At 41.4% G+C, this 142,073-nt stretch overlaps 1 protein-coding gene across 1 annotated transcript; it reads right to left on the bottom strand.

Annotated features, from left to right (window-relative positions):
• Nucleotides 1–20,786: 20,786 nt before the first annotated feature.
• Nucleotides 20,787–123,558, bottom strand: plxna3 (plexin A3; the record flags this gene model as incomplete). Its single annotated transcript, XM_074682508.1, has 37 exons — nt 20,787–22,897; nt 23,253–23,403; nt 24,186–24,398; nt 24,546–24,715; nt 25,681–25,793; nt 26,094–26,171; nt 26,284–26,380; nt 26,753–26,856; nt 29,169–29,328; nt 29,499–29,645; nt 29,750–29,816; nt 29,910–30,010; nt 30,101–30,256; nt 32,686–32,828; nt 35,159–35,393; nt 36,499–36,642; nt 36,767–36,886; nt 36,968–37,087; nt 38,591–38,684; nt 38,835–39,005; nt 39,170–39,306; nt 40,583–40,703; nt 41,658–41,806; nt 41,890–42,080; nt 42,190–42,286; nt 54,199–54,399; nt 62,457–62,571; nt 62,789–62,888; nt 62,997–63,153; nt 63,244–63,367; nt 67,596–67,696; nt 72,108–72,248; nt 111,624–111,806; nt 118,207–118,371; nt 118,446–118,993; nt 121,240–121,430; nt 123,167–123,558. Coding segments are annotated over 37 exons (5,793 nt in total), but the record flags the coding sequence as incomplete, so codon positions are not given.
• Nucleotides 123,559–142,073: the final 18,515 nt, after the last annotated feature.

Here is a 142,073-nt window from a genome sequence, read left to right as displayed (position 1 = left end):
TCTATCTCCAATAAGATGGACGAGCTAGCTGTGCTAACCCAGCACGCTGCTGTGACTTCAATTTCATTGTACTTGTTACAATGACAATAAAGTTTTATTCTGTTCTGTTCTATTCTATTCTATTCTAAAATCAACAAAAGACAACAAAAACAGTGAAAACAAATACATCATGTATTAACATCAATGACAACAGCAGCAAAAAATTTTTATGAAAGAGCCCTCAACGACAAAAACACAAAAAAACAACAATAAATACGGAAACAACAGCAGTAGCCAAAGACAGACTTTCAAAATAAAGTGTCGAGTTGTAAAGAGGCTGGAGGAGCTGTGTGTGTTGGAGCTCTTCATGAAGCCGTACAGTCTCTGACCTGAAGTGTTGGATCTGATTTTCTGAACACAGAAATTAAAGACGTAAAGTCTGGATCCAGAGGGAAATAACAAACATTCAATGTCTGGGTCTGCAGCAAACAGTGAAAGCATGATCACATCTCTAAAGTGTGACAGGGTTTTAATGTCTGACAGAGCCGGATCCTAAAGAGAGGTCTGAGTCTGGGTCTGAGTCTGGGTCATTAAATCAGGTCTTTATGTTTTTATCATCACATGAAAATCTGTGACTGAGTCTGCAGGAGGTCAGGAACACTGAGTGGAAATGATGACATGTATTAATGATGAGGGAGCAGAGTGGACACACACACACACACACACACACACACACACACACACACACACACACACACACACACACACACACGCACACACAGTCTAACAGTGTAATAGAATATTCTATGTTGCTCGGTGTGTCTGCCTCCATCAGTAATATCTGCTGCATGACCTCACCATCAAACTGTATCTGAGCCATGATGTCATCGACCTCCTCCTCTTCATCCTCCTTTTCTACGTCTTCTTCTTCTGCAGTCAGAAAAGAAAACATCTCATTTACAAAATCAGAACAGGGACTGGGGGGGGGGGGGGGGGGGGGGGGCAAAGAAAAACTGGAGACAGTTTATTTCATCAAACTGACGAGACGTTCATCCCAAAAAAATCAGTTTACTGTGAAACTCAGACTCACCACAATCACGCGAACAGTTAACTATAGAAAAGCCTATTTTTAACTTGTTAATTACAGTTAAACTGAGACTTATTATAAAGAGTTAATGAAAGAAACCAGAAAAAACGGTATATCCTACTACTTACAGTAAAACTGAGACTGTACAGGTAAAAATGACCCAAAACAGAGAATCTTCTGTGTAATTCCAGCTAACTGTAAAACTACAACTTACAGTGAAACAGATGAACAGAAAACCACAATTGACTCCCTGTATGGTTTTAACAGTGAAACTGAGACTAATCACAGGCAGACCAACAGAAAAAAAAGAAAAATCTCTGTATCTCACTTTCAGTAAAACTGAGACTTCTGTAAAACAGTAAAAAAGAGGAGAAAAGCTCCTGCTTTTAACACTTTTTACAGTAAAACTGAGACTTGATATAGTCAAATAAATGAAAAACAATAGAAAAGTATACACGTAAATTACTATTTACAAGAAACTGTGACTCTTCACAAACAGATGACCAGAAATGATACAAGAGCCTCTGTTAAATGTAAATTTTACAGTAAAACTGGGACTTAAAGAATAAAACACCAAAAAAGCTTCTGGGTAACTTCCTATTTACAGTGAAACTGAGACTCAAACAGGAAAAAATGAACAGAAAATACTCAGAAACTCCCTGTTATGTAGTATTTACAGCAAAACAGAGACTAATCATAAGCTGGTGAACAGAAACTGTAGAAAGGCCTTTGTATTAATTTAGTTTGACAGTAAAACTGGGACTTTCTACAAACAGATGAACAGGAAACATGAGGAAAGCCTCTATCAAAGTTCCATCTACAGGGCAACTGGGACTCGAACAGAAACTGTTGAACAGTAAACGGGAGGAAGCCTCTGCTTAACTTCCTGTTTACAGTGAAGCTGAGACTCACCACAAACAGACGAACAGGAAACTAAAGAAAGGCCACTTTTTAACAAACTGTTTAAAATGAAACAACCGTGAGTTGGTCTTCAGTCAGATCCTGTCACCTATTTCCAGCACCACTGAACGGTAGTTTTATCAGCACACACAGAAACAATACGACACACACACACACACACACACACACACACACACACACACACACACACACACACACACACACACACACACACACACACAGAGTGAGAGCAGAGGCGTGGACACTGTGTGTGTGTGTGTGTGTGTTTCCACTCTGGGCCTCCTGCCCGTAAACTCTCATTAATTTGGTGGCATCAGGCCCACTGGACTACAGACACAGAGTTAAACCTTCTGCTGATGAAGCTGCGTTCAAACACCAGCAGACAGAGCCGTTCCACGCTGTTGTTCACATGTTGGCTGCTCACACTCGCTCCGTGTTTGTCTCCAGGCTGTTGTCTCCTGTGTTTGTGGGGACCGAGGACGGACCTTCATTATGAGGACAATGCTGCGCTGTAGTCTCTGACCTGATTAGGAATTAGACGATGCAAATATGTTTTCCTCTGTTTGTGAAACAGATTAATTCACCATGTGTTCACTAATATTTACAGGTCTGGATCAGCTCACTGAGGAGGTGTCACCTCAGGTCACTGTCACCAAAACACTCTATGTATTTTTACTGTTTCCACCAAGAAAACAACCGATCAGACATTGATACCAGAAGGTTAATCCAGAGCAGGGGTCTGAAACCTTTACTGTCGTAGAGGCCACTTTGCCTCAGCTCACCTGGATCAGAGTCGTCCTGGAGCCACAAAATCCACTTTATCTTCACAATAAAGGAAATTAAGTGTATCCAATTCTATTCATTGTTAAACTCTATTGAAAAGTTATCTAAACAAGAAGTTTTTAGATTTTATAAAATTGTACATATGATGCCTTTGTATTTTATTTTTCTTAAATTTGCCCAAAAAAATTAAAAATTTATTGAAATTAAAAACATTAGAAAATTTTCCAAAAATAGCATAAGTTAAGAAAGGGAAATCTAATAAATTTGCAAAAATTACAAAACCTTTGGGATTTTAAATTTGCAAAAATTAGAAAAAATGCAAAAAATTAACAATAGAAATCTAATAAATCAGTAAAAAAAAAACTGAAGTTTCAAAAATTGCAAAAATATTACACAGTTTTAAATGTCAGAAATTGCAATAAACTTTGAGAAAATCAAATAATAAAAAACATGAAAATTTAAAATATTGAAATTTTTTTTAAAAAAAATTAAGAATAAATTTAAAAATATTTTAACTTAAAACATTTTAAAAAAATAATTAAAAATACATTTCAAATTTAATTAATTTTCAGAATTTAGAAAGACTACTTGAATCTTAATAGCATATACTGGTTCCATAGCTCAACTCAACAAAAATAAAAAAATCCTCATTTCAACAATATTTTCTTAAAGCTACAAGGAGCCACTGCAAAAGAGTCAAAGAGCTGCATGTGGCTCCAGACACACAGGTTCAAGCCCTTGATCTAGACCGAAGAGAGGCATTACAAACAGCTGAAACAAGAAAACAGTCAAATCCTGCTTCTGTATGAAAGCACAGACTGTCATTTTGAGGAAAAATGAAAAGATATTTAATTTCACTGATGCATTTTTTCTGTTGTGCAAACTTCACAGCAGCAAAGACAAGCACAGCTGAACACTGGAAATGTATAACTGCTGATGCATAAAAACGTCAGGACAAAAAAATAAATCAGAAATTCTCTGAGAAGAATTTTCTACAACATCATTGATAACTTCCAAAAAATGAGGACCGAAAATTCAAGCAGGTTACAGAAATTAGTTAACTCAAAGGTTTTGAGCTTTTATTCACAATCTAAAGGACTTGTTTCAGAGAACCCAGGAAATAAGCCACAAAGTGATCAGTTTACGATGTTTGCTTCTTTTGGTCATGACGAGCCCTCACAGCCTGTTTCTGTGCTGCAGGCTGAAACAGTCGACCTGAACACCTGGACGACCTGTTGGTTTCTCAGACTTCCTTTAACCCCAGATACTGTCTTTACTCTTCAGTTAACACTCACACACACTCACACACACACCCTAACGTTCTGCTGACTCAGCCTCGCCATCATTACCGTCTTGCCCTGTTGCCGTGGTGACCGCATCATGTGATCAATAGAAGGCTGAGGTGGATCCATCGAATCCTCGTCTGCTCTACTTAATTGATTGATTAGAAGCTCTAATGGACGCCGTCCTTAACGAGCCATTAGCTAATTGGCTCCAGTGATAGGACAGTGGAGTGTGTGTGTGTGTGTGTGTGTGTGTGTGTGTGTGTGTGTGTGTGTGTAGCTGAAATGACAGGAGACAGTGTGTTTCCTCGGCTCTCATTTATTCAGATGACATTAATTTTCAACCAATCGATGAGCAGGATGATTAGAAACAGAGAGGAATGAGAGGCAGGTGAGAGAACTCCATTTCCCATAATGCTCCTGTGTTCTGGTTTTAATTCAAGAAGTCAACATCTCAGCTAGAAATCAGAGTTTTACCAATTTAGTGATCGATTTTTGTGTTTGAATGTGAGATAAAGAGGAAAAATGATCTAATTTGAGATTAGAGAGCAACGACTTTCATCCAGAAAACCTGATTAGCTCTGGATACCTGTGTTAATCTTGGATTTATAACCTGAATAATAATCTCTGAGCTTTGAGTTTTGTGTGTTTGTGTTTTATATTTGGTCACTGAGGTATTAATGTGCAAACTCTGCCTGTCCAGGGATTAGTCTGAGCCCAAATCTGATCCACATGAGGTTTAAAGTTTCCACAGAGAGTTTCGGTCTGGTCTACTCTCTGGACAGCTGAGGTTATTTTGATCCGTTGCTCCAAAGCTTCTGTTGCCAGCTCCGTTTACAGACCCCACCTGGGTATAGTCCCCTCCACCGGGACGTGTCTATCACTTGGTAACAGCCATCTCAGCGCTCCAATAACCGTCTCAGAGGAGACGCCTTTGTGAGTCCGGCTGCTGTCCCTTATTCCCCTTTGAGTGTAGAGTGACCTAAATATTTCCATTCATGAAGGAGACATTTCGGCCTGGTCTAATCTCTGGAGGCTGTGTGTGATTACCTCCCTCAGTCTGATCTGCTGGGACGCGACTCCATCGCAAAAACAAGAAACTAAGACAGTAAATAAGAATGAAAAGTCATTAAATGATGAAAATAATAATTACTGTTTGGTATTTCTGGAGTTTCCTACACTTCTGTGCTCGGTCTAATCTCTGGAGAGCGGCGGTTAATTTCCTCCTGAGGGATTGTGGGTATTTTCATCTCTGCAACAAACAGTGAGAGCCTCATTAGCTGCAGCTCAGAGGGGGAGAGGCTTCGGTACAGGCTAATCCCTGGGTGACGGGTCTCTATCTGCGCTCGGCGGGTTCAAGAGGAGCCAGGCTCTGAAACGAGTCCAGGAGCCAAGAACGTTTGAAGATAACTCTGACACAAATTCATTTTCAGCTCCTTAAAACGTCGATTTCGACGCAAGTGAAGAGTGGAAACTGGAGTTTGAGGAGGATGACTGGAGAGGGGCCACAGTCAGGGGCCCCTGAGAGCTTAAAGTCGTTCAGGGCGCGCGGTTAAAGACGTCTATTTAGCTGTTTAAGATGTGTTTTGTCAATGTTTGTTGGTTTACTCTCCGAGTTGAACATATAGTTTCTATTTATCATTGTTTATAACGTTTTCATTGTTGTACTGGATGTTCTGTAGGGGAGAACAGGGTTGGTTGCCACACTCACTCCACCTCGCCACCAGAGGGCGCTGTCTTTCAAATTGTGGTAAGTGATAACAACAATAAATTTATAACAAAACAAGTGTTATCCTTAAAAAGTGTAAAGGTAAAGCTATACTTTAGAGTGTTAGCTAGCTAACTACTTGCTACAAGGTTGTTAGCCTTGATGCTAGCAAGAAATTCCAGTTGGGGTTGGTCATCACATGTGTTATATGCAGAAAGCTAGCCTAAGAATGTTAAGAGTCGTGTATTTGTCAACTTGTCAATTCAAATAAATTTTCAAGTTTCATTCTGCCTTTTTTAAAGAACTTTTCCCTTTAAGATAGCACTGTGACAAACATCCTCGTAGTGTGTGATGATCAGCCCTGTTGGTGTGTCTTTAGCCCTGTTTCCACCGAGCAGTCCAGCTTAGATCAGTACAGTACAGTTCTACAGTTCTTCAGTTTTATTTATCAGATGCTTTTGTCCAAAGTGAGGTACAACACAAACAAGAATTAAGACAGAAGGAAAACCTCAGAGCTGAGTCTGAGACCTTCTGACTCCTTCTCCCCCTGAGGACAAAGAGGAGAAGGCTCAGATTAAAGGTCTAAGTGTTCCCTGAACAGATGAGTCTTCAGACATCTCTTAAAGTAGAAAGGGACTCTGTGGATCGTATAGAGTTAGGTAATTCAGTCACCATTAGAGAATAGAGGAGAAGAGTCTGGCTAGAGATTTGGAGCCGCGCTGGGCTAGGAGCTATACACCTTGTGGTAGGTGACGTGTAAGCTAGATGCTGATAGCTGCATTAGTTACATAATACTGGACGCCATAGCAGCGCGACACAGTGTACCCCAACAAAGAAGAAGAACGCAACACAGTAAACAGAGAGCAACGATGGAAGACATCCAGCAATTCGTCTTCTCTGTGATTGGCATGTAGCTCTTTGATACAAAGAACAATCAAACTTTGTTTCAGAGAAGACTGTGAGCCACCAGGAGAAATACAGCAGCCGCTGACGCACAGGAAGTGGTGATTCTTTCCACCAATCAACAGACTTCAGTGTTTCTAGCTCCACCTTCTGGGATCAGGTTGATTTAGTCTGGCACCCTTACGGAAGGGTCCCAAAAGTGGGACGGCTCGTCAGTGGGAATGCCACAAAATGTGTGCCATACCAAGAGGAATTGAACTGAACCGCTTGGTGGAAACTGAGCTTTTGAGAGGTTACGTTCCTCTTCTGCCCCATTTCCACCAAGTGGTTCAGTTCGTTTTGTCTCGGCACGCATGTTGTGGCATTTCTTTTGACCAAAACTGGGACAGTTCCCCAAATGACCGACCTGTACTGTGCCACTTTTTGGGACCCTTCTGTTGGGGCGACAGACTAAACCTTCTTTTGAACTTAGAACTGGGCTGGCTTGTCAGTGGTCTCTTGGGTATAAATTAGGATTGAATAATCATTTCATGACACAGTTTAAGGAGCATTCACACCTGAAACAGGACAGACTTTTAAAAAAACAGCTGAGTGAGCATCAGGGATGAGGCTCAAATCAATAACACTGCTATCTGCTGGGTGTTAGTCAAATTTGGCGGTGTTGTTTTTGGCGCCACCTTAAGGCCACCAGTCTTTAAAAACCTGGATGTATCACCAATCAAGCATCTTTACCTAAAAATATGAAGACATGTCGAATCAGCTGAGTTTCCACCAGGTCCGTGTTCGGTACGTCTCCACTCCGTCACAGTTTGGCTTCCTCATCCACGTGTCCGATCTTCTTCGTCTTCTTCTTCTTAAAGTACATTTTTTACTTTTGCCACCTGGTTTCTGTCTGATTCAAGTGTAAAACTGTGGATAAAAACAGGTGGATTGAAACACACCTGCTGTCAGCTGAAGAAGAGGGAAATTATTCACACCTTGATGAAGAGTCGGAGAAAGAGTCGAGAGTCTCAGCGGGAAAGAGAAAGTTTATCAAACAGACGGGAAAGTTTTTATCAAACTGACAAACTGAAGGAAAGCCCTGCAGACACACACACACACACACACACACACACACACACACACACACACACACACACACACACACAGATAACAGTATTCCTGAGAGGACACACGCACACACACACACACACACACACACACACACAGAGCAGTGTTATCTGACTTTCTCTCACACACCTCATATCTCGTTTCTTCTTCTCTCCTCTAAAACCTGCTGTTAACGGCGACTCCCCTGACAACCATCATTTATTCATAACACACACACACACACTCACACACACTCACACACACCACTCTCTTGAATGGATTTGAGTCTAAACTCAGACAAAACTTCATCTTAAGCCTCTAACGTCAGACCAGGTGAGGGTTATCCACAGTGAGTCAACAGGCAGTGCTGATGTGACGTTCATGAACGATTGGTTCAAAACGAAACGAATCACCTCGGTAAAGGAACTGAACTGAATTGCTTACTGAAATGATTCGTTCATTTCTAAACTTTCATAGTGCTCTCTTCCTTCCTGTCTTGTCTCTCTTTGGCTCTAGACCTCGAAGGTAAATATCAACTTTTTGAATCGTCTCCTCTGGGCCTCTATACCTGTGTGTCAGTATCTGTGTTTGCCTCAACCCCTCCTTTGCCTGTCGGTTCCCGTTTTTTAGTTTTGGAACATTTTTGAGTAGAGAGTAAGTGTTATTACATTAGCCAATCACAGTGTGCCCAGTGCGCAAAAAAAAAACCACCAAAGTGAAGCGGAACGCCAAACAGTCAAAGCTTTTTCCTGAATGAACTTTCTGCTAACCATGTATAAGTCAAATATCCATGATTAGCTTGTGCTAACGTGTCGACCTTTAGATGCACCATGCTCCTCATTTTAGTACAGATGCTCTCCTGATTGCTGATAGCTTTGGTAAATTAATGAGATTATTCTCGTAATTTTACAACTAATTTTCTTGTAAATTTTTTTAGGTTATAAAATCATTATTTTTTTACACGAGGCCCTTATCCTCTGTTGGACAGTACTATCACAAGAGGAATTTAAAGTTTGTTCTACTTCAGCTTGTTAAATTCTGATTGACAGGCAGAGGTGCTGAGAGTGCTGAACGCTAATTTTATTGAAGGGGACATATCATGCTGATCCCTGATTTAATACTTACATATAATATAATAAATTTGAAAACAAGACCTTTCACCCCCTGAATTTTCAAAAAATGAGATATTGTATTTTTTCTGATATCCTAGAACGAGATTTGATGCCTCTGAAAATAGGTCATTGACATTTGGCTGCGAGATTTCGACCTTTGTGACGACACGAGGATCCTTTCTTTTTATTGGAGTAATCTGATAAAGCAGCTCCTCCTCTGTGATGTCAGTTAGTCACACAACCACCACCGAGGGATACACCCACCAAGAGCCGAGTATAAACGTATAAAGTCTACATGTTACAGTACCAGTTTGACTCACCACACTGAAGCGTCCTGAGATGATCTGTGTCCAGGTGGATTTTCTTCCTCCTGAGCTGCAGAACCGTCCGGGTCTGACTCGGGGTCCAATACAAAAGGACGTATCCTACACTCTGCCTTTTTATTAGTGCTATCAATGCCTTACGGAGAAGTTTTGGCAAACAGCAAACTCGCTCGGTCTGCTCCATCCAATATGTTGATTTTGTAAACACTGCCATGCTGCAAAAACCGCCCCCTGGCTCTACCCCCTCCGCCCCTCTGATAGAACTGACCAATCAGAGCACAAAGGGCTGTGACGTTGTGAGGTTACTGGAGGTCATTCTCCAAACGGAGCGTTTCAACAAGATCTTCAGAATGGCCTAAAATGAGGATATTGAGAACGCTATTGTGGGGCAATGAAGGAACTAAATGACTTGTACTGAGGGCAGAAATGCTTCACAGGCATCCTAGTCTGGCATAGTGAAAAGGAGAAACAAGCACGATATGTCCCCTTTATATATATATATATATATATATATATTGGCGCTACCCAAGTAGCTGCCTGTTGCAGCAGCTCTCTCGTCTTTGTCCGTTTCTTGTAATTTTTTCGTCTCTTTTTCGTCATCTTTGTATTTGGAGTGAATCATCACTCTGTATGGTTCATTGTCGGCCACGGACACCAAACTTTTTGTGGCTTCGGCGGTATTTTTTACTACTTTTCTCCTGTGTTTGTCTGGAGATCCTACATGTAACCATGGCTGCATTGTTTACATGCGAAATTAGCTGTTAGCAGCCTGTAGCATGTCAATGCTAACTAGTGTAGGGCTTGATGATTTCCCTCGAGCTGAGGAGGAGGCGGTGAGGACGACGTGCTGGTTCTCGGATGTGAGCTGGGAGGTGACGATGTGGACCTGTCCTTCCATCCATCGTTGTTGGGAACGTGGGATCTCGTTCCGGGGGATGGATGAGCTAGCTGTGCTAATCCAGCGGCATCGTGCTGTTCACGGACGTGGCTGTCGGAGCTGACATCGGACGCCGCGACACATTGGAGGAGCTTCGCCTGCTGTGAGCAGACAGGATCCAGGAGACAGAGACTGAACAGACTGCTGGGGAGGCTCAGTCCTGGACCCTGTGGAGGTGGAGACTGCCTGGGCTGGAGAGTGGTGGACGAGTGGTGGACGGGATGTCGTCATCTAATTTCTTATGGACATTTTTGCACTTTCTATACTCTTTCTTACTTTTGTTTTCTTAAATGCTGCGGTGACTCCTGAATTTCCCCTCGGGGATAAATAAAGTATTTTCTATTCTATTCTATATATATATATATATGTATTATATATATATATATATATATATATATATATATATATATATATATATATATATATATATATATATATATATATATAAGATATCAATGACTTTGAAGGGCAGAAGGGAAGAATTCTGCCTATGAGGTGAGAGTTCTAGAACTCCTTTTTTAGTTCTCATGCTGACACCTGATTGGTCGATACTCTTCAGACTACAAACTGAAACCTGAGCTGAAAACCTGGACTGTTGGTCAAGAATGAACTTAGACTCCAACTGTTGAAGGGGATTAAAATCATTTTATGATCGATACTAACCTGAATCCCTTTATTCCCTCGGTGAGGAAGATGAGGAAGCTGCTGATAAAGAGGAGAAAAACAGCCTGAAGATCTTCGGCTCAGCTCGTGTTGGATCTCATTAAAGCTGCTGAGAGAGGACATATTCCCAACGAGAGAGTGATGAAGAGTACGCTGCACCTCAGTTATCCTTTTCTCTTCAGCTTGGATTACACAGCGCCCCCTACTGTATCGGAGTGTTTCGACTTCTTATCAAATTAAATAAACAAAAGCAGCTTTTATTGGTTGTTTTTTTGTCAGATAAATTTGTATCATCAGAGAATAAATTGATGGAATATTCCATATAATGTTTATCCAACGTTGTATAAGTTAAACTCTGAGGTTATGGAGCAGTTTGATCACATGACAATTTGACCACAGCTCAGAAATCAGATGAAAAGTCTCCAGACGCCCAAAAACCTCAGCAGAAAAAAATCAGCTGACTGAAGAAATGATGGCTGTGTGTGTGTGTGTGTGTGTGTGTGTGTGTGTGTGTGTATCCAAGCTTTGTGCAGAGACTCATGACTCATCGCTTTAACATTTATGATTAACGGTTAATTTGGGAGAGTGGCTCTATGTGTGTGTAAGTGTGTGTATGTGTGTGTGTGTGACACCTGTAGATGCTGAGTGGGCAACCGGTTAACTGGCAGCACAGTCTGAGTCAGGGCTTTACACACACACACACACACACACACACACACACAGACACACACACACGGAGCTGTAATCAAATCAGAGTTTAAATCTTAAGAAGCTCGTTTTTCTCTCGTTTGTTAACGAGCCGTCACTCCAATCAAACACTACTCTTGGCTCCGCCCACTCTGTTTCTACACATTAGACTGATGCTGTGATGTCACAATGATTTACAGGTCACCCTCAGGTGAACCCTGATGATCCTAAATGATGCTGATTTTTATTTATCTGCTTTGTTTGATTACGTTTCAGTCCTTCTCTCTGATTGGTCAGTTACACCGTGTGATGTCATAGCTTTTAAAGACCCCTTCTTTAAAACAGACGAGGTGTATTTGTGGGACTAACTCAGTGTAAATCGTCTTGATGAGACTCTTAAGATGCTTTTAATTTCAGTTGTCATTGTGAACGAGTCCTCGGGGTGTGTTTTCTCCTTCCTGTGTGTGTTTTTACGTCTAATTGTGTTTTATCTGATCCAGTTTTTATTCAAATTAAGAAATAACGACGCCTTCCTTTAACGCTCTCCTCCTGTTGATGCATCAGTCTTTATATCTTAACAGATAAATGCTGCATTAGCGCCATCCTCGTCTCACTTAAGTTTTATATGCTCTGTTCCTGCAGCTTCGGATCGAGTTGTAAACTTTTATCATGTCACAGATTCAGACGACTGAGAGCTGTTTTATCCCTGAGAAGTGAAGTCCAGGTGGTTTTCAGTTTGTTCCTGTGAATCTGTGAAACCTCAGGAGCGTCCGTCGCTCTCCGTCTCTCTGGTGTTTTTTAATCATCTGTATTTCCTGACAGTGGAAACCATGATAAGCTTTCTTTTGTTGCTGCTGCTGATAAGCCGAGCAGAGCCTGGATCATTGTTCTCCATTAATTAGTCTGTACCCTCGCCAGCATCTGACGGCGCCGCGGCGAGGGACCAAACTTAAAGTCACCTTAAAAAACAAACAGCAGGAAGTCCCACGCACGCTGTGGTGAAGACGTGACTCTGAACACGGCGTCTGTTTGTTTTGGAAATGAATGGACTCTACTTTTCTTTGTTTGAGACAACTTTTTCCCAGATCCAGCTCCGCGAGATGAGGAACAACAAGCTAACTTTGTCAGTTTGTAGCGTAGTTTAGCAGCTGCTATATTTCTCTCTCCTCACAGCCCGGTGCTCTGAGACGTGTCTGTAACGTGTAACGTTAGTGAATCCTGGTTCTGTCCTACCAGAGCTCATCTACCAACTCCAACCTCACCAAGCAGAGCTAACGTAACCTGGCTCTTCATTTTATTGATAGACTCTCAAGTTTGAACAGACCACTGCAGAATAACTGCTGACTGTGGGTTGTAGACAACATTAGCACAATAAGTTTAGTGTTTGTTTAGCCTTTAGCTCATGTTTTAGCTATGTCATGTTTTCTACAAGTAGCTTATGTTTTAGCCTTTAGCTTGTGTTTAAGCCAGTGTTTCAGCTCATGGTTTAGCCTTATTCCATGCTTGAGCATTTGGCTCGTGTTTTGACTTTCAACCTGTGTTTTCGCCTTGAGCTTGTGTTTTAACCTTTAGCTCATGTTTTAGACAGTGCTTTAGCCTCAAGCTTATGGTTTAGCCTTAGCCCATGTTTAAGCCTTTGGGTTATGTTTTAGCTTTTATGTCACATTTTCTACATGTAGCTCATGTTTTAACCTTTAGCTTGTTTTTTTCTTTTTTTTTGCCAGCACTTTGGCCTTAAGCCCATGTTTCAGCCTTTAGCTTATGGTTTAGCCTTAGCCCATGCTTGAGCATTTGGCTCATGTTTTAATGTTCAACCTCTGTTTGAATCTTTAGCTTGTGTTTTATCTTGTGTGTGAGCCTTTAACTCGTGTTTAAGCTCCAAGCTTTTGATTTAGCCATTAGCTTGTGTTTTAGTTTTTAGCTCTTGTTCAAGCTTTTAGCCTGTGTTTGAGCCTTGAGCTTGTGTTTCAGCCTTAAGCTCATGTTTTAGCCTTTAGCTTGTGTTTTGGCCTTCACTTATGTTGTAACCTTTAGCTTATGTTTTAGCTGTTATGTCACGTTTTCTAAATGTAGCTCATGTTTTAGCCTATAGCTTGTGTTTTGGCTTGTTTTTTAGACAGTGTTTCAGCGTTAAGCTCATGGTTTAGCGTTTGCCCAAGCTTGAGCATTTGGCTTGTGTTTTAAGGTTCAGCATTTGTTTTAGTCTTTAACTTGTGTTTTATCTTGTGGTTGAGCCTTGAATTCATGTTTATGCTTTGTGCTTGTGGTTTAGCCCTTAGCTTGTGTTTCAGCTTTTTGCTCGTGTTTATGCCTTTAGCTTGTGTTTTAACCTGTAGCTTATGTTTTAGCCCTTTACTTCTACTTTTCCCTTTAACTTGTGTTTTAGCCTTTAGCTGGTGCTCTATCTTTCTCCTGTTTCTCTTTCTTCTGCTCTTCTGCCTTTTTTCTGTCTGACAGTTAGGCTCCAGTGTCCACCATCACTACAAAATTAATCACAGAAACCGTTTTCAGCAGAGAAAAACACAGATCTCTCTTCTCTCTACTAAACTTCACCAACCCAGTCCTGGCCAATTAGCTTTTAGGAATAATTTATATCGGAGCTGATAATCTCATTTTAAAGTGTGGATTAGGATCAGGCAGATATCTAGAAGAGAGACTTTTTCAATACCACTCAGAAACTCCTCACAGGAACTTTAAGTTTTCTATCAGACAGGAAAAAACACACGGAGCCCGTCTTCTTCATTACACTTTAGTGAAATCACACAAATATACAAACTCAGCAGAAGGCAATGGCAATGGTATAAAAACTGACACAGGCTATTACATGAAGAAGATTCATCATCATCATCATCATCATCATCATTACATTTTAACTCAGCAGAAATAAAAATAAAATAAAAACAAGGCAATGGCAAATGGTATCAAAACATGGGCCCTGACTACTTCCTGGAAAGCGCTGTATCAAGGCGACGAGTGTTTCTGCGTTTTCAGGAACAAAAACGGTTTTCCAGGCAGAGTGAATGAGCAGCGGGCGCCAGGGGGCAGCAGGAGGCGTGTCAAGGCGCGTCATTGGTGGACAAGGAGGGAGTGAGCGTGTGATGTCATCAAAGAAACAGTTTGCATTAAAGATTTTCAACCTGCAGATTGAACTAGAAGTCCCAGAATGCACTGCAGTGGGAACACCCAAACATCATCAGTTTCTACGCTTCTATTTCTTCAATTTTGCCTCTTAGGTCTGTTTTGAGTCAAAGAAACTAAAGTACGAGACTTTGGATGAATCAAACTGAAAAATGAAACGGTTATAAAAATTTTTGATGCCTCAGGAAGTTGATATTTTGGGTCATTTAAGCAAAAGTTTGTGGCAAAAGTTGTCAAGTCTTTGGACATTTTCAATTCCAACAAGACAAATATTAACAGTTAACAGTTGTATAAAGACGTTTAAATTCGTTGTACAAAGACATTGTACAATGAGGTTGTCATACAAGAAGTCACAGCAATAAGTAGTCTTTCTACAAAAAAGTCTTTCTATGAGGACGTTGTACGAAGAAGTCTTCATACGAAAAAGTCTTTGTACGAAGATGTATGAAGAAGTCGTCATACAAAGAAGTCTTTGTATGAAGAAGTCTTTGTACAAAGACACCGAACAAAGAAGTCGTCATACGAAGAAGTCGTCATACGAAGAAGTCGTCATACGAAGAAGTCTAGGACGAAGAAGTCGTCATACGAAGAAGTCTAGGACGAAGAAGTCTTTGTACGAAGACGTACGAAGAAGTCGTCATACGAAGAAGTTGTCATATGAAGAAGTCTTTGTACAAAGACGTTGAACAAAGAAGTTGTTGTATGAAGAAGTCGTAAACTAGAAAGTTGTTATACAAGGAATTCGTACTTTGTGAACAACAGTTGAAGCGCCGTAAACATTATTTACGTTACTTCAACTGCCTTACAAACATTAAACGGCAAATTCTCGATATATATTCATTTTTATGACATTTTTTTTGATTGATTTCACAAACCAGCTGATTCTGATTTTCTTCCCAAGTGCAACCAGAGCTCTGCTCTAAGTCCTCAACATGTTTTCTGTTTTTCAGATATTCCTTGATGTAGCTTTGTAAACATTTAATGATGTAGCAGCAAATGGTTGAACCATCAGTCTTGAAGGATTGGTTGGAACCAAACTAGAGGTCTTGAGGACTTTATTCCAAAATTACAAAAACAAGGACTCTATCTGATGACATCACAGCTCATCCCACCATGTCTCCGATGAAACGCTGTGACCTGAATCCTGCTTCCCCCCCGAAGCTCCGCCTGAATGAACAATCCCATCCTGAACTAAGACACAAGATCCAGTGTGAGCGGTGCTTCTCAACCTGCGGCTCCAGGACCCCAGAAGGGACTGAACAGGAAGGGAATTAACTGAAGGTTTGTTGGCGTTGTTTTTAAAACTCTGGGACTTTGTCGTGCATAACGTGGATCCTGAGCCGGCTGCGGCCGAGAAGCCCCCGCTCTGAATAATAATCATAGTAATAATAATAATAATTATATTATGGTACAATAAAGACATCTGACCCCCCGATCACGCTCAGAGGGGATCCAGTGGTTTTTGCTGCTGCTATGGTACAATGAAGCCCACTGATTGGCTGACAGTCAACCAACAAACTGCCAGGAGTCTGCAGGGTGGGAGGGGCTTATGGTGGAGGGGTAAACTCACCAACATTTCGTGGTGAAGCCCGACTCCCCCCTCAGACGATACACTCCTGCAGAAACCAGAGGAGTCGTTCAGAGTGAGCCGTCTGAACGACTCCTCTGACAGCTTTGAGGTGAGTCTGATGGACGAATCCAACCAATCAGATCAGTCGATGTACAGATATAACGTTTAATGACTGTGTGTGTATGTGTGTGTGTGTGTGTGTGTGTGTGTGTGTGTGTGTGAGCTCGTCTCTCTTTAACGCTGCACAGACTCATAAACTCGTGCACATCCTCCCACAATAAATAAAAACACATCGTAAAAAATAAATTAAAAGAAAAGAAATTTAAAATGAATCAATAAATATCTCACCGCTGGACAGCGTTAAACTCTCTGACCTCTGTGTGTGTGTGTGTGTGGTAGTGTGTGTGTGTGTGTGTGTGTGTGTGTGTGTGTGTGTGGACTCTGCAGCTAATTTGTTGGTTTGCTCTTTCAGGAATTAGACCCATCCCTCCCACTCAGTCTCTTTTACCTCCTCCCAGCTGTGTATGTCTGTGTGTGTGTGTGTGTGTTTAAAGATGATGAAATGTGTGTGTGTGTGTGAAGATAGTCAACAGTCAAACAAACACACACACTCTCTTACACACACTGCTCGCTGCTCGCAGTGAAAAAGCGCTAAAAAGTGGATTTGTTTTGGACAGATTTGGACTGAATAAGGAAACGCTTCTGTTTCTTTAAAAGAAACTTAAAGAGGGGGTATTCTTCCAAAAACCATGTTCCTAAAATATCACCAGATCATCACCAGACTTGCTGAAATGATGAGGTCATCACATTAGGATGTCCTGACAGGCCTCAAACACCAAGATCTGCGAAAAGCTCCAACCCTGACAGACCTTCAGAGGGCTGGCCAATCAGATTGAAGGGGGGTTTGTGGAGCAGGGAGCCTTAAAGAGACAGGAGTTAGAAAAAGAGTTTCAGACTGAGGCTTTTGACAGGCCCATCCTTAACTTTTATTTAAAGAAAAAAAAAGAAAACTAAATAAATTTTTTAAAATTAGTTTAAAGGAACATTACGTAAATTTGTCATGTCAAGTTTTGGTATTGGTAGATGCCTTAGCTTTACAAAATGAGTCAAGTTTGGATTTCTTTTTAGCCTCTAGGGGAAAAAAAAACAATTAAACTGAGAAGTGAAACATTTAACCTCATGTTTAATGAGTGGGACTAGGAAATGATTTTTGGAAATGTTGTAAATTTATCTTATCTTTTATTTTACCATGGTGCATTAAAGCGCTACATTTTTGGTAGGTACCATGGAGAACGGTTGCAGGTTGATCCGTCCCAATCACAAAAAATTCATAAAAACGCAAAAAAAATATTATAGGAGCAAAAAAAAAAACAAAAAAACAGATCAGCTTTAAAACGACAAATTATCAGATGTTTTCATTAATTTAAATAATGATCTAACAATTTTAGAATTTAAGTCCCATCCAAAACACCAAGAGGGAAGAAAAATAGGGATTTTTTTGAGCTGTAAATGACATAAAGATACTATGGAAGCCCCTGAGGGCCAGAATAAAGATTAAAAAAAAAAAGAAAAATACCCCCTCTTTAATAGATTTAAACTCTGGACAGCATCTCGTTGAACTTTGGCGAGACAGGAGCCAGGACTCTGACTGAATCATGATTTGTCCGGTGTCTGGACGTTTTGACGTCGAATCAACTTATTTTTCAGAAGAAGTTTAATTTGACAACTTCTGACGCAACAGAGAGAAATCTGGACGCTAACCTTAACCAAATGATTAAACTGATGCAGGGATTTGCATCCTTCCTCCTCTCCTCCGTCTCTCTCAGGTCTGTTTTGTTGGATTCTGAGACGGTTTGTGCTGGTCTCAGTCGAATCCAGGACCGTGATAATCCGTCTGACAGTCCTGGATCCTTCCTCTCCTCTCTACGCTCGCCGTGCTTCCTCCTCCCTCCTCGGTTGGTTTGATGGATGACGTTGCCTCCGTCTGTTCCTCCCTGATCAGTATTCTCCCTCTCTCCTGCGCTCTGTATTCCAGCAGCGTCTCCTCCTCCTCCTCCTCTGCCGCTCACTTCAGCATGCAAACAGAAACCTGACCTCCTCTTCTCATCCTAATCCTCCTCTTTACTATTCTAACATTTATTTCTCCTCTTCCTCACCTCTTTGAATGTTGGAGCCTCCTCCTCCTCCTCTACACTCCCTTGCTTTGCATAAATTCTCCTCCTCTCCCCTCGCTCCTCTTCCTCTCTGCTCAGCATGCAGCAGGCGTTTCCTCCTCTTTCTACATGCATCATCCTTTCCCTTCCTTTACATCCTCCTCTTGGGAATGCTCATTCCTCCTCCTCCTCTTCCTCACCCTTCAGCATTTTATCACTCCTCCTCCTCCTCCTCTGCTCGTGAAAAAGGTAAATTCTGATCAAAATGGCGAGCGAGGAGCCGATTAAAGCCGAGCGGCTGAGTTTTAATGGATTTATCTCTGCTGATGACTTTGACTTTGAGGGAGATTTGAGATTTTATTTTGAAAAACGAGATAAAAGCGAGATGTGAGCAGAGATTTGAAAGGCGTTGGAGATAAGGATCGGCAGATTTTACACGCCACGACTGTAAAGAAAAAGGTTTTTAATTGAGCCGCAGATAGCATCAGTGATTTAACGCCTGAGCTTCCATTGCAGCAGGAGCACACACACACACACACACACACACACACACACACACACACAGGTTGGTGAACAGTGGTATTGGTATGGTAGTGGCTTCCCTCCCTCTTCTATAATTAATCATCTAAAAGGCAGTCTTTTCTAAGGACCCTTCCTCCTCTTCCTCCTCGTCCTCCTCGTCCTCCTCGGATCCTTTTGGCCCCAAAGATTCAAACGACAGTGAAACAACAGCAAGAAAGAAAAGAAAAAGGTGCTTTGTAGCTTTATGGCATCGCAGAGAGCCGAGAGAGCGGCGCTTCAGCTGTGGTGGAACACTTTCAAACGGCACGCCAACGCCGACGCTGACGCCGATCCCTCCGGAGAGCTGACGGCGTTTCAGCAAACACCACAGATGGTGTTTCAGTTTCTGCACGGCTCTCCAGAGGTCTACGGGTAGAGACGACGACACGAGTACAGGAGATGATGCAGGAATATGAACGGACGGGCAGGCAAACATTTGCATGTTTGCAGACGATTCAACGGTTTCTGTTTCTGATTGCTCTTCCAACAAATCCAGATTCTCGAGCGAACCAAAGAGTGAAAAACAGACTGAGAAACAGAAACTGAGCCGTTACTCGTCTTTGGGTGCTGGGAAAAGGTCAAACATCACTGCACTTCTGTTTTTAGCATGTTTACGACAAAAGTTCAAAATATTTTTTTCTTGTAAGAAGTAAAGAGAAAAGGCCAACGACAATTTCTGACATTGGCAGATTTCTTGTACGATACGCAGTTACGTACAAAGTCCCAAAGGTGATGTGCAAAAAATTAAGAATAAGGTTTTTCTTGTAACAGCAAGATTTAGTGCCGTACTGCGATTCAGACACTAGAGTCTGGCCACGTTTCCACCAAGTGGTTCAGTTTGGTTCATAGTGGTACGGTACAGGTCCCCAAATTACGGACCCGTACCGTCCCACTTTTTGGTACCCTTCCGTTGGGGTACCAGACATACCGATTCCACCCCAGAAGGTGGAGCTAGAAACTCTGCAGTTCGTTGATTGGTTGAAAGAATCGTCCCTTCCTATGTGACGTGTAACGAAGAGCCACACACCAATTGCGAAGAAGACAAATTAATGGATGTTTCCCATTGCATTTTTCTTCTCCGTTAGAGAATCGCACTATTACGTAAGTGACTGCTATCGGCATCTGGCTTACACAGCACCTACCAAGAAGGGTTGGCTGTGGAAACACAAACGGGATCAAGCTTAACCAAAACAAACCAAACTGTACTGATCCGTTCCGGACCACTTGGTGGAAGCTATTGTGTTGTGAAAAGACGATACCAACCACAAAGTCAGAGGTCATTTCGACCTACACAGTGGTTGACTGATCAATGACTTTCTCATTAGCACAGGTTAGTTAATGGTGCACAGGAACCCTATTCATCATTTTTCTTCCCCTGTCACTTTAAGTAATTGTAGTTTGGGTCTGTATTGTAGTGTTGGACCTGGAGCTGGACTCCTGTAGGGTGTGACTGGGTTGTGCAAAGTGAAAATGTTCCACCACATAAAGTAAAGAAGGTGTATGAAGGGTGAAGGGTGCAGTGATGACACATTAGAAAGTCCTGAACCCGACATTTAACATGGTTCGTTCAGAGAATCGGAGCTCCTCAGGCTCAGGGCTCAGGTCTTTGAACTACGTCTGGTTGATTGGCGCTAATTTTTGGGATTCCATGAGATCATCTAATTTCAGATTTGAGGGTCACCCTAAGATAGGCTGGTGACCTGGGAAAACCGGGGTCCAAAGGTAGAAGTGGTACAGATTATGGGTAAGGTTGGTTTGTATATTTGAGCCTGAGCCCTCAGCGTGTGAGCTCCAGATTCTCCAACCTGAACAAGAGGAGCTCATCAGAACCAAGACCCCCTCCACAGCTTCACCCAGCCCCACCCCCCCATCAGCTCACCAAACCCCCACCAACAAGAACTCCAGTTTGTTCTCTGAAGTCACCACGGGTCAGTCCAGAACGATCCAATCCAGTCCAGAACGATCCGGTCCAGGTGGTGTGAGGGCAGGGTTGGTTTGATCTTGGTCCACTCGTTGGCCCCGTCTCTCGGCTCTCTCTGTCTCCTCTGACTCTGATGTAGCATAATGTTCAGCTTTATACAAGTTCAGCTCCTTAAAATCCAAACTGTCGATCCACAGAGTTCTTATTACATGTTAACATTTCAATATTTCTTTTTTTCCTTCTTTTTGTTTCTTTTTTATACTTTATCATCATTATTATTATTATTATCATCTTTCTTTTTTTGATGTTTACAATTATGGCCACAAGTCTTAAAAGTTCTTCAGTCTGCTCCGGTTCAAACTCCACTCAAGGTCGTTTTTCATCCGGGTTTGGTCCGAGTCCGGTCCAGCTCTGACGCGATCCGGTCCGGTCTTTACATGGCACTGGGCTTGTAGCTCTGCACAGTATTTCCCCTGGGCACGGTACGCATGGCGCTGTAAAGCATGGCTGTATGTGGGTGTGTGTGCAAGGTCTGACCATAAAGAGATCTCCAACAGACTAAAATCCAGAACCTCGTGCTTCAAGCGGTTCTGGTCCTGAAAAACACAGATCAATCCACTTCCAGTGAGTCCTTCATGTCTGAAATAAAAAGTAAACCTGCTTCTTTACAGACCTTGCCTGTGCTGGAATGTATTCAAAACCTAATCTGGATTAATTTGGCGAATCTGACAAATTCCACAGTCTTGATTGGTCGGGCAGTACATTACTAAAGAGTCTTCCTGGCCAATAGGAGGCCAGAGGCCAGCAGTACTGACCAATGACGATGCAGGGTTGGAAGGGAAAGGGAAATGAGACAGGAAGGAAAGGCAAGAGAAGGTAGGGGTGAGATCTGGGGATAGAAGGAAAGGAAACAAGGATGTAGGGAGGAGAGGAAGGGTGTATGGACACAGGAACTGGTCGGTCAGTAGGCATCGGGCTCAGTGTGCTGTGGTACAGAGTGATTGTCCAGAGAAAACATCGAGTGGTCGTTTCATACAGCAATTTGGAAACTCGTAGATCCTGTCGAGGCTTCGCCAAACCATCCAAGGTCGCCTTGAGTCCTCAAGTCTCCTCGCCGAGCCGGGATTCCATCGTAAGGTCAAGTCATCAGTTTTTGGGACATCACGTTATTTGCTTCCTTCTCCATCATTAAAGCTTCAAACAGCCTCCTGGATCTTCAGGAGTCCTTCAGTGTCAGTCGGATGCTCCAGATGACAAATCTCGAGAGCTGTACCTGATCCGGATCTACACGAAGCGGAGGATCCAAAGTGACGACATCAGTGAAGAGGCTCTTACGTCCCTGCAAAGCCTCGTCTGACAGTTTGATGCGTGTTGCCCTGATTCATCCAGTCCATGCTGGGGCTCTCACGCTTAGACCTGATGCAGTTTTACTAAGACTGTCTGAACATCGTTGGGTTTGTTGGAAACTCTTGACTTGACCAGCCTCATGAACAGAAACTTAGGATCCAGGCTGCAAATCCTGGAGAGAAGTTTTTAAAGTTCCCATCAGCTGTTTGGCAAACCGGCCTCAGCATGGAGTCAGGTTTTGATCCCCGCTCACGCCTGCAGTGATGTAGATCCAACAGATGCTTCCACAGGGTTTGTTTTTTGCACCGTTCCGTGTTGAATTCACGTTTTAAATGTTTCCAAAGTGGTTTGGAAATAATTTCCTGCCCCAAAACCCACCAAGCGGAGGTAGTTGGGGTCCCAGCCAGCCGCTGAATCAGTGTTCAATCAATCAATCGATCAACTTTCACAGAAACCGCTGATGGATTGATTGGAAAAAGGGCCGAAGCTGTGGCTGTCAGCTCGGTCCAACGCTGACTGTTCAGAAAACAGTTCAGAAAAACAAAATGCCCTCGCTTCCCCGTCCCCCAATCGTCCTCCTTCCCCCGCCGTTCATCAGTCCATCAGTCCATCAGTCCATCTGCCCGTCCCCTCCTCTCAGCTGCTCCCAGACATCAGGTTGATGGCTTGCTCCAGTTTGTGCCTCAGTTTGTGTTTGCGACAGTATCCATCCCGGTCCAACGCTGTCAAGATCTGCAATCACAGAGAGAAGACACTTTCAACCACGAGAACTTAACCGTACGTCATTTCAGCCATGACACGTGGGGCAAAACCTCTTGACAAAAGACAATTAACAGTTGAATGAGCTTGGACTGGAGCTAGCCGAGATGGTTCAGGCATCTATAAGGGTGCCTCTTTGGGCCTAAGGTCTTAAGGGCACTTCCACAGAAAGCAGCAACCTTTGGTCTTAAAATACGGATCTAATGGTGAAGTGTTGTTAACTGTAGTTCCTTGAGTGACCACTTGAGGCTGTCTGAAGAGACGCCAGAAACCCTACACACCCAATTAATATTGGTATTTTTAATAAGAACCTTCAACCCCTCCTCACCTCTTCCTTGTACTTGTTGATGTAGAAGTAGAGCTCACTGAGCGCGCTCAGTGTGTTGAACTCTGTGCCATGAAGGCGGGATTGCTCCACCAGGTACGCATCCATGTCCTGATCACTGATACTGGGCATCTTTGAAATGTCCCTGTAGTACCTGTAAACACACACACACACAGAATCCACACCATGTGTATCATCAAAACAGCTAATGCTAAAAGGTTCATTCTCAGATTAAGTTAGCTTCATCGCCAAAGGAACTACTGTATTTTGTTACTCTCTCCTAACACTCAGTTACACTATCTTGGTAACATTGTGCAAATAAAAACTAGCTAGCATGTTAGCTACATCAGTTTTAGCACCTTGTGTTAAATATAAACAACAGATAGCAGGCTAGCACAGAGTTTAGATGGCTTCCTTAGCTTCCTCTTCAAAATATCCAGAACATAAGCTACATTTAAAGGTAGCTCTTGTAGCTTATTTAGCATGTTAGCTTGTTGAGTGTAATTTGAATGTTTGTTTAGTAGTTAGCTTGTTAGCAGGTTATTCTCGAAGGTCATGTCAGTAAATTAGCACTTTTTGCTGATCTTTTTTTTACTTGCTTGTACAGCTTCAGGTGTTTTACTGGTTAGCATGTTGGCTAGTTATTATGTAATGTTACAATATTGAGTATACCTAATTCAGTTTTTAAGCCAGGGTGTCACCACCTAGTGCCAATTGTTGTGTATGACAGGCTGCATAGAAGTTAGTTTGCAACTTTGTTTTGTCACCACCCAGCTTTAGCAGTGCTTAAGTATTTTAGCTTGTTAGCATGTTTGCCACCTGTACCCACACAAGCATCATTTGGGGTAACAATTTAAAAAGCTTTGTTAGCCACCTCTTCACCAAGTTTTAGTAGTTAAGGATGATGAGATTAAAGCTAGTTAGCATGTTAGCTACCTCTCCACCCAGCTTTTGTAGTTGGGGATGTCTTTAGCGTAGAGCAGCTTGTTGGACGGCGAGTCTTTCCCGAGCCGGTGTTCTGACGTGGAGCAGGAGTCCATGAAGGTCTGAGCCACGACGGACAGGCAGGCGTCAGTGATGCTGCTCTTATGGATGTCGAACACGAACTGAGGGTTCTTTATGACGTTCACCCAGAACCTGAGAGGAAGGCTGAGGAGACGCACAGAAGGAGACGCACAGAAGGAGATGCACAGAAGGAGATACACAGAAGGAGACACACAGGAGTTATTTGTCTGATCTGTCAGCGTCCTGACTCAGGGAAAATAAAATGTCTCTGTTTTCTTAGTTTAATCTCACCAGTTGCTTTTCCAGGTGTGTCTAACGTCCGGGTCGCTGATCTGCCGTTTGTCCGCCTGCTCATCCAGGAAGTCAAACATGTATTTGATAGCCAATGGGAGAGCAGAACCCCGATGGGCGGTGCTGAACACAGTCTCAAAGAGGTCGTCCACGAACTTCTGCAGCGTCCCCTAGTGGCGGAAGAACAGAATGAAGGAAAGTTAATGCTAACAGCCCAGTTCGATGATTCTTTCAAACTCTAGGATGTGACAAACTGCAATTTAGTTACGACACACAACACAATGTTATCACACAACAAAATAAATAAATAAATAAATAAATAAAAACTGCTATCATAATTATGACATACAAAGTCAAAATTATGAGATAGTATTTCAAAACTAGAAAAGACATTTTTGAAGAAAATTGCACTGTGAATGCAGAATGCTGAAGCAGCTAGCGGTGAACTGCTAATGCAGAATGCTAAACATGTATGACTGAAGATATGTCGGAAAATAGTTGAATGAAGTCCTGTCATGAAAGGAAATAAATTGATGAGTCAATGGAATGGATAAATGTATTTTAGTTTAAATGGCTGAATTAAAGTAATGTATCAAATTTTAAAGAAATATTTTCTAGGATTTTTCTATCTTTCTAGAAATGTTTTAAAGAATCTTTTTTTTTTTTTTTGGGGGGGGGGGTACTGGGACATATTTATGAAAGCTTGCTGTCATAATTATGACATACTAAGTCAAGATTATGAGATAGTATTTCAAAATTATGACTTAATAAAAAAAAATAAAACTTCAATTCTTTTTATTGGCGGAAACAGGCTTCCATACATATTGACATTTCTGGTCTTACAGAATTTATTTTTCTGCTCATACAAAAGAAAAACAATAATTCATCAATCTTGAATCTTGACTGAGAAAAAAAAAAGTGAACTTGTTTTAATTAAACAAACTTTTTGTGGAACACTTTACAGCAATATGTGTACAACCGGCCTTTTGTGGCTTGTTTTTATGACTTTTGCGGCTATGAAGGTTACAAAAAAAACAAAAGAAGTACGTCTTTTCTCTCATCAGTTGCCATTAAATGAAAACACTAACATGTTAATGAACGAATGAATGATAAATGAACATAATGAGGGACTTACCTTTGTGGCGAGCAGTCTGGTCAGGTAGATCTCAGAAACCATCTTGCTCCCTCGGTCCCCTTCTCTCTGATCGCTGTGCTCGTGATTCTTCACTAAGTGCCACAGTTTAGTTCCTGAAAACACACATTTAAAAAAAAACACGTTATCATCTCGCTTCATTAAAAGCCCCAGGTTTCTCCCCGTTCATATGTTTGTGTTGAGTCTGGGTCCGACAGTAAACAGGAAGTCACTCAGAGGCTCCTCTCTGTCCTTCAGGGGAAGAACTCTGAGGTCATCAATGACAGAATTCTGTCTATGACCTCAGAGTTCTAGAACTCCTGCTGTTGCTCTGCAAACAGAATGTTTGCATGCATGCTCCTGATTGGTCGATTCTTCTTAGGCTACAAACAGGTCATTTGAAATCCGTGTGGTACCTGTCTCCTGGTCCGGGGTGATCATTGGAGCTCTGGATCTCAGACTGTCAGGACTGCTGGACGTCCGGAGTAAAGACTCTGAGGACACAAAGAGAGATAAGAAACTGTCTCCTGGCTCAGAGCTAGTGTGTGTGTGTGTGAGTGTGTGAGTGTGTGAGAGTGTGTGTGTCTGTGTGTGTGTGTGAGGTACCGTATCTGCTCAGGGATCTGGTGAAGGTGAAGGAGTTGGCGATGTTATAGGCAGAAACCTGCTTCTGGACCAGCGCCACCAGAGAGCCGTCCGTTACCTGGCAACACACAGCAACACATCAGTCAATCAGCCAATCAGGCGATCGCCTCGTCAATCAGCCGACTAATTATCCATTCAGCCCGCTAACTCAGTCGATTCTTATCCAGAGAAGGATCTGGATCCTCTCTGCAGCATGTCACTGCAGGAGCTGATAACAGGAGGACTGAGTCAGACCGAGGCCGAGCAGAGACGGCTTCATTTAGCGCCAGGAGGAGAAGAAGAAGAAGGGATGTTGATGATACGAGCTCTGAATCTGCCGCTGAAAGAGCTTTGAACCAATGAATTCTGGGACATGAACACCAGGCGTGTGGTCAGACTTTAAGACCCTGACCCTGGAGCTGAGGCTAACGCTACGACACGTTTAGCGTACCTGGTAGTGCGCCAGTGTGTTCAGCCTCTTCCAGTCGCTCTCGATCTTGGTGGTCACGTCTTCGTCCTGCAGGATGATCCTGGTCAGTCGACCCTGACGCCACTCTGTCAACACAAACACACAGTCAGTCGTTCAAATGGCTTCATCCGCTGCAGAAAGTAGTCCCCGATGAAGGAACCAATGAAGCCTTATTTCAATTGTATATAAAAAAAATGTAAACAAAACAAGACAACAACTTCTTAAGGTTTTCAGTTTACATCAGAGAAAGGGGGAAGGAAGAAGTATGAAATTATGTAATCCCAGCCCTTCAAATTGTGATTTACTTAGTAAATGAAAATTGACACTATCTTTGGTTAATCAACAGTTTTAAAACATGTACAGTGAATTTAAAACGATTCATTTATACAAAATACAATCATACCAACAACTTATTTAAAATGTATTTACCATACCCTGTAAGATTTTTATCCAACAACAAGCTAACACTTTGTGATATCTAAACCTTTGGAGAAATTTGATTTAGTTCAGCACTCAGTCTGTTCAACAGTCGAACTCCACAAACAGTAATACAGAAACTTTTTTATGTAGCACCCACACTTCTAATCTTAAAGATGCTATGAGGAGGACCTGTTTTGATTGCACTCACTCGCCACCTTGTGGCTCGGAGTCTCCGCACACAATTGTAAATTACTTTTAGCGAGGTGTGTTAGTTATGGAATTTAATGGAGATCAATCGAAAACAAATTTTCTCTGTTCAAGTCAACTTTTTACTGGATACGGCACGCTGAGGTAAGGTATTTATCAGTAAAGTTACATAACGTTACTAGAGGTAGACCGATATATCGGCCGGCCGATATATTGGGCCGATATTTGGACATTTGTCTCTATCGGCCATCGTCCGTATTTTCTTTTAAAAAGCCGATTTTTGATCCGTTGTATAAAATGACGCAATTTTTGATCAGGCACAAAAAAGATGAGCACCTCAAACTTGTGGAACCACTTGGATACATTACATACTTTTGTTCAAATTATATTAATACGTTTAAATTTCTTTTTTGACATTTTAAGAAGAGTGTGAATGTTTACTACTGCTTGTTACATTGTGTGTTTACTCAGACAAAATATTTCATTGTTTTGAAAGCTGAATAAATGTTCAGAGGACTGGACACGACTTGTTGTAATAGATTTCTTTTAGTTGCTCAGAAATTGCTGCGTTTCACAAAAATGTGATAAATATATATTTATTTAACAATCGGCCTGAATATCAAATTGGAAAAATCGGCTATGCATATCGGCATCGGCTGCCCAAATTTGGAAAGCATCGGCATCGGCATCGGCCCCCAAAAAACCCATATCGGTCAACCTCTAAACGTTACAGTTCGAAACGTGACATCAAGCAAATGTTGTAGCAGTCGGCTATATGTTAGCCCGGTGCTCCAACGTATCTGTAGGCTAACGTGACAACAAGTAAACACTGTCAGTTTGTACCGTAGTTTAGTGGCTGTTTATATGTAGCTCAGCTGGCAGCCCAGTGCACTGAGACGTGTCTGTAATATGTGACGTTGGTGAATCCTGGTCATATCCTGCCAGTCATCTACCAAGCAGAGCTAACGTAACCTCACTCTACATTTCATTGATCGACTCTCAAGTTTGAACAGACCACTGCAGAATAGGCTAATTAGCCTTTAGCTCGGGCTCTATCTTTCTTCTGTTAATCTTTCTTCTGCTCTTCTGTCCTTCTAGTTAGGCTCCAGTGTCCACCATCACTACAAAATTAATCACAGAAATCATTTTCAGCTGAGAATAACACAGATGTCTGACTTTGTCAGCTGACGTTGTGTTGTCATAGAGACCTAGATGTGCCGTAGATCAATCAGTGTGTGTCTGAATACCAGCATTGTGAATGAATTTGGTAGCTCTTTTTTACAGAATGAAAAGTGGTTGAAGCAAAGTTTTATAAGGGCCATGCCTCCGTACAGTAATCTACAGAACGTGGAGTGATATCTGGACTAAACTATGCTTTGAGACGGTTTAGATTTGATGTGTTTAATGTGAAATTTCTTGCAGATTGTGTTGTCTATTATCACTCCCGCAAATTCGTTTTTTATTTACTCTTTTTTTGGTTAAATATGAAGTGATGTCATCCAGAAGTTGCTTTAAAGTTTTGCCAGAACAGAAGATGTTTGTGTCATTGTTAAATAATATTTATGTAACTTAATTAGACACTTGACAACTTAAATTAATATACTTGATAAATGATCTAGGTCCCAAAACTGACCCCTGTGGGACGCCACGTGTGATATCGAGACAGTCTGAAGTAACAGTTTCTCATCTTTACATATTTTTTTAGTCGATATGTCGTGGTTAATGGTTAAATGAACTAATGTGGCGTAAGCTCTGCGTTGTGATTGGTTACCGAGGTCCATGTCATCGGCCTGAGGTCTCTGAGAGAACGGGATCCCTTTGTAGACGGCGTCCAGCAGTTTGTCTTTGACCTGAGTCACTGTGTCACAGTTCAACACCTTCACAGGTACCTCCGTCCCCGCCTCGCCCTCCGGAGGGATACACATCAGGGTCTGAGAGGGAAGAGGAACAGAGAGGACGAGTTTCAGTCTCTGAAAGATTCGTTTTCTGGTGAATCAGGTCGTCAGAAATCTGAGCTGTTTGAATTTGATTACCAGGGATGTCGAACTGAGACATAAAAGTGTGTGTTAGTGTGTATGTGTGTGTGTGTGTGTGTGTGTACCAGCTGTTTGTAGTCGATCTGCTGTCTGATGAGCTTGTCTTCGCTCAGAGAGTAGCGAGCTTCTCCGGTGATGGCGTCGATCGGTCCTTTCTCCATCTGCTGCTTTATGGCGCAGTACAGCATGAAGAGCGGCTCGCCGGCGCACTCCTGAGGGAGACAGACGGTCAGAGTGAGGAAGACGAGCTTCAAGAAGTCAGTTAGAAGACAAGCACAAGGAGACAAGGAGAGAAGGAGAGGAAGCTAGGTGTTACCTTCAGGAAACGATGCAGCAGGAAGGTGAACCAGTTGGTCAGCATCTTCTCGGCCACAGACTCCGTCCTGGACACGCAAAGGTCAAAGGGTTTAATCACAGGCAGAGATAATCATCATTTAATTAAAGGTCAAAGGTCAAAGGTCAAAGCAGCTCCTGACCTCCTCAGCAGCAGTTTGGGATGGTTCCTGTTCTCCAGGTTCTTCTCGATCAGGTCGGCCAGCAGCTGCTTTAACACCACGGTGGCGTACTCCATCCGGCCCTGAACACACAGAGCAGAAACCACTTCCTGTTAGCGTCCGTCAGTCAGCGATCAGACTCAGAGCGCCACAGGTGAGCGTCGGGGGTTTACCTGCAGAGCAGCCATCAGCAGAGAGGCCACGTTCCCGCGGTCCCTCATGGAGAAAGACCTCTGGGCCTCCAGCGTGTGGATGAACGTCAGCAGGAACATCTTGTTGTTCAGCAGCTGGCTGAAGAGCCGCAGAGCTTTCTCCACGTTGGCCGGAGACTGAAACACGGACACACAGAGGGAGACGCAGACACGGTTACAGACCTCAGGAAATTACCTCACACCCACATGTTGTTCAATGATCTGTTCTAGAGTGGCTCCAGATTTCCACGAGATCTTCACAAGATCTCTACGGGATCTCTACAGGGTCTTTATGAGATCTCCATGAGATTCCTAAGATATACTCACGAGATCTCCATGAGATCGTCACAAGATTTTCTCTAGATCCACAGGGTCTTCATGAGATCTTTCGAGATCTACGTGAGATCTCCAAGAGATCTTCTCTATATTTCCCCAAGACCTCTACAGAGCTCCACAGGATCTTTATAAGATCTCTATGAGATCTTTACAAGATTTTAACAAGATCTCTACAGGATCTCTACAGATATCTTCATGAGATCTTCATGAAATCGTCTCAAGATTTTTACAAGATCTCCACGGGATCATCACAGTGTCTTAAAAAGATCTTTATGAGATCTCCACAAGATCTATGTGAGATCTCTAAGAGATCATCAGGAGATTTTCACAAGATCTGTACGGAGTCTCCACAGGGTCTTCATGAGATCCTTTCAAGATTTTAATGAGATCTCCCCGAGATACACAAGAGATCACCAAAAGATTTTTCGCAAGATCCACACAAGATCTTCATGGGATCTCCATGAGATAGTAACAAGATTTTTAACAGATCTCTACGGGATCTTCACAGGGTCTTCATTGGATTTCCAAGATATCTTTATGAGATTTTCCCAAGATCTCTACAGATGTCTACAGGATCTTCACGAGATCTCCATTAGATCCTAAAGAGATTTTCACAAGATCTCTATGAATCTCCACAGGGTTTTCATGAGATCCTCACAAGATTTTTATGAGATCTCCCCAAGATCCAGGTGAGATCTCCAAAAGATTTTTCGCAAGATCCACACAAGATCTTCATGGGATCTCCATGAAATCGTAAAAAGATTTTCACAAGATCTCTATGGGACTTCCACAGGATCTTCATTGGATCTGAAGAGATCTTCATGAGATCGCCCTGAGATCTCTACAGAGGTCAACAGGATCTTCATGAGATCTCCATGAAATCGTCACGAGATTTTTAAAGGATCTCCACTGGTATCTACTGTGTCTTCATAATATCTTCATGAGATCTCCCTAAGATCTATTTGAGATCTTTAAGAGATCTTCACAATATCTCCTCAAGATCTCTTTAGAGGTCCACAGGGTTTTTTCACAAGGTCTCAGCAAGACTCTCATAAGATCCTCATGGGATCTTTATGAGATCTTCACGAGATTTTCAAGAGATCTCCCTAAGATCAACCTGAGATCTCCAAGAAATCTTCCCACGATCCACACAAGATCTTCATGGGATCTCCATGAAATTGTAACAAGATTTTCAACAGATGTCTACAGGGTCTTCATTGGATTCCCAAGATATTTTCATGAAACCCCCCCCCCCCCCCCCCCCCCCCCCTGAAATCTTTACAGATGTCCAGAGGATCCTCATGAGATCTTCATGAAATAGTCACAATATTTTTTTTATTTTTAAGATCTCCACTGGATCTCCATGGTGTCTCAATAAGATCTTCATGAGAAGCTTTTCTTCCTTTTTAAAACCTTAAGTAAATCAGATTAATGTGATATGTTAAGGTCAAAACAGACTAATCTGAGGTAAAAATGTGGAATCAGCAGGTTCACTGAAGGTTTTTGATGTGGGTTTTTAATTCCTAGAGAGGACACTGTCCTCGAGTCTGTTTCCTTTAAATAGATATTGAAGAGAAAAGAATCTGTCCGTCATTTTGTCTTATTCATGTTCCAGGTACATTTTTCTACACTTTTTCAAAGACTTTTAGAATAAAAACACATCTGATAACCCCAGCTGAAATAATAAAAATAATAATAATCACATTAAAACAATAAGTCAGAGACTCAGGGACCTGGTCCTGTGTTGTTGGTCTGTAAACCTGACCCGGCTCTCAGTAAACCTGTTCCTGGTCTCTGTGTTATTAAAATGCTGAGCTCTGTCTCTTATTAAACCTGAGCCGAGCGGAGGATTAAAACCTGCAGAAAACAGACGAACTGTCCCTGAAAGCACGATAAAACGCTTCAGAGTGGATTAAAAGCTAACAGCAGCTCTGAGAACACAGAAACTTCCCTCTCAGAGTCTGATCTGCTTCCACACCTCGTCCTCGTCGTCGTCGGGATGTGAGAGTCTGCTTCAGCGGCTCACGGCGTCCCGCTGCGCTCGCTTAATTAAAGACGCACAGAGGACGCTTTCCCTCTCACGCTGAGCCGCAGGTTTAAACACACTCTGACTATTTCTGTAACGATCCCCTGTTTCTGTTCAGCAGGTGATGAAGCAGATATCTGTGTGTGAGTGTGTGTGTGTGTGTGTGTGTGTGTGTGTGTGTGTGTGTGTGTGTGTGTGTCCGTACATCCAGCTCCTTGAGCACGGGGTGTTCCTCGATCCCCGGGAACATCACTCTCATGGTGTACGTCCTGTACTCCAGGAACGGGATCTTCACGCCGTCCATGTCGTTGGTCAGCTCCTGGATGTCCGTCTGCAGCTCGGCAAACGCTGAAACACCAACGGAGACTTCATTAAAAGCTTTTTACAGCAGGTTAAACTCACGGTTCACATCATTTAAAGACACTTTGGAGTTTGTTTCCACGTAGAGTGAACTCCCAGAAATCTGAGCGACTGTGGAGTCACTTTTAGAGCATCCTGGAAATCTTTACATTTACTGATTCTGTCCAAACTGAGCTCAAACACCATGAAGACAACAAATTTATTATTAAAATACAGAAAATATTCAAGAAAAACAATACATGTAAAAACTGAACCGTCTTTAGAAACATTGAGAAAGGAAATTTTGGCCTCTTTGGTTTTAATCTATGACAGAGAATAAAGAGAATATTAACGGGTATAAAGTTGTAATTTGGGACTAAAAAGTCAAAGGTTTGGGAAAATAAAGTCATGACCCACAAAAATAAAGTGTTAAATAACAAAAAAAAGTTTTAAATTTGGAAATAAAAGTCATAAATTTACCAGAAAAAAATCGTAGATTAGGAATACAAGGTCATAAATTTGCTAGAATAAAGTAATAAAGTTAGGACGATAAATTAGCAAATTTGAGAGTATATTACATAAATTTATGATAATTTAATCTTGACCCACAAAGCTTAAATTGTAAAAAAGAAAAAAAAAAGTCCTAAGTATGGAAATGTCCAAAAATCGTCAAATTTTTAAATGAAGTCAGAAAAGTAGTAAAGGAGTTTTTATCGTTTCAGTGAACTGTAAAACTTTTTTTCTTCTTTGTATTGACCCAAAAAAACGTGACGTGACCTGATGAAGAGTCTCTCTGCTTGGTTTTGGAAAAAACTACATGTGTTCAACAATTTTCAACATAAAGACATTTTTCATGTATCTTGTGTTTGGCTGGTAAAAACTGTGGATGTCAGTGACTGTGATCATGATGGTCACTGTGGCAGAAACTGTTTCCTGAGAAAATGTTTATGATTAACAAATCAACTATAGCAACTTACTCCTTTAAGTTATTTTCTTTAATATGGACAGAAACAACGTATCAACTTTTTGTTATCTAATTTTTTTTTGGTTATGATTTTTTTTAATTTAATGTCTTTTTTTGTTTGTTTGTTTTTTGTTTTATGTTTGTAATTTAATCGTCCTCAGAATTTATTAAATTGTAATTGCGTGTCTCAAAAATTGTTGAAAACTCAATAAAAACATTGTTCGAAGAAACAAAAAGTAAGAATAAAGTCATGAACCACAAAAAAACAGTCTTAACTTATGGGGATAAAGTCGTAGATTTGAGAATAAAAAGTTAAAAATTTACAAGACTATTGTCGTAAATTTGGAACAACAAAGTCTCAAATTTGCTCGGGAAGGAAAAAAACTTAAGAGAATTAAGTCCACAAATATAAAGCTGTTAATTACAGGAAATAATTTGTAAATTTGCGAATAAAAATTCCTTAATTTACTATAATAAATAAATAATTGACAAGAAAAAAAAAAGTACATTCAGGGCAATAAAGTTGTTAATTTGTGAGCAAAAAGTCATAAATTTTAAAGAATAAAGTTGTAAATTTACAAGAATAAAGTAATTTTTTACCAGAATAAAGTTGTTGGTAAGCCAAATAAAAGTTTAAATTTATTAAAATAAAGTAATAATTTAAGGATGATAAAATTGTAAATTTGCAACGCGTCATTAATTTACGAGGAATAAAGTCTTGATCCTCAAAAATTAAGTCCTAAATTGGTAAATAAAAAGTCATAAATTAACAAGAATATTTGCAAGCAAGTAGTCAAAAAATTTAGAGGAATAAGGTTGTGACGCACAAATATTATGTGGTTAAATACAAGAAAAAAGTTGTTAATTTGGGATCAAAAAGTCATAAATTGACAACATAAAGTTGTATGTGACTAAAAAGTCATAAATTTAAGAGACTGAATAAAAATAAAGACGTAACTTACTAAAATAAAGTTGTTGACTTGTGGATAAACAGATATTAAATCAGGAGAATAAGGTTGTAACTTAAAAAAATAAAGGTAAAATTTAAGAGAATGAAGTTGTAAATTTACAAGAAAAAAATCATAAATTTATGACTTATCTTCTCAAAGTTAAAACTTTATTCCCTAATAATATAACTGAGATTATTTTGTTAATTTCCTTTTCTTTTTTTTTTGGATGGCCTTTTCCGCAGTGGTATTATTTTGATCAGTTATCTGTGAAATTTTCTGACGTATAAAAACCTCTATAATCTAAAAATCATATATTTGTTGTTTTTCAGAGTCTGTTCCCGTCCCGTCAGACGGTCAGATCTACAGGTCAGCGTGACGAGTCAGCGTGACGAGCGTTCAGGTCTTGGTGGGTAAATCAAACATACCCTCTTTGCACTCTAGCGCCACCCGGCTCTCCAGGTTGTCCATCTGCAGCTGGAGGCGTTTGAGCGTGCGGTCGGCGTCTCTGGTCTTCCTCTTGTAGGCGATGAGCACGGCGATGATGGCGATGAGGAGCACGCCGCCGCCCGCCCCGATGCCGATGATGGCGGGCAGCGTCAGGGCGCTGTCCGAGTAGATGTGGAGCGTTCCTGGGGAGTACTCCAGACCTCCCACCAGGATCTGAGAGGAAACACACATCGGTAAAAATCAGAAGACAAGTAATGATCCAGCTCACCTGTGGAGGATAAAACACACACACACACACACACACACACACACAGGTGGAAATACGAGCGCTATCAGACGCTCACACACCTGTCCGTCCCGTGGTATCGATCCGATCGGAGCGTTCACGGCGTCGTGTGTATGAATGTTTCATTAAAGCGTTTCCTCTCAGGTTATAAACATCGATTAAAAACAGACGAAGCATCGTTTGAACAAACTGATGAATTAATGATGAAGAGGAGACGATGAAGATGAGAGGATTGATTTATGATCAATGAGTAAATAATTCATCAATAGTTTGTCCAACACAACGTCTATTGATGGCTTCGCCCTGTGTGAGTGTGTGTGTGTGTGTGTGTGTGAGTGAGAGAGGGAGTGTGTGTGTCGCCCTCTGATCTGTGATATCAGACCAATTACCCATGATCCCCTGCAGCTCCACTTAATGACTTTCACCTTTATAATGGAGACCCCCGCCCTCCTCTTCCTCCTCCTTATGCTTCCTTCTCTGCTTTCTTTCCTTCTTTCATCCTTTCCTTTTCTCTTTTGCCTCCTACTCCCTCACTTCCTTCCTTCTCTTGATTTCTTTTTCCTCATCTCCTCTCCTGTCCTGCTTCCTTTCCTCTCCCCCTCTTGTCACTTGACTCCTTCCCCACCTCTCTCCTCTCTTTCCTTTTCTCTTCTCCTCTCCTATCCTTCCTTTCATCCTTCCTTTTCTTGCCTCCTCCTCCCTTTCCTACTTTGTTTCTTTCCTTTCTTCATTTTTCTAATCGTCCTCCTTCCCTCTTCTCTCCTAATGTTCTTCTCTTCATCCTTCACTCCTTTTAAAAAAACAGTTTGTTTCCTTTATTCTGTCCTTGTATCCTTCTCTCATCCCCTTTCCTACTCACCACCTAGCCTTGCACCCTTCCTTCCTTCCTTTCCTTTTATCTTTTTACTACATTTTCTTTTTTTAAGCAGCTGTTTGTGTTGCTCCATACCTTTTTTGAAACCGTTTGATTCTGACCAATCAGGAGCCAGTAACAGGTTGGAAAGTGGGCGGGGCTTAGCAGCCGTCACTCACCAGGACTCGCTGTTCTCCCGTCAGATCTGGCGAATCACAGAGCAGCTGGTTCTCGGACACGGTGAGCAGACAGGGGGACTCTCCGATCAGGACCGTGTAGTTCAGACGACTGTTCCCTGGAGCCGGAGGGATCAGGTTCTTACCCTGAAACCAGAACCAGAACCAGGACTCAGGACTGCAGGGTGGAAATCCTCGGACACCATGTTTGACGTTAAAGCAGCGTCACTTTACTTCTTCTTCCGTCCACCTGTTGGCGTCTTTTACTCACCTTGAGGATGATGGGGGACCCCGGTTTGACCTCCAGGATCCCAGAGTTCCCCAGGGGGTCAAAGGTGGGGTTGGGGTAGTGGATGAAGGGGGTGGAGTTCAGGACCAGCAGAGAGGAGACCTGAAGCAAAACATTCATCAGTTTTTACTGTAAACTCACCAAGTGTGTGTGTGTGTGTGTGTGTGTGTGTGTGTGTGTTACCTGGTCAAAGATGAAGCCGAACTCGTCGGGCCGCAGCGCCCCCTCTGGTGGATTTGGTTTACTGTAGATCAAACCTGGAGCCAAACAGGTCATGGTGCTGTCGTTCACCACCGTGCAGAACTACAGAAAGACCAGAACCAGGTTCAGGTTTTTACTTCCAGTGTTCACAGTTTGAAAATGTCCATGAGTTCAGAAAAGTGCAATAAAATAAAAATATGTTTAAAATTGAAATTAGTTAAAACAAAAAAGTTTGGACACGTTAAAAAATGTTGAATCAGAGACGGTTCTTTACTAAAAGAGACTGTGAGGAGGATCTGTTTAAAGTGGACTGCAGCGCCACCTTTGGCCCAAAGTCTTACACAATCTCCTTTTTCACTCTACTTTTCTTTGTTCAAGACGACTTGGAATGGTTAAAATAAACATAAACATTAGCACAAACAGTTCAAGATAGTTTGTGTTGTAGCCACCAGTCCGTTTTTTAGCTTTTAACTTGTATTTTAGTCTTGAGCTCCTTTTCAAACCTTTAGCTTTTGTTTTAGCTTTTAGCCTGTGTTATAGCCTTTGGCCTACATTCTAGCCCTTGACTCATGTTTTAGCCTTCAGCTTGTCTTTTACCCCTTAGCTTATGTATTAGCTTTGAGTTCATGTTTTAGCCTTTAGCTCCTGGCTCAACATTTAGCCCTTGTTTTAGCTTTCAGCCTGTTTTTAAGCCTTTAGCTTGTGTTTTAAGCTTTAGCTTGTGTTTTAGCCCTTAGCAAGTGTTTAAACCTTCAGCTCATCTATTAGCCATTAGCTTATGTTTGGGCCATTGGTTTGTGTTTTAGCCTTTAGCTACTGGCTTAGCATTTAGCTCTTTCTTTAGCTTTTAGTCTGTTTTTTAGCCTTTAGCCTGTGCTTTAACCTTTTGCCCATGTTTACCTATTAGCTCGTGTTTAAGCCTATAGCTTGTATTTTATCAATAGCTCTTTTTCTTAGCCTTTAGCTGGTGTTTTAGCGTTTAGCCCCTGTCATAGCCTTTGGCCTACATTTGAGCACTTAGCAAATGTGTTAGCCTTCATCTTCTCTTTTGGCCTTAAGTTTGTGGCTTAGCATTAAGCTGTTGTTTTAGCCTTCAGTCTGTTTTTTAGACTTTAGCTTGTGTTTGAGCCTTAGGCTCATGTTTTTAGCCTCTAACTTGTCTATTTTAGCATTTAGCTTTTGTTTTAGCCTCTAGCTTGTGTTTTAGTGTTTAGCCTGTGTTATTTCCTTTAGCCTTCATTTTAGACCTTAGCTCATCTTTTAGCCTTTAGCTTGTGTTGTCATGGAGACTTAGACATGCTGTAAATCAATCTAGTTCTTTCCGACCCGATCAGGAAGCTAAGAAATAGCATTTAGAAATAACCTGTAGTCATGTTGATAATCTCGTGTTAAAGTGTGGATTAGGATCAGGCAGATATTTAGAAGAGAGACTTTTTCAAGATCACTCAGAACTGAAATGAGCAAAGTTCATTAAAAGTGTTTAAACCCTTCAGAAACACTCAGTTATTTATCTTTTTATATCCGTTTCTCTTTCACTTCTTCACAGATTGATTTTTCTTTTCCCTCCTTTAAATAAATCAGCAGAGTTTGTTAAAGTTTCCTCACGTTGTTGGTCTCCACTCCTCCGTACTTGGCTCGGACTTTGGGCTCCTGGATGGTCAGCAGGTTTGTTCCTGTTACTGTTATCACTGTGCTGCCACTGCACACACACACACACACACACACACACACACACACACACACACACACACACACACACACACACACACACACACACACAGGTCACAGATTAATAATCTGGTTTATCCTGAAGTGATGAAGTGTCTCTGGATGGTTCTGGATCACTGACTTGAGGATGGTCCAGTTGGGCTCGATGCTGCTGATGGTCGGGTCCTCGGTGTAGATGTATTTGATCTCTGAGCTCGTCACCTCGGCCCTGTCAATCATCAGGCGGATGGGGGCGGGGCCAGAGCCGGAGAGGGAGGCGGGAGTTATGCAGATGATTTCTCGATTGGTTCGTCTGGATGAAGAAGAGGAGGAGGAGGAGTCAGAGGATAAACGGGCGTTAAACCAGAAGTTTCAGGGTCATTCAGAGACGGCAGGAAGTAAAAATCTTATTCCTGGATTATTTTGATGTTAAATCATGTGACATGTTGAAGTCATGAGTAACGGGTCCAGACTGACTTGACGAACAGACACTCCTCCTTGTCGATGTAGACGGTGACCGTGCTGCCGGCGTCCAGGTGTCGACCCGTCACCGTCAGCCTGGTTCCCCCAGAAACCGGACCCCTCTCTGGACGCACTCGGGTGAAACTGGGGCTCTGGAGGAAGACATATATCTCAGATATTTAGGAGTTTTACATTTCTTTAAAATCTATTTTATTTGTTAATTTTTTGCTTTTGCTCTTGATTTTATCATCTGTTTTTTTTTTCTTTTTCCTGCTTCCTGTAAATCTCTCTGAAACCAGCGTTACACATAAATCATGATCTCTATCTATGTATTAAAACACTTTTATCACTGAAAACTGTACGAGATTTTAATAAATGTAGGTTACACCTTTAACAAATTACCTTCTCTCTTACACATCAAGACAAACACGTGTTTCTTTATATTTATGGATTTTTTTAAATTCCAAAATATTCAGAATTTGAACTGAAATCTATCTGTTACGTTACTAGATCTCCAGAAAGGATTAAACTGGAACTCTGAAAAGGTGAATACAGTAAGTTGTAATATCTGATTCCTAATGATGATTTTTTAAAGATGTTATGAGGAGGATCTGTTTTGATTGCACTCCCTTGCCCCCTTGTGGCCAGGAGTGTCTGCACACTGTCACTTTTAGTGAGGTGTGTGTTTGTTTTGGAATAAATGGAGATCAGATCAAAACAAATTTTCTTTGTTCAAGTCAACTTTTTACTGGATACGACGCGCCAAGATAAGGTATTTATCAGTACAGGTACGTAGCGTTACAGTTTGAAATGTGACAACAAGCTAACGTAGCAGCTGGCTATATGTAGTGCTATCGGCAGCCTGGTGCTCCGATGTACCTGTAGGCTGACCTGACAACAAGCTAACTTTGTCAGTTTGTAGCGTAGTTTAGCAGCTGCTATATTTCTCTCTCCTCACAGCCCGGTGCTCTGAGACGTGTCTGTAACGTGTAACGTTAGTGAATCCTGGTTCTGTCCTACCAGAGCTCATCTACCAACTCCAACCTCACCAAGCAGAGCTAACGTAACCTCACTCTTCATTTTATTGATAGACTCTCAAGTTTGAACAGACCACTGCAGAATAACTGCTGACTGTGGGTTGGAGACAACATTAGCACAAACAGTTTAGCCCTTTTAGCCTTTAGCTCGTGCTCTATCTCTCTCCTGTTTCTCTTTCTTTTGCTCTTTTGTCCTTTTTCTGTCTGACAGTTAGGCTCCTGTGTCCACCATCACTACAAAATTTCTGGTCCTGGTCAATCCGAACTGGAAGCTATGAAGTAGTAATCTAAAATAACCTGTAACCAGCAATGTTAGCGCTGATAATCTCATTTTAAAGTGTGGATTATGACCAGGCAGATATCTAGAAGGAAGAATTTTTAACACACTTACCACGAAGGAATACGTCTGCGTGGAGAGGGTTCGATACTCGGCGCTGCAGACGCCGATGCAGAGCTCGACCGGACCACCAGGGGAGTGGGGGAGGAGAGCCTCGGCCATGTCGCACACAATCCTACACACACACACACACACACACACACACACACACACACACACACACACACACACAACATATCATATCATTATATGGACCCATGGAGTTACATTTGATTTCTTTTTTCTTTTTTTGCAGGAACTCAAAATGATATTTAGTGAAAAAAACAGAAGCAAGGGAAAAACAAAGCAGTCACGGCAAATTTAAATCAGCTGTTTCTTATCTGATAGATTTGCAGTATACACAACATCCTAGAAGCATTTTATGGAGTAGTAAGAGTGCCAAATTACAAAAATAAATCTTTAAAAGAAGAAAATAAAGAAATAAATCTATCAAAGATATATTACATATTTTTACATATTTTTCATACATATTTTTCTGTGCATATTTCCTTCGCTTTTAAAGTGACATTATAATGTGATTTAAATACTTTTATTTGTTTGTCTTTATATTCATACTTTTATTTTAAGGCTTTATCCTTTGATTAATATCATTTCTTATAGCTGCTTTCTTTCTTTTTTTTCTTTCTTTCTTTCTTTCTTTAATCATTTACTTATATATTTATTAAGCACTTTTCTATTTATTTTTTTATTCTTCTTTGTATTTCTGTTTTTATTAGCCTTTCATTTTGTGGTTTCTTATATAATTTATTTATTAATTCATTTATTTATTTATTCTTTTATAGATTTAATTTTGGCACTCTCACTACTCCATAGGATTTAGTTTCTGTTAACACGACGTTTCACCCCAAAAACGCAAAAAAAAACAATGAAAAAATCTGCGTTTACACAGAAACGCTGAGGGACTTAAATGCTGTAGGGAGCATGCCAGGCCTGTAGGTGGTGCTATAACTGGTTTGTCCAGAAGCAGCTTTTGGTAGATCTCCAAATCTTGCTCAACCTGTTTTTTTTCCACTTGATTCTTACTTTTCACTAAATATCATTTTGAGTTCCACCTCTGACACACACTGACCTCTCTGCGCTGATGTACTGAGACGGCACGGGGTTACAGCGGACGCCGGCCACCTGCACGTGAGCGATCTCCTTCACCTGCAGCCCCAGGTTCTCCCCCTCGATCGTCACCCGGGTCCCGCCCTCACGAGGCCCCGTCAGAGGGTCGATCTGAGAAAAACCACATTCGCTTTAATCAGACGTTTTTAGACGTTTCAAAAGTGTCAGTAAAGGTTTCAGGTTCGATTCCTTACCCTGGTGATGCGCGGGTGGCTGCAGCGCAGGTTGTGTCGGCCGTGATGCATCCAGTTCTGCTCGGGCGTCGGGCAGTGCTGGCGTAGGAGACACTTCCTGGTTTCTGTGCACCATCCGCACTCGAACGCCGCCGGAGCTTTGAGACACTGACCGCAGCTGGAGCGCTGAGCCTCGCACTTATACAACAACGCTGAAAAACAACAACAACAACAGTCAGTTGCTGATCTTTAGGGGCTTTTTGACCAGAGGTACCAGGAACTTTCAGCGTCAGGATCTTCTCTTTTTTCAGCTTTTTTTACCTTTCATGGTCAGAGGTTTGTCGATGAAAAAATCTCCGTCCCAAACGATGGAGAAGTCCACGGGGAGGTCGCCGGACTCGTCGCCTTCGTACCAGTACTGCAGAGAGAGAAAGAGGCGCTGTCATGACGGTCGGACACGTTTTAATCGAGACAGCCAAAAGTCAGCGATGTGTTAATTATGATCCAGTGGAGGCAGAGGTTTAATTAGAGCGGAGGAGTGAGGAGGAGGAGGAGGAGGAGGAGGTACAGTAAACTGGGAGCAGCTCTGACTGTAACTGGGATTAGAGCAGATTTAAATAAACATACAGGAGATTAGCTTCACCCACAGACCCTGTTTGTGCAGCTAATGTTAGCTCAGCTAACACAGCAGCTACAGTTTAGACCTCTTTAAAGGCTGATAGCAGCTGATAGCAGCAGCAGGAGCAAACAGGCGGCAGGCGAACAGCAGCGTCTGTTTGAACAGCGCAGAGCAAACGCTGCTGCGTACAGACGCTGCTAAAGCTAATGCTAATCTTTATTCTGCTGATACATGAACTGTGTTAATAACAGAGATGTGTCACCTCCTGGATAGTGAAACTGAATCATCTAAAGCGCCCCCTGCTGACTGGCAGCAGTAAAGGTCATGAACTCTGTTTCCTTCATGTTTACAGATGGGACATGGGTCAAACTCTAAAAACCAAATCTGGGTCAAATGAACATTTGTCAAACATGTTTCCGTCAGTAAAGTTAGTTCCTGCTGTCCTGGTTTATGTCAATGAGTTATCTGACGCTAAACACGAGGGTTAAAAGTCAGATCAAAGGGAGGGAGGGTGGGCGGATTCAATTCATACTATAAGATCCCACTTCTCTAAAACATTTTGACACTTTAATCTTAATTCTATGTCCAGAGTTAGAAATCCACCTTTTATCGAAGAATTTTATTCCCGGTCCCAAATTTTTGCCTTCGGGCTAAAATTTGCCCGTTAATTCAAAAAAGTAGTTCCTTTAGTTCCTTATCTGACAGCCTTCAGGCTCAAATTTCCGCCCTTGATTTTATAACTTTAGCTTTGATCAAAGAATTACGCCCTTAATCTCATTATTCTGCCTTTGATCTTAGAAATCTGCCTTTGATCTCAAAACTCCGACCTTAATCGTAAAATTCAACCTTAATCTCACAATTTCCTCTTTGATCTCAGAATTCCACCTTAACCTCAGAATTCCTCCTCAATCTAAGAATTCAACCTTAATCTAAGAATTCCACTTTTGATCCCTAAACTCTGCATTTGATTCTAGAATTTCAATTTGATCGCAGAATTGGACATTCATCTCAAAATTCCACCTAAATCTAAAAATTCCATTTTTTAATTTTTAATTCCACTCTTAATCAAATTATTCTGCCTTTGATCTCAAAATTTCAAACTAAATCTAATAATTCAAACTGAATCTCAGAATTCCGCCTCTGTTCTCAGAATTCAGCCTTGATCTTACAATTCCACCTTAATCTCAGATTTCCACCCCTGATCTCAGAATTCTGCCTCTAATCTCAAAATTCCACCTCAATATTATAATTTCACCTTAATCTTACTATTCCACCTTAAGCTCAGAATTCTGCCTTTGATCTCAGAATTCCACCTTAATCTTAGTATTCCACCTCTGATCTCAGAATTCTGCCTTTGATCTCAGAATTCCACCTTAATCTTAGTATTCCACCTTTGATCTCAGAATTCTGCCTTTGATCTCAGAATTCCACCTTAATCTTAGTATTCCACCTTTGATCTCAGAATTCCACCTTAATCTTAGTATTCCACCTCTGATCTCAGAATTCTGCCTTTGATCTCAGAATTCCACCTTTGATCTCAGAATTCCACCTTAATCTTAGTATTCCACCTTAATCTCAGAATTCTGCCTCTGATCTCAGAATTCTGCCTTTGATCTCAGAATTCCACCTTAATCTTAGTATTCCACCTTAATCTCAGAATTCTGCCTCTGATCTCAGAATTCCACCTTAATGTTAGTATTCCACCTTAATCTCAGATTTCCACCCCTGATCTCAGAATTCTGCCTCTAATCTCAAAATTCCACCTCAATATTATAATTTCACCTTAATCTTACTATTCCACCTTAAGCTCAGAATTCTGCCTTTGATCTCAGAATTCCACCTTTGATCTCAGAATTCCACCTTAATCTTAGTATTCCACCTTAATCTCAGAATTCTGCCTCTGATCTCAGAATTCCACCTTAATGTTAGTATTCCACCTTAATCTTAGTATTCCACCTCTGATCTCAGAATTCTGCCTTTGATCTCAGAATTCCACCTTAATCTTAGTATTCCACCTTAATCTTAGTATTCCACCTTAATCTTAGTATTCCACCTTAATCTTAGTATTCCACCTTAATCTCAGAATTCTGCCTCTGATCTCAGAATTCCACCTTAATATTAGAATTCTACCTTAACCTCAGAATTTCACCTAAATCTACGAATTTTATCTTAATCTATGAATTCCGCCTTTGATCTCATAATTCCACAGTGAATCTTGAAACTCCACTTTAATCTCAGAATTCCATCTTTAATTGCAGAATTCCACTCTTAATCTAATTATTTTGCCTTTGATCTTAAAATTCCGACCTTAATCTTTAAACTCAACCTTAATCTCAGAATTTCTCCTTAATCTTAGAATTCCACCTTAATCTCAGAGTTCCACCTTTGATCTTAAGTATGAATCTGAGAAAAAAGGTGGCGCTTAAAAAAAAACAATAACAGTACTGACAATACTGTGCTCTGCTGAGACTTTGATTGACAGCTGTGTGGACCAATGAGCTTCCAGCAGCTCCGTGTGCTCCTGACGATCAGAGCAGAGGAAACAAACACGACACAAGAAAAACAAAACTTTAACAAACAGAGAGAGTACGCTTCAAACACTAACAGGAGCCTGACTTAAGACAGAGTCACCATCATTAGGGGTTTTTCAGCTTCACTTCTTTACAACATGAGGGGAGGAAACGCCGTCCAGCTTTTTATTCTGTGTCTGTGTTAAAGTTCATGAGTTTAAAGGAAAAAGATCAGAGGAACCAAAACCTCAGCACGAACGAACAACTCTGCTCAGCTCCAAAGAGAAAGAGACGGAAAATAGTAACACCAAACACACACAGACACAGACACACACACACAGACACGGACACACTGAGCAGAGTGGCGTTGTCATGGCGGCTGCAGGTCTCCATGGTAACAAACAAAAAGCAGTCAGAGAAACTACATAATGGATTCAGAGCTGATGGACACCTGATCTACCTGCCGTCTCCGAGTACCTCATCTTAGATAAACAGTGGGGTGTTAATGGAACAGACAGAAAACTGTGTGTGTGTGTGTGTGTGTGTGTGTGTGTGTGTGTGTGTGTGTGTGTGTGTGTGTGTGTGTGTGTGTGTGTGTGCTCTTTGTGAAATGAACAATACAGCCCATCTCCAGCGCTGGTGAAAAGACAGTGAGCGGCTCTGTCCTGAATATGTCAGCTCGACTCCAGTGGCAGCAGATTATCCCACACCGTGCACACACATACACACACACACACACACACGCACACACACATGCATACACACACACTCTCGTGGAATCAGTGAAAAGAAGTTTTCTGAAAGATGGAAAATCAATGTGTCCTAATGACTCCGCTCTGCTCATTTCATTAACTTACAGCACAGCCACACACACTCCTACACACACACACACACACACACACTGCTACACACACACACACACTTACAGACCCAGCACACACACACACACACACACACTGATAGATTAATTAAGGTGTGGCGGCTCCATAACCTTACTTCAGCAAAAAATAACTACTGTAAAAACGTTTTCACACACACACACACACACACACACACACACACACACACACAAATGTTTCACATACACACACTCATAAACACACATTACACACTCTCACACACACAAAATTAACAAATTTCATTAAGTCACAGAAGCTTCAGTTCAATATTCCCTCATCAGCAAAAAAAACTTCACCATCCACCCAGTTTTATGCTTTTTACCACAGACACACACACACACACACACACACACACACACACACACACACACACACACACACACAGAAAAAGAAACACAGGTCTGTAATTAATAAAGCGTTGGTATTAAAATGATCTTTTCTGCAGAGCTGCAGAACGACCACAATATTAATAACTCTGTGTGTGTGTGTGTGTGTGTGTGTGTGTGTGTGTGTGTGTGTGTGTGTGTGTGTGTGTGTGTGTGTGTGTGTGTGTGTGTGTGATGACCACACAGCTGAAATATGTGGAATATCAGGACCAATCGAGAGAGAGGGAGATGTGAGTGTGTGTCTAATGCCCTGATTTTTCCATTAAAAGCAGCCAGCTGAGCCCAACAGGGCGGTATCATAACTCACACACACACATACACACACACACACACACAAACACACACACACACACACACACACACACACACACACACACACACACACACACACACACACACACACACACGGACCAAGCCACCATGATACTGCAACTACAGGAAACTGTAGCTCCATCCTCTCCTCAGAGTTTTTGTATCGTTGCTCCACGACGAGGAGCAGAGCCGCGCTGGTTTTAAAGGGTCATTCCGTCATTTCTACACATCTAACAGGAACAAGAAGCTTCTGAGCGTGTGCAGTAGGTGTGTTCATCTTGCAGCAGACTCAGATTGTTCCTCATAAAAAATCCACCAAGTTGTTCAGTTCAGTTCGTCTCGGTTTCCGACCCGTTCTGTCCCATTTTACCCTTCTGTAGAGGAGTCAGACATACTGATCTGACCCCAGAAGGTGGAGCTAGAAACACTGTAGTCCACTGATTGGTGGAAAGACTCATCACTTCCTGTGTGACAGCGGTAATAAAGAACAACACATGACCCCGCCATGTTTACATCTCCTGAAGAAAACTTTCTCTTTGTTCGGGAACTGACATCACCAAACAGTGTGAAACTGCTGTTGGAACAAAACTGTGTCGTGTTTTTCTTCTTCGTTAGATTTATTAGCTCAGTTCGTTGTGTCACGCTGTTTTGCCTCCACACTATTATTCAGCTTACACGCCGCCTACCAAACTGTACTGATCCATACTGGACCATTTAGGGGAAAGGAGGCTTAGGCCGGATTAGGGCGGGCCGATGTGGCTTAGATATGAAATATTTGATTATTTCCACAAATTTGATTTGACATTTTTCCTAAATTGAAAAAAAAAAAAAAAAAAGATATAAAAAATTACAAAATTACAAAAAATGATTTTTTTCAAATTGAAAGTTTTATTGCAAGAGGTGAAACATATTTAGTCAAACAAAAAAATGCATTGTTTAAATCTTTTAGATTTCAAAATTTTTGCACATTTTTTAAAAAACTTTTCAAATTTAGAAAAAATTATCCAAATTTTTGAAGGTTTTGCAAAATTCTGAATTTTTAATTTCTGAATTTTTTGGCAAATTATTTAAAATCTTAACTTTTTACAACATTTTCATATTTTTGAAATTTCTTTAAGGATTTTCTTTAAATGTAGCAAATTTTTGAAATTACAGCTTTTTAATTTATTTTTTTTGGGGGGTGGGGGGGGCTCTTGAAATTTTGGCAATTTTTGAATTTTTTCCTTCATTGAAATGTCTTTATTTTGCAAAATTCTGAAATTTATATTAGATATTTTTCCATTCTTTATTGTAAATATATTAAAAATGAAAAACTAAGACACCACAGTTCAATTTTTTATTTTTTATTTTTTTTTATTTAGACAAAAATCAATTGATTTATTTTTTTTGTGAAAAAAATCAAATATTTCATTTCCACATCCCCCAGCCCTTATCTAACTTAAGCCCCTTTTTCCCCTGGTGGTCCCCATAATGCATTTTTTTTTCTATTTTTTATTTTTGTTGTTGGACTAAATATGTATCGCTTCTTGCAATAAAACCTTCAATAATAAAAAATCATTTTTAATTAACTTTATGCATTTTTTATTTTAATTTTTTATTTAGAAGGAACAATCAAATCCTGCCATTTTTTGTGGGAAAAAAATCAAATGTCTTCAATCAGCAAAACTCTGTAATAAAAATAAAAATTCTGTAATTTAATACTTTATTTTCTTAAGCTACAAGGAGCCGCTGCAGAGGCGTCAAAGAGCCACAGGATGCAGACCCTTGACAAAAAGACGTCTTTCTTTGATAACCAGGCACCAAGGAACCAAACCTCATTATGAGAAGCAGAGATTTTACTCGTGAGGACATAAAATTTGCTTGTTTATCTCTGTATCAAACTGATGGTTTGTTTTTTGTTTACTGGGTAACAGGAAGGTTTTCTGTTTGGTTTAAACTCACGGTTTAAACGACAAAGTCAGAAAACATCAGAAAAAAACACCTTCCAACAAGGCAGCGGTGAAGAGTAACTCTGGACGGTAAAATTCATGTTTTTATGAATGGGGTTTGGTGAGCAGGGATCCTTCTGTAATGTTGTGCTCGTTTTCCCGCCCTCTGTGTTTTGTATAACAGGCTGTATAAATAAAGTTATGATGATGAGAGTTTGACCGTCCTCTGGTTTCAGTTCTCAGTTTAACCTCTCTGTGCTTTTAAATCTTCCTCTACGAGTGTGTGTGAGTGTGTGTGTGTGTGTGAGTGTGTGTGTTTGCGTTGGCTGTGTCTAACCTGCTGGGATGGAGTGTGTGATGTGTGTTGTGTGTCACTGTGCGTCTCATTCGCTGTAATTCACGCTGAAGTATTTTCCCCACCGGGACAATAACCTTATTTCCTGTTTCTCTTTCCTCCGCGCTCTCGTCTCTCCTTCTCTTCCTCTTTCTGTCAGCTTTTTCTCCCGCTCTCGCTTCGCGCTCCCCCCGCTGGGTCTTAATGTCACCGAAGCTGCCGGACGCTGTTGGAGCAGGAGTGTGGATATGTCGTCCCCATGGTAACCCCTGCCCAGTCGCCAGGCCCGCCGCCATGGGGTCAGAGGTGCCTGGCAACAGCGGCGGGACCAACTGTGTGAGTGTGTGTGTGTGTGTGTGTGTGTGTGTGTGTGTGTGTGTGTGTGTGTGTCAGAGCTGCGACTGTGTCAGGCTTTTCTTCTCCTGCTGAAAGCTGGAGTGTGTTCAGCTGCTGTCTGTCCAAAGCTGCGTTCAGAGCCGCGCTGACCAGGCTGCTAAATGTCAGCGTGAGATCTGCAGCGTGGACTCAAAACCAGGTCCAAACGGTCTCTGAAGAGTTTGTTTTCACGGCAGGGGGAGCAGGGAAAACCTAGAGACCCAAACCATGGACATTAGAGGCAGGTCACAAAACCTGGTTCCAGACCTAAACTCAAATCTCCTGAGACCGAGTGGCTGTGGCTCTGGAGCCTCATGTGGCTCTTTGACTCGTTTGCAGTGGCTCCTTGTAGATTTAGCAAAAAAAATATTGAAATACAGAATTTTAGTTTTTCTGACAAAGTGTAAGTTAATGATTCAAGACACTGACACTAAATAAAAAAAAGATTTTTTTTATGTTTTTGTTGAACTAAATATGCATCAACTCACAATAAAGCTTTCAAATTTTAAGAGACTTTTGCCATTACATTTTATTTCACTTTTTTACTTCTTCAAATTAAGAAAATAAAAACATATACATAAAATAAAAGACTTCGTATATTTCAATTTTGTTTTTATTTTTGCAATTTTTTGCAAATAATTTCAATTCTTTAATATTGAAAAATAAAGCAAACTTTTGGAAATAACATTTTTTAAATGTAGCGCATTTTGAAATTACAGGGTTTTAAAAAGCAAATTCATGAAATTTTGGCAAATTTAAAAAATTTCAAAACTTTTGGAAATTTTGCGCATTTTTGCAAATTATTTTAAGTCTTTACTTTTGAAAAAAAAAATTGCAATTATTTTTCAATTGTCACATTTTTTAAAATGTAGCACATTTTTGAAATTTAAGATTTTTTTTTATTAGAACATTAATGAAACCTGGCACAATTTTTAAATTTCAAAATTTGGGGAATTTTTTGCACATTTTTTAGACTCTTTAAATTTGGAAAAAGTATCCAAACTTTTGAAGGTTTTGCAAATTTCAGAATTTTTGAATTTTAGCAATTTTTTGTGTAAATTATTTTAGCTTGCTACTTTTAAAAATATTTCTTATATTTTTATTTTTCCAATTTTTTTAATGCATCAAATTTTTGAATTTTTTTATTTTATTTTTATTTTTTTTAAGCAAAATTGTGAAATTTTGGCAGTTTTAAATTTGATTTTTATGGGAAAAAAATTGAACTCATTGAAATGTCTCATTTAAATGATTTTTGCAAATTTCTGAAATTACTGATGTTAGATATTTTTTCCATTTTTTTATTGTAAATGTATTAAAAATGAAAAACGAAGACACTGCCGTTTAGATTCATAAACACAAAAAAAACTTCTTGTTCAGACAATTTTTCACTAGATTTTAATGATGTTTCGAATTTAAACACTTATTTGTCTTTATTGTGGAGATAAAGTAGATAATGTGGCTCCTGAGTGACTTTAATCCAGCTGAGCTGAGGAAAAACGGCTCCTAATGAAGTGAAGGTTTCAGACCCCTGCCTCAGACTGAGGAGCTGACAGAGGGAGGAGGACAAAACCAGAAGAAGCAAAGATGATAATAATCAGAATGAAGAAGAAGCTCCGGGGCAGAGATGGAGGGATGGATGGATGAGGAGGAGAATTAAAGAAAAGAGGAGGGGGAGGTGTGGAGAAAGAGCATTCACCATCCTCTGTCTGTTCACATCAGACTCTCATCGATCAGCGCTCTGCCTTCACATGTGAACCTCCACATGTGATCATCCATCCACGCTCGATGCACAGAAACGAGCACGCACAGCTGCGCTGATAGGAATCGATCCAGAAAGAAAGAAAGAGTGTGATGGTGATTAAAAAAAGAAGATAAAGGACAACTCACTGCTTGGATAGTAAACGATTTTCGGGTGCTGATTCGACCTGAATTACTATTCTTTGGTTTTTCTAACCTTTCAAATTTTAGTTTGCTTTTCTAACACCAGACCAGGTGAAAAAGTTGAATGATGATGATGATGTCTAAAGGCTACATCAGGAGCCATATGTTCCCTGAAAATTCACATCACGAGTCAGTTTTTTAGGATTTATTCAGTGGATCTGACGTCACTTTATAGGACAGTTGAAGAAAAAAAAATTCGCCCTCTGCTGGAGAAAAACCATAGTCTGTATAAAACATGGACGTAGTCTCTGCGACGCCACCCGCCTGTTCCTGATACCGTGTAATCAGGCCAGTCCACATTTGATATGACGCCGGCTTTGAGCTTCCTTTAGAGCAGCTACAGGGCACCGACAGTCACATGACCTGAGCTGTGTCTCTGATTGGACGATCAATCAATCCTAATATCTTTGAAACTGCTGAGTTAGAAAAGATTCACCCCTGTACAGTAAGTGCCCATAGTGAAATCAACGTTTCAGACACAAGCCGTTATTTAAACCAAGCTGTGTAATAAAAAATCCTAATTTAAAAGCCCTTCACTTAGCTCATGTTTTAGCCTTTAGCTCCTGCTCTATCTCTCTCCTGTTTATCTTTCCTCTGCTCTTCACTTTCTGACAATAAGGCTCCTGTGTCCACCCTCTCTACACAGATTGTGTCTTAGCCTCAAGCCCATGTTTTATACTTTTGCTAATTTTTTAGCCTTAAGCCTGTGTTTTAGCGTTAAACTAATGTTTTGGCCTTGAGCTCACATTTTAGTCAATATCTGGTGTTTAAGCCTCTAGTTCATATTTGGTCACTAGTTTGTGTCTTAGCCTCAAGCTCATGTTTTAGTCTAAAGCTTCTTTTTTAGCCTTTAGCTCATCCTTTTGCTCATTTTTTAGCCTTTAGCTCATGTTTTAACCTATAGCTCATGTATTATCCTTAAGCTTATGTATTATCCTTTAGCTTATGTATTATTCTTTAGCTTATGTATTATCCTTTAGCTGGTGTTTTAGCCCCTAGCTCATGTGTTATCCTTAGCTTATGTATTATCCTTTAGCTCATGTAGCATCCTTTAGCTTATGTTTTATCCTTTAGCTCATGTAGCATCCTTTAGCTTATGTATTATCCTTTAGCTCATGTAGCATCCTTTAGCTTATGTTTTATCCTTTAGCTCATGTAGCATCCTTTAGCTTATGTTTTATCCTTTAGCTCATGTATTATCTTTTTGCTCATGTATTAGCCTTTAGCTTATGTTTTATCTTTTGGCTCATCTTTTAGCCTTTAGCCAGTGGTTTAGCTTTCAGCTAATGTTTTGGCCTTGAGCTCACATTTTGGTCAGTATCTGGTGTTTTAGCCTCTAGTTCATGTTTTTGACTAGTTTGTGTGTCACCCCCTAGCTCATGTTTAAGCATCAAGTTTGTGTTTTAGCCTTTAGCTCATGTTTTAGCCTTTTGTTTGTGTTTAAGTCTGTAGCTCATGTTTTGTCCTCAAGCCAGAGTTTTTTTTAAACATTAGCTGGTGTTTTAGCCTATAGCTTGTGCTCTAGCCTTTAGCTTGTTTTTTAGCCTTTAGCTCTTGCTCTATCTCTCTCCTGTTTCTCTTTCCTCTGCTCTTCTGCCTTTTTCTGTCTGACAGTTAGGCTCCAGTGTCCTAGAGATTGTGTCTTAGCCTTAAGCCCATGTTTTACCCTTTAGGTAGAGTTTTAGCATTAAGCCTATGTTTTGGCCTTGAGCTCACATTTTAGTCAATATCTGGTGTTTTAGCCTCTAGTTCATGTTTCGGTCACTAGCTCATGATTTAGCCTTCAGTTCGTGTTTCAGCTATCAGGCTGTGTTTTAGCCTGTAGCTCATGTTTTAGCCTTGTGTTTCATTCTTGCCAGATCCAATCAGGAAGCTAAGAAAGAGCAATTTAGGAACCAAATAACACACACACACACACACACACACACACACACACACACACGAGTTAAAAATGACACAGCATTCATAGTCTGAGTGAGGAACAGTTTGAATCAATGACAGACACACAGAGAAGAAGATGATAAATGTTGAACTGTTCCTTTACACACAGCAGCTTCCTGTCCTCCAGATGTTGCACACACACTCACACACACTCACTGAACGAGCCCACGTCTGATTAAATCCACATCAGACTGTAAATCCTGCCTCTGTCTGCGGAGACCAGCTCTGACACTGTGCTTTTATTTTGAAGACTAAGCCCAGCCAGTGTGTGTGTGTGTGTGTGTGTGTGTGTGTGTGTGTGTGTGTGTGTGTGTGTGTGTGTGTGTGTGTGTGCTGCTGTACTAAATGGCCAATTTCCTCTGGGAGTAGTAACTTAATTAAATACAGACGCACACACACATTCTGACCATCTGTATGAATATGTGTGTGTGCTTGTGTGTGTGTGTGTGTGTGTGTGTGTGTGTGTGCTGTCTGCATTAAGTAGTGGTATGCCACTGAATAACGTGTGTGTGTGATGCGTCTTCAGGGCGGGCTCAACGACAGGAAGACAGATGAAGGACAGGAAATGAGAGCAAGCAGACGGACAACAGTTACTGTGTGTGTGTGTGTGTGTGTGTGAGTGTGTGTGTAAGTATGAGAGAGAGTGTGTAGGAGTGTGTGTGTCTAAGGGTTATTTTAGATGCGGGGCAGCAGACAGTGAGAGTCATCTTGGTAAAGGACAATAATCAATTTGTGTGTGTGTGTGAGTGTGTGTGTGTGTGTGTGTGTGTGTGTGTGTGTGTGTGTGTGTGTTATTTGAATCCCAGTCAGACACATCAATACTCTCTGTCCACCTGCAGCCTGACCTTTGACCTTTGAATGTCACAGGGTCAGGTTACACACACACACACACACACACACACACACACACACACACACACACACACACACACACACACACACCGTCTAGCCTGTGTCACCAGCATTAAACATGGAGGCAGTCAGGGGTCAAAGGTCAAAGGTGAATGTTTCTGGTGAGTAAGCCCCTCACTCCTCTACATACATGTGTGAGGACTGGTGCATGCTGGGTAGTGTAGTCCTCTTACCGAGGTGTTCTGGCACTGGATGCAGGAGGAGTTGAAGCGCACGGCGGGGATGCGTTGGACCTTGCCCTGGATGTTGAACACACACTCGTAGTTCTTCTGACCCGACTGCGGCTGGGGGAGGTTACGGGCTCGCAACGTGATTGGTCGAACCATCCCGGCCGGGACCAGGATGTCAGAGGTGGGGAGGATCTGAGGGCAGCCCTGCAGAGACACAGAGAGAGAGGAGGTTTACTTACTCCTGAGCGTTCGTCTCTCAGCGAAATCCTCCACCGCCGGTCTCAGACCTGGATCTGGTTTCTGTTTAGTCCCAGAGACAGCCAGCGTGGAGCAGACAGCGAGCGGCTAACGAGGCTAAAAGATGTGGACAGTTGTCTCTGGGGTGACAGGGACCAGAAACACTTAGGCAGAGACACTTCATCCACTGTTTGTCTGAATTATTGATGACAGGGCTTTAAATGTAGAGGCTTCAGAAATTATTAATAACAACCTTTTTATCCCCCTGGTTTGAACGTTCGGAGGTTTATTATCATTTAAACCACCAGAAGAGTTGATGAATCAGGCTGGTTAAACTGTGAAATACAACAACACAGTATTACAGTCAATGTGCAGCACCACCTCCTCACACACACACTGTCGTGAAGACGCGACTCTGATCAAGGCGTGTTTTGGAAATGAATGGAGATCAGATTTTCTTTTTAACTTTTCTTTGTTCAAGACAACTTTTTCCAGATCCAGCTCCACGAGGTAAGATATTTATCAACAGTTAGCTAGAGCTACCCTTTGAAACATGACAACAAGCTAACTTTGTCAGTTTGTAGCGTAGTTTAGCAGCTGCTATATTTCTCTCTCCTCACAGCCCGGTGCTCTGAGACGTGTCTGTAACGTGTAACGTTAGTGAATCCTGGTTCTGTCCTACCAGAGCTCATCTACCAACTCCAACCTCACCAAGCAGAGCTAACGTAACCTGGCTCTTCATTTTATTGATAGACTCTCAAGTTTGAACAGACCACTGCAGAATAACTGCTGACTGTGGGTTGGAGCCAACATTAGCACAAACAGATTAGCCTGTGTAATGTCTTAGCCTATTGCTCGTGTTTGAAGCATTAGCCAGTTTTAGCCTTTAGCCATTATTTTAGCATTAAGCCCATGTTTTAGCCTTTAGCTCATAATTTAGTTTCTATCTAGTGATTTAGCTTCTAGTTAACATTTAGGTCTCTAGCTAATAATTTAGCCTTAAGCCAGTTTTTTGTTCTTTAAGTCAGTTTTTTAAATCCTTGGCTTGTATTTAGCCTTAGCTCATGTTTAGCATGTTATAGTTTGTTGCTCCCATTTTGTCCTTTAGCCAGTTATTTAACCATTAGCTGATGTTTTTGCCTTTTAGCCATCTTTTCTTTTTAGCCTGCAATTTACTCTTTAGCTCATATTTTAGCCTCTAGTTCATGTTATAGTTTGTAGCTCCCATTTTGTCCTTTAGCCAGTTTTTTAAACCATTCGCTGGTGTTTTTACCTTTAAGTCATCTTTTGTCTTTAGGGTTAGGGTTAGCCTTTAGCTCATGTTTTAACCTCTAGTTTATGTTAAAGTTTGTAGCTTGCGTTTTTTCCTTAAGCCAAGTTTTTAACCATTAGCTGGTGTTTTTTCCTTTAAGTCATCTTTTGTCTTTAGCCTGTGTTTTAGCTTTTGGTGCATGTTTAATCCTTTAGCCAGCATTTTAGCTTTTATCTTGTGTTTGAGCCATTAGCCTGTCTCCTAGCCTTTAGCTGGTGTTTTAGCCTTTAGCTTACATTTAAGCTTCTAGCTCATGTTTTGTCTGTTAGCTTTAGACAAATGGAAAAAAGTAGTTAGCTTGTGCGCTATCCCTCCCCTGTTGGGCTTAACTATTTTTTTCCTACTGTCTAAATTCTTGCTGGTGTTTATGTCGCTTTGGACAAAAGCATCTGATAAATAAAACTGTAGAACTGTATCTTTCTTCTGCTCTTCTGTCCTTTTTCTGTCTGACAGTTTTAGGCTCCAGTGTCCACCATCACTACAAAATTAATCACAGAAATCGTTTTCATCAGAGAAAAACACAGATCTTTTTTCTCTCTGCTAAACTCCATCAGATGGCGTGGTGTTGTCATGGAGACTTAGATGTGCCGTAAATCAATACAGTCCAACCTGAAATCTAAGAATTAGCATTTAGGGAGGTGGAAAACAAGTTTCAGAGGAATTTAAAGATGAGTTTTTAGTGTCAGGAGATATTTTCTCTGGAAACTTGAAGCCGACACCAAGTCCCTCACACAGGAGCTCTGCCCCCAAATTTCCCAGAGTTACTTGTTCACAGATGTCCCTCACAGCGTGACGTCTGCCCTGTCAGATGAAGCCGGCTGTGGGCGGGGGGAGAGGAGTCTCAGGAGGCGGGACACGACATCCAATCAAGCTGCTGAAGGCGGCGAGTGATGGCGACACGACGGAGGACGAGAAGAAGAGCTACGCTACGCTAACACAAGAGATTTTACGTTTTTTTTTATTTTTTATCAAGGTTAAAGATTCTGAGGCGGCGCTTCAGGTTCACGCTGGTCACATGATGTAAATGTGTCTCACACACACACACACACACACACGTCCCAGCCCCCACTCGTGAATTTTCCTGAACACCTCCCGCTGCGTTCTCACTTCGGCTAATCCTGACTTGAGGCTGACAGAGCCGCGTACGGTTCAGGAGCAGATCTCAGCTGTGTGCCTTCACACACACACACACACACACACACACTGCTTACACACACACCTTGGGATGTTTGCAAGAGTGTATACAAAGTGTGTTGGTATTTACAGCTTCAATAAGACTGTTTGTGTTTCTTTCACACGGGGCAGATATTGGTTTTTGGAAACGTTATTACAGATTATAATGAATGAATATTAAGATTTCTGCAACAGCCCGTGTGTGTTACGTCATTACAACACACACACACACACACACACACACACGGAGCCGACGGAGGCAGATAGCTTATCACAGTCTGTCATCGCTGGGACACAGTCGGAGTGAGAGTGTTCAGTAATGGACAGCTGGTGACAGATCCCAGCTTTGAACTTCCTCAGGCTGTTGGAAACACACACACACACTCTTACACACACACACACACACTCTCACTGTGCTCTCCGTGGGGTGACACCTTTATTAACGAGCGTCACCGCGGTAATTAATTGCCGTGTGAGTGACAGGAAAGACCGTTAGCGCCACAGGAAGGGGAGCCGAGCACAGCGGACACCAGCAGCGACTGTGTGAGCGCGTGTGTGTGTGTGTTTGTTAAACCCTCTTTCGGGGACACACTTCAGATTAAAGACCTGCTAATTGGGGTCTTCTTGTCCAATGAGGACTGGAGCGGCGTTTCCTCCTTGGAGGGATGGTTCCTGAGGTCGGAGGTCGAGGTCAGGCTCCGTCGCTTCGTTAACGACATTTAAAGCTTCCTGTTTTTTTAAAGTGTATTATTTTTGGCAGACAGGCTTCAGGCTCTAAAACGAAGTGTCACCAAGACTGTGAACTCGATTCAAACTCATCAAACTTGTTTTCCAGACGGGACGCGGCGAGTAAATAAATCTATTTTTACATGTTGACTCTGCTGCCTGGCAGATAAACATCTTTTCTTTTCTGCGGCTCAAACAATAAAAAGGAAATGTGCTTATTTCCAGTTATATCATGACTCCAGCTTCTCCTGCAGCAGCTCCGTCTCTTATCTCTCCTTTCTGCTGACAGATGTGTTTTATTTTCAGCCGCTGATGAACGGATAAAAAGCAGCGTTCTCCCTTTCTGCTTCTGCTGCTCCGTTATTAGAGGCTTTTATTCTGAAAGGGACCTGATGGCAGAGGGTGAGGAAATAATAGAAAATATATCCATCCACCTCTCCTCTCTTCCTCCTCTTCCTCTCACTCTCTTTATTCTGTCTAATTGCCTCATAATCAACATTAATTGCCCTGATTGGACGCTTTCACGTCAATTAAGTGGCCATTCATCTCCCATTAGCCAATTAGCCAATCAGAGGTTGTTACTGTCACCCTGTAATGACACCAAGCACCAATCATGTCAACGAGACGCACAAACGAAGCGATCCTCCCTCTGTCTCCTTCTCTTTCTCTGTAAACGAGATAACGAGCGGAGTGTGAGCGCCTCGTTAACACACTCAGCAGTAATCTGTTACCTCTGAGAGCTGTAATCTACGTCCTGTTTACCTTCGTCTTACCTCAGAAACTGTCTCTGCTGGGAATCTGAGCTGCGCTTACTAAACAGATCACATCCATTCAGCAGCTCTATCAGTCCATCATTAATCAGAGATTCTCTTAAAGAGACAGTACTCTGCTTTAAAGCACCAAAACTGGATGTTCAGATTTAGTGTAGATTTATAAACCTGAATTTGTCTATAAACCAATCAAAACACTTCTAAAAAACAGCACCAGATCTTCCTGAAATTATGTCATCATGACATGTTGGAGGGGCGGGGCCTCAAACACCAAGTCCAACCCATAGACTATCGAAAACATGGACGTAGTCTCTGCTGCGTCTGTTTCTGAAACAGTGAAATGAAGCCAATCGGCGGCCATATTGGATATGACCCAGGCTTTGAGCTTCCTTTATAACAGCTATAGGGCGCCCACCACTCCCAACAGGCCTCCAGAGAGCTAGCCAATCAGAGTGAAGAGGGTTTGTGGAGCGAGGAGCCTTAAAGAGACAGCAGCTAAAACAAAGTGTTTCAAACAGAGGCTGAAATAAAAGTTTATTGAGACACCAGAGAGAGAGAAACAGATTTTTTTACCAGTAATTCATGTAAAGAAACTATGAGGGCCCCAAACGGACAGAAAAAAAGGCCCATTTATGGAAACCTTATTTTTGAATTTGTTGTTGTCTTAAACTTGAAACTCTGGGCTGCCCCCCTAGTGGGTGTATTGGTTAACAACAATGCCAACGTAAAGGACGCAGGGGAGTATGAGGTTAGCACTGCATCCTCACCGCAAGAAGGTCACCAGTTTGATTCCCAGTCGCTCATTGGTGGGCCCAACAGTCCCAGGCCCACCCACTTTGCTACAGGCCCACCTCAAACTTTTCTTTGAAAAAATATTTTTTCTTTTTTCTTCTTCTTCTTCTTTTTTTTTTTGAATGAGATTTAAAGAGGAATATTTTAAATTTTTGTCACTTTAAGCTCATTTTGTAATTGTTAGATGCCCTGTCTTTATAAAATGAGTCAAGGCAATCTTTTAGCTTGTTGGTAAAAAAGTTATGAATCATTCAGACTCATGTTATACTGGTAGGACAAGAAGATAATTTTGGGAAAGACTGTAGATTTTTATTTATCTGTAGCTAATGTTTCTGTTTTTACAGCCTATAATACATATCCCTGTGCTAGAGCGCCACCCTTTGGCCGATACCATTGACAGCCATTGTTGTCTGATGGACTATAGTTTCATCAAATATTAAAAGATCAAAGAAACTTAATCTGCTTCATAACATGCATTGTAACATAAAGTATTTACTAACTTTTGTAATTTAAGGCCACCCAAAATTGGTTTGGCCCACCCACAATTGAAAACCTGACTCCGCCCCTGTCCGTCTCTATGTTTCAGCCCTGTCCAGTCCAGGGTTTACCCCGCCCCTCACCCTCAAACAACCAGGACAGGCTCCAGCCACCTGTGACCCTTAATAGAATAAGCGGTATGGAAAACAAATGAATGAAAAATGAAATCAATGTTGTTCAAACAGTGATAATAATGAAGCAGTCAGAGCTGATTAACACAATAAGGGTCTGTAGCTCAAAGAGTTCTAGAATGTAGTGACATCATCAGGGCAGAGAGCTCTCTGTCACTGATGATGTCACAACATTCTAGAACCTCATTGATGGAGTTGCAGCATAAAGATTCTCCTAACCCTAGAATCATGATAAGATACTACGGGGGCACCAGAGGGACAAAATAAAGTCTATAAAAAACAAAAGCCTTCTTTAAACTAAATCAGGTGAAGTGGAGCTGAGACTGACCCTGAGATAGATTTAAACAACACATAACTGAACTTCAACTGTTTTTCCTGGGAAATTAACAGTTCCTCTAAAGGTTCCTGGTTCTTGGGAAAAGTTCCTGCAGTTCAACAGCACTTTATATTAAAGGGCCTACTCGTTTAGGACAGTACAAGCATAGACTGTAAAAAAAATGGACGTCATCTCACTCGGTTCGAAGTGAGATTGCCACAAAAACTGCTCCCCCTGGTGGCTGGCTGCAGTATAGGTTAAAAAATCCATCTCCCCAGTCATTCCAGATGGGCTGTGGTCAAATTTTATAAAATTAATACACCTGGTAGAAATGTTTCTCACGTCTGATTGTTGTGGTGATTTAAAGATATCATTTGGCTGTCTTGTATTCAAGTCCTCTTTTTTTCATTAGTCATAAGAGGTTAAAAACGAGGTTTTACGTCATGTTTAATGATGATTGACAGCTGACGATCTTGTGTATTTTTTCGGGGATTGTAAAATATGTCGGCAGGTAGAGCCAAGAAATGATTAGACTCTCAAAAGAAAAAAATAATTATTATTTTTGTCACCTGGCTCAGCTCAGATTCTCCCAGAATCCCTCACAGCCTCTGCTGCACAGACTCTGGCTGCCAATAGCTGCACCTTTTTACTTTCCATGTTTTTCGATTAGTTTTTAATATATATATATATTTTTTGCATTTTAGTGAAGAGTTTTTTACTTAATTTCTGTTTTTCTTTCATTTTTCTTTGTCACTTTTTTTTTGTTTAAAGCCTAAATTGGCTGGAGTTAAAAAAAAAAAAAAAGAAATAAAATAAAATAAAATGAAATGAAATTTGATGAAATTAAATTAAATTAAATTTAATGATTACATGGTTGTTACTTTTCTTATTTTAATTCAACAGCACAGTTTTTTTTTAATTATTTTTTTTGGCTTTTTTGGTATTTTGGCTTCAAAACCGTATAATGGTAAATGGCGGAGCCACGCTGTCCACTCTATAAACAGTCTATGAGTACAAGCAGCAACTGGATAAAGAAATGTTTTTTGGGACGTGTTCTGCGTGTTTCAGACTCAGATTCAGGATTCCTTACGTCCCAGCTGGTCTGATCCCAAACATTTCTCTGACACCTAACCGTCACCTAGAGTTCAAAAGAAATATTACACAAAAATAAAAACAGTTTTCCCGTCCTCAGGCTTTGATTCTGGTTCGTCTGCTCCGTCATCTCAGCATCATCTGCAGATCCTTAAATCACACCTGTCTCTGAGTCCTTGAACGCATCAGCAAAGACAGTTTTAAAGCCTGTGTGTGTGTGTGTGTGTGTGTGTGTGTGTGTGTGTGTGTGTGTGTGCCCTTCACTGTTGACCTGAAGCTTTACTGTTGTTTACTGAACCATGTAATGGCAGCGAGAGCAGCTCTGACCTTCATCACCGCCGGCTCTCCTCAGACTCACGCCGTCAGTCACGACGGTAAAGAGCTGAGGAGACAAACGCTGAAAAACGACAGCTCACCTGAACCAGGTGCTTTATTGAGTTTAAAACCAACAGAAAACTTATGAAAATTTTTGATTTAATGAAGTGAAAAATCCTCACATACTTCATGGCTTCTTGTTTCTTTGAAATGTTTTGCTTTATCAATTTTTATGATACCATACCAACTTTATTTATAAAGCACTTTTAAAAACAACCACAGCTGTAAACAAAGTGCTGTACAGGTAGGTAAAATTAAAAAAAGATAAAAACAAACAAAACAGATGAAAGAAAACATGAAGAAAAGCAAATAAAAGGGAATGAGATAAGATAAAACTTTATTGATCCCCAGGTGGGAATTATTTGTCATGCAATGAAATCATGAGTGAGATCATGCAAAGATTGATACTGAGTATTTCTGAGGTTAAAGTTTAAAGAGTAAATGAGTTTTAAGGCGCGTCTTTAAGGTCCGTCCCACAATCAGCGAGCAGCACTACAGAAAGTCCCGCCCCCTCTGAGCCTCTTCCTGGACCTCGGTACCTGCAGGAGCAGCTGGTCGGCTGACCTGAGGGACCGAGAGGATTTCAGAGCAACGTCATCGTAAATAAAAATAAAAATAAATAATCTGTGTTTCTGGGCTGAAAGCATTAAGATAGCTGAGCAGCACCAGGCCCTGAGTTTTGGCTGCAAGGAAGATTTTTGCCCATCTGAAGGTCAGATTACAGCCTGTAAGGCAAAACCCAGGGCGAAGCTTAATGAGGCGTAGCATGTGTGTGTGTGTGTGTTTCTGTGTGTGTGTACCTCCATGTTGCTGACTCGTCCTTCCTGAAACGAGCAGTCCTGCAGGTTGTTGGTGCAGATGTGACGATATTTGCACCAGTGGCACGGGAACTCGCTGCTGACACACGAGGTGCACCTGAGAGGCGACGAGAAGGGCGAAAAAAAAACACAAAACAAAAACATCATGAAAGGTTAAAAATGAAGATTCGTCTGGAATACTTTCAGCGGCGACTTCCACCAGCTTGTTTAAGATCTGAAGCGTCTCCTCATCTCCTCTCCTGTTTTTGACTCAGGGGAGGAAAGGAGGCAAGGAAAGGAAAGGAGGACAGAAGGAGTCAGAAGAGGAGACTTACGAGTTGAGCACAGAGCAGTTGTAGAAGATAAAGTTGGTGGTGATGAACTCGTGTCCGGTCTCCGTGGAGTGCAGACTCAGCTGGACGACTCGTTTCTCACCTGGAGATGAAAACAGGAAGTTGATTTATCGAAGGACACACTCCTGACCTCCATCGTTAACATGAAGGAGTGTGTGTGTGTGTGTGTGAGTGTGTGTGAGTGTCTTACCGTAGGACTGCGTCTGTGCCGGCAGGTCCCTCAGCGACGGTGACAGACACATCACCTGACCTTTACCCAGCACCTCCCCAGGTGACTCGCTCAGGTCCTCGAACACACAGGACACGCCCCCCGACAGATCCGGAACGTTCTGCACATTAATGGTTAACTACGGACAGAGAGAGGAGAGTTATTTATGCGTGCTACGTGGCGTGGCGGTGGTACGGGTCGTGGTATCCTGAGGGCGCCCTGACTCTACCTGCGTGGCGGGGGAAGTGACGGACATGTTGCTCGGGGTCACAGAGATGTCCACGCATTGGTCCAGCCGCGTGTTGAAATGCTGAGGCTCCTCCCACTTGTCACATGCTTCCTGTCTGGAACACCTGCAGGGGTCAAAGGTCAACACATGGTCAGAAAAACAAACTCACACAAAGACCTCTGGGGTTAAAGCTGCAGTTCCTCCAGTGTCCACCAGAGGCTGGCTGCAGGAACAACAGGGACCACACACACACACACACTGACACACCTGGACCAATAAAATCACATCTAAAGTAAAGGAGATTTCTATTTTCACTGAGGTTTAATCTCCAGGTTAAAAACAGGTGAAACAAATTAGAATAAACGTCCAAATTTTCTCAAATTTCTGACGTTTTTTTGTCATTGATTGAGGAGTATTACGAATTTACAACAACTTTTATCGTCTCTTGATTTTTGAAATATTACAACTTTATTTTCACTTGAATGTCGTTACTTTACAACTTTATTTTTAAATGGGTTTTTATTTTGAAACATTGTGAGTTTCTTTCAATTTTGAGACATTAGTTTACAAGTTTGTTTTTAAAAAATCTATTTTTTTCCTTGAGCTTGGCCTGATCCTCCCTTGTATCAAACTGATTTTTGTTATTTATTAATTCAGAGTATTTATTTTTTAAAACTGCAAAAATATGATGCATTTTTTGTATTATTTCACCTATATTTTATTTTATCCAAACATTTTATTAAATTAAATTGATTTCATTACTGCCAAATATTTTTTATTTAATGTTCTTTTAAAACACAAACTTTTTAATGTTTTTCAGATTTTTTTTAAATTTTTTCTTATTTTGTCACATTGTTTTTTGTTTATATCCTAAATTGGCTGGAGTTAAAAAATAAAATAAAACAAAATAAAATAAAATAAAATAAAATAAATTTAAATTAAATTAAATGGTTGTTACTTTTTTATTTTAATTTAACAACACAGATTTTTTTTTTTTACTTTAATGTGACCTCATTAAAGCGTTTTCACATTTTCAATTAAACTATTCAAAGTTAACAGTTTAATGCTCAGGTTCCTCAGAAAATATAACCTTTTAAAAATTTTGTACTTTTCCTTTAAAATCTTCTGGACACTCTCAGGACTTCTCCAGAAACAGAAACCACCTTCACTATATCCCCTGACTCCTCCTCCTCCTCCTCTTACTCCTTCAGGTGTGTCCCTGCGTGTTGAACAGCTCTGAATGTGATTAATTAAAGAATTAATTGTGTGTGTGTGTGTATCTGTGTGAGTGTGTGTGTGTGTGTGTGTGTGTGTGTATCTGTGTGAGTGTGTGTGCGTGTGTGTGTGTCTGTGTGTGTGTGTGTGTGTGTGTGTGTGTGTGTGTGTGTGTATCTGTGTGTGTGTGTGTGTGTGTTATCAGAGGCGTGCAGGTGGAGCAGCAGCTCCGACATATGCAGCTCCACACAAACACATCAGACTGAGTGAGGACGAGCTGTTTACAGCTAATGAACGACAGATGGACAGAGAGAAACGACTGACACACACTCACACACACACTCACACACACACACACTCAGATATTTAGCGTATAGAAAAACACCCGCTGTGAATCTAACCGTCTTCAAAACCAACACTCAGAACAAAGATCTGTGACGAGCGAATCTTAAAGACGCTCCAACAACATCTGGACCTTTCAGAATAAAAGCGAATCTTCTTTAAGGCTTTTACTTTGAAGGGGGAGATGATTGAAAGTCATCCAGAGGAACTTCCTCCACCTGCCTGGACGCAGAAACATCAAACGCTGACGGCTCAAACACGACAGAGAGTGTGTGTGTGTGGACTATATAGAAACATTAATGACGCCTCATGGGAACACACTCTAATACACACACACACAAACACACTCAGAGTTGGTTGATGTGTGTGAAGCACATATATATGTCTTTGTTTTATCATATACCTCCTCTTCTCTGCAGTTTGAAGTCACATAACACCAGAACAAAGGTGTGTATAAATAATCTGAGTCGTTTGTTCGTCTCTTTGTCTCAGGAAACTTTACGGTCTGCTTATTTTTTTAAATCTCTGGTAGTTAATCCGGATTATATTCTTCCCTTTTTCTGCCTCTTCCTCTGTTTGGTAAAAGAAAAGCAGTATTAACGCTGGTCACGATTTTTTGACAGGTAAAAAAATCTTGTGGGAATATCTATTTCAGCGCTTTTGTGTGTTTCGCTTCATTTCATGTCAGTAACTCCTGTGTTGTGTTGATTATGGCGCCCCCTGTGGTAGAAGTGATCCAACACGCAGCTGACACATCACAACCCTTTTTCATTCATTTCAAGCCTGATTCATGTTTCTGTGTTGATTTTCACCATAGTGTCTCATGGAGTGATGAGCTCTATCATACTTCTGCATGGCTCTGCAGTACCCCTCCGGAACACATGGGGGCAGTGTAGTCTATGGGTTTTCTGCTTTCACAGTCACTCTGAGCATTTTATGTTAAAGTGAAGCTGAAACAAGTTATGAGAGAAGACGAGGAGGAGAGGAAATGTACAAACGATATGCGACAATTCCGAAAAAAAATGTGTTCATACAGGAAACACAAGGCACAAGCCTGGCACACCCTGCACAGTGTTAATTTCATGCGGCACACCGCTGTGCGCTGCTAATTTGACAATTTGGTAGACTGTCTGCACAGAGATGGGTGTGATGGCCCACCAGGGGGAGTTGACGGCAGATTCATGTTGGCGCAGTGACAATTTAGTGCCATTAAACAGCGCAGAAAGTGCGCTGAAAGCTCGCCAGCTCCTACCTGGTCTATTCTCGGCGCAAAGCAGAGCACACCCTCCGCAGCTGTAATTCGGTGACAGGCGCACATGTGCGCACATGTCAACAAAGCCTCAGAGGCAGGTTTCCAGAGTGTCAGACATATTTTAATGCAATAAACAATCACAGCAATCACTATTTAATGTAACCGTCTGAACCAGCATATACATTTATATCTATATTAACTGTCCCGTCACATCTGATGTCAGATTAAAGCTGTTTGTCATAATGGAAAGTTAACCTGACGGCAGCTGGAAGTTTGATGCACATCTTACAATTAAACAATAAACAGCCTTAACATCTGATACTGAGTATATATCTGGTTCTCTCATTTCATTTAATTCAAAGAAAAGAGGGAGAGAAAAGACGAAGAAAAAAGAGACAAAATAAATGTGTGTCACTCAGGATTTACCTGTGATTTCCCATATTTCTCTGTTTTAGTCTTTATTTTTAACCTGATCTAAAAAGATGGAGTACATTATTGTAAGGAGGATGAGGTGGAGACACTGGGAGAGTATATAGTGTATCACCAAAGGTTCTGCTATTTGGCGATGACAAACAAGGAGAGCAGGTGGATTGAAAGTATTCTGAATGGATAAGCCAGCTGTGAAACTGTCTCTTCATTTTGTACTCCTATTAATGACAAAGGAACAGATTAAATCTGTCCCAGGAGCTGGCCCACAAGGTGACGCGCTTCGTGTCCTCTGAAGCGCCCCACTGTCCATTCTCCTGCTGCAGGGACAGCGGCTCTGACCATCTCCGCTACCAGCACTGTTTCCGCGGTGCTGGGGATCAGTCAGACCAATCAGACGCTGCACCTCGGCCGCAGCACACTTAAAGGCGAGGAGAGGCGCTCATTTGATTGGTGAAAACAGCGCTCGGCTGTGTTAAACCCACTCATGGCTTTTCTCCTCCCTCTCTGCCATTTGCGCGGAGGGAGGCGTGGACGCATACCTCTGCGCCTCTCTGCGCCTTGACTGCGCCTCTCTTGGCATTGCAGGAAACTTGCAAAGTGCGCCGGTCACGCCCTGTCCGCTTGGCGAAGGCCGGCGCAGGGCAGGTGCGCCTGTGCTTGTGCCTGGTCTACGAAATTAGAGCAGACACTCAGACACTACGGTATAGTCCATCCGATTTTTACACATAGTTACATTAAGGAGGAGGTGTCCTCTAAGAATGTGGTATCAAAAGTTCTCATTCTTTGATGTATTAGCATTAGCATTAGCATTAGCATTAGAGGAGCTGTTTTGATTGGGTGACTTCCAGAGCTGAGATCACACCAACAAGGGAACACTTCACACACACATCCTCCCAGTTGTAGTGGTGACATCATTCTTAACTTCCGGAACTTCATCTCCCTGGAGCTGATTGGACGACAGCCGACCAATCAGAACCCCTGAGATCCAAGCAGGTTTTTGCACACAGAGGACTGAGTCTACATACAGCTGTTGGATATAGTGGAATGTGTGTGTGTGTGTGTGTGTGTGTGTGTGTGGTGTGTGTGTGTGTGTGTGTGTGTGTGAAGGTCTTACTTGTTGAAGAGGACACACCAGCCGCAGTGAGGATCACCTGAACCCAGACAGTCTGAACAGGTGCTGTACTGCTCACAGCTCTCCACGGGGAGTCTGCTCACCTGGAAAACACACACACACACACACATAAAACACACACACGTTAATTTTCTGTATCAGTGTTTGAGTTTGATCTGAGAGTTTTCTTCTTTGCTGTAAACACAGACGACCACGTGGGAAAAACTCAGCGTGAGGAGGAAACGACGGAGACGTCACACGAAGATGAAAGAGTCAGACGTTGAGCCGAGTCCTTCAGATTTAAAAATATAAACACTAATAAGAGGAGGAAGCAGGAGGACATGAGCTCATTAAAAGTTATAGATTTGGAAATCCAAACTTTCTCTGTCTGAGACTTTGAGCCCAGAGAAATTCTGTGAATCATGACAAAACTTTAGTGACGGTTGGAAGAAAAGACGTCAATTTAATGTCAAAATAAGAGAAGTCTGAAGCAGAAAGAAAACAGATTTGTTGGAAAATACAGAAATAAAACTTGCGACTGAAGCATTTAATTCCCACAGCACAGTTTAAAAATCCTCCAAACTTCATCCACAGTAGAAAGAGACGTTTCTCTGATCATCAAACGCAGCTAAATGTGTTTTTTCCTCAAACACAGAGGAAGGAAAGGAGCTTTAGCCAGGGACTACTTTCAGCGGCGGATGAATACAGATCATCTTAAGCTGAAAAACCAACGAAAAATCAAAATTATTCTGTTTTTAAATCCAAAACATGTTCCTTTAAGATCCAAAATTCATCAGTTTATCCTCCGCTGTAAACATTAAATCATCTTCAGATTGATTTTACGGCTGTGTGACCACAACGCAGCTTCAGTGTGTGTGTGTGTGTGTGTGTGTGTGTGTGTTATCTCTGTGTGGTTTGGTGGTTTTCCCACTGACAGTAACACAGCCTGAGGCCGGTGTGTAACACATTTGTCTTGGTTTTGCAGACAGTTAGGCAGTGTGTGTGTGTATGTGTGTGTGTGTGTGTGTATGTGTGTGGAATCATTTACCCAGCAGTCATTGCAGCAGGGAGACAGTAAACACAGAGAAACACAGTGGACACTCTGTCCGTCTCTGTCTCATTCAGAAGTTCACACATGAATACATTCATTGTCTCACACACACACAGACACACACACACACACACACACGCACACACACACTCCTGTCTCCTCTCTGACCTCATTATCAGGTTTTTTTTTGGAAACAGTGACTCTGGATCTGTGCTCAGCCAGCCTCATTTCAAATCGCTGATGTGTCAGTTTTTATTCTCCTCTCTGATGAGTCTGAACTCTGAGAACAGACCGTCTGCTCCACGAGACACGTTCAACACTCAGCTCAGGGGAAACAGGCGGATACGACGCCTGAAAACAGCAGTGAAGGTGCTTTAAGACCAGAAGTAGCTGATGACATCACAGGCGGTGAGGTGAGGTGAGGTGAGGTGAGGTGATAGTCTGGCAATAACGTGTTTTCCTGTTAGCATCACTTTGCTGTTTGTTTCTATTAGCATCATTTGCTAAACAATCAGGGAAAAGCATTAGTTTTCAGTCTGATATCCGTGAACTTTAGTCAAAACTTTACTTTCTGTTTACACAATTCTTCCAAAAAATGACGCAAAAATCAAAGTTCCCGTTGATGTAATGTTGAGCAACAATGTGACGTAAAAGTTAGCTTCTTTTAAGGGACTGTGAGGATTTTCTCTCTTCTAGATATCTGCCTGATTCTAATCCACACTATAATATATGAGTATCAGCACCAACATAGACTATTCCTACATGCTACTTCGTAGCTTCCCAATACAGATCAGGTTCTGTGATTAATTTTGTAGTGATGGTAGACGCTGGAGCCTAACTGTCAGAAAGAGAAAAGGAGAGGAGAGCAGAAGAAAGAGAAACAGGAGAGAGATCGAGCACAAGCTAAAGGCTAACACGCAAGCTGATAGCTGAAACAAAAGCTGAAGGCTAAAAAACAAGCTAAAGGCTAACATACAAGCTCCAGACTAAAACACAAACTAGAGGCTAAAACATGAGCTAAACACTACAACACCAGCTAAGGGTTAAAAAACTAGCTTCAGGACAAAAAATAGCTACAGACTATAACACAAACTAGTGGCTAAAATGCAAGCTTAAGGCTAAAACACTGACTAAAGGCCAAATCACTAACTAGAGACCAAAATATGAACTAGATGTTAAAACACTAGATAGAGGTTAAAATGTAAGCTAAAGGCTAAAACATGAGCTCAATGCCAAAACACTGGCTAAAGGCTAAACCTTGAGCTAAGAATGAAACATGCGAAAAGGCAAAAACACAAGCTAATCTGTTTGTGCTCAAGTTGATTCCAACCCACAGTCAGCTAGCTAAAGGGCTAAAACAGGAGCTCAGGGCTAAAACACAAGCTTAAGGCTAAAACATTGGCTAGAAGCTAAAACACAGGCTAAAGGCTAATACAATGGCTAAAGTCTAGAACCTGAGCTAAAGGCTAAAACAGGATCTGAGGGCAGGCAGTGGCTAAAGGCTGAAACTTGGGCTAAGAATAAAACATTTGAAAAGGCTAAAACACAAGCTAAACTGTTTGTGCTCATGTTGATTCCAACCCACAGCTAGCTAAAGGCTGAAACATGAGCTAGAGGCTAAAACAGGAGCTAAGGGCTGAAACATGAGCTAGAGGCTAAAACGGGAGCTAAAGGCTGAAACAGAAGCTTCAGGCTAAAACATAGGCAAAAGGCTGAAATACCTGAGACAGTCTAAAACTTTGGCTCAAGTCTAAAACCACAGCTAAAGGCTAAAACCGAAGTTAATGCGTTTGTGCTAATGTTGGCTCCAACCCACAGTCAGCAGTTATTCTGCAGTGGTCTGTTCAAACTTTAGAGTCTATCAATAAAATGAAGAGCCAGGTTACGTTAGCTCTGCTTGGTGAGGTTGGAGTTGGTAGATGAGCTCTGGTAGGACAGAACCAGGATTCACTAACGTTACACGTTACAGACACGTCTCAGAGCACCGGGCTGTGAGGAGAGAGAAATATAGCAGCTGCTAAACTACGCTACAAACTGACAAAGTTAACTTGTTGTCAGGTTTCAAAGCGTGCTCGACCTAACTGTTGATAAATACCTTACCTCATGGAGCTGGATCTGGGAAAAAATAGAGTTAAAGAGGCAGCGTACCTGATACTCCGGGCCAAAAGGTGGCGCTTTAATCCATTTAAAACAGATTGTATCATATTTGTCAGCAATTTGGCAAAAATCTTAGTTCCCATTAGCATATGTTGCTAAGCTATGAGGCAAAATTGTTAGTAAGAGCCAGCAAGATACCAGACCAAGGCCAAAACACCACTGTTACTATTGTACACAATGACGCAAAAATGTTCGTTGTGTTAGCCCTGATGTTGCTAAACAATGAGGTAAAAATGTTAGTTTCCATTAGCATAATTTTGCCAAACAATGTGAGAAAACTTTCATTTCAGCGTAACGTTGCTCTTTGGTGTCACAAAAATGTCTTTTTCCTTTAGAGCAGTATTGCTAAACATTGGTGCCATGTTGTCACATTGTCACACTATGTTAGCATAAAGTCGCTCAACAATGCAACTTCATGTTAGCATAACGTTGCTAAAGGATGTAGCCTTCAAACAGAGACTTATTGATCTGTTCTTTCCTAACTGTTGATGGAAATGTTCATCGTAAAACAAACTGGATCATGTTTTGTTGGGTCTTGAAGAGTCCAGTTACTGATAAATTAACACGCGAATCAGAATCCATGGCTGCGGTACGCTACCTGTGACGGAAAAACTGGGACTAGTTTAGCAAATAAAACTTTTCTTACGTTGAGAAATTTAGAATGTTCTGGAAACAAACTGGGACCTTTCTCCTTCAACACTCTGAAGACCTGTTTGTGGACTCTCCAGCAGCTGTTTACTGACATCAGACCAGGAGACCGGATCAGAACCACCCGGACCAACCAGAGAATATCTGATTATTAACATGTGACTGTGTGTGTGTGTGTGTGTGTGTGTGTGTGTGTGTGTGTGTGTGTGTGTGTGTGTGTGTGTGTGTGTGTGTGTTAGTCAGGTGCAGAGGAAATTACAGTCGTTGAACTCAGCTTTGCTTCCTCTCAGTGGTACAATAAGAGTTTTAACATGGGACACACACACACACACACACACACACACACACACACACACACACAGAAACCCAGTGTGTATTACGGCGCCAGCTGAGCGATACTCACATTCAGCACTTCCTGTCTGCAGATGTTAAAACAACAGAATGCAAACACACACACTTACACACACACCCTGCCTCCACAGTAAATAACTACTTAACGTCTAAACTTCTCATTTAACTCGTCTGTTTGTCTTCTCTAAACTTTTCCCCCTCATCTTTTTTCATCAGAACAATGAAGTATCACAGAAAGACGATAAAACTTTTAAATTCTTCTTCTGGAGCGTGAAAAGTCTGAGGAGAGTTAGTGTGTGAGTGTTTACCTGTCGGTCACTCAGCAGGTAGATGTACTGATGGTCCGGGCTGAACACCATGTCTCTCAGGATGGGCTTCCCCTCCACCACCGTCACCGTCTCATACAGCAAAGCATTCTGGGCCGGAGGCGGGATGCCGTCCACACGGATCTGAAACACACAGAAAAGGAACAAACGTTAGGAACTCATGTTAGATTGTTCATGTTAGCTTGTTCATGTGTTTGTGGTGAGTCTGAGTGTAAACAGCAAGTCCCACGGAGGCTTCACCCGGTCCCCCGTCAGCGAAGCTACGGGGGACCGGACGGGGGAAGCTTCGTACTTGCGAAGTACGAAGCTAAAACACAAATGACCTGTGGCTAATGGCGCATTCCGCTCGGAAGCTAGGATTTACGAGTTCTGACAAGTCGCAATTTCCTTCTTTGAAGTTGGCGGATCAACACCACCCCTGAGTAGGGATGGGTACCAAATATGGTACTTTAATATGTACTGACGGAGTTCTGTCTGTGGTACAGAGTACCGTAAACGTAAAATCAAACAGTACCATGTTTCGGTACCTAAACGCATCCTTGTGACTGTGAGGAAGTAGAAGAGTAGGTAATTTTCCTTAATGGACATAAACGCAGCATTGCAAGTTTATATACTGAAGAATAAATATGTTAAATAGAAAAACTTTGAGATTTTATTGTAAAATACATTAATACTTTTTACCACAGAAACACACACAAAAGTATCAGAAATTGGTACCATTGAGTACCAGTACTGATTACCAGGAACCAGGCATCGGTACTGTATCATTTAAAATGTTAAAGGTACCCATCCCAACGCCCGAGTTTACAATCAAAGATGGCTGCCTTTCTGGCCAGTGTTTGTTGAACTAAATCGGCCACTAACTCAGTCATATACACAATATTGTTCAATGTTTATATATTGAAATATTGGTGTAGTGTTATTTACCTTCTTCATAGTATCCCCAAACTACAAAGCAGGGCATGCTAACAACGGCTAACAATGGCCAAAAAGACACCAGATGTGTTGCTGTATTTTTTACTAACTTGGCAACTGAAATGCTTTTAACTCGAGGATGACATCATTCCCACGCCCCCTTCCCAGTTCTGATGTAAATGGAACGGACCATAAGTCCCGCCCAAACACCCGGACATTCTGCGCCTGGTCATCTGTTGGAATGCATTGCCTAAAGTCAGTTTTCGTATGAAGTTTGTATAAGTTTAAAAATGGTCAAATTTTGTTCCTGGAGTACATGCAACTTCTACACAGAGTATCCTGAGAGTCTGGGTGACGGGTGTCTTTTTAACCCTTTCTCTAGACACATCTAAACAGAGAAAAGTGACTTCTTTGGATAAAGTTGTGCAGTCGACCAACATCAACTCAGTGTGAGTAAAATAAAAAATAATATGTGATCTTTCCGTCCCAAAAGTCATCAAACTACTGTGACACCTGCCGTAGCATCCGTCACTGAATGTTCACTGTTAGTCTGAGTGAGTGGAGGGGGCGGGGCTTAGCCAGGGGTCAGTTCTACAAAGAATTCTGAGGTCAAGGACAGAATTCTGTGTGTGACATCAGAGTTCTAGAACTCCTGCTGATGCTTTAATGCTGACACCTGATTGGTGGATTCTACACTTATGAGAATCCAGACCAAGAGCGGAGATTTTTCTTTGTTTTTTGATTTTGAAAGGAGACTAAGTAGAAGTAAGAACTAAAGGACCATGAATTCATGTTGAGAACAACTTTTCCGATAACATGAAAGGTTAAAGAGATTCTTTTGATGTTTTCTTTGTTTCACTGAGAACACAAAACTTTTTCTGTTGATCGTCTTTTCGATTGTTCACGCTTACAGATAGAAAAAACAAACATCAGAAAACAATAAGAGGGACATTTTAAAGACAGGTTTGAAATTGTGCTGAAATGACAGAAATAATTTCATCTTTGAGAAAAGTCTAAACACACTGCTTCAGAGCATGTGAATAAAACATTTTTTGTTAAAAGTCAGGATGAAAAAGTCTCTGTTTGATAAAAATTTGCACCGAGCTCCTTCTGAAACCCTGCAGCTGAGAGAGGTCTCACTCTGATCCAAACGTGTCGAACCGTTTCCTATTAGCATAGACACAGACGCCATTTTACAGGAAGAGACCGAATAAAGGGATGATATTTGACTGGAGATGGGATGAGGATGAGGATGATGATGATGATGATGATGGTGGATAAGTTGATGATGAAGATGATATTAAACACGGCACCGAGCTGATGAAGAGACGACCGCTCTGTTTGAAAAACGGGGAGCGACTAAAATAAGATTCCCCCAAATCTCCCCAAACCTCCCGCCTCCCCGCCTGCGTCTGACCCAGAAAAACACCACAGAGGAAGACGAGGAGGAGAGGAAGAGGAGGAGGAAGAGGAGGGGGATGAGAGGTAAAGACGAATGAGAGAAGAAAGGGAGGAAAATCAAAAGGAATAAAGAAAGGTGGAAAGAGAAAAGGAAGGAAGGAGAGAAGAGAGAATAAAGGGAGTGTAAGGAAGTAGGAAAGGAGGGAAGGAGACAAAGAGGAGGAACAAAACAAGGAGGTGAGGAGGATAGAAGATGAGAGGGTAAGAAAGATGCAAAGGAAGGAGAAAAGACTGAGAAAGTCAGGAAGAGAAGGAGAGAAAGGAGCAATAAGAGGAGAGAAGAAGGAGAGAAAAAAGGGTAAGAAAATGGAAAGAAAGACTGGAATAAGAGAAAAAAGAAAGAAAGGAAAAGAAAGAAAGAGAAAGGAGAAAAAGTAAAGGGATAAAAAAGAGGAGAAAGAATAAAGGAAAGGAAGAGAAAGAGATATGACAAAGGAAGAAGGATGGAAGGCCAAAAGTATAGTTAAAAAAAGGAAGAAAGAAAGAAGTAAAGAAGGAAAAAAAAGAGGAAAAAGGAAAGAAAGAAGTAAACAAGTCAAAAACTGATGGAAGATCAAAAACAAATAAACAAGGAGGAAAGAAAAAAGGAAGAAATAAAAGAAACAAAAAAGGAATGAAACACAGAAAGAAGAAAAAAGAAGGAAGAGAGAAAAGAAGACGACCGAGGGAACAGAGGAGTTAGGAAGACAGGAAAAACAAAACGAAAACAAACGTAAGGACGAAAGAAAAAGGATGAAAGGAAAGGAGGTGAGAAAAATAAAGGAGGCAGGAAGGTAGGATGTAGGGAATAGAGTTAGGACAAAAACTACGCAAAGGATGCAAAAAAGAATCAAAGAAAAGGAAAAAAGGAAGGACATGAGGAAAAGAATCTAGGAGAGGAAAGAACGTTTGATAGGAGGGAAGGAAGGAAGGGAGGATAGAAGGAAACAAGAGGCAAAGATAATGGAAGAAGGTAGGAAAGTCAAAGGAGCGAAGGAAGGAAAGAAAGGAAGAAAGGAAGAAAGGAAGGAAGGAAGGAAGGAAGGAAATAAAAAAGATGAAAAAACAAAGAGAAGGAAGACGAGCGATGGAGGAGGAGGAGTGTGTGTGTAGTTCTGAGTGTGTTAATTAGCTGTCTGCTCGTTAAGAGGCCGAGCTTAATTAGAGCTGACGAGATACACACACACTGATACACACCGATACACACACACACATCAACACACACTGATACACACACAGTCACACACACACACACAGACAGTGATGAGGCAGCAGGTCTGACTCACAACAAACCCACACTTACACAATCCTGTTTCACGGAGACTCACACACACACACACACACACACACACACACACACACTCGGGGAGCAGCAGAGCGAGGGAGGAGACGTTAAAGTAGGACACTGCAGCAGACAGCGAATGCAACACTGACAGAAATCGTTGCTGTAAAAGCGCGTTTCGACCCCCCCCCCCCCCCTCGTTTCTCACTGACAGTGAATTTTCACCAAACGTCTCTGAAGCCGAACTCTGCCCCAAACCCAAACCTCTCTGAAAACACCTCAGGTCCGTTTGCTCCGGACTGTTTCTGGACCTGGGAACAACAAACAAACTCAATCGACACATTTTCAAAGGGAGTTCTGTGACTTCAGTATCCGACAGCTGAGGAGTGGGTCTGAGCCAGGCTAGCACTTTCCCTCCACTTCCAGTCTTTGTGCTAAGCTAAGCTAACACATCCTCAACCTGTGTGCAGACAGCAGAGAGGATGAGAGCGTAAACACACTTTACAGGTGTCACTTCCTGATTGTGTTTCATCAAAGCTGCCAGACTCCCTTTACAAATCTGTCATTTCTGCTTCTTCGCCGTACGGCGGTGAAAGAAAGAGCGGGAAATAAAAGCTGGCTGTGTTTCCCTTTGAGGATGGGTGTTGTGAGGAATTTGGCTTCAGCGGTGTTGACCCTGGATGAGTGAGGAGGTTTCTGAGCCACATTTAAGAGGAATGAAACATCAGCGTCAGTCAGCTCAGAATAATCCTGCACATACTTCCACTTTTCCTCAGGCCCTCAGCGTCTTTTATAGATCTGTTTCTCATCACTTTGCAACGCAGAAACCGTCTCCTCCCTCCTGCGTGTTTTAAAAAAGATGAGCTCCCTCACGCCGTCTGATGAATATCGAATGAAACTAAAGAGAAAATCTGAAGAAGAAGAAGAAGAAGAAGAAGAAGAGGAAACAGTAGAAGAAGAAGGAGGAGGAGGAGGATGGAGTGATGGAGCCCGAGAGGAAGTGATCTCTGAGCTTTGACCCCTGACCCCAGGCTGGGATTCAAACCGTCAACACCTGCTTTGTTCTGCACACAGCCTGAGGACAAACACACACACACACACACACACACACTGACTGATTCTCTCTGACATGTGACCTCTGACCTCTGAGCAGACAATCTGTCTGCTGTCTCTGCTGAGCTCTGTGTGTGTGTGTGTGTGTGTGTGTGTGTGTGTGTGTGTGTGTGTGTGTGTGTGTGTGTGTGTGTGTGTGTGTGTGTGCTCAGTCAGCTTCATTAACAGTCAGGATCATGTGACAACAACAAACTGAGCTCTGCAGCTGTCCTCCAAACATCTTCCCCCTGCTGTTCAGAGTTTCTTTGAATCAAACTTTATTTATAAAACCAATCTGATCATCGAGAGAAGTTCAGGAGATATTCTGACCCTCCCTCTCTTCTCCGTGATCTGATCGATAACCCTCAAGCATCGATCTGTGTGCAGCAGCCGCTCTCCTTCAGATCAGACCTCCTGCAGCTCATCGATCAGCTGATCAGTTTTCTGTTAAAGCGGGCTCACCGAGGCAGAGATCAGAGCCGACAGCCTCCGATCATCAATCACAGGATCCAGCGCTTCACTCAGAGTCCTGTTCAGGGTTTCATTGATTATCTGACAGCAGACGTGTCCACAGAGGGTCAGAGTCAGAACCAGGGGACGCTAACTCAACTTAAAGTTCCTGCGCTGGATGTTCAAACTGAGCATGTGCAGGTTTACTACTTTCTCAAATCAGCACCAGTAATCACCAGGGGGCCTCAAACACCAAGGTCTGCACATAACTCCACCTCCGACAGTGTGTTAAAGGTAGGGTCTGCAGGAATTTTTGTTACTTGTTCGTAAACACAACTTTCAACCTAGGCTCCTCCTCCTCCTTGGCTCAGTGCCAGCTGCAGCACACACCCACAGCCTCCAACCGAAGCTACGTGAACATACTCACTAGCCCAGCAACCACCTGTAGCTTAGTATTTCTATGTGGGAGCGACTCGAGGGCCGTAAACCTGACTTGGCATGTTAGCACAAGCTAACTACAGGTATCTGACACAAAACTGGTTCGCAGAAAGCTAACTCGTATCACTCTTCGTGAGTTCCTGAAAGTGAGTGAAAGTCGAGCCAAGCACACCCTCGTTTTGGAAAAAGCTTTATCTATTTGGCGTTTCATTTCACGTTAGTTGTTTTGTCTTCATCCAAGCTACGTCTGCTATCGTAGCCGCTCTGATTAGCTTCTTCTACTTGCGATTATCAACATGCAAAGTCACTTGCGCACTGGATGCTCTATGATTGACTGAGGTAGCCACACTTTTTCTCTGCCCAGAAATGTCTCAGTACAACCAAAACATCAACTTCCAGGCAGAGGAGGGGGTTGAGGCAAACACAGACACTGACACACATGTATAGAGGCAGATAGGAGACGACTGACAATCCAGCAGATTCTGAAAAGATGAACATCTCTAAGGTTTTTTTACCAAAATGAAACAAGGTCTTCAAGGCTCACCTGACACAGAGCAAGGGCACGCTAGCCATTAGCAGCTAATTCAGCGAAATACTATTCTCAAACACTCAAAGCAAGAGAATAAACCGTACTCCAATCCTAAGCAGGAAGCTAATTCAGAACGAAGGATGACTCACCTCTCTGCCTAACAGCATTTATTTACGTCCTGTTTTTCCTGAAGGTTAGCGGCAAACTCTGCCTTCAAAATAAAAGCCCTAACCTGGTTCCAACAGTCACCAGATCTTTGGAAAATGGAGCCTGGCAGATGCTCAGATGATCCAAGAGTGACCCAGTTTGATGTTTTGTCACCAAAAGTTGGATTCATCATGACAAAGTGTTTAGCATGCTGCTAGCATTTTAGCAGGAGTTAGCGGTGCCTAAAGTGGAAGAAAAGTGAGTTCGTACAAAATGTCGCAAACGATTTTTCTTTGTTTTGCTCGATTCATCCTCATCTGCAAAAAGTTTAACGGCCGCCATCGCTGTACGTCTTTCTTCAGCTACAGACGCTAGAAACTTAAACATGCTAACGACGCTAAACAAGACGCTATCAAAGGCAGACAGTGCCGAATGTGGAGCCAGGAGACTTCTGGACCCGAAACTAAAACCTCCCTGAGAAGTTCGAGGTTTGATCCCTCCTGACTTTCACCTCCCATAGAGTTTGTTTCATTTTCTAAGAAGAATTTGAGCCAAAACTTCCTGTGGAAACAAACGCTGTGAGCTCTGATCGCTCCCGGAGTCAGAGTGTTTTCATCGCTGTTTAACACACACAGTTTACACATCCACAAAACTAATCACACTTTCTCATTTCACTGTTGATTCTGCTCAGCTGGTCGGTCAGCTATGGGTGGAAACCTGATACACACACACACACACACACACACACACACTGAGGCCAGCCTGCAGCCAGCTGCCTGAAATTCCCCTGTAATGCAATACCTCCGAGTATTTATGTGTGTGAACTAACTGTTATGTGTGTGTGCGTGTGTGTGAGAGAGAGAGAGAGATAGAGGGGGTTGTGAGTTCATCCGCGATAAACCAACTCTATTATCGATAGCACGCGTGTGTGTGTGAGTGTGTGTGTGTGTGTGTGTGTGCGTTACAGTCTGATAACACCCATTTCTAACAGACAAACAGCTTCAGCAGCAATATGACCAACGACTGTGGTAACTGATCCGATTAGTCCCTTTTACACACACACACACACACACACACACACACACACACACACACACACACACACACACACACAGCTGCTAAGTACTATTATTACTCTGTTAGCTGCGGCTCCTCTGGCTGTCAGTGACTATTAGCGAGCTGAAACACGCAGATTAACGCCCGCTCTGACTCCACGGCCTAAAGTTTGAGGACAGCTGGACATTCCCCACATACGTGAAACTATAACGCACCAACATTTATATCCTGACATATATTTCTACTGTACAGAGACAGAGACTCAGGATCCTCCAAAAAAACATCTTCAGTGATTAAAAACTGTATTTAGTTCTGATAACTGCCTGTTTTCAGGAGGTTATTTTATTAATTGAACTCAAATAAATCAATAAATGGACAAAAACTTCAAACAGTAGAGTTTTTCTTCAATGATATGCCTTTATGAAAACATGGAGGATGTAGTAGCTCCCAAAAGTGAAGCCAAAACATTTGGACCATCTCACTGTACATAGGTCTTAGCCCCTGCCTCCTCCATCTTAACAGATGAGACAAACTCTAAATTTCTAACATCATGGTTAAATCTTATCATTGTCTTTGTTGTGACAGTGTTCATTTTTTAAATGGTTTGCAGAAATGTAGTAACTTGATGCTAAAAAATAAATCATTAAGCAGGGAAGAGGATAAAGTGGAATGAAATTTCTTTTATAGATCCAATATCTTTTCATTATTTTAAGTATTGGGGTACATGATGGAAGAATAATGGGGTTCAAAGGCAGTAGGGTCTGGATAAGCAGTGGAATTCTGACATCGAAGGCAGTGGATTAATAGAATCGAAGACAGTAAATTCTGAGATAAAAGGCAGTGGAATTCTGGATCAAAGACAGTGGAATTCTGGGATCAAAGGCGCTGGAGTCCTTGAATCAAAGGCATCAAATTTCGAGATCAAAGGTAGTAGATTTTTGATCAAAGGCAGTGGAATTGTGAGATCAAAGTCAGTAAATTCTGAGATCAAAGACAGTGGAAATCTGACATCGAAGACAGTGGAATTCTGGATCAAAGAGTAGAATTCTGAGATTAAAGGCAGTTTAATATGTATCAAAGGCAGTGGAGTTCTAGAATCAAAGCCAGTAAATTCTGCGATCAAAGGCAGCAGAATTCTGGAATCAAAGGCAGTTGAGTTCTAGAAACAATGGCACCAAATTTCAAGATTAAAGCTAGTAGATTCTCGATCAAAGACATTGTAATTCTGAGATCAAAGGCAGTAAATTTCAAGATCAAAGGCAGTTGATTGTGGATCATAGGTCGTAGATTCTGGTTCAAGGGCAACCAAATTCTGCGATTAAAGGCAGTGGAATTTGTTGTTGTAGGCAGCCTGAGTGTTGCTATTGATCTCAAACACTTTAATCAGAAGAATCCTGAAATCAAAGGCAGCAGAATCACGCCATAGATCACAAATGTTTTAGGAAAATAAATAAACATTTAATCAAGTGTCACGAACCTTCATCTTTGTTAAGGTCATTACTGACAGCTGTGTTGACCAATGAGGCTTCTTCTAGCTCCTCACATGCATCTCCTTAACCCCTCACAGAGTTTTGACCCTGAGGTTTGTCCTAAAAACACTTCTTTCGTAGCAAAAGTAAAAGGATTTTACTAACTTTACGCTTCATTATGAAAAGTGTTTGATTCAGCCTGAGAGATATTTTCTGATTCCACTGGAGTCACAATGCGTCAGGTGTGTGTGTGTGTGTGTGTGTGTGTCTGCACAGACCTTGGATCTGTGTCTTTTAAAGCAGCGCTGCTTCAGTCAGACACATTAGTGTCTTTTAACACACTCATTCAGCTTCATTCAATCTGTCTGCCTCTCTCTTTCATTCACACACATCACACACAGCCTGAAACTCAACACGACCTACACTTTCACTTCACACACACACACACACACACACACACTCTCAGGCTGTGTGTTAGCATGCTCCGCTCAGGTTTCCTCCAGCTGCTGCCGCTCCTCTCACACCGCTCTCACTAATGTGGACAAATTTGAAAATGATGTTTTCCTCCACTTCTCCTTTGATACTGAAGGAGCTGCACAAAGAAGCGCCTCACTCTGTGTGTGTGTGTGTGTGTGTCAGTGTGTGTGTGAACATCAACCCTGAGACGTTTTTCATCTCGACGTGTTTAAATATGTTGAAAACTGTGAATGAAAGTCACCGAAGAGACGGTCTCTATGATTCTACTCTGTTGAGCTTTTATTTGGCCAATTACTGACAACAGGTTAAAAACCAACAATACTGATGATTGTTCTCATGTTTAGTCAGAGAAACAGGATTAAAACTGGAGGAAAAATCAGTTAAGACACAAGATGAAGATTTAAAGAGTTACTCTCACAAATATGAGATAAAACAACAAAACAGATGAAGTTAAAAGACCAAACTCTCAAAATAAAGAGGAAAATATCACTTAATAAAAGTCTCAATTGAAAGATGGGGAGTAACAAATATAGCGATAGAGTTAGAGTTTTAAGAAAAAAGACTGATTAAAAAAGTCAAAACTTTCCCAAAAAAGTTAACTTCAGGTAAAAATCTGTATTTTTATTTAAGAAACAGAAATATTTAGAGGAAAGTCTTAAATCATGACCGAAACATGAGAAAGTGTCAGAAACTTTAAAAAAAGTATGAAATTATGTATATATATATTTAAAAAAAAATCTACGCAGTGAGACAGGGGTAGTAAAAAAATAAACACTCATAAGTTTAGTGTTTTTTTGTTTTGTTTTAAGGTTTTTAAATCACATATAGGTTATCCCTAAATGCTAATTCTTAGCTTCCCAATCAGGTTGAGAAGTTCCCTTAGAGTGCCAGCTAAAGGCTAAAACATAAGCTAAAGGCTAATACATGGACTAAATGCTAAAAACACGGGCTGAAGTCTAAAACCTGAGCTAAAGGCTAAAACACGAGTTAAAGGCTAAAACACAAGCTAGAGGCTAAAACAGGAGCTAAGGGCTTAAACACAAGCTTATAGTTAAAACAAGGGCAAAAGGCTGAAATACATGAGACAGTCTAAAACCTGGGCTAAAGGCTAAAACACAAGTGAAAGGCTAATATTGGCTAAGGTGTCAAACCTGAGCTAAAGGCTAAAACAGGAGCTAAAGGCAAGCACACAAGGTCAAGGCTAAAACATTGGCTAAAGGCAAAATGCGGACTAAAGGCTTAAATACTTGCTTAAGCTTAAAACCTGAGCTAAAGGCTAAAGCATGGGCTAAAGGCTTAAACACAAGCTAAAGGCTAAATCACTAGCTTAAGACTAAAACACAGGCTCAAAACTGAAAAAAAAGAAATGTAAAGGCCAAAACATGGGCCAAAGGTTAAAACAAACAAAAAGCTAAAACAGAAGCTAAAAGCTAAAACTTGATCTAAAAACTAAAACAAGAACTAATGGCTAAAAAACAAGCTAAAGGCAAATCCATGGTTAATCTTTTTGTGCTAATGTTGAATCCAACCCACAGTCAGCAGTTATTCTGCAGTGGTCTGTTCAAACTTGAGAGTCTATCAATAAAATGAAGAGCCAGGTTACGTTAGCTCTGCTTGGTGAGGTTGGAGTTGGTAGATGAGCTCTGGTAGGACAGAACCAGGATTCACTAACATTACACGTTACAGACACACATATAGCCGGCTGCTTAGCTACGCTACAAACTGACAAAGTTAGCTTGTTGTCAGGTTTTAACAGACACACGCCTTGTTCAGAGTGACGTCTTCACGACAGTGTGGAGGCAACTCTGGGCCAAAAAGTGGCACTGCAACATAAAACATAAGATTTGGGCCCATGAGGCCTTTAGCCCTTTACAGCAGCTTCAAACATCAGCTCAAACCAACGTCACGCGGGAAAGAGTCAAAACAAGGAGAGGGTGAAGAAACTAATACGACGAACTAATCAACATCATCCCAAAACAAACACACAGCCTGATCCGACTGACCAAAGACCAGACAAAGACGAGTGTGTGTGAGTGTGTGTGTGATGGAGGGCCATCTTATCCATTTAGCTCCTTCAGACAGACACTAAACATTGTTCAGTCAGCCATCAGACCCTCAGGGGGGAGGAGGAGGAGGAGGAGGAGGAGGAGGAGGAGGAGGAAGGGCAGTAGAGGGTGAAACAGGCGATGGGGGGAGGTGGGGGGGCAGTTAAGCTTATTAGTTCCTTCCCCATCCCCCAACACACACACCAACACACACCAACACACAGCAAAACACACACTGCAGACAATACTGGGACCACCAACTGATGGTTTCAAACCCTCAGGCTCACACACACTCACACACACACTCTAAATAAAAGTGACAGAAGAGGTGAAGGAGGTGAAACCAGTGGAACACACACACACACACACACACACACACACACACACACACACACACACACACACACAATCACACACACACACACACACACACACACACACACACACACACACACACACACACACACACACACACACACACACACACACACACACACACACACTCCTTCTGTGTCTCCTTAATTCCATTGTCTCTTATTTTGGTAGTTCAGTATGGCAGAGCTGCTCATCCTGTGACCTTTGACCCCACCTGGGAGCACAGGTGGGCTTCGTTGTTCTCATTTTACAAGCTAACAAGCTAACAGGCTAACATGCTAACACTGTATCATGCTGCTAACAGAAAACTTGTGTTTCTCCCAGATGTAAAGCACGTTCATCACGCAGATTAAGGAAATTCTGGATCTATTTTCAGAGATCGTCGCCGCGCCGATGGATTAACGGACCAGCGGTTCCAGCTCTTCAATCAGAACTGAGGAGATCGACACGGTTCGACGACGACAGCGTTATTTAAGCCTGGATTATCTCCACCATGGTAACAATTACATATATGATAGATAACACACACACACATTCAACGCCAACCCCCCTTTAAAGTGGTGGAACCAGATAAAGACAGACAGCGAGAGGAGGAGAGGAGGAGAGGAGGAGAGGATGAAGTGTGAGGAGTCTCTTTGGGGAGCTGACAGATTTGCTCGTTCTTCCATCATCTCCTTGGCAACCGAATAATAATTAATCCACCTCTGTGAGTGTGTGTGTGTGTGTGAAGGCATCTCCGTGGCTGCGTGTGAGTGTGTGTGTGTTCTCCGCAGTGTGTTCCTCTCTGTTTTTTTCGTGATGCAACATTATCTATCCTTGGATATGTAGGGCAACTGTTAGCGAGGAGAGAGGAGATGATGCAAAGGGGGACAAAGAGGAAAGGAGGCAGGAAGGGGGGAGGGAACAAACCTGGAACTTTGAACACATCACCTGATGGAAACAGGATCTTTACGGGCTGTTGTTACGCTCTGAAACCAGGAGCACCACAGGGATCAATACTCAGCGCCCTGACTTTTCAGGCCCCCTGGTGACGCAGCCTCTTCAGTTTGATGAAATAACATCATGATGGTGCAGATCAGTCAAAAGTTAAAAGTCAGGCTTTATCAAGTTTGTTTACTACAAAGAGCCACATTACACACGTGGTCCTAAAAACACACTTCCCCTCACATATAAACAAAATCTATCTATCTATCTATCTATCTATCTATCTATCTATCTATCCATCCATCCATCCATCCATCCATCCATCCATCCATCCATCCATCCATCCATCCATCCATCCATCCATCCATCCATCCATCCATAAGGGCATGAGTGATTGACAGGAGCACATGTAGAGAAAAGAAAGTGAAACTTAAGTATCGATCTCCATTGTACAGTTTTGAAGCCAAAATTACCCCGTCACAGGCCATGCCATTGTAGCATTTGTAGAGACTGAGGGATTCTGGGAGAATCTGAGTGGAGCCGAGTGACAAAAATAATAATTTTTTTTTTCTTTGTGGAGTCTAATCACTTCTTGACTCTACCGCCTGACATATTTTACGATCCCCCCAAAAAATACACAATAATGACAGCTGTCAATCATCGTTAAATGTGACGTTAACCACTTATAACTAATTAAAACGAGAGCCAAATGATGTCTTCAAATCAGCACAACAATCAGACGTGAGAAAAATTTCTACGAGGAGTATTAATTTTGTTTGACCACAGCCCATCTGGAATGACTTGGGAGATGGATTTTTAAACCTATACTGCAGCCAGCCACCAGGGGGAGTAGTTTTTGTGGCGACTTCACTTTGAGCTGAGCAAGATGGCATCCATTTATTTTCACAGTCTATGATCTCAACATTGTCATTAATATGGGACACAAAGACAGAGTTACATCTATGACATCAGAGTTCTAGAACTCCTGCTGTTGCTCTGCAAACAAACTGTTTTGCATGCATGCTCCTGATTGGTCGATTCTCCTCAGACTACAAACTGACTGTAACTCCACTCTGACTATAAACTCTGTCAAACAACCTTCATTTCTCAAACTTCACTCCCTTTTTGCTGACTCTGACTTAAACCAGCACCTTTTGTTTTCTGACTCAGGCCACGTCTCTGTGTGCTGTCTTACTCCAGCAGTCTGCCTTCAAACCATTTAAAAAGATCTATTTTCAGCTCATACAGACATATTTTTAAGTGACAGTGGAAAACTTTGAGTGTATTTTACTCTGGCAGGGTTTCTGTTTTTGTTGTTTCAGAGAGACGGATGGACGTGGGGCAGAGCGGCTGTAAATATCTTTCACATGAGGTCGGCTGACTCACACTCTCTGTGTGTGTGTGTGTGTGTGTGTGTGTGTGTGTGTGTGTGTGTGTGTGTGTGTGTGTGTGTGTGTGTGTGTGTGTGTTTAGAGTCTCCTGATAGTAAAACCTGGACTTCTCCTCGTCTCTCGGTATTAGCTCCACAAGGTCCACAGCTTTAAAGGAAAACAACATTTATATGAAAGGGCAGGACATTTTTTCTTTTTTTTTTTCCATCCACAAAAATGTTTTCATTTTTTTGTCTAAAAAAAGTTCTAATTGTTCATCATCCAAAAAAAAATCCTTTTTTTTGTACATTTTTTTTCTTTAAATTTGAGTCTAAAAATTGTTTTCATTTTTTTCATCTAATAGTTTTCTCTCTTTTTTGTTTTTGATTTATTTATTTTATTTTATGTAAAATATATTCTAATTTTTCATCATCCAAAATATTTTTTTTCTTTTTTTTTTGGACAATTTTGTTTTCTTTTATTTTGAGTGTTAAAAGTTGATTTTATATTTTTTGTAGTTTTTTTTCTTTGTTTTTTTTTATCCCCAGAAATATCTTTTCATAGTCTGAAAAAAGTTCTAATTTTTTCATTGTCCAAAAAAAGTTTTCATTTTTTTATTTTGTGTCTGACAAATTGTTTGCATTTTTTTGTCCGATTATTTTCCTTTATCTTCTGCATTTACAGAAATATTTCCTTTTCTTCCTGCCTAATGAATTTTTTGATTGTTTTCCTTTCCCCCCAATTTTTTTCATGTTTTTCATTTCATTTCTTCCCAAAAATGAGTTCTCATTTTCACTCCATTATTTTTTTCATCCAAAAAAATGTTTCATTTATTAATTTTTACATTTTTAACTTTGTTTATACAGTCTCAGACACATCCTCTCCTGTTGACTACATGCTACTGAGAATTCACCATCACTAAGTATAAACTTCTTGTAAACATGTATCAAATTGTGTATTTTTATTTTTTGGTAATTACTTATCAATTTCTTTACGCTCTTTGAAAAACATATGAACCTTTTTCACACATTTTAACTTAGTTTGTTTTATAGTTGTGAAGCTTTAACAGATATCTCAGGCAGGTAGTCAGGTGTGGAGCGTGAGTCCAGAGCTTCAGGATTTTTAAAGTCTGTGTGTTTGTGTCTCAGCGACATGAAGCAGAGCTCACAGGAATGTTACTGTGACTTTAAACTAAACACCATATAACACACACACACACACACACACACACACACACACACACACACACACACTGACTGTCTGAAATAAAACACACAGAACCTTCTGCTTCTGCAGTAAATCAGACTTCCTTACATTTTTAAAGCTGCATTGTTCTGTATTAAAAAACTGATTTAAGTCTTTATTAACTTCACTGAGTCGAACGTTTTGCTGAGCAGTTAGGTTTTTAATTTCACTCTTACACATTAAGTCAGAAATAAACATCACTGAAAAAAGGGACGTGACTCCAGCCTCTTTCTGCTTTCATCTCAACATTTTCAAACACACACGCATAGAAAGCACACTAAAACACACACCTCACAGTTGCCAGTCAGTGTGTTACTCTACACCTGCTGCTGTTTATATCTGTCCTCACATCGATCACCCCGGGTCTGTGTATGTGTGTGTGTGTGTGTGTGTTGGGAGCCAGCTGAGTGTCTGTATTTGCTCAGCGGTAATCATCTGCTTGTTCACATTGACACACTGTTTGCAGCCGTCCCCACAGTCTGACCAATGTGTGTGTGAGTGTGAGAGTGTGTCCACTTCAGTTCAGTTCAGTTACCCGTGTGGCCTCCAGCAGCTGACTCGTCTGAGCTGAGAAACTCTTAAAGAGACAGTTTTCAATTTTCCGGTATTTTAAAAACTCATACAAAGTTCCAATCCTGGATGTTCAGACTGAGCATGTGCGGATTTCCAAACATCTACATGTTCAGATGTTGAAGAAATCCCTGAATTTTTGATGAGATCTTGATGAGACTTTCTGAAATGATGAGGATCTTCTAAGTGGTTAATGACATGTTAGAAGCGTGGGCCTCAAACACCAAGGTCTGACTGAAACTTGAGAAGAAATAGCAAAACAAACCATGTATTTCAGCTAAAAGATGTTGCTTTTAAAAAGATTTCATATCAAATGTGACCAGATCTTCAGGACTCACCTGACACACAGCGAGGAGAAATTAGCGGTTAGCAGCTAACACTGACATGCTACTCTTAAACACTCAAAAAAGCCTGAATCCATCTGATTATAAACCGTAGAAACAGAAAAATGAACAATTAGTTTGTTTTTGATTTTGAGAAATTTTTCATCCTCAGTTATGTTTTTTACAGATGAACCCTCAAAAAAAGGCCGATAGCTCTACGCAGATGTGTTTATATCATCTTTTATTCAAAGTGAAGCTGTAGGATTAAACGTCCTGAGCAGGATTTGTTTCCTTTCAGCAGATTTAAGGAAAAACAGCTGATGTGACAACAAGAATCAGCTCACACAGAGGCTGAAGTCCCTGGATTCACTACCTGAGCTGTAATTAATGTTATTAACTAATGTGCAGTTATTAGAGTCTATAACTGATGAACTGCTCTTTGATTGGACGGCTGGTAACGCTGGGCTCGTTAATGCAGGTGGAAGGGGGGTTGAAAAAGGAGCTAATTAATTTCTGTACGACATTATTGTCACTCATTTCAGTGTGTGATGAAACAGGAGGTAATAACACTCACACACACACACACTCACACACACACTCAGCGAAGTGGGTCAGTGTGAACATCAGAGCCCTGCTGGAGGAAACGTTAATCACAGAGTCGTCTGCTAACGAGCTGAACGTCGTGACGGACGAGGAGAAAGAGTTCAAACCGCCGCTCTCTGTCCCACTTTGTGTTTTTTATTTTTTCGTCATTAAAAAGTTAGCGCCCACACGGTTAGCTTAGCTTCACCCCAGGCTGAACCAGTGTAGCAGCTAAACAGGACAGAATGAAACACAGAGAAAGACAAAGTTCCCCCCTGAAGGTTCCTCTTTTATGTCGCTCTCTGAACAAATGAGCGCTCACAGCTGGAGGCGCCGCTGTCCCCGAGTCCGGTCTGAAACTTTTATCCTCACGCTCTGAGCCCACACAGATTTCTGTAAACGAGGATTCACAGCTGGGGATCCGGTTTCACTAAAAACAGATCCACAAATGAGGCTCAGACCAGAGAAGAAACAACAAACAGACCCAGCAGCAGATATTAAAGTTTACAGTAGGTCAGAAACTCACTGTTTCAGGCTTTTTTTATCAGCAGGTCTCAGTGATTTTGTATTCCTTGAATATGTGCTTTTATATTTCTGTTTCGTTTTTATGCTCTCAGAATGTTTTCTGTGTTTCTGTCTTTACGTCTCTCTTTCTAACTTTATTGAAATCTCACCGCAGATGTAGCTGTCCTCCCTGCGTGTGTGACGATACACAGTTTGACTGTCAGACAAACGCTAATTTAAATGATGATTGACTTAGATTTCTGCTGATCTTCATTTATAAAACATTAACAAGGAAAATAATACACAGATTAACAAGTTGCTATAAATAACTTCTCATGGGAAGTAATACATTAGCTTGTATTTGAAATGTAACAATAATGCTAGGCTAATAATGCTAAGCTACACGCTAAGCTATATACTTCACTATGTGGTAAGCTGCTAAACTAAACTAAACTAAGCCATATGCTATAAATAGCAAATCAAGGAAGGTCAATGCCAAAATTAATGCTAACATATGCTATGCTAACTTAAGCTATGATTTTAACTAAGATATATGATTAACTGTGTGCTAAGCTATATGCTTAGTGCTAAACTAACCTAAACAGTATGCTACAATAAGCAAACTAAGGAAAGTCACTGCAAAGCTAAATGCTATAATATGCCATGCTATATTAAGCTACAGATATAACTAAGCTGCATGTTAGGCTATATACTTATATATGTGCTAAGCTATATGCTAAGTGCTAAACTAACCTAAACAGTATGCTTTAATAAGCAAACTAAGGAGAGTCACTGCAAAGCTAAATGCTAAAAAATGCCATGCTAAATTAAGCTACAGATGTAACTAAGCTGCATGCTAAGCTATATGCTTATCTATGTGCTTAGCTGAATTCTAAGTGCTAAACTAAACTAAACAGTATGCTTCAATAAGCAAACTAAAGTAAGTCATTGCTCAGCTAAATGCTAACCTATGCTACACTAAATCAAGCTATGGATGTTACTAAGCTGCATGCTAAGCTATATGCTTATCTATGTGTTTAGCTGAATACTAAGTGCTAAACTAAATAATATGCTTCAATAAGCAAACTAAGGATAGCCATTGCTAAGCTAAAAACTAAACTCTGCTATGCTTAATTCAGCTATAGATGCAAGTAAGCTGCATGCTTGGCTACATGCTAAGTGTTTAACAAGCATAAACACTGAACTAAACATAGCTACACTATTAAGAAAATAAGATAAACACTTTAAAAATATATCACAGGGACTGGATTTTGCAACTAACCACAAAAAATTGAACCAAATGAGACCAGGTTTTCAGGACTCACTATGATGCTAATGCTAATGCTAGACTAGCATTTGCATTAGTATAAGCTCTACAGGTGTATGGATCTGGTTTTGATGTCATATTGGTGTAATAGGGATTATTATAATCAGATTGCATATCAGGGACAACAATCTATCCAATGCTAGTTGGTCTTTGCATTTAGCTTTACAGAACTAGCTTAGCAAAGAGGACCATAACAACGCTAATTAATCTGGACGTTTTTAACGTTATGCCGACGACTTCACAATCAGAAAAGTTACAAAGATAAAAATCATCAAAATATCAAATGAGCAATGATGATATGAAGGAGGGGAGCGACTGCACACACACACACACACACACACACACACACACACACACACACACACACACTCACAGAGGGTGCTCCTGGGAACAGGAAACACTTCTCAATAGCTCACAACGACACAAAGGGCTGTGTGACACACACATGGCTGGACAGACACACACACACACACACACACACACACACACACACACACACACACACACACACACACACACACACACACACACACACACACTTGCTCTATATTCTGCTGGTCCTCTCCCTGAGCTGCTGGTTTCTGTCTCAGTCTGACCAGTTTCGCTTCACATCTCTCCTTTCCTTGTTTCCTTCCCTTCCTACAATCCTTCCACTTTGTTTTCTCTCCTTCTGTCCTCTAATCTTTTACCCTTTTTTGTCTCCTTTCCCCCTTTTCCTTTCTCCTCTTGTACTTATTTTCCTCCCCATTTTCTTGTCTTTCCTCCTCTTTCTTCTCCTTATTTTTTCTCCTCTCTCTTCCATTTAGAGATGAAGGATAGAAAGATGCAGAGGAAAGGAGAGAAGGAGCCAGGATGAGACAAAGGAAATCTTAGCGAGGGAAAAGAAAAAGAGGAAAGAAAAAAAGAAGGAGGGATGGGGAAAAGATGAAGGGAATGATGGAGGAGAGGAAGAGGGAGAGGAGCAGTGTGTGAGGTTTATCCAGCGAGCACCTGAAAGTGGGTCACACAAACCTGAGAGAGAGGATATAAAACTGTATCAAACCTGTGTGTGTGTGTGTGTGTGTGTGTGTGTGTGTGTGTGTGTGTGTGTGTGTGTGTGTGTGTGTGTGTGTGTGTGTGTGTGTGTGTGTGTGTGTTAGAGAGAGTGGCTGCTTTATGTTATACTGTGACAGCAGTTTAACACCAGCAGAACACATCCTGCATTAGGGGAGAGGAAAGGAGGCAAGGACAGAGGAGGGGCACTGAGGAAATAAGCAGAGGACAGAATAAGGGAACTGAGGAAAGGAGACAATGGCATGGGAGAGGAACTAAGGACAGTAGACAAGGACAAAGGAAAGGAACGAAGACAGGGAGTGGGTGTGGAGGGGAACAAGGATAAGGACAGACGACAATGTAAAGGAGACAAGGACTAGGGTAAAGAAACAAGGGCAGAGGAAACAATCTAAGGATAAAAGACAAGGACAGAGGAGAGGAACTAAGGTCGGGAGACAAGGACATAGGAAAGAAAACGTGGACAGAGGACAGACAATTAAGTAAAGGAGATAAGGACTAAGGTAAGGTAACAAGGACAGAGGAGAAATTCTAAGGATAAAAGACAAGGAAAGGGGAGAGGAAATAAGGTAAGGAGACATTAATGAGCAAAGGAAAAAAAGACAGGTGATAGAAACTATGGAAAGGAAACAAGGACAGAGGGGAGGAACTAAGGAAACGAGAGTAGGACGAGGGAAACAAAACAAAGAGGAAGGACAGAAAATATGGAAAGGAGGCAAGGACAGAGGAGAGGAACCAAAGGTAGGAGACATAAACAGAGGGCAGACAACAAAGTATAAGAGACAAAGACAAAGATAAGGAAACAAGGGCAGAGGAGAGAACCTAAAGATTAAGGACAAGGACAGAGGAGAGGAAATAAGGTAAGGAGACATTAATGAGGAAAAGGAAACAAAGAGGAAGGACAGAAAATATGGAAAGGAAACAAGGACAGAGGAGAGGAACTAGGATAAGGAGACAAGGACGGAGGACAGGCTACAAAGTAAAGGAGACAAGGACTAAGGTAAGGAAACTAGGGCAGAGGAGAGGATCTAAGGATAAAAGACAAGGACAGAGGAGAGGAAATAAGGTAAGGAGACTAGGACAGAGGACAGATAATAAAATAAAGGAGATAAGAACTACGGAAAGAAAACAAGGGCAGGAGGAGGGAGGAGAGGATCTAAGAATAAAAGACAAGAAGAGAGGAAAGGAACTAAGATAAGGAGACAAGAATGAGGGAAAGGAAACAAAGACAGATGAAAGAAACTATGGAAAGGAAACAAGGACAGAGGAGAGGAACTGAGGGTAAAGGTCATGGTCAGAGGAGAGGAGATAAGGAAAGGATACAAAGACTAACAAAGACAAAGGCTAGAAACTATGGAAAGAAATAACAAGGACAGAGAAGAGGATCTAAGGTAAGGAGACAAGGTCAGAGGACAGACAACAAAGTAAAGGAGACAAAGACTAAGGTAAATAAACTAGGGCAGAGGAGAGGATCTAAAGATGAAAGACAAGGACAGAGGGCAGAAACTATGGAAAGGAGACAAGGACAGAGGAGAGGAACTGAGGGTAAAGGTCATGGACAGAGGAGAGGAGATAAAGAAAGGATACAAGGACTAACAAACAAAAAAATACAAAGGATAGAAACTATGGACTAACAAGGTCAGAGAAGAGGAACTTAGCAAAGGAGACAAGGACTTAAAAAAGGAAACAAGGAAAGAGGAAAGGAATAACAGAAAGGCAACAAGGACAGATGAGAGGAACTTAGGGAAGGAGACAAAGAAAGTGGACAGGAAATAAGTTAAGTGGAGGAGGACAAAGGAAGAAGACAGAGGAGAGGAACTGAGGAAAGGAAACAAGGGCAGAGGAGACATAGGACAGATAGAAGAACAGGAAAGGTGACGGTTTAGAAAAATGAGTTTTATTTTGAAAGGACAGAGATTCTGATTTTATCGTCCATCTCTGAGAGACTGTGACCTCCGCTGAGTCTCTGATTAAACCAAGTGAATGTTTGATACATCGTTAATTTCAGCATCAACTTTGAACTATAAGATCCAGAAAAGGAGACGAAAAAAGATCCAGAAAGATCCAGAAACTCGGCACCGAGCAGAGAGAGTTAGTGATGATAAACGAATCAACAAGTCGTCAAATACTCCAATAACAACGCCTCTAATTAATCTGTTTGCTTTATTCCAATTAGAGACAGAGTTAATTAAGTCCTCTCTTTACTGGCTGTTACACACACACACACACACACACACACACACACACACACACACACACACACACACACTCACACACATATACATGCAGCAGAGCGAGTTTTTTAGAGGTCTAACCATGCTCAGATTTAGCCAGGGTGTGGCAGCAGCTCACCACACACACACACACACACACACACACACACACACACACACACACACACACACACAGTTGTACAGAATATATTTTGTAGAGAAGCCATGAAACACAGAGAGGAAGCAGAGAGTCGCTTTTTATTCAGACCACACACTGTTTTACTGCTGTGTGTGTGTGTATGTGTGCGTGTGTGTGTGACGTCACACTAAAACACGTCCTTTGGGACAAACTTTATAGATTTCGTTGTAAAAGAGGGTCAATAACAGGAGAGAGAGACGGGGCGAGAGAGAAGAAACAGACAAAGAGAGAGAGACGGATGAAGTCATTTCCCAAGGTGAGCGCTAACGACACACACACACACACACACACACACACACACACACACAAACACTGTGCCATGATAAAAGTGTGTGTGAGTGTGTGCATGATAGTTTTATCGGAGAGTATTGGAGAGCCATTTATCAGCGGGCAAGGACGCACACACACCTGACTCCTGCGTTGATAATGAACCTGGTCTCACACACACACACACACACACAGTCTCCACCTCTCCTCAGGATGTGTGTGTCCAGTGACACAGATTTTGCTGATTTGATTGTGTTGTTTTGCTAAGTTAAAGAGGGGGTGTTGTGTGTTTTTTTATAGTCTTTAATTTGTCCCTCTGGTGCCACCGTAGTGCCATTACATGATTCACCGCTCAAAATAAATCTCTGTTCTCTTCTCTCTCTGGTGTTTTAGTACAATATTATTTAAGTCTCTACTCCACGGACCCCCTTTGCTCTGATTGGCCAGCTCGGATTGATTTGATAATTGGGCAGACCTTGGTGTTTGAGGCCCAAACCAGTAAAAAGAGCCTCATGTGATGACCTCATCATTTTTTTCAGTCTGGTTTATAGACATTATCAGGCATACAGGAAAGCAGAATACCCCCTCTTTAAGCTAACCTTAGCAGGTGAAGTAGCTGAAGCTGAGAGGAAATAAATCCATCTCATATTTATCCCTTAAGAATTTATACATTACTTAATCTTCAAACCAAAAATCAGAGTGTATTTTCTTGATGTAAGAAATTAGTTTCCATATTTATTTATTTTTTTTACATCTGCACCAAAAAGTCAAAAGTCAAAAAAGTCAAAAACATGTTGAATTTTTGGTACTTCTCAAGATATCAGCAAACATCTACGATAAAAATAAATATCAAAAGTCTGATTCATTGATGTTTTCTTTTGTTTTTCTCGCTCAAAGCTTCAAAGTGTGCAGATTATTAATCTGATAAAGGCTCCGTCTGTCAAATCTTTCACCGCTGATTCTAATATTTTCATCCTGAAATAACTAAAGTGGGAGGAAATTACAGGTCATAAAGCGTGTGGGGGAGGACAGACTCTAGTTCCTGAGGGGAACATAAATAAGGGCCTGTAAACCACCTACACACACACATACACACACACTCACACACACACACACACATTCACACTCACAGCTTCCAGGTGTTTAGAGGAGCCTCCTAAACACCTGCATTTATTACTGTGGCAGCTTCATCCAGAGACAGAGAGCATTAAATAACGACAGGAAACACACACACACACACACACACACACACACACACACACACACACACACACACACGGGTCAAACAGTTAGGTAAACAGAGTAAATCATTACTGTGCTTTCTGGCAGGTTCAAACACGTTTAGCACTGCAACGCTAACACAATGCTAACAGCTGACACACACACACACACACACACACACGGATAATTAGCCCCACGGCTCAGACCTTCCACCCCCACCCTGATTCGTGTTTCTCTTCACTTTCACATCTTTTCCAGAAACACCCAGTCACCTGCAGACGCTCTCACGTTCTGTTAAATTCACGATAAAAACATGAAATCTCTGTTCCCGTGAACTCGCGGCGCCCTGCAGGACCTGAACTTTACCCCGGCGTCATATTTTCGCCTCATTACACAGAGAAGCATACAAACAGTGAGGGAACACATGCAGGTTTACACTCCGACAAACTGACTCCATATGTGCTAAAAGCACAAATATCATGAGTCAGTGCGTGAGATATAAGGAGCTTTAAACATATGGGAGCTGAACATATTTCACCAACAGGTTTCTGACCAAATGCTGCACAGAAAGAGGAAACTGACGGACGGAGGCACAAACACCAGCTGCTGTTAGCGAATCAGTGATAAATACTTTCTGCAGAGCTTCATTCAAACACTCAGTAACTCACTGGGGATTAACTATTAGCAGCTAACAGGCTAACTATGAAACAACAACTCTTAATACCTTCTTTATCTGAAGAACTAGCTTAAAAACGCTGAATCATAGCTTCATTTTTTTCATCATCCTGTTAAATTTATCCAGCTAGCATTTCAGTGTTGATCCTATAACCTATTAACAGTTGTAAAACTTCACTTCCAAGCAGCCTGCTAACAAAGCAAGCTACCTGGCTAACAACCAAACATAGCAGTAGGGCTAACAGCGCTCTCGCATTCTTAATTGGTTAAAGATGTGCTCCAAGTTATTTTACTAGCTAGCATCAGAAAAGGAAATCCACAAAAAGTTCCAGCTAGCTAGCTAGCAAACCAGTTGATAACTCTCTTTAATCCTACTAGCATAAGCACTATTTTTGAAACACATATGTAAGCAAAACAAGTGGCAAGAAAAATCAGCTAATAATCTTTGTTGTGCAATTAGCATAAGAAAAAGCTAATAGACAACTTTTCTAAATATTTAATAGCTGAAAAGCTAATGATGCTAAAACTACTAAGGTTACGAGCTAATCATACATTATATCCATCTTGATGCTACCTTAGTTAGCATTTTGAGGAGTGACAACAGTCCGTAACAATATGTTTAGCTTTCAGAAAGTAAGGATACAACAGGCTAACGCTGCAATAACTCCTTTTCTGCTGCTAGCTTTAGAAAGAGAGACATATTGGAATATCATACTGGCTAGCATTAGATGAGGAGATCAACAAAAACTATCCTTATGTAGGCAATAAGTTCAAGCTAACTAAAAAATCAGTTGATGACTCACTTTATTCCTACTAGCATAAGTACAATTGTTGAAACAAATATGTAAGCAAAACAAATAGCAAGAATAATCAGCTAATAATCTTTGTTGTGCAATAGGCATAAGAAAAAGCTAATAGACAACTTTTCCAAATAATTTGACAACTGAAAGGCTAATGAAGCTAAAACTATCCAGGCTGCTAGCTGATTATACACAATGTCCATCTTAAGGTGCAATCTCAGTTAGCATGTTGAGAAGTGACAAGACAGTCCATAATAATACAATTAGCTTTCAGAAAAAAAGATTACAACAGGCTAACGTTGCTAGCTTTAGAAAGAGAGACATAACAGATTATTGTACTAGCTAGCATTAGAAGAGGAGATCAAAAAAAAACTATTTTAATGTAGGCAATTAGCATGAAAAAATGTTCCAGCTAGCTAGCAAATCAGTTGATGACTCCTTATTCTTACAAGCATAAGCATTATTTCAGAAACACATATATAAGCAAAACAAATAGCAAGAATGATCAGCTAACATTTTGTTGTGCAATTAGCAAAAAGCTAATAGACAACTTTTCTAAATATTTCAACAGCTAAAAGGCTAATGATGCTCAAACTATTCAGGCTCCTAGCAAATCATACACTATATCTTAATCTTCACGTTAAGATGCTATCTCAGTTAGCATGTTAAGGAGTGACAAGGCACTCCATAACAATGCATTTAGCTTTCAGAAAGGAAAGATACAATAGGCTAATGCTGCTAGCTTTACAGAGAGAGCTATAATGGGGTAATCTCTCTTCATAACTGACTGTTTATTTTTAGCTTTAAGAAGATAACAGAGCTAGCTAACATAGCTCTCTCAAAAATGAAGCAACGCTAATTATGTTAGCCTCTCACTCTTGACTAAACCCTTTTTTTAAACCTTTAGCCAGTTATGTTGCTGTCAATTCAAGAGTAGTACCCTTTTTGTGGAAGCTATCGAGCTAAAATAGCATTTTGTTTTAGCATGTTAGCACTGACTAGAGAGAGATGAACATTCATAGAACAGTTTACATGCCTTAGCATAACAAAATGCAAAGACTGAGTCATTGGTGATCTAACTGCTTTGAGTCTTTCTATTAGCATTAGCATTAGCGCTAAATGTGTGCACAGTGGATCTATTTCTAAGCTCTGGCTTCAAGTGTGTGTTTTTTTGAGTCATGTAAAACTGTTACTGAGATCAAAGACAGAAAGTTTTGGAGATTAAGTCACAATAAAATATATTTAAAGGTACAGTACGCGTAATTTAAGTTTTTAAAGCATCAGCCAGAAACAAATGACACAAAGTCCAAACTTTATCCCAGGAGCTGATCCCACATCTGCTTCCAACTAAACATCTGGAAACACTCTCTGTACACACACACACACACACACACACACACACACACACACACACACACACACACACACACACACACACACACACACAGCTGTAACTATAAGTTGACATCTTAACACTCCATTGATTCCTGCCGGCCGAACCCTCCTCCTCTGTTTCAACACAGGCACACATAACGGTTGAATTACACCTTTATGGAAACAAAATCACATTCTGGATACACACACAGGTTTGTACGCCTGCACACACATTAACACACACAATAACACACACACACGCGCACGCAGAATACCTAAACAGGCAAACAAATGCATGTAAGCATTAAAGCCCAACCAGCGGCGAATCAATGAGCACAAACACGCTGCAGCCTCTCCGTCACCCCTGCAGAAGAATGCCAGACAGAACCATCAGCCCATTTAACTCACACACACTCACACACACACGCTCGCTCACTCACACACTTTTTATGGGAGGCTGTTTGGCCCCTGACAGCAGCGGCTCGTCCAGGAGGAGCCATAAATCTACACCCAGGCCTCAGACTGGGCCGGTTCTCCCTGATCCATTTAGAAGCCATTAAAGGAAGGGTTCTGTGAAAATGAGACCTCCTGTAACAGAAACAGCATCAGAGGTCTGAGGCCGCAGCCCAGACGCAGAATAATACCTGAAATAAAGACGCTGAAGGAAAGACAGGTGGGTACAGGTGGACGGGACGTTGCAAACGTGCTACAACTCCAAATAACTCAGCCCAGAAATCAAACCTGGGCTCTGAAAACTGAAACGAAAAACAGTCTGAGCTGTCATCATTAAGAGAACATCCATACACCTGCTTTATTGGTCAAAAGTTCACCAACAATCTTTGTTTTACGCTCCTTCTCAAAGCCTTAACTCCATCAAACTAAAGCACACACATATGAAACACACATGCTGAGAAATTAAAAGACAAATAAGGCGCCTGAATTGGTCGTAGAGAGTAAAAAACAAATCTTTCAACAGCGATAAGAGAAATTATCACAATAAAGTTTCTGGTTTTCTCTCCCTGGTGTTTTGTTTTAGCTTGATTTTCTCCTTCAGTCTCTGCTCTGGCTCCTGTCTCTTTAAGAAATGATGTCAAAGTCCCTATTCTCTACCTTTATGCTGCAGCTCCATCAAAAGGTTCTAGAATGTTCAACAACAATGACAAGGAGCTTTCTGCCTTTATGATGTCACAACATTCCGGAACTCTGAGCTCTCATTGTCTTTTTTTTTTTCTTCTTTTGTTTGTTCCTTTTTTTTTCTTTTTTTTGGAAGTGTCACAAATAATTCTGTAAAATCTAATAGTGACACCAGATTTTTTTTTTAATTTTAAATAAATATTTGCATATATTATTATTTATTTACTTTTTGCTAAATTTGTTGATTGTTTTTTAAATTTTTGTATTCTCAGTTATGACAATGATTCATTACATACGTTTGTTGTTGTAGAACCTGATGTTTTTGTAAATAGTTGTACAAAAACAAAAACACCTGGGAATTCTTATTGTTTTTAATGTAAAGAGTTGTAAACAAGAGTGTTCTTTTGCTAATTTTCATTGTATTTTTTTTTTAATTTACAATTTAGTGTTCTAAGCTATCAAGGATTTTTGTTACATATGTTTGCTGTTTCCACAGTACAGAAAAAAAAAAAATTATCCAACTCAGATTTTTTTATTTTATTTTTTTTGCAGTTTTAGGTCCAGTGTGTTCACACATTATATCAAAATGAGTAAAAAAAATGTAAAACCGCATAGGTGAAGTTTGCTGAAATAAGGATACTAAGCAAAGCAAAGTTCACTTTTTTTGTGGTGAAATATAAAAAATCAAAAGTGGTCAAAAACAGCCAATTGACCCCTCTTATCAGCTTTGACTGAATATTTGTCACTTTTTAAACTACTTTATTCTGTCCCTCTAGGGCCTCCGTAGCATTTTCACATGAAGATCTGGTGCTTTGTTTTCATTTCACTCTGGATGAAGTTTGACCTTCACTTCCCGTGTGTATCACAGCTCTGATGTCTAAGGTAACAGACATGAATCTCCTGAGACTTCCTGAAAACATTCCTCTGAATTACGGCAGAGCCTCCCTCAGAGTCTCCTGGTTCTGGGACCAAAGTTAGACTCTGTATCTGAGTCAACGCTCTGCCAGACGTGACCACACAGGCCTGAAATATGTACGGGTATTTTTAGAGTCGACCACTGTTTCTTTTAGAGTGTCCTCTGTGAAATGATGTGGAAAAACCAGAGCAGAAATCGCAGAAGAAGAGGCGAATTCGAGTCAGAGTGATATTGTGAAATCTGATTTGACCACAGCGTCTTTAAAGAGACGGGATCAGACAGCCACGACTCCCCGAGTAGATTTAAGATCACTGCCACGTCTTAAAATACATTTTTAATTTGCTGCTGTGTAATTAACTGACCAGACCTCTCCGGTGGTCTGGGACCGGTCTCACACACACCCACACACACCCACACTGAAAAAACACAACAGGCCTCAGAGCTCACACACTTCTGATTCACTTTACTTTCCTTAAATTTCAGCAACTCTGGACGTTTTCTGGCTTTTCTCAAAAAGATGAAACGCACAAAGAGGAGTAAATAAACTCTAACGTCAAATCTCCTCCAGAAGCATGTGTGTGTTTACGTGTGTGTAGTGTGTGTTTATGTGTGTGTTTATTTTGCTTGCAGTTGTTTATTTGCAGGAGCAGGGCGGCAGGAGGAGGAACCTCAGGCTGGTGACGGCTTCTGCACGCGCTCAGTAGCACACAGGATCACTCAGACGCCAGCAAACCTTTGAAGCACGATTTTCTCAAGTCTGGTAAACAAAACTGACCTGAGGATGACACGGCTGTGATGTCATTGTGACGTCACACATCCTTGCGCTCTGATTGGCTGACGTTTCTTGACTCTGAAGGTGACCAATCGAAACAAAAACAAAACACAATGTGATCGCTTTGTTTGCTAATCTGTAGTTTTATCTTTTAAAGGGATAGTTCGGTGTTTTTGAAGTGAGTTACTTCCCCTTTTATTTCCACGTCAGCATGTTTAGAGAAACTTGGTGTGTGAGTGTTTGCAGGTGTGTGTGTGTGTGTGTAAATCTGGGTTAAATGCTCTGACACAGGTGAGATCAGCAGGTGCAGCTGTCTCTCGGTGACATCCTGACAAAAGTGAATCGATAATCAGGTTTATTGTGAGACGGAGAAACTAAACGCCGCTCCGCTCTGACAGATTTCCAGCTCGGCGGCGGAGGAGAGGAGGAACAGGTGCGGCGCCTCCTAATAATAATCATCGATATGAATCTGAATCAACAGATTAATTTCCCTCTCTGGCTGCGAGGATCCATTCTTCCCCCCGGAGAAACGAGGAGCGCAGAAAGAAGAGGAGGAGCAGAAAATGATGTTTGGAAGAAGCAGGTGCAGGCGGCTCGCTTACAAACACACATTACTGTTATTAGAATAAAAGCTTCAATTCCCCGTCGTCTCATTAGCCAATAATGGCTCTGTTCCCTCTGAATGACACAGCTGATTGGCTGACTCATCTCCGCTAATTCACTTTGTGCTAATGGAAGATGAGGAAGAGGAAGAAGTGTTCTTTTATAAAAAAAAAAAAAAAAATGGAGAGAAAGAGAAAGCTTTCCGTTTGAGGGAACGTGCAGAAAGATTTTGTATGATTTCTGGTGTGTGACACAAAGACACGCCGGCTCGGTGCCAGCTGGACGAGCACACGCCGCGCTAACCCAGCCAGCAGCAGCATTAGCAACCGTTACGATAGCAACAGCACAAATCAAAGAGTTCTCGGCAGCAGAGGTGGAAGTTTTTCAGCCTGATAATCACGGCAGATTGGCTTTAAGGGGGTGCTCGAGGTATTTAGTGTCCCACTGAGGATACAGAGACACCATATGGCTGTAACCAGAGCTCTGATTGGTCCGTTTGAGTCCTGTTAACACCTAGAACAGGATGATCATCAGGTCTAATCTGTATCACTATGATCTCATGTTTTTTTGTTGATGTTCCTCTGAACGCTGATCATTAAAATATAAAACAAAAAGAGAATAATTCATCAAAACTACACCCTGTCTGTTCCCACCTGTCTCTGCTACCTGCTAAGTCTCAGTTTCATAGTAACTGTCAACACTAAGTCTCAGTTCAATATATTTGTCTCGACTGGGTCTCAGTTTCTTTTTTTTGTTCTCCTATCGGTCTCAGCTTCATTTTATTTGTCAACACCGAGTTTCAGTTTCATTTCATTAATCTTCACTAGGTCTCAGTTTGATTGTATTTGTCTTAACTGGGTCTCAGTTTCATTGCATTTGTTAGCACTTGGTCTCAGTTTCATCATATTTGTCAACACCAAGTCTCTGTTTCATTTTTTTCATCTTAACAAAGTCTCTGTTTCATTGTATTTGTCTCCATTAGGTCTCAGTTTCATTGTATTTGTCAATTCTTACATTTTATTCATCTTCACTAAGTCTCAGTTTCATTGTATTTGTCTTAACTGGGTCTCAGTATCATTGTATTTTCAACACATAGTCTCGGTTTCATTTAATTCATCTTCACAAAGTCTCAGTTTTATTGTACTTGTCTCCATTAGGTCCCAATTTCATTGTTTTTGTCAACACTAATACCGACTTAAATTTTATTAATCTTCACTAAGTCTCAATTTGATTGTATTTGTCTATACTGGGTCCTGGTTTCCTCTTATTTGTTTACACTTGGTCTCAGTTTCATTGTATTTGTTGACACCAAGTCTCTGTTTCATCTTTTCATCTTAACAAAGTCTCAGTTTCATTGTATTTGTCAACACTACAACTCAGTTTTATTTTATTCATCCTTACTAAGTCTCAGTTTGATTGTATTTGTCTTAACTGGGTCTCAGTTACATTGCATTTGTCAACATCGAGTCTCGGTTTTATTAAATTCATCTTCACAGAGTCTTAGTTTCATTGTATTTGTCTCCATTGGGCCTCATTTTTATTTTATTCATCTTAACTATGTCTCAGTTTAATTGATTTTGTCTTAACTTGGTCTCAGTTTTATTGTATTTGTCTTCACTGAGTCCCAGTTTTATTGTATGAGTTTCTTATGAGTCCTAGTTTCACTGTATGTTTCTTCACTAAGTCCAAGTTGCATTGTACTAGTCTCCACCAAGTCTTTGTTTCATTGTATTCATCCTTACAAAGTCTTAGTTGAATAGTATTTGTCTTCACTGAGTCCCAGTTTTTGTCTCCACTGAGTCTTTGTTTCATTGTATTAATCAGCATTGGGTCTCAGTTTTATTATTAATGTTTTGGGTCTTTGTTACATTGTGCTTGTATCCTTTGAGTCTCAGTGTCATTGCTCTAGACTCCACTGAGTCCCAGTTTCATTGTATTCATCTTCACTAAGTCACTGTTTTATTGTCATTGTCTCCACTGAGTCTCTGTTTCATTGTATTTGTCCCAACTTGGTCTCAGTTTCACAGTAAAAAATCATCTAAAACCAGCTGATTTGGAAAAAGTGAAAACTCATGCTTTGTCAGGTTTTTATGGGAGGACGTGAAAACAATGTTTATATCTTTTTTTCTGAAAGGGTATTAGTTTATCACATTTGATGAGATACAGTGACATCAGGAGAATCTCAACACTAATGGACTTTTATGACACAGTGTTAAAAACACCAGCAGAGGCCAGGTCAGGCTGGAAACTGAGTGTGTGTGGGTATAAACTTGTGTGTGTGTGTGTCTGTGTGTGTGCTGGGAGGAAGGTGCGGTCAGTGCAGCGTGTCTCCTCTCTCCCCTCAGGCCTGTTTGTTTTGGAAGCAGAACAGAGGAAAGCTGCTGACTGACACACACACACACTCACACACACACACACACTTGAACACACACACACCCATCCTCCGGGGATGTCCCCTTTCAGCTTCCTGTCGCCTTGTTCTCACTTAACACACTGATGACATCACCCTCTGTAAACCAATCAGCCGTTAGATCAGCTGATACAACAAAACGACTCTGAGAGATGGGAAACTGTTACTACTGTGACCACCATCGCTACACACACCTCGTACTACAACCACCACTCACTGAACACTGAGACTACAACCAGAGCTTTACAACCTGCTGTGAGGTCACCGCGTGTCGGCGGTACCCCAGGAAGAGACACAACAGAAAGACTCAATCTATGACATCACTCATTGGTAAACCTCTTTATAAGAACAGCATAAAGTAACACCGACCAATCAGAAACATCCTGATCTGTGAGAAACATTCCGGAATGTTAGTTTCCAGAGTTCCAAAGTGCCTTGGTGTTTCTTAAAGAGACAGTAGCTGAAACATGGATGGCCAGCAGCTCCCACCTGTCAATCAAAGAGGCCACGCCCCTTAATATGCTGTAAAGTTGGAAATTTGTGGACATGGCGCTCTATGGAGACTGACTCACTACTGGAGACTGACTCTAGTGGACACTCAGGGAACTGCAGCTTTCAGTGCCCTAAACAGGCTCGTTGATTTACTTCCTCAGATTTATGGTCACATCACCGTTACTCAAACCAAACTCACCGTCTGACCCTGAGGCGTGTTTCTTTCTTTCTTCTCTGCATCTCTCTCACATGAACCCTGACAGCAGAGGTCAAAGGTCAGCTGGTTCACAAACACAAACATGTGTATGAAAGTAAACACAGCGTGGTGTGTTTACAGGCCGTCACATGATGATGTATTCACGACTTAAACTGTTCAGTGTGACCCACGGGCACGTGTTGGAGGAGACAGACCGATCCTAACGGCTCTGAACCTGGAGTAAAAACAGGAAGTGGACCCAAAGAAACATCAGGGTTTAAATGTTCTGAGTTGATCTCTGCAGCGAGGAGGAGGAGGAGGAGGAGAAGGAGGAGGAGGAGGAGAGCACAGCGTCAGAGGAAGGAGAAAGAGTCTGACAGACGGAGATAAAGTCAACACAGAGTCTGAGTTACGATTTGTTGTTATTTCTTCTGTCACAACACAGCGAGCGGTCAGCGTGTGTGTGTGTGTGTGTGTGTGTGTGTGTGTGTGTGTGTGTGTGTGTGTGTGTGTGTGTGTGTGTGTGTGTGTGTGTATGTGTGTGTGTGTGTGTGTGTGTGTGTGTGTGTGTGTGTGTGTGTGTGAAATGAATCAGGGCCGTTACGTCTCTGTGGAGGTCTGCACAAACCAAGAGTTATGGGAGGACCACAACAGAGCGGCTGAGGAGGAGTTAGTGTGTGTCAGGGGGTGTTAGCGTAGCTTAGCATAAAGAATGGAAGTGAAGGGAAACTGTTAGCATCCCATGACTTCAGAGAGACGTCTGATAATGACAAAGGACGACTTCAGGAAGGGTTTCAGGGATGTGGGCTCAAGGTATATATACAGGATGATAACCGAGGAAAGGAGGAGGAAAGAACGAGGGAAGAAGAAAAGGAAACAGAGAGAGAAGATGTGAAGGGGTTGAGTAAGAGGAAAGGGACAGAAGAAAAGGGGAGAAAATAAAGACAAACTAATGAGAAAGGAAGGATTGGAATGAGAAAGTGAAGGAAAGAAGGAAAAGAACAGACAAAGAAGAGTAAAGAAAGAAGAGGTCAGAAAAAGGAAGGTAAGAAAAAGAAGACAAAAGAGAGAAGGAAGAAAGGGAAGAAGATGAGAAAAAGGAGGAAGAAGAGGGAAAGGAAAGGAAAGGAAAGGAAAGGAAAGGAAAGGAAAGGAAAGGAAAGGAAAGGAAAGGAAAAGGGAAGATGAGGAAAGGAAGGAAAGTAGGAGGAGAAGAAAGGGAAGGCAAAAGAGGGAAGGGAAAAAAAAGAAAAGGTGGGATTAAAAAAAAGAAGACAAGAAAAATATGAGAGAAGGAAAGGAGACAAGGCAAAGTAGGGAAGGAGAAAAGGGAAGAAAGAGATAAAAAGAAGGAAGAACGGAAAGGAAAGGAGGCAAGAAAGGTGAGGAAAGGAAAGGAAGGGAAGGAGAGGAAAAGAAAGGAGGTAGGAAAAGTTATGAGAGGGAAGGAAAAAAGGATAGACGAGGAAAGGAAAGACAAAAGAGGAAAGGAAAAAAAGGACAGCAAATGAAAAATAGAAGACAAGGAAAAGAAGGAGGAAGAAAGATGAGATAAAGAAGGAAGGAGAGGAAAAGAAAGGAGCTATGGGAGATAAGGAAAGGAAAGGAAAGGAAAGTCAAAAGAGGAAAGAAAAGGAAAGGAAAGGAAAGGAAAGGAAAGGTCCCAGAAGATGAGGGAGAGAATCCTCCTCTCCTTCCTTTCCAGCTCCCTTCCCTCCCCCCTTTGCCTCCTACTTCTCCTCTCCTCTTTCTGCTCCCTTTCATCCCTCCATCCTTCCTTCTCTCCCTCCTCCTCCTCCTCTCCTCTCCTCTCGTGGTATCGATGAATATTAAAAGCGTGTGGGAGGAGAGGTGAGGAGGCGAGCGCGGAGAGGACTCATCCAGCCTCCATTTTTGCTCTTCAGGCGATCTGAATTCAGGAACAGGAGCTGATGGAGGTCAGGGAGCTTTTTAAAACATCGCTTTTAATTTTAATGAGCGCTGATGATGAAGATTAATGTGGATGAAGAGGAGGACAGGAGCAGATTTATTCTGCGGAGTAAACCAGAGGACGAGGATCGATGATTCAGATCGTCTCACTGACCTGTAATCCGATCAGGACGTCCAAGTTTGATTTTAATAAACATTAAAGCTTCACATGAAAATGTGTACGCTGATGTTTCAGCTTCAGGCTCTGAGGATCCGTCAGAAACGCTCTGCTCCAGGAGGAAACGGGAATTTAATCTGAGGTCATGACACAAAGGTGGGGATTTGGAGATTTTTAGCTGCAGCGTGAACAAAAACACAACTTTTTCCAAACTCAAAGGTTTTGTTGTTTGAGTGTTTTTTTACACACCAGCATCCTCATGTTGTTGTTTTTTAGTATCCTTTGAGCTTGTTAATGCCATAAAATCACAGCTGAATCTGTTTGTTTCGGCTCTATAGAGCTCTAATAGGAAACGTCTCTGAGGATTGTGTTGTAAGATAAGGGTTAACAAATTTACGTTTTCCAATATTTGCAGAAATATTATTTTACACCCTGTTGAAAAAGATGTTTAGTGACCTCGTATCATCCCAGCACTACTGAAATTCTTCATTTGTTTCAGAGACAGCTCATCAAAAACTCCATTAAAAACAGGCCCTCGACGAGGCAAACCTGACAAATCCTGAATTGTTTTTTTAATAGACCACAATGTTTCCTCTAGGACACCCGCCGACACCAGAAAAAAAAATAAAAAACAAAACATTAGAAACTTAAAACTTGTATAAATTTTGCAGCCATGCTGAGATCTGTCCTTTTTATGAAAAAATACTTTAAATTTATTAGACTGGCTGATGCACATATTACATTTTTATACTAAAATCAACCACCCTGAAAGTGCTCCAGAAAGACTTGGAGGCAGCAGGTATAATTGTTACAGAGAAAACAACAAGCAATACACTCCACCGCCATGGCCTCTATGGACGCTCAGCCCGCAAGACTCCATTCCTCACGAAAAGGCATGTTGAAGCTGGTTTAAAGTTTGCTAAACAGCATCTTGACAAGCCTGTAGAATACTGGGAGAATGTTGTCTGGTCAGATGAGACCAAAACTGAACTTTTGGGCTGTCATACTACAGACCATGTTTGGAGGAGAAATGGCTCTGCACATCAGCCAAAAAACACTACACCAACAGTGAAGTTTGGAGGTGAAGCATCATGGCATGGGGTTGTTTCTCATCTCATGGTGTTGGCAAACTTCATATAACTGACGGAGCAATGAATGGAGCCATGTATGGGGAAATTCTTGATCTGAATCTGCTGCCATCCACCAGGATGATGAAGATGAGACGTGGCTGGACTTTCCAGCAGGACAACCATCCAAAGCACACAGCAAAGTTGAATCTCAAATGGTTTCAAAAAAAGAAAATCCATCTGTTAGAATGGACTAGTCAATCACCTGACTTCAATCCAACTGAACATTTGTGGAAAGAACTAACCCAATGATCCTGACCAACAAAAATCTGCCCCCAATTTCTATGATTTCTCACAAATTCAATCCAAAGATGGGATTATTCAAGGTCTTCCAGAAAAACCAGACAATTCCTGATTTCAGATTTTAAGGTGTTGGACTTGGCTAAAAATGAACAAGATTTTCTGGCATCAAACTTATTTTTTGTGAAAGAAAACAATGCACTAAAGGTACATCCCAAAATATATCTGATTTTTTTCTTGTCTGACAGAAAAACTCTTCAGACAGCGATGAGCTACAGATGTTTTCATGGACGTCTGAGTTCCTTTTTAAGAGATTTCTCAAAAATGCACAGATAAAAACATCAAACTTGAGTCCCAAAGATGAAAAGAGTCATAAAGATGTTTAAACTCATTCAGTATCTCTCATTCAGACCTTCTTCCAGCTGCTTTCTGTCGTATCGAGCTTTCAGCAGCTCGCTCTGGCTGAACCCTCAGAGGGGACACGTCTGACCTGCAGGGACGCAGCGAGAGGACAGAAAGCAGACGGTCTGCTCGGAGAGGGGGACATTTTTCTAACAGCGGCTTCAGACGAGGCGACGCAGACACACCAGCTGATCCTGAGTCAGTCCTACAGCTCTGTGGCGTTTATCTGCTGCAGGACAGAACGGCTGAGAGACGAGCGGCGTGTTATGAAATAAAAACAGCTCATTCCCAGCCACAGATATCAGTAATAACCACAGGAGGAGGAGAGGAGGAGGAGGAGGAGGAGGCAGGAAAAATGCAAAAGAAATGAAACTTTGATCAGATACCTGCTGCTGATTTTATTAATACTGTTATAAATATCACAGAGTCAGAGCTGACGACTGAAACTGAGAGCTGGAGCCACCGTGACGCTACACGTTAGCTTCTTAGCAGTGAGAACGGCATTCCAAGGTAACGTTGTGTCAGACTAACTCCAGGTAAGACACTTCTTCAAAAGTCACAACAGAATGATGCAATCTGTGACATCACTGATTGGTATCCATCTCTATAAGAGCATCATAAGTCTTGTTTCTAATAAGTGGTCCGGTATGGATCAGCACAGTTTCTAGGTCCACCTCATGGGGTCAGATCAGTATGTACAGCACCCCAACAGAAGGGTACCAAAAAGTGGGACGGTAAAGGTTGGTAATTTGGGGATCTATGTTTTTAGTCGAAAGCCCTGTTTTATCTAAGCGGTCCAGTACGGATCATTACAGTTTGGTACAGGTCAGATTGGTAAAGCCTGATCCCCTTTGCGTTTCCACTGCCAACTGTGCCCTTCTTGGAAGGCGGCATGTTAGCCACATACCAACAGCCACATACAAACAGCCATGTGATGCCATAGCAGTACGGCACAGTGTACCTTACTAATAAAATCCAATGAAGAAGAAAAACACGCAACTAGCTCCACCTTCTGGGGTTAGTATGTCTGGCACCCCAATAGAAGGGTACCAACAAGTGGGACGGTACAGGTCTCTGATTTAGGGTTCTATGTTTTTAGTCAAAAGCCCTGTTTCAACAAAGCAGTCCAGCACGGATCAGTACAGATTGGTACTTGCCGGATTGGTAAAGCCTGATTCCCTTTGAGTTTCCACAGCCAACCCTTCCTGGAAGGCGGCATGTTAGCCAGATACCAACAGCCATGTAATGCCATAGCAGTACGGCACAGTGTACCCCACTAAGGAATCCAATGAAGAAGAAAAACATGACTAGCTCCACCTCCTAGGGTTGGTATGTCTGGCACCCCAAAAGAAGGGTCACAAAAAATGTGGGACGGTACGGGTGAGTTGTTTGGGGATATGTCCTGTTTCCATGATGTGGTCCATTCTGGATTAGTACAGTTTGGTACGGGTTGAATTGATAAAGCCTGATCCTGGTTCCTAGAACTGAGCCTTCTTGAGCAAAATTTCAGAGTCGTGAAATTTTGAAAATATTTTTTTTTGCTGCTGCTGGTTTGCAAAAATTGAACTCTACTCAGTATTTACAAAGTTATCAAACGGATGAGTTTTGCCAAACTAGGGGCGTGGCTGACTTGACAGACAGGTGAGCACTTCGTAGCTATTAGCAAGAAGGCTAAAGAATTAAACTGGACCTCTATGTCCATGTTTCAGACAGTGTGTTTTTAATATGTCTCAAAAGCCTCGTTTCAACCAAGTGGTACGGTACAGATCAGTACATTTTGGTAGCACGACACAGTGTACCCCACTAATAAATCCAATGAAGAAGAAAAACATGACTAGCTCTACCTTTGGGTGTCAGTATATCTGGCACCCCAACAGGAGGGTACCAAAAAGTGGTACGGTACGGATCAGTAATGTGGTGACCTGTCAAAGGAAATGCAGCAAAATGTGTGCCGTACCAAGATGAACCAAACTGAACCGGTGGATACAGGACTATAAACTAACAACCAATCAGAAATGTCCTGCTCTTTCCTTAGATCTGTGGAGGAACATTCCGGAATGTTAGCTTACAGAACGCTGAGTTCCAAAGTGCCTTTATGTTTCTTAAAGAGACAGTAGCTGAAATGCAGCTTGAGTTTTAAACTGAAACAGAAACATTTGGTGGATTTTTCTACATTGTGAAATGTTAGGTTTAATCTGTTCCATGTTTTTATTCAGTAAATGTACGATCCTGTCAAAGCTGTGGTTTGCTGAGTGGGATAAACTTCTCCCTCAGTTTGTGAAGATTTCAGGAGGAGGAAGGGGCCGGACAGACCGTCGAATGTTGCATCACACTGAGACAAAGTGGGACTGAAGGAGGTTAAACAAGGAGTCGAGGACATAAATCAGAAACCAACAGCTGATTTTTGAAGATGGATGACAGGAAATTAAACACACACACACACACGGGGCGACAGAAACCTGAGGAGAGCATCACACACACAGATGTGAGAGCTCAAACAGCTTGCAGAGATGTCAAACACGGATAAGAAACACTGGTTTGTGTCAGAGAAATGATTTTAAAACATTCGCTCAGACATTTTCTCTCCGTGGCTCCGCTCATCCCTCTCCTCTGTTTTCTGCTCCTTTGTTTCGCTCTGACAGAACGAACGCCCACAAACAGCTCAAACACGTTCAACACAGGCGTTTGTTCCCTGAGCCAGGCCAAAACGCTTTCTCCTCACAGCCACAGAGAACCACGCCGTCAAAGATCCTGCTCTTACCTTCTTCAGCTGTCCGCTCCGGGTTCCCACAAACACCACCGTGTGCTCGCCGTATGTGTACGCAGCCACGGCGCCCATGCCCTCCGTGCGGTCCTCGTACAGCGGGCTCCCTTCGATCACCCTCAGACCCCCGAGCGGCTGATTCAGGACTAGACCGCAGAAATCATCTCCAATCTGCTTCGGCTGTGGAGGAAGGAAAGTTTGGATTATTATCAGGACAGATTCCACAGATCATTGTGCTTATTTTAGTCTTTATTTGTCCCTCTAGTGCCCCCGTAGTATCTTTACATGATTTACAGCTCGTTAAAATTTCTCCATTTTCCTCTCCCTGCTGGTTTAGTAAACTTTTACTTCAGCCTCTGTCTCAAACACTTTGCTTTAGCTGCTGTCTCTTTAAGGCTCCCTGCTCCACAAACCCCCTTCACTCTGATTGGCCAACCCTCTGGGGGCCTGTTTTAGAATGCTGACCTTGGTGTTTGAGGTCCCGGCCTCTAGGATGTCATGAAGAGATCCTTATGTGATGACCTCATCATTTCAGCAAGTCTTGTGAAGATCTGATTTTCTTAGAACTGAGCTTCTTTGGGCAAAATTAAAGAGTCATACAATTTTAATTTTGAACTCTGTCAAATTAGGGGCGTGGCTGCCTTAAGGGACAGGTGAGTGCCTTGTAGCTGTTAGCAAGGAGGCTAATGACCAACACCTGGCCTCTATGTCCAAGCTTCATACGGTCTGTTGTTTGTATCTGTCTCAAAAGCCTTGTCCCAACAAGTGGTCCCGTACAGTTTGGTACGGTTCAGATTGGTAAAGCCTGATCCTGTTTTTCCTCCGCCTGACAAGCCCCTCTTGGTAGGTGGAGTGTAAGAGGTATGTCGTTGACTACGGAAAATTGTGGCAGTATTGCACAACACAGTGTACCGTGCTAATAAATCCAACGAGGAAGAAAAACAGGGAACAGTTTTGTTTGGAAAGCTGTTCCATGCTGTTTGGTGACGCCTTTTTGACGCCAAACAAAAAGGAAGTTCTCTTCAGGAAGTGGACTGCAGATTCAAACATGGCGGGGTTGTTTGTTGTTCTTTCTTAATGTTGTTGTACGGTGAGTCTTTTAACTTATCAACAAATTGCCGTGTAACATAAGGGTACCAAAAAGTGGGACGGTACGGGTTGGTAATTTGTGGACCTGTCAAAGGAATTGCCATAAATGTGTACCGTACCAAGATAAACCAAACCAAACTGCCTGGTGTAAACCGGGTTATAAATACACACCAACCAATCAGAAATGTCCTGCTCTTTCCTTCTCTGGAGGAACATTCCGGAATGTTAGCTTACAGAACCCTGAGTTCCAAAGTGCCTTAATGTTTCTTAAAGAGACAGTAGCTGAAATATAGCTTGAGTTATTAACTGAAACAAAGGAAAAGCCACAACATGCGCACCGTACCGGGATGAACCGTACTGAACCGCTTGGTGGAAACAAGTCTTAAACGTTGGAGGTATAAACTTGTGTCTCTTGTGCTCTGACTCACCCGTCTCACCTCTCTGTCTCACATTTTGACGATATAACACGGACACGTCTCTGAGCAGCATGTGAAGATACCATGTTCTACTCTGTGTTTCAAAGTTTAAATGTGCGTGTTTGTGTGTGTGTGTGTGTGTGTGTGTGTGTAGCTCAGAGCAGGGAGGAGCGCGGTGATTACAGGCTCCACACTAACCCTGTCATTAGCGGGTTAAAGCCTTGATGCTCCACAGTTAAAATAACACGCTGGAAACTCAGAGATGCTGGATTAACTGCTCTTCTGAGGACCTTAAACGCCTCGCTGAATCAGCTGCTGCTCGGAGTTAAAGCTTCAGGGTCGTTTCTTGTTGAAGGAAATGTTTCTGTCCTTCACCAGCGCTCTGGGTTTATTGACTGAATGATTGGACGAGGATGATTTGGAGTCTATGGATCCAGAAATACTCATCTGTTAACAAAAATATCGGATTCTGTTTTATTTCTCATGTCCTCATTCCTAACTCGTGTCGTCTAAAGAGACTTCAAACAGAAAACACGGACCAAGCTGCGAGAAAAGTTTTATCTCATGGTGATCAAATGCAAAACGTGGGCATGAGACATGAAGGCATGAGCAGAGGCTGATACACCACTTCAGTAACCACCTGTGATACATGTTTGGTAAATTTACATGGATCTAACCGCCCATTACACACAGACAACAGCATCAACGTCCTGTTGGTCCATGAGGAGAAAACCATAAAGACACACCCACTGTTCTCAAAAGAAGCCAGGATGACAGCAAAGACTCTTGAAAGTTAGCACTGATTTTTCTTTAAGAATGAACAGAACAGTGGGGAAAAAATTTCATCTGTTAGCAACAGCATCAGTGACAGCTCAGCTAGCAGCCCCCTTTATCAGCTGATTTCTTGATTAAGACGGGTAAACATATATCCCTGCTTTTACAAGAGTGTTTTGGCCTTTAGCCTGTGTTTTAGCTTTTAGCTCATGTTTTAGCCTTCAGAGCATGTGTAAGACACTAGCCTGTTATTTAGCTTTTAGCTTGTGGTTAAGCATTTAGACTGTGTTTTAGCTCTAAGCTCATGTTTTAGCCTTAAGAGCATGTGTTAGCCTTTGGCTTGACTTTTAGCTTTTAACCTGTGTTTTAGCCTTTAGCTCTTGTGTAAGCATTTATCCTGCTTTTTAGATTTAAGCTCATGTTTTAGCCTTAAGAGCATGAGATTAATTTTTTAGCTTGTATTTGAGCCTTTAGCTTGTACACAAGCTTTTAGCTTGTGTGTTAACCTTTAGCTTGTATTGTAGCCTTAAGCTTGTGCTTTAGCCTTGAGCCCTTGCTTAAACTTTTAGGTTGTGTTTTAGCCTTTAGCTTGTGTTTAAACCTTTAGCTCGTGCTTAGGCTTTTAGGTTGTGTTTAGCCTTTAGCTTTAATTTAAGCCTTTAGCCTGTGTATTAGCCTTTAGCTTGAAGTTTGGATTAGCCCATATTTCAACTCTTAGCTTATTATTTTGCTTCTGGCCCCTATTCTAGCCTCTAGCTTGTGTTTTAGCCTTTAGCTCATGTTTGAGCCAGGAGCTTGTGTTTTTGCCTTAAGCTCATGTTTTAGTGCTAAGCTTGTGTTTGAACTTTTAGCTTGTGTTTCAGCTTTAAGCGTGTTTTTTAGCCTCTAGCTTGTGTTTTAGCCTTTTTACTTATGTTGTAGCCTTTAGCTCGTGCTCTATCTCTCTCCTGTTTCTCTTTCTTCTGCTCTTCTGTCCTTTTTCTGTCTGACAGTTAGGCTCCAGTGTCCACCATCACTACAAAATTAATCACAGAAATAATTTTTGGCAGAAGAAAAACACAGATCTCTCTCCTCTCTCTAAACTCCATCAGCTCACCTGATCAGGAAGCTAAATAGCATTTAGTAATAATCTATATTGTTGCAGATAATCTCATTTTAAGGTTTGGATTACGATCAGGCAGATATCTAGAAAGGAGACTTTTTCAAGATCACTTAGAAACTTCTTAATTCAAACGGTTATATTTGATATTTCTGCTGGTTTTGCTCAGCATGTTAATTCATTTTGAGGTGGAGGAAACTTCTGAGGCTAACATTTATACTCTACAAACTGACAGGATGTGAACAGTGACAGGACAAAGCTAAGCTAATGGTGGAAGCAGCTCAGCTCACAGCCCCCTGTAAGAACTGAGGGCTGTCAGAGGATGATGAGCTCACGTCCACACACCAAACCTTCAGAGGAAAAACATCATGATGGACATTTTCAACATCTGCAGGAGAAAAGCAACCTGACTGTTACTTCCTGTTTCATGATGGTCCTCACAACAGCAGAGGAAGCAGTGTGTGTGTGTGTGTCTGTGTGTGTACAGTAGAGGAATCATTATTAACTGTGAAGGAAGGTCCTGAGGCTCTCACACACACACACACACACACACACACACACACACACACACACTTTAACAGGACAGATTGTTGCATGTTGTGCAGACAGGCGACCTGCTGGTGACGTTTAATGAAAAACAAGGCCCAAACACACACTCACACACACACACAATAACACAATGTACAAGAGGAGGGATGTCATGTTTCGACCTCACATCGATGCATGGACACACACACACTCACACACACACACACTCCCTGCTGTTTATGATAAAAGAAGGAGGTCAGAGCATACACACCAACACCCCCTCCTCTTTCTGCCCTCAAACCTCACACACACACACACACACACACACACACACACACACACACACACACACACACACTCTCTCTCTCACACACACACACTGGCTCATTAGCTTACATTTCATCACTTCCATCAGCGTGTGGTTGATTGGCTGTGATTGGCTGCCTTCCCTCCACCCCTCCACCTCACACATCCACCCTTTCTCCAAATCCAGGAATCAAACCCGGGCCCGTCTCCTGCTCCATTGTTCGCCGTGAATAATCTTTCCACCCACACCCCAAAAACACCCCCCATGACCTCAAATAACCCCTCCACCCGCGGGGAAACACTGATGTGGTTCCTGTTTACGTGCATTAATATGAATCTGATTTTTGTGTGTGTGTTTCGATGTGTGTTTATATGTGTGTGTGCCTGCAGCCAGTCTCTGTCCAGATGATGTACCGTTGGCTCAGAGCACAGAAACAAAGCCTCCAACTCTTCACACCACACAAACACGACTCACAAACACGACTCACGGGCTGATGAATGACTGTACAGATCTGATTCATATTCACACAGCTCGTTATTCATCCGAGAGGCCGTTTGCTGCGTTTACTGCTCATCATCAGGCCGACAATCTGCCTCTGGGAACAACTTTAGAGACATTACGCTCCATCCAGGGGTGAGCCGCAAACAACGTCCCGTCAGGGCTTCTTCAACTTACCACATCAGACCAAGAGTGTCTTTAAAGTCACCCTTTGGATACACAGTGATGTAAGCTAGAGTGTCCTTTCACTTGTTTGTGGTGAGTCTGGGTTTCACTGTAAACAGTAAGTCACACAGAGGCTTCTCTCTAGCTGTGTTTCCCGGCTAATTTCTCACAAGATAAAAGCAATATTTCAGAAGTTTAGCCGTTAGCGAGTAAGCTAATTACATACAAGTGTTTCCACTAAGTGTTCCGGTACGGATCACTTCAGTTTGGTACGGGTCGGATCGGTAAAACCTTATCCTGTTTGCCTTCTTCTCGCGATTTGATTCTATTATGATTTTCGGAGTGCTAATTTGATTTAAATTGCAATTCTTTGATATTTGCAATTTTTAGTTCGTTTTTTTAACCTGACCATGAAAAAAGTTAAATGATGATAATGTCTACAGACTATATCAAGAGCCATATTATATTAAAAAAAATACACATCAAATTTGTTAGAGAGAAATTTCACCCTCTGCTGGAGAATAGTGGTAACTTTTTACCAATACAGTTAATAAACAAAGACAGAAATTAAAAATCTGAATTTGGAAAATAAAATGATTTTTTTTTTTATACAAAGAATCACGATTTTGGTATTTTCAAAAAAAAAAAATCCTGATATCGATTTTCAATTTTTCTCCCACACCTGTTGGGTTTACACATTGATTGTTGGGCGCCGCCCTGTTGGTTGTGGCTGCCTATTGCAGCAGCTCTCTTTTCTTTGTCCGTTTCTTGTGATTTTTGTTCAACTCTTTTTCGTCATCTTTGTATTTGGAGTGGATCATTACTTTGTATGGTTCATTTATTGGTTATGGACACCAAACCTTTTGTGGGTTCAGTGATATTTTTGCTATTTTTGCTCCTGTGTTTGTCTGGAGATCCTACATGTAACCATGGCTGCATTTTTTACATATGAAATCAGCTGTTAGCAGCCTGTAGCATGTCAATGCTAACTGGTGCAAGGCCGGATGTTTCCCACAAGGTGAGGAGAAGGAGGTGAGGACGACGTGCTGGTTCTCAGGTGTGAGCTAAGAAGTGACGACATCGACCTGTCCTTCCATCCATCGTTATTGGGAACGTAAGATCTATCTCCAATAAGATGGACGAGCTAGCTGTGCTAACCCAGCAACAGAGGGAATACCAGAGGGCAAAGTAGCATCATGCTATTTACAGACATGGCTAACAGAGCTAACATCAGACACCAAGGCCACATTGGAAGAGCTTCACCTGCTGTGAGCAGACAGGATCCAGGATCCAGAGACTGAACAGACTGCTGAAGAAGCTCAGTCCTGGACCCTGTGGAGGTGGAGGCTGGCTGACTGGACAATGATGGACAAGCTGTCAGCATCTATTTTCTTATGGAGCTTTTTACACTTTCTATACACTTTCTTACTTTGGTTTTCTTATAAAGTAAGTTAAAATATTGTAACGTCCGTCCAGATGCTGATCTCTGAGGTCAATGACTTTGTAGAACTCTGAGGTCATCAATTACAGAATTCTGTCTATGACCTCAGAGTTCTAGAACTCCTGCTGTTGCTCTGCAAACAGACTGTTTTGCATGCATGCTCCTGATTGGTTGATTCTCCTTAAACTACAGACTGTAACCTGACACCTCTCAGTCCAAAGTGATGTGGTCTTTGTCGGCGTTTGGCTCTCTCTGAGACTCACCGTGTGGATACAGGGCAGCTCTTTGTTCAGTAACCACGGTAAGGAGAGCCTTCCCTCGCCGCGGTAACAGGAGCGGATCCTCTCCCTCATGGCCAGGTTGATGTTGTGGAGAGTAAAGAGACACAGGACGGTCTCTCTGGGTGGGTTGGAGCGGTTCTTCTGACCCTAAAAACAAACACACAGAGTCAGAAAGACGGAGGTTAACAACACGAGAACCAGTAAGGACGAAAAAAGCTCACCTGTGAGAAGACGACGAACAGCACGTCATCATCCTCCGACAAACCGAGCGCCTGAGCCAGCCGCCGTCCCGGTTTCTGTTTGTAGGCGGCCTGAACCAGCCGGTACTCCACGCCGTCTTTGGTGCACCCCAGAGGAAACTCCACGTAGGAGTAGAACTCGGTGTCGTTGGAACACATGCGTACGATCTTCGAGGTGAAGAACTTCTCCCCGCCGGCGTCCATCTGCGTCAGCTGCGTGTCGAGCTGCAGGGTCAGGAAGTAGACGTAAGTGCGGCTGGAGAATCCGTACACGTAGTAGATGTCAAATGCCGGGTAGAGCGACAGCGTGTCGGACGGGATCTTGATCTGTGAGGAGACGAACTCGTCCTGGTAGACGAGGGAGAACATGTTGACGCTCTCCTCGTCTGCCACCAGCTTCCTGCTGGACAGCGTGGGGAAATATTCAGACTTTCCATCGATTGCGGCGCCGATGAACAACCGACTGCCGCCTTTCACCGGCTTCTTCCTTTTTGGGTCAGCGCTCCAGTCGTCTTCACCAACAACCACGCCTGGAGGAAGAGGAGGACAGAGTTATTGGTCACATTGTGTAAAACAAGTTCTCCATGGTTTCAACCATTCGATCTTGAAACTATTGAATTTAAGCTTGATTTGGACGAGTTAAAGAGGCTACAGGCTGACCATCTGTCAATCAATCAGCCACGCCCTTATATGGACAAAAGTCATGAATTTGATAATGATCCGCTTTTTGAATAGGTGTGTATGTGGTTTCTGGTGTTTCTTTAGCCAGCCTCTAGTGGGCACTCCAGGAACTGCAGGTTTTAACACTTCAGCATCTAGTTCATACGGTGGCTGGTAGGTGTCAGACAATGTAAGTCAAAAGAGGTCAGTTATCCCAAAGGACAGAATAAGTTGTGAAAGTACAATATTTTTTTTCCTTGTTTAACTTCAGCTAAAATAAATAAAGCTAAAATGCTAACGTAATGGCATGACCAATTCATGAAGCTAAAAGTAAGATGACACATCACCATTTTTGTTGTGGCTTTTGTGTCTTGTGGCGTGTGGGTTTGTGTTATGGTGTTTGTATTTGTGTGGTTCTGTTCATTTTTATGTTGTGGCTTTTGCATTTGTGTTGTTTCATAAGCATTTGTGTTGTTTCGTTAGCATTTGTGTTGTTTCGTTAGCATTCTTGTTGTTTTGTTTCTGTTCATATTGTAGGTTTGGCCATTATGTTTTTGCTTTTGCATTTTTGTTGTTTCGTTAGCATTTGTGTGTTTCATTAGCATTTGTGTTGTTTTGTTTGTGTTCATGTTGTAGGTTTGGTCTTTATGTTTTGGCTTTTGCATTTGTGTTGTTGCATTAGCATATTTGTTGTTTTTTTTTGCATTTTTGTTGTTTCATTAGCATATGTGTTGTTTGGTTAGCATTTGTATTGTTTTGTTAGCATTTATGTTGTTTTGTTTGTGTTTATGTTGTGGGTTTGGCCATCATGTTTTGGCTTTTGCATTTTTGTTGTTTCTTTAGCATTTGTGTTGTTTCTTTAGCATTTGTGTTGTTTCTTTAGCATTTGTGTTGTTTCTTTAGCATTTGTGTTGTTTCATTAGCATTTGTGTTGTTTTGTCAGTGTTTATGTTGTAGGTCTGGCTATTATGTTTCGGCGTCAGCATTCTTGTTGTTGCGTTAACATTTGTGTTGTTATTTTTTGCATTTATGTTGTGGCTCTTGCAATTGTGTTGTGACGTTTGCAAAAGCCTGACCTACGGGCCACCATACCCTCGTTTTTCAAAATCAAGGCTGGCCACTTCTCTTCAACAGATGAAATAATAACTCCTGTTTTTCAGGCTGAGACTGGTGCAGTGCATGCCTCCATCTGGCTGAACTGATAAGTTTAAAGACGATTAGTTTTCTTCCTGCGATAAACTAGCGTCAGTGAATAGTTAGCTTTGTTACAAAAGAACATCAGTCTCTGAACAGGAAACAGAAATATGAAGCAGCTTTTGGCCAAGTTTTGAATCCAAACAGAACAAGAAAACTGGGGGGTCGGGGTCTTGCTCACCCTGTCACGATTCTGTTTTGCAAAACTGCAAAAGTCACAAATAAAACATGAAGATTTATATAAAATGATGATTAAAAACAGTTTCCAATGCATTTTTTTGGAATAAGAAGTGATAAATTGTTAATATCTGCTGGACTCGTCAAGTGACAGCAGCTTCACGTGACCCTTTGACCCTAAATGAGACGGATCCTTCAGCTCGAGCTGAGCTTTCTCTGTGTGTTTCATCATTAGACTAATTGTGAGAAAAGAGCGTATGCTTGGTTTCTCTCAGACTCATATTTATGTCACAACAGAGAGAGTGAAATCTGATGATCTCAGCGTGATGTGTCAGCCAACAAACGGCGAGTGAGAGGACGGCTCTGATGTGGGGACAAAGTCTGCTCGTCAATCACCGCCCGTTTGCTCCTGACACACTTCATTCGCGTTTTGTTCAAACTCAAAGCCGCAGCAGCAGATTTAGCATAAAACCTGCAAAACATTTTGACACCCTGACACATGATTGACACCTGCAGGTTGAAACGCTTCTGCAGCCTGTCAGGAACAAAGCGGAGAGGGAACACCAGAGCGCCGTGTTCCTCGCCGTTTCAGGGTGGAAACGATCTCAAAGTGACGTCAGCGAAAAATCTGCTGAGCAATGACTGCAGACCAGAGGAACGGGACTTCAGGGTTCAGATAAACCAGGTGGGTTTAAGGCCTTGATCCTAATCCTGATCTTAGCCCAGGTGTGTCTGACCAGCTTACCTGCCATCCCATCAGCCTCTCTGGCCCCGGACAGGTAGTGCTCTTTGCGGTGGTGCGGCTCGCCCAGTTTGAAGAGATCCTCCAGGCGAAGGAACTGACACACGCCCTGCCAGATGGAGCCGCACGCCACCAGGCGGTTCCCCGTGTAGTCCACCAGGAGGAGCTTATTCACGTTATCAGACGACTCCAGCCTGAGGGGATGGACAGGTGAGCAGAGTGACAGGTGAGACTGAGACAGGGGAGACTGAGACAGGTGAGACTTTAGACAGGTGAGACTGAGACAGGTGAGACTGAGACAGGTGAGACTTTAGACAGGTGAGACTTTAGACAGGTGAGACTTTAGACAGGTGAGACTTTAGACAGGTGAGCAGAAAAACGGGTGGAGCTGAACCAGGTGAGACTTCAGACAGGTAAGACTAAGACATGTTACTTTGGACAGGTGAGGTTAATAAAGGTAAGCTTTGAAATGGAGGCAGAAAAAAATTGAACTTTGGACAGAGAGAAAGGTGAGACTTTAGACAGGTGAGACCATAGACAGGTGATACCAAAGACAGGTGAGACCATAGACAGGTGATACCAAAGACAGGTGAGACCTTAGGCAGATAGACAGGTGAGACAAATAGACAGGTGAGACCAATGACAGACAGACAGGTGAGTCAGATAGACAGGTGATACCATTGACAGGTGATACCTTAGACGGGTGAGACAGATAGACTATTGAGGCCTTAGACAGATAGACAGCTGAGACCATAGACAGATACACAGGTAAGACCATAGACAGCTGAGACCATAGACAGATAGACAGGTGGGAAAGATAAACAGGTGGGACCTTAGACAGATAGACAGTTGAGACCATAGACAGGTGAGACCTTCAGCAGATAGACAGGCGAGACCATAGACAGATAGACAGGTGATACAGTTAGACAGGTGAGATCTCAATCAGATAGACAGGTGAGACCTTAGATGGATAGACAGGTGAGACCTTAGACAAATAGACAGGTGATACCTTAGACAGATAGACAGGTGAAATAGATAGACAGGTAAGACCTTAGTCAGATAGACAGGTGAGACGAATAGACAGATAGACAGGTGAAACCTAAGACAGATAGACAGGTAAGACCTTAGACTCGTAGACAGGTGATACAGTTAGACAGGTGAGACCATAGACAGATAGACATGTGATACAGTTAGACAGGTGAGACGAATAGACAGATAGACAGGTGATACAGTTAGGCAGGTGAGACGAATAGACAGATAGACAGGTGAAACCCTAGACATATAGATATGTAAGACCTTAGACAGATAGACAGGTGATACAGTTAGACAGGTGAGACCATAGACAGAAAGACAGTTTAGACCTTAGACAGATAGACAGGTAAGAGTGATATACAGGTGAGACCTTTGACAGGTGAGACCATTGACAGGTTAGACCTTAGACAGATAGACAGGTGGGACAGCAAGACAAGTGGGGGGGAGCAGGTATGATAGTCTTATTTAAAGATCAAATATGTAGACAGACAGGTGAGTCCAACAGGAATTCAGACAGACAGGTGAGTCCAACAGCAATTCAGACAGACAGGTGAGTCCAACAGGAATTCAGACAGACAGGTGAGTCCAACAGGAATTCAGACAGACAGGTGAGTCCGACAGGAATTCAGACAGACAGGTGAGTCCAACAGGAAATCAGACAGACAGGTGTACACACACTGAACAGGTGGAAGGACAGGTAACAGGTTTGTAGGTCTCTAAAGGCCAGACTGACGGCAATGAGACATGAGAGGACAGACAGTTGAAGCAGACACACAGGTGTGTTCAGACAGACAGGTGGTTAGGTAGAGGTGAGGAGGCCAGGTGTAGACAGGTGTGTGTGAGTGAACAGGTGTACAGGATGGACAGGTGTATAATCAGACATGCAGACAGGTCTCACCTGTGAGCACACGCCCTCACGCTGGGCGGAGGGTAACACTTGGCGTTGTCCTCCACCGGTCCGGTCATGTGACTCCTCAGCTCCGTCAGATTGGCCGACAGCTTCAGGACGCGGTTGACGGCGCCGACGAACACCTCGCCCGTCCTCCTGTGGACCGTCAGGTGAGTCAGGGAGGTGTCAAACGCTCGGTACACTGCCCTGCTGGACGCCACGGTGGGAGGAGGAGGAGCAGCCGGGGCGCAGAGGAGGGGGGAGGAGAGGAGGGAGAGGAGGAGGAGGAAGAGGAGCATGGTGGAGAAAGAGAGGAGGAGGAGGAGGTGAGGATGGAGGGATGGAGGAGGAAAGGAGGGGAGGAGGAGGAGAGAAGAGCTGGCTGCAGGTCGGAGGACGAGTCAGCTTCACTCGGGCATGACTGCGAAGAGAAAGAGAGGATACGATTAACTACAGGAGCCTGTGAGGGACATTTTTAAGATGATTGCTTTTGGTTAAAATCCATTTACAAACAACACAAACCGACAACAGGGCGTCTCAGGTGAGGTGTGAGACAGGTAGACAGACTGTTAACAGGTAACACACCTGAACTTCTTCAGCTCAGCCAAATCTGTGTGTGTGTGTGTGTGTGCGTGTGTGTGTGTGTGTGTGAGGTGTTTGTGATTCCTCACCTGCCGCCTGATGAGCAGCTTTAAAACCTGATTTTATTTACAAGGCGTCTCAAACACACAGCAGTGGAGAGATTATCCGTGTGTGTGTGTGTGTGTGTGTTTGTGTGTGTGTGTGTGTGTGTGTGTGTGTATCGATCTGTTTCCGTCTGTCTTCCCTCTGATTCTCTCATAAAGCTTCAGCAGCTCCTCGAACACTGAGCTGGATGGAAACTTCGCTCTCCTCCTGGCAGCCATTTCTCCTCCGTTTACGTTTGACTGACAGCTTTGATTACACACACACACACTCACAAACACACACTCACACACACACAGTATCTATAACAGCTCTCTATAAAGCCTCTGAAACGTCACTCCACATTAGCGCGGGTTTTAATCCACAGCGAGGCCCTGAACGAGACAAAATGGAGGATTTTCTCCTTGTTCGTCAGCGGCGGTGGCGGCGGCAGATTCCTGCATTAAAACGCTGCAAACGTTCAGAGCGTGGGCGTTCCACCAGGGGAATTGAACCCTCTACTGTAGCTGTGTTTCATGTGATGCTTCTGGTTTGCAGCGTGGACACATGAATCGATAGCAGAGAATATGAGACACAGTTCCTCCTCTTCTCCTCCTCTCTCGTCTTTCTGTTTCTCCGTGTCTGATATTTCTTGGACTCGTCGCTCTTCACGAGCACTGAGCTCCAAGTTTTCCATGAACAGACCACCTGCTTTATCTTAAAGCTGCTCGTGTAATGGTGCCAGGCTGTAGTACAGAGTGTTGACATGTTTCTTCATTACTAACACACACACACACACTCCAAGAGGAGAGGACACACAGACCGTCTGCAGAGATACAAACACTCCTCTTCAATGTGGGGTTGGACTGTGAACGCCCTGTGTCTGAAATCTCATATCAGCTTCAGTCCTCTGAGGACAGGGCCGCTTGGAAAATCTCAGCTCAACTCGTGGTACGGTACGGTACGGTACGGTACGGTACGGTACGGTACAGTGCAGTACAGTATGGTACGTTAAGATATAAAATGTTACCATTTGTTACCATTGGGTATGATTTAATTCTGTGTGATATGATACAGTACGTTACCACAGAATGTGACACTATGCCAAACAATTCCCATACATTACGGTTTGTAATGTCATGCTACATTACAGCAAGCTATGAAATGGTACGGTACGGTACATTAAGATATGATACTAACTGTATGATATTATACGATATAGTACGGTACAGTAGGTGACCACAGAATATGACACAGTACAAAACAATTACCATTCATTGTGTTTTGTAATGTTATATTACGGTATGGTACAGTAGGTGACCACAGAATATGACAAAGTACAAAACAATTACCATACATGTGTTTTGTAATGTTATATTATGGTACGGTACAGTAGGTGGCCACAGAATGTGACATGGTGCCAAAAAATTACCTTACATTATGTTTTGTAATGTTATATTATGGTGCGGTACAGTACAGTACGATACAGTATGATATGGTACGGTACGTCAAGATATGATACGATTCTGTGTGGTATGATACACTACAGCACGTTACAGTATGTGACCACAGAATATGATACGATATCAATTCCCATACAATGTGTATTGTAATGTTATGTTACATTATATTATGGTACGGTACAATGTTACATTAAGTTACATTAGGAAACAATACAATTCAATTTGCACATAAGCACAGACATCTTTTGCCGATGAGAGTCCAAGTAAACTTTTACAGTTTTTCAGATTTCAACTGAATTCACATCATTTTTGGAAGAGAATGAAAGCAAACACAAAGGTCTGATGACGTTTTGATCTTAAGGGTGGTTTGGTTTATCGATGAAGTCAAATTGTGCACCAAGTAACATGAAAGTAAACGCCCCACCTTAAAACTACCTGTAGACTGTATGAGAGCGAAACACTGATTTATTAGTTTTTATTTGATCACTTTTTTTCAGTCAAGCTTCAGCAGTAACTATACAAAGACAGCAAAGTATCCTCCGTCTATGTTCTTAACCCACAGGTTTACTGTGGTCTGATCCACACACTAGAAAGTTCCATGCATGCATTCTCTATAGTAGGGATGCTCGATACCACTTTTTTTTAAGACCGAAACCAGTACAAGCACATTCTCATTTCTGACAAAGATTCCCCACTTCACTTTTTAACTTTATTTCATTAATTACGTGAATCAGACATCAGTACCGTATCGTTTTCAAATGTTTAAACCCATCCCTAATTCTTTCTTCCCTTTTTTCACTTTATTCCATCCATTTACTTTGAGGTGAACACATTTTTGGGTGCACCCCCAGCACCCTTATTCCCTGCCCTACTGAGTAACACGGAACAAAAAGATACGGTACAAAGTGACATGAAAAGATACGGTACAAAACCAAAATATACAATGTGGAGAGATACCAAAGGAAAAGATACAAAAACAAACATATATACAAAAGTCATGATGCGATATGAAACGATACAAGGAGTTAGGAAACCATAAAAAAAAAAATTGATACAAAACTTAAAGATGTGTTACAACGCCACACGATACATAAAGATATGGTACGGTACAGTCTGTCAGAGGAAACTTCACACTCTGAGGGGACGTGTGAATGAGCTGCTCTGGAAAATGTCAGCACAGGCCAGAAATTTACAGGAAAGTCGAGCCAAAAGAAAAAGTTAAACCGCAAAATGAAAATAAAACATCATCCATGAAGTCTGTCTGAGAATATTCACAGGGCGACTTTAAAGAAACCAGCTTTAATTTGGCGTCCATCATTTCTCAAATTTAAGAAAGCAAATGTTTTTTTTCTGTCTGCATTGAGAGATTTTTTGTAAAAGAAAATTGAGAGCGTCTGAAAATTATGGATGTGTCAAAAAGTAATTTATCCAGGGAGTAAAAACACTGATTGTTTCCTGTAATTCCAGCGTTTTCATCGTGAATATCACAAAAAAGATGTTTGCAGACTTCTCTGTGGACTCTGGGGGAATGTGATAGACAGCTTTCATAGATTTCTGACATCTCAAAGTCCTGAGAATGATTTGATTAATTAAACTTTGAAAGCAGCGTAACTAAAGAGAGTTAAATGTTGAGTTGTAGCCCCGGAGCCAAACTGTGATCAAACACACGATGTGGTTTCTAGCAGAAAGGTGCGTCTCCAAAATCTGAACCATCCTTTGAACTTTGACTAAAAAGTGACAACTCTCATGTTCGCTCACAAACAAGACGCCTCGTCTCGTTAATTACGGCGTCGGCGTAGTAATTGACTTTCAGCAAATTCATCAGGACTTCAGAAAGACAGAGTTAAAGAGGAGGTCTCCGCCGCTTCATTAAAACATCTGAAGAAGAAGAAGAAGAAGAAGAAGGAGGAGGAGGAGGAGGAAGGAGGAAGGAGTCTTTCAGGAGACGTCTGCTGGTTTGATGAAACACTGGAATAAATCCTCCGCAGGGCGACCGCTGTGCTCAGATTAACTCCTCACATGTGTCACATCAACAGAGGAAGAGAAACACAGAGTGATATCTGCGGCTAATGAGACAGTAGAAGAAGAAGAAGACGTCTGAAACACGGAGACGAGTCGGAGTCTGAGGCCAGGATAATAAAGTTTTTACTCCAGCAGCAGAGAGGTACAGTGAGCCCAGGCCCACAATTAACCCTGTGACACACAGTCACACACACTCATACAGGAGGACACACACACACACACACACACATTCTGTTGAACACAAAGAGGCAGTGAAAGATCAGCACATTAGTTAATTAGCCCGCTAAACCGAGGGGGAGACCAGGGAGAGGAGAGGTCGACAGATGGACGCTAGTGTGTGTGAGAGTGTGTGTGAGTGTGTGTGTGTGTGTGTGTGGACCATAGACAGCTGGGCAGACAGAGGAGACAGATAGAGTTTCTCTAACTGGACTACGGTTTCGCTCCACCATCCATCATCCTGAACCAAAGAATGTCTGAGTGTGTGCATGCTAACAGCGCTAACACTTGATACCTGCCTGGATACTCACAAAAGCTAAAAGCTAACCCCACCTAACGCTACATTTACGTTAGCCTGAGGGGTCTGAGGGGGGTCCTCGTGGATAGCGGCTTTAGTCCTCATCACAGGATGACAAAGAAAAATAGAAAATGCCTTAAAGAGACAGTTTCTTGTTTCTCCAAAAGTGGAGGAATGGTACCGGATTAGGTACTCTGATAAGGCACTGAGTGGAAGAGAAGGTGATTTTCCGTACTGGACTTGAACGCAGCATTGCAAGTTTATATACTGAAAAATAAATATGCTAAATTGAAAAACTTTGGGACTTTATTACCAAACAAATGAATATTTATAAAACACAAAAGTGCCAAAAATTGTTACCGTAAAGTAACGAGATCCAATTGGTATCAATGGTAAATCTTTTTAAAAGGTCAAATACGAAAAATAACTTATGACAAGGTGGATGTTTCTTAAAGAGACAGTTCCAAAGTGCCTTGTTTTTCTTAAAGGGACAGTTCTAAACAGCCTAAATGTTTCTTAAAGAGACAGTTCCATAGAGCCTTGTTTTTTTTCAGAGACAGTACCATAGAACCTTGTTTTTCCTTAAAGAGAAACTTCTATAGAGCCTAAATGTTTCTTAAAGAGACAGTTCCATAGAGCCTTGATGTTTCTTAAACAGACAGTACCATAGAGTCTTGTTTTTTTAAAGAGACAGTACCATAGGACCTTGATGTTCCTTAAAGAGACAGTTCCATAAAGCCCTGATATTTGTTAATGAGAAAGTCCCATGGAACACAAAAGTACCAATACCTGTGTCCAGGTGCTAAGCATTGGTACCCTATCGTTTCATATGTAAATGGTTTCCATCCCTAGATACCATTACACAAAGATCTCTTGACTGGGCTTTAAACACCAAAGTCTGCACATAGCCCCGCCCCCCAGGGTTGGCCAATCAGAGTGAAGGAGGTTGACGAGAGCTAAAACAAAATATGTAAGACAGAGACTGAAATGAGGGTTTTCTAAAACACCAGAGAGAAAATTATGGATTTTTATGAGCTATAAAGCATGTAAAGATACTACGGGGGCACCAGAGGGACAAAATAAAGACTTGAAAAAAAAGTACATACCCCCTCTTTAAACAACTCAACCCAGCATGTTCATCGTTCATCTGACTCGGGAACACTCTGAGATCAGCTAGCCATGCTAACCCAGCAACAAAGGGAAACCAGAGGGCAGAGTGGCATCATGCTATTCACAGACATGGGACTTAAAGAGGCTCTTTTCACCCTCAGATAAACAACTTGAACGCCATCGTCCTCCTCCTCAGGCGTATTCGATACCGAACCTCAAACCAGTGTCCACAGTTTGCTGATGTTACCATCACACGGTCCGTTTTTAGCCCGTTAAAAACCAACTTCAATCCTAAAATAGTGTCCCGCACACTCTCCCCATCACCTCCATCCACATCCCCCCTCTGTGACCCCATCTCACCCCTCCTCACCCCTCGCTCCCTGTGACTGAGGCTCTGTGTGAATCTCAGGCTCCAATAAACACACAACAAAGACACATTGTGCCGCGGCTTCCTGCTGGGAGGCTGCAGGGCGGAGGGCTGGAGGGTGGAGGGAGGTGTTTGGGTGGTCTGATGGAGAGGTGGTGGAGGAGGAGATGGGGAGATAAGAGCCGGACACTGATAAGAACAAGAGGCTGAAACAGAGGCAGCTACACGCTGTCTGCTCACACAATTCACCCATTAATCCGTCCCCTGATGGAGACATTAGTTATTAACAGATCCTGGAGGGATCCAGCGTCACGGTTCATCGTCTGACGGCGTGAGAGGACGGAGCATGAGGAGGGTATCTCATGATTTAGATATTTTATGGAGGGAACTGTTCAAAAAAGTTTCAAAACAAACTTATAAACATAGTTTACTGCACTGCTGTGGGAGAAACAAGAGAAAATCCTGAGAGAAAATCCAAAAACTTTGGCTCATTCAAAAAGTTCAATGAGAATTTAGCAAGAGCAACATGAGATCTCCTCAAACTGTGACATCACAAATTGGTAAATCTCCTTAAAGGGTCAAAAAGAAAAGTAGCTTAAAACAATGTAGATGTTTCCTAAAGATAAAGCTCCATAGAACCTTAAAGTTTCTTAAAGAGACAGTTCCATGGTGCCTTGTTTTTTTAAAGAGACAGTTCCGTCAAGTCTTGATGTTTCTTAAAGAGACAGTTTCATAAAGCCCTGATATTTGTTAAAGAGACAGTCCCATGAAACCTTGTTTTTTCTTTAAGAGATAGTTCCAAACAGCCTAAATTATTATCAAAGAGATAGTTCCATAGAGCCTTGAATCTTTTAAAGAGAAAGTTCTATAGTGCCTTGTTGCCTCCTAAAAAGAAAAGTTCCATAGAACCTTGATGTTTCTTAAAAAGACAGTTCTATAGTGCCTTGATTTTCCTTTAATAGACAGTTTCACAGTGCCTTGTTTGTCTTAAAGAGACAGTTCCATAAAGCCCTGATATTTGTTAAAGAGACAGTCCTATGGAACCCAGATTTTTTTAAAGAGACACTTCCATAGAGCCTTGATGTTTCTCAAAGAGACAGTTCCAAACAGCCTAAATTACTATCAAAGAGATAGTTTCATAGAGCCTTGATGTTCCTTAAAGAGACAGTTCCATGGAACTTTAATTTTCTTAAAGAGACAGTTCCATAGGGCCCTGAATTTTCTTAAAGAGAGTTCCATAGAACTTTGAAGTTTCTCAAAGAGACAGTTCCACGGTGCCTTGTTTTTCTTAAGGAGACAGTTCCAAACAGCCTAAATTATTATTAAAGAGACAGTTCCATAGTGCCCAAATTTTTCTTAAAGAGACAGCTGAAATGATGGTTTCAGGGGGACTGTTGTTAGACATTAAAGGTTACTATTGCTCCCTGTTTTTTTTTGTAGTTTAAACGAGGCTTACTGATGTCAAAATGCTTAAAAAGAATTTTTAACACTTTCTGACTTTAGAAGTAACGTTTTATTTAAAATAAACATGCATGTATGAGAATTTACATCCATAAATAATTTGGTTTCACTCTAAAATGACTCTTGTGTATTTTTTTTGAGATGACTATGCTAAAATATGACGTGCTGGCCCTTTAAACTCACACTACATGTTGTTCTTCTTTAAACAAAGACAGTAAATCTTTAATGTTTGTGTAACAGTGATTCAGTCTGACTGTGGTGTCACTTCCTGTAATCACATAAACACAGCGAGGCGTGAACCGCCGTGTTCTTAATACGTCCACTTCAACTTTTACAGCATCTTCCTCTGTAATTACAAACCGCTGTAAACTGTCTCACAGCTACGACGCTAACACGCTAACACGCTAACACTCCGTCCTCTGGGCCTGACAGTGTGAGCACTTTACTGTCAGTCTGTAAATACCAGCGCCGTCCTTCTGCTGCTGCCACCAGACCGCGACAGAGCAGCGTGTGCATTTTATGACGAAAACAAAGAGAAAGTGGGAAATGAACGGAGGAAATGTGGTGCAGAAACTTTCAGCTGTCTGTTTGTAGATTATTCAGGAAACAAACATTAACTGACACATTTCAGCTTTTCTTTACCAAACTTCTTCTTGTTTTAAACTGAATCCATACATAGTTTTCCATATTGTTGTTTCGTTATCAGCGCTTGTTTCTGTGGGTTTTAAATGAGCTGGGACCTTGTTTATCCCGGGGCCCGGCTCTATCTCTCAGCTCCGCGTCGGAGTGAAATCTTCACACACACAGGTCCCTGACTCTGGTATCAGAGGCGTTCAGTGTCTGGGAGCTCAAAGCGACGGTGACCCAAATAAGAAGTCAGCCTCCTCTTTGTTTTCACACATACTGGATGCTGAATGCTGCCAAATGGGCTGTTTTTTACTATGACATCACTCTATTAGCTCTGCTAGCTTAGCTTAGCTTCTCACTCTGTGGAAATCCAACCCAGACAGTTATTTCTAGCTTGAGTGACTTCTACACATATGGTTCGGTAATGATGTTCGGACTTTTCTTTCTGCGTCCTCTTCTTTGTTTACAATCCAATGACAACTTCAGTGATGAGAATGGAGGTCAAACTAAAGGTCAACATCTCTGACCTTCAAGTTTCCTGCAGACAATGACAGCATGAGGCCTGGATTATTTCAAAATCTCATCATCAGGGTGCTTCATTTTAGCTGTTACCGTAATGTTTCAAATAAATTCCTCCCCCAATTAAAGGCAGGGTCTCTTTAAATGCCCCCACTTTAAATTATTCAAATAACGGCCACAACTTAAAGGTGCAGTTTTTTCACAACATTTTACTGTATTATTTCACAGTTCTGTCCTGTATTGATACTGTACTGTCTATATAAGTGTGTGATTGTATTTGTGTGTGTATAATTGTTATTGAGCTGCCACTTATTTTCAGTTTTTCTTTGTTCAGTTTTGGACTGTTCTTTTTTTAAATTTACGTTTGTATGGGTGGACCCCTGGGAGAGTAGTCACAACTCATGTCGTGACTAATGGGGATCTAAATAAACAATAAACAATATTAATACTACTATCTCTGATAACCAGTGTTGGGAATAACAGCATCAAAAATAACGGTGTAACTAACATCGTTACTTTTTCCAGTATTGTGTAATCTAATTTATTACTATTTCAAATGTTATACACTGTTACTATTACCAACAGTGAAATAAAATGTGTTACTGTGTATCCAACCTGGCTCGATAAGCTAGGAACAAGAACTGCAAATAAAATGTGGGAAAAAAGCCTCAGACACATAAGAAACTAGCAAAACACTCAGAGAGAGCAGACTTTTACCAAGCATATTATGATTGTCAACCAAACAATTATGTCCTCTTAGTATCCAGAACATTTTCAGGATCTGGATCGTACTTTTACATCTGTCAGAAATTATGGTGACCTTGTCTTGTTTTGTTTTGCAAAGCAATCCGACTATTGAATTCAGCGAGAGCAAAACCAGATTACCTCAAATTGTGACATCATCAGTTGTTGAATCTCCTTATAAGGTCAAAAAGAAAAGTAACTTATGACAAAGTGGATGTTTCTTAAAGAAACAGTTCCAAACAGCCTAAATGTTTCTTAAAGAGACAGTTCCAGAGTCTTACTGTTTCTTAAAAAGCATATTGTGATTGTCACTAACACTTTAGTCCTACTTTAATGTTATACTCCCTTTCAGCAGACTGTCAGCTACAATTTGGTGTTAGCTGCAGGTTTGTACGATAATTTGTTTCCTGACAGTGTTGAAAATTATGACAACCCAGTACATATTTCATATTCTGGATCTTAGTATCCAGAATATTAGCAGGATCTGGATTCTTCTTTTACATCTTTTTTTGCAAAGCAATCTGACCATTTATGGTGGAGTTATATACACATATGGTGAAAACGGCCCTATCTCACAATGATAAAGAATCCTTTAAAACAGTCCTGGATCCAGACAGTGATCCGGATCACCTCCAAAATTTAATCACTTCTTCCTTATCCTATTTTAAACATTTCCTGAAAATTTCATCAAGATCGGTTTGTTAGTTTTTGAGTTATGTTATTCACAGACAAACAAACTCACAAAAACATAACCTCCTTAGCGGAGGTAATGATGAAAACAATCATGTCGACACGTCTTTAACAAAAAGAGTAAACTAAGGTAAACTTTTCAGCAACAAATACCACACAGCTACCTGTGTGTGTCTGTGTAACCTCAGTCAGAGAGGATCTCATGCAGCAACTTTGGATCAAACCAACTCCAGGGAGAGGGATATATGCTTTTCCAGGTTTTAATGTAAGGCACAAATAGTCAGCTTGTTTTGACCTGTGTCCATTCGCTGAATACAGAAACAGACGTGTAAATAAAACAAATATCAGCAGCTTCACGGTGGTTTCAGCGTCAGACGTGGTTATTTTAAAGCTCGCAGTGATGTCACGCTGATGTTGATGTTAGCCGCTCAGCTCCACAGCAACAGGCTGAGAAATAACTGCTCCATTAGCCCTGTGTGAGTGTGTGCTCGAGTGTGTGTTTATGTGTGTTAGTGACTCTCTCAGACCACACACACACACACACACACACACGCTGGGTACACAGCAGTATTAGCTATCATCAGTCCATCAAACTGTTATTTCATTAGAGGTAAACACAGTTAATCACATGACTGCAGTTATCTCATTTAATGGATCAGCTGATGGAAACCAGAACATCCAAACACACTCGGAGCGGTCACGGCAGCAGCCATCTTGGCTCTGTGGGTCAGACTGGAGGTACAGTTAACCACGCGTCTTTAAGAGGCCGGTGATGTCTGATAGGGTCGGTTAAAGCAGTTAAAGCTCCTCAATGAAGAAACGGAAGAAGAAGAAGAAGAAGAAGAAGAAGAAGAAGAAGTCTCTGCAGCTCAGTCAGCTTCTTCTAATACAACAATCTTTGACCTGTGGCTCTTTGACTCCTTTGCAGCGGCTCCTTGTAGCTTTAAAAAATATTATTAAAATAAAGAGTTTTTATTTTTCTTCCAGAGGGTATTGATGATTAAAGACACTGACACTAAATAAAATCCTGTGTTAACATTTAGTTGAACTAAATCTTCATCCCATCTGTCGATAAAGCCTGCCACCGCTCTACTTCACCTCCTACAACATCAACAGCCCACCAACTTTCCATGCACCTGTGGCTAACCTCAAGTTTTACAGCCCTGGGAAGATAACTACATCTACAAAAAGACTCATCTGGAAGAAAATACAGATTTTAATTCTGTGCGGATGGATTCATTTCACTGACAACGAGCTGGATTAATAAACATGATAAATATGTGGCAAGACATTACCAAAAAAAACAATACATGCGAAGTTAAGCAAAATAATAATTTTATATGCCATCAAATTCAAGTAAAATTTATTTTTTTAACTTTGCAATTTAAAAAAATCAAAAATTTTTGAAATGAGAAAATTGTTTGAATTTTTTTTGTTTGTTTCAAAATTTTTGAATATTTGAAAAATTGAAAATTTGAGGAAAATTTTTAGAATTTCATTAATTTGAACAACTGCAAATTTGAAACATTTCAACATTCCTGAATTATGTTCAACTTTTCTTTCATATTTAAAAAGTTTGGGTTTTTTTTGGCAAATTTCTAAAATTTATAAGTTTTATTTTTTGGGGGAAATTTTCAAAATTTCAAAATTCCTGATATTTAGCAACTTTTTGGAATTTGAAAGACAAATTGCACACTTATTATATGTTAGTGTTTAAATTTTTTTGCACACTTTTTACATTTCAAAATTTTTAGAAATATTAGCAAATGTATCAAATTTCATTTTGAATACATTTCTAAAAGAAATGTAATAAATATATTTTATTTTTTTGCATTTTTATATTTGATTTTTTAATTCAAGCATACTTTATTTCATTTTAAAAACTTTTGCAAATTTTTCAGTTTTCAATTTTTAAATGTTTATTGCCAATTTGTTAAATATCAATTTATTTATTTATCTATTTATTTTAAAATAAAAATTGTTTTGCAAATTTATAAAAATTAAAAACAAAGACATCATATGTAGAATTTTATAAATTCCAAAAACTTTTTGTTAGATAGTAATTTCCCTTGATTTCAACTTTGTTTTGAGTATTATTATCTTGTGAAGATAAAGTAGATTTTGTGGCTCTGGAATGACTTTAATCCAGGTGAGCTGAGGAAAAACAGCTCCTCTGACAGTAAAGATTGCAGACCCCTATTATAACATCTCCCTGACTCATCCCTGACTCCTTCCTGTCCAAACCAGAGCAGAAAATAATCCCCATAGTTCCCCATTCCTGGAAACATCTGCGCTCCAACAGGAAACTCATACATATGACGGTGCTGGTGACCTTTGACCCCTCGATACACCACGGCTGCAGTCCAAACAAAGTTTACTCCCGTGACTGACAGAGGAGTCACGCTGCATTTAGGCGCTCTGACGGTTAAATTTATCCCCTGCTGGGTCGTAAAGAGCTCAGACTGAGCGTCCATTAGTCACATCAGCTGGAGATCAGAGCGGCGGACAGGAGACGGGTCAATCAGAGCGCTCCGGTACGACAGGAACCTGTCTGTGGCTCTCCAGCCCGGTTTGATGAACTCTGCGTATCTTCTCTGTGACTGTTTTCAGGTCGTTAAACGAGTCCCTTCAAAGCCTGTCTAACTGTGATTAGCTCTTATTCAGAGGAGAGCTCTGACTCTAATGAATTAGATTAAGGAGAAGAGGGTAAATTGGTAATTTGGCTAAAAACAGAGACGCTCAGTCTGCAGAGAAATATGTACACACAGACTCTAATAACACAGAGACAGGGATGAGGAAACGTCCTGGCACTCCTCTTTTTTAAATTGAGTTTAAAGGGAATCAATAATCTTCAGTTACGACACAGAAATATAAACAGATGAAGTCTGAGAATCCTCACAGAGTGACGTTTTTTATTTTATTATCCACATTCTTTCTAAGAAATCACTCAGGATCACACAACTTTCAGCCAGTATCAGCCTGAGACGGAGCAGCGCCAGGACAACAGGAGTGATGCAACACATCACATGAGACCAGTCTGAAAAACAAAGTGAAAGTTTCAACACCAAGTTCAAAAAGACTCACAAAGAAACTTCTTTTGAGTCTTTGTTTTTGAAATCAAAAGTCTACACATACAAGTAATGGATATGCTTAATTTGAGCGTGATGTGAATAAAAACCTTGATTGAAATCTTAGTTTCAGAAATCTAAAAGATTTGTCTTCAGATTCACAAACTTCCAGGTGTGAAGTCCGCGTGAACTCTTTATTTATAAACACTACGTAAATTTGAGCTGCCAACTGTGCCAGTTTCAGTTAGTAGTCTGAGGAGAATTGACCAATCAGGAGCATGCATGCAAAACTGTCTGTTTGCAGAGCAACAGAGTTCTAGAACTCTGATGTCATAGACAGAATTCTGTCTGTGACCTCAGAGATTAATGACTGTAGAACTCAGAAAGTTGGACCTAATCCTCCTCCTAGTCCTCCGTTGAAGACCTCAGTTCAGTCATCAGAAGAAAATCATTTTGCATTTCAGCTTCATACCGCTAAACTACCGCTGTTGCTAGGCACCACCCTGTTGGTTGTCTTCTTTGTCCGTTTCTTGTAATTATTTCATCTCTTTTTTGTCATTTTCGCGTTTGGAGTGGATCATTACTTTTTATGGCTCATTTGTTGGTCGTGGACACCAAACTGGTTTTGTCTTCAGCAATATTTTTAATTTTTTTGCTCCTGTGTTTGTCTAGAGATTCTACATGTAACCATGCCTGCATTGTTTACATGTGAAATCAGCTGTTAGTACCCTGTAGCATGTCAATGCTAACTGGTGCTAGGCCGGATGTTTCCCGACAAGGTGAGGAGCAGGAGGTGAAGACGACGTGCTGGTTCTCAGGTGTGAGCTATGAAGTGACAACATGGACCTGTCCTTCCATCCATCGTTACTGGGAACGTAAGATCCATCTCCAATAAGATGGACAAGCTAGCTGTGCTAACCCAGCAACAGAGGGAATACCAGAAGGCAGAGTAGCATCATGCTATTCACAGACATGGCTAAAGGAGCTAACACCAAATGAAAATGATGAAGATATATTTACATTCTTGAAGATTTTTCTCAGAGTTACTGCATGACGTTTCCTGCTGCCAGCAGGGGGTGCTATGACTGTGATCAAATGTAACTTAAAAGATGTATAGATGAACTTTCATTATGTTTCCTGGATGCTTCTGGGTCAGATTGGAGAATGCATCACTTAAGTAAATACTACTTCCTGTTTCTTGGTGAAACTCAGAAGGCCACGCCCTCAAATTTTATGACAGAAACTTTTGAGGTTTTCCCCTTAAAGGTCTCCCTTACTTGTAAAACTCATACCTAGAGGATCAGACATACCCCCTTTGGAATCAAAACTATTAAAGGATCCCCAGAAATGGTCCAAAAAGTGCTGTTTTTCTTTAGATTTTCCACTGTCTGTTGACATTTTACCCCAATGTTACAGGACTTTATTTTTCAGCTTTTGCTGAGCTGAATGTGTGTACAAAAAAATTATGATTTTTGGTGATTAAATTTAACTGCTCCCAGGGGCTTTGATCGTTAAAATCTGCTAAGTGGCCAATTTTCGGCTCTTATTTTGGAAGCTATTATCACGCTCATATTTTCATGAGTCATCGGACACATGCAAACTTCCATGACCTCCCGAGCCCTGAAATTACAACAGTTTACAGAGAATAATATCAACACAGCGGTGAAAGGTGAGCTTGGGGTGAGACTCTGAGCTGATGTGAAAAAGTCCTGTGTGGCTGGAAAATAATCTGCGTTCATGTAAACTCTCCTCGCTGTGTCACTAATGAGTCGAAACGAGCAAAAACAGCGGTATGGTCCTTTCACGCATTACAGGATTTTATCTGTGTGTGGGGACAGACGTCCACGTCAGATCAGAGAAAGGGTTTCTGTTTGAAAGTCTGACGCCCACTGTCGTTAGCTCATCAAACCGTTTACCTGACGCCTTCAGCGGGAACATTAACAGCGGCTATTTTTAAAAAGGTGTGAAGCCGTCCAGAGCCAGGAGGGAGACTCTGAACTCTGCTGCTGTTTCAGTCATTAACAGCTCAGAGAAAACACGAGGTTTCATTTCACAGCCCGAGCTCTGACCTCCAGGAGCAAACACACAGTCAGAGAAACACGCTCCCTCCTCAGGACGCCGCGTCACAGGGACAGACAGAGTGGTGCCTCTTTCCCAGGAGAACGTCTTTACGCTCACATCACTTTACATCCCTACTCCGAATATTTACCCTAAAGCACAGAAATATGACTGATACTGGCATGACTGTCTCTTATCTACTCCATAAAATAATCCATTTTTTATAGGATAAACTTTAAAACTTTAAAAATCAAGTTCCCACAGCAAAACAATGATGTCTTTTAAAGACCGAATCTATTTAAACTTGTTCAGTTACACTGGAAAAATGGTCACATTGGGACCAGCGAGTTCTGTAAGGACATGGAAAATGTGAAAAATCAGTAGTTAAGGGTGGATACTGACAAGATTTTATTAATACCAACACACTTAATGATTCTGCTAATTGTTTGATTCTTTTTGGATTCCCTTATCAATTTCTCCTGTGAGTTTTCTCTGCATAATAAGTAGCTTTTCCGTGTCAACATTTTATTGTGTTAATAAGTAAATAAATATGAAATTGGTCACTGGATCTGGATATCTCTCATGTTTTGTTAGATGTTATAGACTGAAGTAGTCCATCTAGTGTCTCAAAGTGGTTACTGCAATGGTTTGAGTTGTTCGGAACATTGAGCTTGCCACAGTTATGAAGTCGGTACGTTTCTTTTCTTCTGTCTTGCCTGTCAGGTGTATTGTTAACAAAGAGTAACTGTGTTATGTTTCTGTGATGTAAGTTAAATTTCTGTTGTAAAACCAAAGTTATACCAATGTATGCTAACTGCTAGCATATTATGCAATTTCCTATATAAGTTAGAAATGCACTGTTCCAACTTTTCCAGTTCTGGTAGCCATCATTATTGCTATTGCTAATACTTCTAATATTGCTACTACTTTTAACAATTATCAATATCACTATCAATATTATGATTACCAAATGCATTACAAAATCCTGTAATTCATGTTATTAACTTCTCTCTTTTTTATTTATTTATTTATTTATTTATTTTTTGGTTAAGTAATCTTCCATATTGCGTTTACATTACTGCAACAATTATCACTACCATCACCATTTCATAACCCTTTCGTCTATCTGTCACTGTCTATGTCATTGTCTTGTACTGTTGCACAATTTAAATACACAATTAAAAAACAACAACAATAAAAAAAAAACTTTTTCGGTTACGATACTGATACCAGTGTGGGATAAGACTGGTAATGTTTTGGGTAAAAGGCAAAAACTAAATATATGGAATCGCTGAAGTAAATATTTATTTAAACTATAAAATATTTAAATATTTACCAGTGGAAACAAAGCTTAAGAATGTACAGAATTTTTTTCAATTGTAAACCTTTATACCCTGTAAACTGGTAACGTAGCAAAAAGACAAAGAAAGTGCATCAGAGGCAACATTTCAAATCAGGTAGCAAAGAGCGCCAGCTAAAAAAAAAGGGAATAAAGCTGAAAATTTATCCAGCTTTGAGGGGCACCGGTACATCAAGACCAGGATCAGTATCTGTGCATCCCTATCATATGTTAGCATCAAGCTAGTGCTATTTTTAATATATTGTTTATGGTAAATAAAGAGATGTATAATATGTTAGACACGTTTAATAGGAATCTTGTATAAGAGAGTAATGTACATTAAAAAAACTTAAAATTGAAAATCCTGGATCAGAGATTATTTTAGGAAACTGTTCTCTCACTGCTAAGCTAAGCTAGCTGGCACAGAGTAGTTGAAGTAAAGTCCAGTATTTGTTATCGATTCTTTACAGAAACCAGTTTTTGACACCCTGTGATTTTCTAAAACAAATTAGCATAGCTTTACTTTCAAGACAGAATGCTAATGAAGCTAATTAAAGGAACTTTTCCACCAAAATTACCAGTCACTTCTGTTAGGGTTTTACAAACAGGTTTCCCAGTTTTCAGGAGAAAAAAAGTTACTGCAATACACCTCCAGAGCAGCAGAGGGCAGTGTGAAGGAGACAAAGAGCAGATAAAAAAAGATACTGCTGTTCTCTTGTTGAGTTTCACTTTTAGGAAAAGTTCATTTACTCAAGAATTCTCAAGACTAACAGGGGAAAAGTGACATCAGGAGACAGAAACCTGCAGACTTTCCCCTGTTTTTAAATGTTGTGTTCCGGTAACTCTGAGGACGTTTTCTGCTCAGAGTGTTTTTAAGAAGAAGTGAGTGAAACCACCGTCAGTCTGCAGGGAGAACAAATATCACCCCTCACCTTATCTCTGACCTCTGACCTCTCCTCACAGAGACTCGGCTTCAGGAGCGGAGATAATTCAGCAGGTGACCCGAGCCAAAGTGTGGTGGATTAGGGGAAATATTAAAATAAATCTGATGCTATCAGCTTCCTCTCTGATAAAATATGATGTTTAATATCCCCCAGGATGATCCTCTCACCCGTTTTACAGAGAAATACTCTTAAACTCCGACTTTCACTCTTTGAATCCGTGTAACTCAGATTAATCTCTGTGTGACAGTGAAGGAGCACTTTGAGTCGAGTTTAGCTTCTTTAGCATTAATCCGACGGTTAAAAAAATAAAACTTCAGCACAGGAAAACATCTGTAAGCAGCTGGATGGAGTCTTACTGTCCATTTATACTCAACGTTGCGTACGGATACGGATACGGATACGGATCCTTCTGTCTCTGCATTCATTACATCCGTATGCCACCGGAAACCTTTGGGGGCAGTGTTGCTGTTACTACCCAATACGTTGCTTTAGTGAGACACGAAGAAGAAATACCAACGGCAGAACAGCTGCTGACAACTCAAACTAAACATTTACCCAATCAGATCTCAGAGAAAAGTCAAACTGTCTGCAGCTCGTCTTCAGTTTTTCTAAAGTCAAACAGAAACAGAAACGTTTGAGTCAAACGTCCAAAATGTCGATCAGAGAGCGACGACGCTCCAAACATCTGTTTCTATCGTTTTCACTCATTTACCCCATCACATGTTTCACATGGGCTTTACATTCCTGCTGAGCCATTAGCAGAGTCTGTGAGCATGTGTGTATAGAGGGAAATTAACAGGACACACACACACAAGCACACACACTCTGGGTGGAAACTCTGAGATTTAAGGTTGAATGATGAAGAAAAACAGCGTAATAGCCCTTTAATGGCTAAAAAACATGGGATGTAAAAAAAAGGGACTCCTCCCTAAACACACACACTCAGATTTAGAGGAAATGGACACAGACGTACGTATATTTAACTCTAGGCTCTAAGGGTTCAATCACAGGACACACTCCTGAAACGATGTGAAAAATATTTTGATTTGATGAAACTTTATTGAAACACAGACTTCAAGTGGGATTAATTATAAAAGGGTGAAATAATTGAGCTCATTACCGTTAAGTTGCCATTAAATGCACCAAACAACGACGAAATGATATCATGTGTCTATAATCCAATCATTAAACAGCCACTTTAAACCTTAAAGAGGGGTTATTGCGCTTAAAAAAATGTATTTCAAAAATTTTCAAAAACAAAAATATAAATATATTTCAAAAAATTCAACGTTGCTAGAAAATTTTAAATAAAAAAAAAAACAAATGA

Source organism: Halichoeres trimaculatus, unplaced genomic scaffold, assembly GCF_033239565.1.
Source record: "Halichoeres trimaculatus isolate MK-OKI-2021-1 unplaced genomic scaffold, fHalTri1.1 fHalTri1_scaffold_11, whole genome shotgun sequence".
Lineage (NCBI taxonomy): Eukaryota > Metazoa > Chordata > Actinopteri > Labriformes > Labridae > Halichoeres > Halichoeres trimaculatus.
This window is presented reverse-complemented; position numbering and strand designations above follow the sequence as displayed.